Consider the following 139508-nt stretch of genomic DNA (forward strand, 5'->3'; position numbering starts at 1 on the left):
GGGATTACAGGCGTAAGCCATCACGCCAGGCCCTTTCTTTCTTTACTTTGTAGAGATGGGGTTTTGCCACATTGCCCAGGCTGGTCTCAAAGCTGGGCTGCAGCCTCGGTTTCTCAAAGTGCTGGGATTATAGGCCGGAATCAGCCAGGCAGGAAAAAAAAAAAAAAAAAAAATCAGGCTGGGCTTCCCTGCCATGTGTCATCAATCTCAATGCTTGCATTCTTTTTTTATTTATTTATTATTTATTTATTTAAATTTTTTGAGACGGAGTCTTGCTCTGTCACCCAAGATGGAGTGCAGTGGCGCAATCTCGGCTCATTGCAAGCTCCGCCTCCCGGGTTCACACCATTCTCCTGCCTCAGCCTCTGGAGTAGCTGGGACTACAGGTGCCCGCTATCACACCTGGCTAATTTTCTGTTTTTGTATTTTCAGTAGAGATGGGGTTTCACTGTGTTAGCCAGGATGGTCTCAATCTACTGACCTCGTGATCCACCTGTGCTCAGCATCCCAAAGTGTTGGGATTACAGGCGTGAGCCACTGCGCCCGGCTTTTTTTTTTTTTTTTTTTTTTTTTTTTTTTTTTTTTAGATGGAATCTCATTCTGTCACCCAGGCTGGAGTGCAGGAGTGCGATCTTGGCTCACTGCAACCTCTGACCCCTGGGTTCAAGCGATTCTCCTGCTTCAGCCTCCCAAGTAGCTGGGATTACAGTCGTCCACCACCACACCCAGCTAATTTTTGTATTTTTCGTAGAGATGGAGTTTCACCACGTTGGCCAGGCTGGTCTGGAACTCCTGACCTCAGGTGATCTGCCCGCCTTGGCCTCCCAAAGTGGTGGAATTACAGGTGTGAGCCATTGTGCCCGGTCACCTGCATTCTTCTCCAGCTCAGCTGTTTCTACTTGTTCCTACTCATAATAGACAAAATAATGACCTTCCAAACCTGTCTACACATCAGTCTCCTTGTGAATCTATTTGTGACTATGTTACCTCTCATGATAAAAAGAACTTTGCAGATATGATTAAATTAAATATATTGAGATGTGAGAACATTATCCTGGATTATCCAGGTGAGCTCAGTGTAATGCCACAGGTCCTTATAAGAGGGAGGCAGGAGGAGGGAGGCAGGAGGATAAGAGTCACAGAGAGAGGAGATGGTAACATGGAAGCATGGAAGCCGAGGCTAGAGTGAGGCGGGATGATATGCTGCCAGCTTTGACAATTGGGGAAGAGGCAATGAGGCAGCAATGTAGCGGCCTCTATGGGCTGGGAGAGTCAAGGAAACAGATTCTCCCCTGAAGCCTACAGAAGGAATGCAGCTGTACTAACATTTTAATTTTAGCCCTGTGAATTTTTTTTTTTTTTTAGATGAAGTCTCACTCTGTCACCCAACTGGAGTGCAGTGGCACCATCTCGGCTCACTGCAACCTCTGCCCCCTGGGTTCAAGCAATTCTTCTGCCTCAGCCTCCCAAGTAGCTGGGACTACAGGCGTGAGCCACCACACCTGGCTAATTTTTGTATTTTTGGTAGAGAAGGGATGTCACCATGTTGGCCAGGGTGGTCTTGAACTCTTGACCTTGTGATCTGCCTGCCTTGGCCTCCCAAAGTGGTGGGATTACAGGAGTCAGCCACCTCGCCAGGCCAGCCCAGTGAAATTGATTTTGGGATTCTGACCTCCAGAACTGTGAAGATAATACATTTCTGTTATTTTATGCAAATAGACTGTAAATTGTTCCATCAGTAATATAAAACTAATACAACACTATAGTCTAAGCCATCACCACCATCTCTGACCTATATTATTACAATAGATTCCCAACTGGCTTCTCTCTCTTTTTTTCTTGAGACAGAGTCTTGCTCTGTCACCCAGGCTTACTGAAGCCTTGACCTCCTGGGCACAAGCAATCCTCCTGCCTCAGCCTCCCAAGTGGCTGGGACTACAGGTACATACCACCACATCTGGCTAATTTTTAAATTTTTTTATAGAGATGGGAGTCTCACTGTGTTGCCCAGACTGGTTTCAAATTCCTGGGCTCAAGTGATCCTCTTGCCCTGGCCTCCAAAAGTGCTGGGATTATGGGCATGAGCCACCATGTCTGGCGGACCCTCTTATATTTTCAACTATACAATACAGTATTGTTAATTAAAGGCACAATGCTGTACAGCCGATTTCTAGAGTTTTTTCATCTTGCAGAATTGACATTTTAGACCTATTGATCAGCAACTCTCCGCAGCCCCTGGCAACCATCGTTCTACTCTCTACTTCTGTGAGTTTGACTATGTTAGATGCCTCATATATGTGGAATCATGCAGTATTTGGTCTTCTGTGACTGGCCTGTTTCACTTGGCGTAATATCCTCAAGGTTCATCCACGCTGTTGCATATTGCAGGATTTCTTTCTTACCTTTTTTTCTTTTTGCAACGGAGTTTCGCTCTCAAGAGCGAAACTTGTTGCCCAGGCTGGAGTGCAATGGCATGACCTCGGCTCACCGCAATCTCCACCTCCCGCATTCAAGCAGTTCTCCTGCCTCAGCCTCCTGAATAGCCAGGATTACAGGCATGCGCCACCACGCCCGGGTAATTTTTGTATTTTTAGTAAAGACTGGGTTTCGCCATGTTGGCCAGGATGGTCTCGATTTCCTGACTTGGTGATCCGCCCGCCTCAGCCTCCCAAAGTGCGGGGATTACAGGCATGAGCCACCGCGCCCGGCCAGTGTTCCTATTCTTTTTGGAGAGACCAAGGAAAAACTTTCTCTATCCAGTTTTGCAGGAGGTTGTTCTCTAACTTGTTAGTGGGGAGAGATGAGTGCGATTTTGGATAAAGAATTGAGCCGGGCCGGGAGCGGTGGCTCACGCCTGTAATCCCAGTACTGTGGGAGGCCGAGGCGGGCGGATCACGAGGTCAGGAGATCGAGACCATCCTGGCTAACCCAGTGAAACCCCGTCTCTACTAAAAATGCAAAAAATTAGCCGGGCATGGCGGCGGGCGCCTGTAGTTCCAGCTACTTGGGAGGCTGAGGCAGGAGAATGGCGTGAACCCGGGAGGCGAAGCTTGCAGTGAGCCGAGATCGCGCCACTGCACTCCAGCCTGACTGAGCGAGACTCCATCTCAAAAAAAAGAATTGAGCCTAGGCTGGGAGTGGTGGCTCACGCCTGTAGTCCCAAGTCCCAGCACCTTGGCAGGCCAAGGCGGGCGGATCACCTGAAGTAGGGAGTTCGAGGCCAGCCTGTGCAACATGGAGAAACCCCGTCTCTACTAAAAATACACAATTAGCCAGGCGTGGGGTGCATGCATGTAATCCCAGCTACTCAGGAGGCTGAGGCGGGAGAATCGCTTGAACCTGGGAGGCAGAGGTTGCGGTGAGCCGAGATCGCGCCATTGCACTCCAGACTGATCAACAAGAACGAAATTCCGTCTCTGGGCAACATTGGGAGACGGCCTCCTGCCCCCTTCTCCACAAAATGGAAAACAAACAAACAAACAAACTGAACCAAGCAGGGCGCGGTGGCTCATGCCTGTAATCCCAGCACTTTGGGAGGCCGAGGAGGGCAGATCACGAAATCAGGTGTTGGAGACCAGCCTAGCCAACACGGCGAATCCCCTATCTCTACTAAAAATACAAAAAGGAGCCGGGCGCGGCGGCGGGCGCCTGGATTCCCAGCTATTCAGGAGGCTGAGGCAGGAGAATCGCTTGAACCCGGGAGGCGGAGGTTGCAGTGAGCCGAGACTGCGCCACACTGCACTCACTCCAGCCTGGGTTACAGAGGAAGACTCCGTCTGGGGGGAAAAAAAAAGTAATGAACCTAGAAAAAGCAGATTGGCACCTAAATTCACATACTTTTCAAACTGCCACCACGTCTTGGCCTAGCCTTTTTTTTTTTTTTTTTTTGAGACGGAGTCTCAACTCTGTTGCCCCTGCTGGAGTGCAGTGGCGCGATGTCGGCTCACTGCAACCTCTGCCGCCCGGGTTCAAGCGATTCTCCTGCCTCAGCCTTCCGAGTAGCTGGGATTACAGGCGCCCGCCACCCCCCCCCCCCGGCTAATTTTTGTATTTTTAGTAGAGACGGGGTTTATCACCGTCTTGGTCAGTCTGGTCTCGAACTCCTGACCTCGTGATCCTCCCGGTTCGGCTTCCCAAAGTGCTGGGATTACAGGCGTGAGCCACTGTGCCCGGCCTTTTTTGGCCTACTTTTTAAATTTCCCCTTCCTCATTGGTAATTTCAGTATAATCCAGCAAAGAGACGCTAATTTTGAACAAATGGTGAAAGTATGAACATTTTGGGATCGATCGCTGTAAAAAGAATTTCCCAAAGGGCGTCCAGCAGAGGGGGTATAGCTCAGTGGTAGAGCATTTGACTGCAGATCAAGAGGTCCCCGGTTCAAATCCGGGTGCCCCCTCGCGTTGTTTTACCTCTTTTCACAGTCATGCAGGAATAACCTGAGTTAGCGAGTTCTGAATCCAAAAGTCACCGGAAGTGTCCTTTGTATCTTCCACCTACCTAATTTTCACCTTGAAAGGATTCCCTTACCCTAGAGGGAGAGAGCAGCAACCAGAGGCTACCTTTAGGTGGACCTGAGTCCTCATACCCCAAGTGGCGAGAAGCGCACTAGTAGTCTCAGTTGTAGAACAAAGGCGTTGATAGATTCCCATCTCCGATGCCCATTGGTTTAACGATAATTATAACTTGTTTTGGGGTTAAAAAATGTGTCTTGAACGGGGCAGTAGTTCGTACTTGACTATGAAAACTAGGAGAAATAATCCAATTTCAGAGGTCTTCATATATTGGCGAACTCGAACAGGACAGGGCACAGAAGGTAGAAGGTAAACAGCGAGCAGTTTTCCCTCTTCCTTCTTTACTTAGCTCATAGGCAGGGCTTTGGCTTGATAAGCTATAGATGGAAAGTCCAAGGCCTAAAGGAGAGGTAAAACTGGTTCCTCCTGGGTTTTTTGCACGGAACCGCAGGTCTGCTGATCTGTGATCTCTCTGTTCAGCCTAGCGATGCAGCTCACAGTAATGGGAGCCAGGAGAAAAAAAAATGCGCGTTTTCCCGGGGTCCGAGGCATGACACAACCACATTCCGGGTTTAAAATATAGCAGCTGCCCTTTGACCCAGGCAGCACGCCTCTTCCTTTCTCCCTTATTTTTCCTTTTTTTGGGCAAAACCTAGTTGAGGGGGACGCCCTTGTCTCTCGTCACACTTACCATTTTCCTCCGGCCCAACAGTGACACTGTCAGGCACGCAGCCAGCAGATATTTGTTCTCATCTTTAGGTTATGAAACTCCACGGCCTTTTATTCTCACTTCAGTGGTTCTTAAAATGTGGTCCCCACACCAGCAGCACCAGCGGCACCTGGAAACTTGGTAGAAATGCAAATTCTCGGTGCCCCCTTACAGAATCAGAAACTAGGAGAGTTTTAACAAGCCCTGCAGGTAATTCTGATGCACGTTCAAGTTTGAGAAACACTGTATTCGTTTATCTCAGTTTGCATTGGGATATAACTTTACTTTTGTACATTAATAGTCAAGGATGAACACAGCACGTCCACGTCACTATTAATACAGAAAGTTGAAGTTGGAGAAGGGCTGTGTCTATGGGTTTCCCTCGCTTGACCCACCCTCCAATCCCAAAAGGAACGCCAACTTGAGGCGTTCTCCTGTCTCCCTACCCCCATTGGAAACATTCTGTCCCTCAAACCCGGCACCTCGAACTGTCTGATTCATCTGAGGCTGGCAGCCCTGGCCACAGAAATCCCTACACCTCTGGCGCGAGTAATGCGTTCGCGCAGCTTTTATACCCACCCGCTGAGCACAAAGTAAAACCGAAAGCTTTCTGCTAAGGCTGAAAAATGAGGAAGATACTTCTTTCACCTTTTTTTCTTTGTAGTCAGGACCCAATGTTAAAATATGAATCGAGAATGAAAAACAGATGGTTGGTTAACAACTGGAAGGAAAAACCACCGAGGGGGCACCCGGATTTGAACCAGGGACCTCTTGATCTGCAGTCAAATGCTCTACCACTGAGCTATACCCCCGCGCCGCTGCAGCGCCTGGAGGCGGCTCTTTGGGTACTAGGCATTGTTGCAGCTGTTACTCTGTGGTAGGGTGTAACATAAAGAGAAAGGAATGCAGAAGAAAAGGGGTCATGCTGAACGCAGACGGTGCCCGCATCCGGGGAACCCAGGGAAGGTGCACTGCAGGGGCTCGGGGAGGGAAGCACTAGCCCGGGCCCGGCAGCGCGCAGGGTCCAAGAGGGAGGGACGGGTTCCGCCCCACAAATGTGGGAAAGGGTGTGGGCCGGAAGAGAGTTAAGAGGGGCAGGGCAGGGGGTCCCCGTTCGGTCTGTAGATTCATGCCCGGTAGCAACCGGTAGAAAGGAAAGTCCCCGAATGCGGTGAATCATTTCCGGCGTTCAGGAGGGCTCCAACCCCACCCTCGACGGTCTTCAGGGGTTAGCCCGCCTCCTGCAGCCCGAGCGCCCCAGATGTGCAGCCGGCCTGGCTCTGCGCCGCCTCCGGCTCGGGAAGGGCCCTGGGCACCGGGCGCAGTCAGCCTGGGAGCGCCGGGGCGCCAGCACCGCTGGCCGCGCAGTTCCCCCCAGGAACCCGCCCCCGCGCAGCCCCACGTCGCCCGGGGAGCGCGCCTCGCTGCGCGTGCCCTCGCCCGCACCCGAGGCGCGTGCCCGCCCCGGTGCAGCCCCTCCTCCCCGCTGTGTTTATTAGGGGAAGGAGGGCGGAGGCGGAGGCCAGTTCCCCAGCTCCAGCCGCCGTCGCTGCCGCCTGTGTAGTTGCAGCCGCGGCCTCCTCCCGCCAGCTCGCCTTGGGGAAGAGGACGCGCTAGAGCTCCGACGTCCCCGCCCCAGCCTTTCTCGGAACCATGAACCCCAACTGTGCCCGGTGCGGCAAGATCGTGTATCCCACGGAGAAGGTGAACTGTCTGGATAAGGTGAGCCCGGGACCGGGAGACGCGTCTTTGCAATCCCCGGCAGTGCTCTGAATCCAGGGAGGAGAGAAGGGCCGGGTCTTTGCTGCCTTATCCCCGCGATCCCAGGAGAATGGAGGGAGGGCGGGCGGGCGGTGTCATGGGGTGTGGGGACACATCCCAATCTGGAAACCAGGAGATCTGGGGCGAGGCGGGGAGTCCACGCGTAGCGGGCAGCCGGTGCTGGAGAGGGGTGGGCTCTGTGCCTTGGGGTTGGGAGGACGGGAGAGAAGCAGGGAAGCCAGGCCCCGGGGTGTGTTGGGGGAAGGTTAGGGGTGCAGTCCCGCCCCCTAGGGCCTGGAGAGTGAGAAGAGACGGCCGCTCCCTCTCCACTCCGCGCCTAGCGCCAAGTAGGCGGAAGCGCGGGGCGCTGGTGGAGGGGGCGGAGGGGGGCGGGGCAGAGGCTGGGGGGCCCTGCGAAACCGTCCGTTCCGGCGGGGGATGGCCTAGCTTCCTGGCCTGGCGGGGCGGGGGCTTATCAGCCTGCAAGTGTGGCATCTGATGCGGGGGGTTTCGGGTAAGGACCCGGGCTCCGCCGCAAGACCCCCAATTTTGAACGACCTGAGGCCCCCTTGGTGATTGAGTGGTTAAAAGACTCGCAGACCTCCTCCATAGCTTCCCAACCCCCACCTCCAATTAAAAGCCAACTCCCGGTGCTGGGCCGCCCAGCCTGAGCCGGGTGGGGTCGGGTGCCGGAGTAGGGTGGGTGGGGGGTGCTTCGCTGAGATCTCTTGAAATTGTGCTCAGAGCCAGGAGATCGTGTGGAAGAACAAAGAGCTAACTTTTCAAAGCAGGTTTCTCCAATTGGAGGGTGGGGTTGGCTGAGTTCTGGGGAAGCCAAGGAAAGGGGGAGGTATGGGCGGCGGGGGGAGGGATGGTGGCCTTGTGGAGATTCACTGCCCCCTGGGGGCCCTGTCTCCCCAATGCTGGACTTGTTCATCTGGTTGCCATTAGACTTTTGGAGGGGGGGTTGGAGAGTAGAACTGGGCGTTTCCCGTACAGTTTGGTGTAGGATCCTGTCCTCTTGTAAGCTCCGTGAGATCCTAAGGTAAAACCTGCCCCTCTGCATCCCCTCTCCTCCCCAGTCTGGAGGGGAGGCCTCTGTGATTTTGTGCCCTTCCTCACCGCGTCTTTCGTCCATCACCCAAAGCTGGCTCCAAGTCCAGGTATTCTGACCTTTCCATCTGAACTGAGAGGGCTGGGGGGACTGGATGGAAGAGGGGTGCAAGGGTGGGAACACTGGATGAAAGAGGCGTACAGAGCCCTGGGGCCAAGTTCATTACTGACCTGGAGCCGGGTTTAGTTCAGGAGAGGATAGTTCATTGGACACCTTGTCTCTCCCTTCCCCCTTAGGGTGTGAGCTTCCTCAGTGACCTTTGGCCTCTGAGTCAGGGTGAGGAGGTGGGGTTGGAGGTTCTGAAACACATTTGAACTTGCTCTTGGGGAGTGTGAGCATATGGGGCCGCTGCTGTGTCACTGTCCCTCCTGGTCCTGGGCTTGATTGGGCAGGAGGAGAGGAGGGGGTATATTGTGGGCACAGGAAAGGTGTTGATCTGCCCGTGACCATGCCAGCCGCTGTTGGGCAAGACTTGAGCTTAGAGCTATCAGATGATGAAGTCTCCCCTTGAGAATGTACCTGTCCTTGCATACTGGGATTTTGCCCTCCCCTCGTGGCAGAGATTTTGGCCTCTGCATCTTGAGTTCCCTGTGGTCCCCTTCTCCACAGTCATGAATTGGGAAGAGGCAGAGGGCGCTTCACCCGTATAAGGAAAAAGCAAAACATGAAGGCAGGATTGCCACCCTAGGAGTTGGGAGACTGGGTCCTTGTTCCAGGTATGCTCCCACGAGTTTTTTGAATGTCTTTAGGCCTCAGTTTTTACCATCTGTCAGATGGGTATGATGATGTCATTTCCTTGAAGGTGGGGCAGTGCACTAAAGTCCCTGAGTGCTAAAGAGGGTGCTGTATAGACTATGCCCTCCCTACCTCTCTGGGATGCTCTGTTCAGCTCCATACCACTCCCCTTGGAAAGCCCTTCAGTGCCGTGTATCCGAGGAGAGGGGAGCAGGGATGCTGCTGGGTGCCCTCCCCAGTTCTCTTACCCTAGCTGGAAGAGGACGTTCAAGTGGGGGTTGCCCAGGGAAGTAGGAGTTGGTGATTCCTTCCTCTTTTTAGAATTCTCCCTATAGGAAGTGGCCCTGGAGAGACCTTGCCCCCTGTACTGAGCAGGAGACCTGAAATATCCATGTATCAGATGTATTCCTCCCCACCTGCTCCAGGCAGTAAGGATAGGCACCAGGAATGGTGAACCAGTGCCTGGAGGATGCTGGGCTGAGACCAGGGAGGAGGGGGATCCTTCAGTCCCATAGGCAACTTCATTCCCATAGTTGCTAACTAACTTCCCAAGACCTCCCATTTACAGCAAAAGAGTCAAATTAGACTCACCCTTTTCTCTACAATCCCCCATGGCACTCGGCCCTCTACGTGGCCCAAAGCACAGACTGTGCCCTTGGTTTCAGCCTTTTCTCCTCCCTGAGCCTTATCTCCCAAAGGCATAGGTGGGTAGAAACCTTGTCACCTCTGAAGGCCACCCTGCCCCCAACCTGCAGTACCCAGCATGCTTTGCAAGCTGGATAAATATGTATTGCTGATGACAGTGTTTGAGGAAGGAGGTCGAGATTTGCTTCTCCAGAGGACTTCTGGGATTAGAGCTGGGGGAGAAACAGGGTGACCTCATTTGCTCATTCAACAAATATTTATTGAGCACCTACTTTGTGCACCTGCTTTGTATCTAGGGAGCTGTGTTGTCAAGAATCTTGCCATGTCCCTCTTTCCTGGCTTGCTTCCCCAGGTTTCTGAAAACAGGTGGAGGTAGAGGATTGGACTGCTGCCAGGTCCCCTGGAATCCCCCGTTAGGGCAGGCCCTCTGCCTCTGCTTGTCTGAGCGCTCCCTCCCCACTCGAAGGGGGTGAGGTCCTCACAGCTGTGGTACCCCGTTTTGCTAGCTGAAGCTTAGAGTACCCCACCATCATCTTGGGATCATCCCTTCATAATAGCTACTAGTTATCGCAATATGCTGGGCTCAGTCTTCACAGCAGCTTCACAAAGTAGGTGTGTGTGCTCTTGTAAATGATGTACCCCATAAACGGAGGCTCAGGTAGCCCGTGTGGCTCATCTCCCTCTCTTAGAGCTGAAATTCATATCCACAGTTCTTTCTGCTCAGCTCTTCTGCCAGTATAAAGTACTTTTATTTATACATATTTATATTTTATTTCTATCTCATTTGTGCCAAAAGTGGGTCCCATCCCTTCGTGACCCTATCTGGAGGAATGCTCTGGGCCTGGGGTCTTGTATGGGGGAGTGGGGCCACTGGGACTAGTCCTGTCCTCCTCGGAATTTGTGGAGGTGCAGCAGAGATCTGTGCCTTTAAGCCAGCGGGTCAGGTGGCCAACTGAGCTAGGCCGGTGACCCGGCCAGGGTGGGGTTGGCATTGCCTCTGCAGGAGGGAGAAACTGTAACCCTGGGCAACAGGAAGGGAAGAGACTGCCTCATACTCCATCCCTGAGTCATGGCTACCCCAGGTAGCCTGGGTTCAGAGGCCAAGGTGCCAGGCTGCAGGCACAGTGACACGAAGCTTGGCACATCCCCCCCAACCCAGAGCCACGGAGGGACAGGCTGTCCCAAGTGAGGGGTATCCTTGCAGGCTTCTCCCCCTACCAGCCTGTTTACCTTTCTGTAGAGTGGGTTGCAGGTAGGCAAGGGAAGATCAATAGGCAAGGGAAGATCAAGGTGACCCTGCTTTGGAGCCTTGGATCCAGGCTGAGAGGCCTCTAACGGGCAGGGCAGCAGGGGTAGGGTCTGTCTGGTTTCTGTGAACAGGGAAACCATGGACTTTGCAGGGAGCAGGAAGGAGCATGCCTCGAGGTGCACTTTCCTCCTGAGTCCTGAGGCCCAGGAATGCTTCGCTGAAATCATCTTGCCTGGGGTCTTTAAAAGAGGGGGGGCTCTTGCTCTAGGACAGAGCCCATGGGGCAGGGCTGAGGCAGACGGGGTCACTGTGGGATCCTCTGGACATATTTCCCTGACAGTGTCCTTCCCCAGACCCCATTGAGACAAGACAGGGTTTCTTTCATCTTAGGGTCCAGGCTAGGCTCACAGCGGCTGTGGAGGGACTGGCCATTTTCTGCCTCCCCTCCCCACAATTTTCCTACCCCAAAAAGGACACAGTGTAAGGAGCTGGTGGGTTTTCTTGAACCTTGGGGCCTTCCTCCAGAGGGGAGGGGAGTCGCCTGAAGCCACTGGAGGTGCCAGGCATTAGGGGTGGAGCGGCCTCCTCTCCTGACCCTCCAGCACTCCGGGAGACAGTGGCTGCAGCTCCACTTGACACTTGTGCTTCATAGTAACTGGTTTCCATTTTTCTGCTGGGAGCCCCCTGCAGGGGGACAGGTGACCACCCTCCTCTGCCCCACCCTTGTGTGTCTGGATGAGAGTGTGGGGCCTGTGAGGGAGGTGGGAAGGAACTGATAGAAATAGGCACCATCGGCCGGGCGCGGTGGCTCAAGCCTGTAATCCCAGCACTTTGGGAGGCCGAGACGGGCGGATCACGAGGTCAGGAGATCGAGACCATCCTGGCTAACACGGTGAAACCCCGTCTCTACTAAAAAATACAAAAAACTAGCCGGGCGAGGTGGCGGGCGCCTATAGTCCCAGCTACTCGGGAGGCTGAGGCAGGAGAATGCGTAAACCCGGGAGGCGGAGCTTGCAGTGAGCCGAGATCGCGCCACTGCACTCCAGCCTGGGTGACAGAGCCAGACTCCGTCTCAAAAAAAAAAAAAAAAAAAAAAAAAAAAGAAATAGGCACCATCCCCTTGAAGAGGGGCTCTGCTTCCTCCACGTGGCAGCCTGGAGGGGTCTTTGGAACCCCTGGGTGCGGTGTTGGCCCTGTGCCCCCTGCCTGCTCAGTACACCCCACCCTCCTCCTCCAAGGGGTTTGGCTCTAGGTGGAGGCCTGGCCATCTGGAGTAGGGGTCTCTCTCCCTTTGTCTCCCCAACCTCAATCAGGAGGCAGACTTGGAGGTCCCCCGTCCTAGGATAGTGTGTAGCCCTTCGTGTGTGTGTGCGTGTGAGTGTGTGTGTGTGCGTGTGAGTGTGTGTGTGTGAGAGAGAGAGAGAGAGAGAGAGAAAGTGGGTCATGGTCTGGATTCTGGAGAATGTTTTTGCTGGCAGGCCCCTGTGGGGGTAGCAGGAGGCGGGGGCCCAGGCAGGGGCATGTGCAGCTAAGTAGGTAGAGGCCAGCAGACTGGGTAGTGACAAGGCTGGGGCACCCTGCCAATGCCTCCCAGTCACTGGGGGAGGGAGTGGGGCTGTCACTTCAGGGGCCTGTGGGGGCAGGGACCACCCTGTCTTCGTGTCCCCGGTGGGTTCTGTGTGTTGGGGTTATGCACCAGAAGGAGTCTGTAAGTTGCCACATGGGAGTTTAGGGGACCTGGGTCACTGGGGTAGGCCCAGGTTGGGGAGGGGGCCAAGCTTAGACCCACCACTTCTTTGCTTCCAGACTTCTGGCTGGCCTTCCTCCTCAAGAGTGGTTCTCCTAGCACTCTGTTTAATATTCCACCATTAGGTTTTTCCTTTGGGTCTTCTTGATAGGGAACCAGTACCCTATTAGAAGGCGATTTCTCCCTGAAATTACCCTGGGGGTCTCTGGTTGAAGTGGGCCATGGTAGGGGAGGTTGAATCCCAGATTCTCAGCCTTCTTTCTGCTATCCCCTCCTCCCAGTGTCTCAGAAGCACCTCTCCGAAGTTTGGAGACCACATTTTGAAAAGCATCCCCTTGGGGGAATTCCTTGACAAATGGCCAAGAACCAGCTCTGGCTGGGCTCCTTCAAAAGTCCCCGGGGCCTGCCTTCTGGCCTCCTTCTTTCAGAGTGGGGAATGTCTCCCTTGACTGCTGGGAAATGGGGCAGGGACAGGCCAGCCAGGTCACTCAGGTGGCCTGGATTATTCTGGGGTCCTGGCAGTGGACCCCTATTTGATGGTGATCCAGGGCATCATCCTGGGCTTCTGGGGGTGAATTAGATCCTGTTGTCACGGGTTTGCCTAAGCATCAATACTTCTCAGCGGTTCCACAAAGACCCCTCCAGGCTGCCACATGGAGGCTGTTAGATCGTTTCTGTCTCTCTCTCTTTTTTTTCTTTGGGCAGTCTTGCTCTGTCGCCCAGGCTGAGTGCAGTGACACAATCTTGGCTCACTGCAACCTCCACTTCCTGGGTTTAAGTGATTCTTCTGCTTCAGCCTCCCAAGTAGCTGGGATTACAGGCACACGCTACCATACCTGGCTTATTTATTTATTTATTTTTGAGATTAAGTCTTGCTCTGTACCCCAGGCTGGAGTGCAGTGGCGTGATCTCGGCTCACCGCAACCTCCGCCTCCTGGGTTCAAGCGATTCTCCTGCCTCAGCCTCCCGAGTAGCTGGGATTACAGGCATGCGACACTGCACCTGGCTAATTTTTTGGTATTTTTTAGTAGATACGGAGTTTCACCATGTTGACCAGGCTGGTCTTGAACTCCCAACCTCAGGTAATCCGCCTGCCTCAGCCTCCCAAAGTGCTGGGATTACAGGCGTGAGCCACCGCTCCTGGCCTAGATCAGTTCTCTTTCTGTCATCACTCTTTTCCCTCCGTCAGCCACCCTGGATGGGCCCTGTGTGCCACATTCTCACACGCATGAATGGATTGGAGCTGTGGTTGGCACAGTGAAGCCCCTCTGCACCCCAACACACACAATCTCCAGTGTGAGCCCTGACTCCCTCAGCTGAGGTTCACATCTGCGGTGCCCAGCACCTGACATCTGAGTGCTTAGAGGTGCCAAATGCTGTGCTGAGGGCTTTGAAGGTGATTTCTCCTGAGCTCTGGACAATCCCAGGAGGGCCAGGTGTTATTACATCCATTCTACACACCAGGAAGTGGGCTCCCCTGAGGTGCAGGGCCCCGCCCAAGGCCATACAATTAGTGGGGTAGAGCTTTGATGTCCACTATGGAGGTGTCTACCTTCAAGGCTTTGAAGCAGAGCCCTTCAGTGCCTCAGTGGGGGACCCGCTGCTGGGCGCTCTCCTGCCCTCCCACTGGGGTGGGGGAGGATGAAGGAAGGGTAGAAAGGATGTGGTGTGTTGACAGAGCCTGGGACACCCAGCCCACTCCTCTGGCTGGGCATCCCACAGGAAGTGGGAGGTATTGGAGCTGTAGCACCACCTGGGGCTTATGTGGGTCTAGCGGGTGTGCTGGGCTCTGGTCCAGGAGCTAGGAGCACCTGGGTTCCGGGCCTGGGTGTGTGGGGGCTGGGCCTTCCTCTTCTGAGGCCTCCGTGCGGCCAGAGGAGCTGCTCCTTCATGTTCAGCGGCTGCTCCCTAGCAACCCAGTGCAGCTTTGCATAAGCAATGAGGCCTCTCCAGCTCTGGGCAGGAGGGGTTCCCTGGGGAGGGTGGAGCTGACCTGGGGGCTGCTGCCGCCACTATAACTGGTCTCTTCACCCCGTCCTTCATGCCTGCCCTTCTCTTCCTCCTGGGTTCAAATGGCCCGTTGGTGGAGGATGAGGAAGGAGAGAGGGGAGGTGAGTGCCAAAGACTGTGACCTGAGATGCCCCCAGCTCACCTGGGATAATTCCATGTTCTCCCCATAGCCATGGGCCTAGGACAGTCCCAGCAGCTCCAGAGTGCCCCTTCCCAGGGCCTGAGCCCCTTTTTCAGAAGTCCTGGTATCTGATATATGTCCTCCTTCTGTCTCCATCCCCAGTTCTGGCATAAAGCATGCTTCCATTGCGAGACCTGCAAGATGACACTGAACATGAAGAACTACAAGGGCTACGAGAAGAAGCCCTACTGCAACGCGTGAGTCCTGTTCTGGGCAGGGGACTGGGTGGGTGCTTTGGCTCCCTCCCCTTGAGTTCTTCCTTCCCTTCCAATAACCACAAGGTGACAGTGGCGAACACTTCCACCCCCTGCCTGAACATCACATTTTATCCTCACGACAGCTGGATGAAGCAAGCACTTTTTATCCCCATTTAAAGTGCTTTTATCCCCCATTTAAAGTGCATTTAAAGTACAGACGAGGAAACTGGGGCTTAGGGAAGGGAAGAGACTCTCAAGATGGGATGGCTAGGGAGAGACTGGCTCTAGCCCAGCCTCTGGGCAGTAAGGTGAGCACATGTCTTTCCACTGCCTCCTGCTACAAAAGAGGGCTTTCCGCGTGGTCTTTCAAGAATGAGTGACCTGTCTGTTGTATTTGGGTTTGGGGGCTTTGTTCTCCTGTTTACCTTCCCTTATTTCTCTCCCCAAAATCGATGGTTTCCTTCTCTCACCCGGTACTTCCTAGGCTTTGGGGGCTCCTTCCTCCAGTGGTTCTTTCAAGAAAACTCTCTGGAAGCCTCGTGTCCACCCTTTTGGTGTTCATTTTTTGAGAAGGGGCAGGGGGTGTATAAAGGGCGTTGCCTGGGCCAGATAGATCTCTTCCCTGCCTGGTGAGGGAGGCTGTGGAGACTGTATTTTTTTGAGTATAGTCATCTTGGACTGTGTCCTTCTGCACTGGGATCTGCAGCAGCCGACAGTAGGGAGGGAGTATAGAGGTGGGGTCCCCCATCCCAGAGCCTGGAGGAACACCTCCCCTCCTCTCCCATCCCGTCCCATGCAGTCCCAGAAAGTACAGCAACTTTCCATCTTCAAGTTGACCTTGTGAGTAGTAAGTACAAACTCAGTATTGGGGCCTCACAGCTGCCGCCTCCTGCGAGGTGGAGGTTTTGGAAGGTCAAGTCACTTATAAGTAATGATAATTTCTTTTTCTTTTAACTTGCCTTTTTTTTTTTTTTTTTTTTTGGAGACAGACTCCATTACCCAGGCTGGAGTGCAGTTGGCTCACTGCAACCTCCACCTCCTGGCTTCAAGCGATTCTTGTGCCTAAGCCTCCTAAGTAACCGGTATTACAGATGCACGCTACCATGCCCAGCTAATTTTTGTATTTTTAGTAGAGACCGGGGTTTCTCTGTGTTGGCCAGGCTGGTCTCGAACTCCTGACCTCAGTGATGCGCCCGCCTCAGCCTCCCAAAGTGCCGGGATTACAGGTATAAGCCACCTTGCCAGCCTTAATTCAATTTTTTTTTTTTTAATTTAAAATGTATTTTTACTTTTTTTTTTTTTTAACTTCAACCAACTCAAGTAATGGTAATTTCAGTGTTCACATGAATTTAGGATCTAACTTGAGTCCAGTTTTTTTTTTTTTTTTTTTTTTTTTAATTCTCAGTCAGTAGGCTCTTTGCAGCTGAAGTTCACCTGCATTTGGGACTTGTCTAAAAAGGGGGCTTAAACCTCCAGCCTTACCCCTAACCTTACCCTAAACCTTCCCTGCTCCCTGACCCCCTCCCGCTCCCTGGCGAAGACCACTGTTTCATCTTTCTAGGCGCTTGCTCATTCAGCAGACATTTATTGCCTGCCTGCTGCTATAATGCATACTAACCTCTGCCAGGTGCTGGGAAAACAGATTCCTGATAAAAATCTCAAGCCCAAGAAGCAACCTGAAGTCATCCCTTCTGGAAGAAGGAGGGCACTGGGCGGGTTATCTGGGTAGAGGAAGGGTTGCAGTTCTGTCCTGGCCCCTCCTTCAGCTGCCCCTTCTCTTATATTAATTTCTACTGTTCCTCTTCCCCCTACCAACCCCTCCCACCCCCACAAGGGAAATGGGACATTCTTCAAATTCTTAAGGGCTCACACAAGCCCTGGTTCTCTGCCACTTCCTCCCTCCACTGGGGAGTGGGGTGGGGTTCAGAGAAGCCAGGGCAGTTAACCCCTCGGTTGCTGGACCACCTCAGCCTTGATTCTGAGCCTCCGCCCCAGCACACTAAGCCTTGGAGCCCAGTGACTCCAGCCGCCTAGCATTCAGTGAGCATTGGGAGCTGGAGAAAAATCAGAGGCTTGTCCTTGTTTTCTTTGCATTTTTATCGGCCTCATCCAAAGTTCCAGCTTATTGTTTTTACTGTCTTCTTGGGAAGCTGCCGCAAGGTGGGGTGGAGGGCTCCTGCGGGGGCTGGGGGAGCCTGGAGAGGCAGAAGATGAAGGCTTCTTCTCTGGATGCTGCTTCCAACTTGCAGAGGCAGAGGTTCCCCTGTCTCCCTCCTGGCCTCCAGCCAAAAGAAGCAGGTTGGCCCCTCCATGTTTCCTCCAGCTTTTATAACCCTAGCCTCTGCCGTGCCTGGTTGACCTTTGGCCCAGTTGGGATGTTTCCTGGGAAGGAGACTAGTGAGAGAGACCTGGGGGATTTGCAACCCAGCTGTGTTTCACTTTAGTTGTGGTAGCACCTCGCCCAAGGCAGGCATTCTCCCTCCCCTGCGTCCGCTGGGCCAAGATGTTACCCATGGGGATTCTGGGATGAACCAGGTGTGGGGCCCGCTTGCAAGGAGTGCTCTCTGGACCTGTCTGAGCCTTGGTTTCCCTATGGTTAAAAATTCCTGCCCAGGAGGCCAGGCACAGTGGCTCAGACCTGTAATCCCAGCACTTTGGGAGGCTGAGGCGAGTGGATTGCTTAAGGTCAGGAGTTCTACTAGACCAGCCTGGCCAACGTGGTGAAACTCCATCTCCACTACAAATACAAACATTAGCCAGATGTGGCTGGCACCTATAATCCCAGCTACTCAGGAGGCTGAGGCAGGAGAATTGCTTGAACCTGGGAGGCCAGGACTGCAGTGAGCCGAGATTGCCTCTGCACTCCAGCCTGGGCGACAGAGCGAGACTCCATCTCAAAACAAACAAACAAACAAAAAAGACAAAAAAAAAAAAATTCCTGTCCAGGGATGTTGGACCCTAGACCAAAGAGAATTTATTGGGTACTTTGCTATGTGCCAGGCTCTAGGCCGAGTGTTTGCTGTCATTCCCTCCTGCTTGCTTACTTTTTTTGTTTGTATTTACTTTTTTTGTCACCTAGGCTGGAGTGCAGTGGAGTGATCATGGCTCACTGCAGCCTCGACCTCCTGGGTTTAAGTAATCCTCCTGCCTCAGCCTCTCTAGTAGCTGGTACCACAGGCGTGCGGCACCATGCTAATTTTTTTTTTTTTTTTTTTGAGACAGAGTCTCGCTTAGTCGCCCAGGCTGGAGTGCAGTGGCCGGATCTCAGCTCACTGCAAGCTCCGCCTCCCGGGTTCCCGCCATTCTCCTGCCTCAGCCTCCCGAGTAGCTGGGACTACAGGCGCCCGCCGCCTCGCCCGGCTAATTTTTTGCATTTTTAGTAGAGACGGGGTTTCACAGTGTTAGCCAGGATGGTCTCGATCTCCTGACCTTGTGATCCGCCCGCCTCGGCCTCCCAAAGTGCTGGGATTACAGGCGTGAGCCACCGCGCCCGGCCACCATGCTAATTTTTAAGTTTTTTGTAGAGAGGGGGTCTTGTCATGTTGCCCAGGCTGGTCTCAAACTCTTTGCCTCAGGTGATCCACCCGCCTCAGCCCCGCCTCCTCCCGTTTTCTTCCTGCCTCTGGTCTTATCCCTGAGTGACATTCAGGTTCCTGAATCCTGGGTTTACCAGGGTACAGTTTTCTCCCATTTCTGTTCTGGTCTTGCTTTGTGGACCACAGGCCTGGCTTCTTTCTCTGAAGCATCACGTGCTCCATGCTGGGCCAAACCCAGTGCAGGACCCAAAGGGGCACGTGGTTTCTTCTGGCACTTTGCCAGGGAGTTGGGCCCACCCAGCGAGTATGTGAGTTTGGTGTGGCCTCTATGTTCTGCCTATCTCTGGCTAGTCTCTGAGCCCTGAGGGGAGCTAGGATCTTGCAGGGGGCTGGTCAAGAGAGAAGAAAGCTATCTTTCCTTGTGGTTTCTTAAGATTCAGATTTAAGTTCTAGAAAGTGACTGTAGAGTAGGCAGTGAAAAGGCCTCTTCTGTTTCTGTCCTTGCATCAGACTTGTTTGGGGGAGAGGCCGGGGAAGAAACACAGGCCAGAGCTCACAGCCAGCCCGCCTGGTGTGGCGGACCCCCACGTGCATGCAGTTACACACATGCCTGGTGTGTAGGCAGACACCCACACCGGTGCTGGGGCCGGGGAGGAGGACTTGGGAGCTGGGCTGAATGGGCTGTGTTTTGTGTTTCCACATTCAGGGCTGCAGCCATGCAGCCAATGCTGTGGCGAGGTTGAGGGTGCACTCCCGGCTTTTGCACAATAGCCAGTGGTGGAGGAAGAACCGCTAATCGAATTATTTTTGTTTCTTTTTTTTGAGACAGAGTCTCTGTCGCCCAAGCTGGAGTGCAGTGGCATGTTCTCAGCTCACTCACTGCAACCTCTGCCTCCCTGGTTCAAGCAATTCTCCGCCTCAGCCTCCCGAGTAGCTGGGATTACAGGCGCCCTCCACCATGCCTAGCTAATTTTTGTATTTTCAGTAGAGACGGGGTTTCTCCATGTTGGTGAGACTGGTCCGGAACTCTTGACCTCAGGTGATCCACCTGCCTCAGCCTCCCAAAGTGCTGGGATTATAGGCGTGAGCCACTGCCCGGCCCAAATTCTTCCTTGAAGCTTCTGGGTGGGTGGGGTGAGAGAGATATTTATGCCCTCCGTTACTTGTTTTGTAAACTGGATTTTCCAAAAGTGGGGCAGATCAGTCCACACGCCCTGGCTTAGCATCAACTTGCATCATTGTCTCCCTGCAGATAGTCTAGAGGACTGGAGAAAGTCCCTGCAGATAGTCTAGAGGACTGGAGAAAGTCCCTGCAGATAGTCTAGATGACTGCCTGTTCCCTTCTCTTTGGGGCCCTACTGACAGGAGGCGGGGTTGCCAGCCAGGGGAACCAGCTTGTGAGGTGTCAAGTGGGAGGCGGGCATGGGCTGAGCAAGGAAAAGTGGGGGACTTGGTTGCGCCTTTCCCCTCTTCTCTGACTGCACATATCTGGGGTCCATTCTCCAGTTTCCTTGAGCTGTGGAGTGAGGACCGAGGAGGGTGAAGAGGTCCCTGATTCTGGGGAGCCAGGGACTATGTTTCTGCCCCTTCCCCTAGGCATCAGATGGGAGTAGGGTGTGGTCTGTGCCAGACAAGGCTGGGTGCTTATGTGTCTCTGGATTCTAGCAAACTGTCTTTAATCCCAGCTGCTTTTTTTTTTGAGACAGAGTCTTGCTCAGTCGCCCAGGCTGGAGTACAGTGGCGTGATCTCGGCTCACTGCAAGCTCTGCCTCCCGGGTTCACGCCATTCTCCTGCCTCAGCCTCCCAAGTAGCTGGGACTATAGGCGCCCACCACCACGCCTGGCTAATTTTTTGCATTTTTAGTAGAGACGGGGTTTCAGACCTCGTGATCCACCCGCCTCAGCCTCCCGAAGTACTGGGATTATAGGCGTGAGCCACCGCACCCGGCCCCAGCTGCTTTTAAAAGGTGGGCAGGGTTGGGCGCAGTGGTTTATGCCTGTAATCCCAGCACTTTGAGAGACTGAGGAGGGTGGATCGCTTGAGGCCAGGAGTTCAAGACCAGCCTCATCTCTACAAAAAATAAAATAAATTCGCCAAGTGTGGTGTGGCACATGTCTGTGGTCCCAGCTACTTGGGAGGCTGAGGCAGGAGGATTGCTTGAGTCTGGGAGGTTGAGGCTGCAAATAGCCCTGATTGCCCCACTGCATTCCAGCCTGGGCAACAGAGGGACACTCTGTCTCTAAAAAATGTAAAAATGAAAATAAAAATAAAAGTGGGTGGGGCAGGAGTAGGCAAAACCTGTACTGGGGCCTAGGGCTTTCCCTCCTCCCCAAAATTCTCTGCCTCTGACTGGAAAAATTGGGACTAGGGATGACAGTGTGGGGGAGGGCAAGTACAAATGGCCAGCCCAAGTGGCCAAATATGGCCCCCAGGTAGCCCTCCCACCTCGCTTACCCCCAAATCCCTGTCCTCCAGGCCTCCTGGAGCCTCAGGGGTCACTTTGCTTCCTAACACCCACGTTTTACAGATGAGGAAACAGGCCTGCGTTTCTATGCCTTACTCAACTTGGCAGAATTGTTTCTCTTTCTCTGTTACCGACAGGGGCAGGCTTTTTCTTTTTCTTTTCATTTTGTGTGCAATCTGACGGCAGTCTGACAGCTGGTAAGTTCTTCCTCAAGTCTAGCCTTGATGGTTTTGACTGCTCTTTTTTTCCCTCTGGTTGAACAATGCCTCCTTGTTGCTTCCTATCCCACCACTTCAGCCCCTTAGGCCTGAGGGGACGGATGGGTGAGAAACTGGGTTAGCAGGGAGCCCTCCCTTCCCGCCTGTGGGCAGCCTTCCCAGCAGGGGCTTTTGGAATCAGCAGCTCTTTCTAGAGGCAGGATGTGGGGGCTGGTTTTTTTTTTTTCCTTTTGGTAAAACCAAAAGCTCCTTGTTGCTTTTGTTGATGTATTTTTGTTCCTCCTTGAACACAAAGCTGTGGTTTTTGAAGGGGTCCAAGCCTGGAAGGGGCAAGGCTCTGTGTAGAAAGGTCGCTGGGCTTTCGGGTTTGCTATCCTGTTCTTCTTCTGACCCTGGAGTGTGGCTGATGGTAGGACTGGGGAATGAGGCTGGTGGCCGACAAGCTGTCCCTGTCACCTGTGAGCCCAGAAACCTTGCCTCTGTAGTCCCACCGAGCAGGAAGGCCACCCAGAGGTCCTCACGGGTAACCCCTCTCCTGGGACACAGGGCCTCTTCTGTATCATATTTTTTTTTTTTTTAAACTTTTATTTTTTGAGACAGAGTTTCGCTTTTGTTGCCCAGGCTGGAGTGCAATGGTGCAGTCTTGGCTCACTGCAACCTCCGCCTCCTGGGTTCAAGCGATTCTCCTGCCTCAGCTTCCCAAATGGCTGGGATTACAGGAGGCCACTACCATGCCTAGCTAATTTTTTTGTATTTTTAGTAGAGACGGTGTTTCACCATGTTGTCCAGGCTGATCTTGAACTCCTGACTTCAAATGATCCGACCGCCTTAGCCTCCCAAAGTGTTGGGATTACAGGCGTGAGCCACCGCGTCCAGCTTTTTTTTTTTTTTTTTTTTTTTGAGGTGGGGTCTCTCTCTGTCTCCCAGGCTAAAGTGCAGACGTGTGATCTCGGCTCACTACAACCTCCACTTCCCAGGTTCAAGGGATTCTCCTGCCTCAGCCTCCTGAGTAGCTGGGATTACAGGTGTGTGCCACCATGCCCGGCTAATTTTTGTATTTTTAGTAGAGATAGAGTTTTGCCATGTTGGCCAGAATGGTCTTGAACTCCTGACCTCAGGTGATTCGCCCGCCTCAGCCTCCCAAAATTCTGGGATTACATGCCTGACCTGTATCATATACTTTTGAGAAATTCGGAGGGATAGGCAGCTCCTAAGTAGGTGTGGCTGAGAGGCTCCAGAGTATCTCTCATAATGGCTGAGCTTGGAAACGAGTTGGGTTTGAAGGATGAAGTGCTTTGTTTGGCACCCAACCTGCCAAGCACATCTTTCCCCAGAACTGAGTGCTGGAGGTGGCTGGGGTCCGTCTGGCCTCACCTTCGCTGTCTGGGCAGCTGTGGTGTAGAGGAGAGTGCCTTGGACAAGGTCTCTGCCCTTGACACTGGACCTCAGTTTCTTCATCTGTAAAATGGCACGATGAGAATGCCAGCCCATAGCTGTGTGGCGTGTGCACAGGACGCAGTGTACCAAGATGTTACTTTGTGTCTCTGTAAATTGTCTTGAAGCCCGAGGCTGCTGTCAATAGCTGCCTGTTTGCCCTGCCCCATCCTATCCAGTCCCTGTTCCTGCCCCTCTTCTTCCTGTCCTACGGGGCTGTATCCACGCCTCTCCCCACAAACTCCCCAGAGCAGCTGACAGCAGGGAGGAAGGACAGGTGGCGCACCTGCAGAGAGCCCACCATCTACTTGGAATGATTAACAAGGGGCCGATACAGACTGGCCTATGGGACAAAGGACAGCTGTGCTCTGGACTCTGCCCTGCACCCAGCTGATCACCCTGTTCGCCATGCCTCGCTGTGGCCCAGTCTGTCATGGGGTTGGGTTCCAGCGGGGTCACCAGCTGGGACAGGTGGCCCCTTGTCTGTCTTAGCACCCATGTTGGCATGCACACATTTCCAACCATCCCTGCTGGGATCTAGGGGTAATAGATGGGGTGGGGAGGAAGGGAAAAGGTAGAATTCCCAAAAATTGTTTCTGGAGGGAGGTCACATCATTTGGAGCTTTCTTTGAAGCCCGGCATGCTGGTGGGGGGAGGGGTGCAGCACTGATGTTCTCATGCCTTTGCTTCTACAAACAAACCCGTGACACCTGTCCTCCTCACCTAAATTATCCATAAAGATCCTATAGACACAGTCTCCTGACTTTGCCCTTATGGGCTTCTCCTTAGTTGAGGACCCCCTTGCCGTCTGTGTCTCTTCCCCCACCCCTATAGACCTCTCCTCTCTCGCTCTAGCTCTTGCTGCTCTCCTGCCTGGAGCTAAAGATGAGGTTGCCATGGAAACCTGAAGCGTAGTGAGCAGGGAGAGGGAAAGGCAGAGTCCTCTCGCCTGGGCTGGGGGCTGGGACTATGAGCTGTGGGGAGGGGACAGGGTTGACCTGGCAGTAGGAATATAGCCTGAGCTGTCTGCCTGCTTTCCTCTGCCTCGGTTTGGGCTTAGGGGGCAGGGGAAGGAGCTTGGAGGCTCTGGAGTGCCTCTTTAATCTAATTAATCTGATGCAGGATTAAAATCCCCCTCACCCCTGCCAAATTAAGCTGAGCTCACATCTGGGCTGGCTCATCCCCACTTCCCTTCTGATGGGATTCGAGCTCCAGCTGTCGGGGGCTGAGACTAGGGGGAAGGGTGCTTCTGAAGAGAGGATGAAGTACCTGGCAACCCCACCCAGGGTGCCTGCTGCATGTTGGAGGGGCTCTGGAGACCTTCCGGTGGGTGTAGGGTGAGCAGAGGGACACAGTGTGGGGGGCAGGGGGTATGCGGACGTGGCCTCAATGCAGCTGCTGCGTGCAGACCCGCTGGCCTCCGTGTCTTGGAGGCGCCCATCGGTGCAGAGGGCATATCTATATATTCATCATGTGTGAGGCACAGTGCAGTGTGTGTAGGAACTTCAGACTGTGGAGTGGGTGGAGCACGTCAGGTGTACCTGTCTGGTGGTCCTTGGGCCACTGGAGCTGGCCCCTGTTTTTATTTATTTATTTATTTATTTATTTATTTGTTTATTAAAAACAGGCTCTTGCTCTGTAGCTCAGGCTGGTCTCGAACTCCTGGCTTAAGAGATCTGCCCTCCTTGGCCTCCCAAAGTGCTGGGATTACAGGTGTGAGCCACTGCGCCCAGCCTGGCCTGTTTTAACCCTGTGCATTCTGGCAAATGAGAAACCCCAGGGTTTGCAGACCGGGTCTGGAGGATGCGTTTGCCCTGCTTGCCTGTACCCCTCCCCACCAAATGCTAAGCAGCCCCATCTTCTCAGAATTAAGTCTTCGAGTACTGGGCCAGAGCTGCTCCTCTTCCCTACCCTGCTCCTGCCACATGTGCCTCTACTTCCATATGCTCTCCTCGACACAGCCCCTGCCCAGTCTGCAGAATGGCTCTGATTTGGGGGGAGGGTTGTCTCGTCTCCGAAGCACTCCCTCTTAGGGCCTCAGGGCCTGCCAGCCCTGCTAGAGATCTTCCCTTTCTGGTCTCTAGGAACAGACTCATGGTTGATCGTCCCTTGCCCTGGAATTGTACAGAAACTTTGAAGGGAGCTCCTCAGCTGTGGGTGGCCCTGGCTGCATGGGGACCGGACCCCAGACTTGGCCACACGTTCACCACAGGCCATGTCTGTTGCCAGCTGTGTTTGCCTTTCCTCATCTTCCCTTCCTTTGCTGGAGGAACTGCGAGTCTGGGCTGACCTGGGTGGCCAGGACCCAGGTGAGGGCTGGGGGAGGGGCACTGCTAGAATCATCTGGAACCGGGACAGTGAAAGTGGCCCAAGGGAAAAAGGATTTGCCAAGGTCACCCAGTAAGTCAGTGGCAGGGCCAGAGCCCTGCACTGGGCCCTTGAAAGTTATGCCTCCCTTGATTGAGGTCTCCAAATCCTGAGCCCTGCCCTTCACAAGTGGTGGCCTCGAGGGAAGTCGCCGGTTTACAGGTAGCTCTGATGCACGGCCGTGTGGGCAGCTGGATAACATGCAGAGCAGAGGGCAGCTCGTTCCTAGCTCTTGGGTGTGTCAACTTTGGGTGGCACGTGCCTAGAAATAGGTTCCAGGAGGCCATCTGTCGCTTACCTGGGTGCGGCCTGTGAGTCAGGGATCTGCAGGGGTCACAGCTGTGGTGGGCTGTGGTCACCCAGGGCTAAAAATGGCCTGACGGGCCGGGCGCGGTGGCTCAAGCCTGTAATCCCAGCACTTTGGGAGGCCGAGACGGGCGGATCACAAGGTCAGGAGATCGAGACCATCCTGGCTAACACGGTGAAACCCCGTCTCTACTAAAAAATACAAAAACCTAGCCGGGCGAGGTGGCGGGCGTCTGTAGTCCCAGCTACTCGGGAGGCTGAGGCAGGAGAATGGTGTGAACCCGGGAGGCGGAGCTTGCAGTGAGCTGAGATCCGGCCACTGTACTCCAGCCTGGGCGACAGAGTGAGACTCCGTCTCAAAAAAAAAAAAAAAAAAAAAAAAAGAGACTCTGTCTCAACAACAACAACAACAACAAAATGGCCTGACGGGCCACCCACCAGTCCCTGAGGTAATTGGGGCCCATGCAGACCCCCAGACATTTCTCATACCAGCACATGGTATGAGAAATACATACAAGCTACATGGCTCAGAGCTGCCTGTCTCTCCTGCAGCTGGTTTGCCAGGGGACCTTGTGATGAGAGGGGGATGGAGAAGGGCTGAGTTCTAGTCCCACACCAGCTCTAACTCCTGGTGTGACTTTTTTTTTTTTTAAATAGAGTCTTGCTCTGTCACCCAGGCTGGAGTGCAATGGCGCAATCTTGGCTCACTGCAACCTCCGCCTCCCAGGTTCAAGCGATTCCCCTGCCTCAGCCTCCTGAGTAGCTGGGATTACAGCTACACGCGACAGTGCCCGGCTAATTTTTGTATTTTTAATAGAAACAGGGTTTCGCAATGTTAGCCAGGCTGGTCTCGAACTTCTGGCCTCACGTGATCCACCTACTTTGGCCTCCCAAAATGTTGGGATTATAGGCGTGAGTCACCACGCCCAGCCTGACATTTGTTTATTCAACAAATATTTACTGAGCACTGCCTACTAGTCTAGGAGCTTGAGATAAATCAATGAACAAAAGAGACCCCAAAATCCCTCCCCTCACAGAGAAGTAGTGGAGAGAGAAGACAATACATTGATGTGATAAATAAGTTAATTATGAAGACTGCTAAGGGAGAAGTGGCCTGGCGCCAGCACACTGTTTCCTCCTTGGAAATGAGGGAGTTGGACCAGACTCTTCTGGAGGTCTCTGCAGGCTCCGAGGGTTGCCCTGGCTTTTGCTGCCTCCAAGCCAGGCCCTTTTGCTGGGGACCCGGCTGTCCTGGGCCTGGAAATTGGCGACTAAGTTCAGCATGAACTGAAGCGATCGCCTGGGCGCAAATCTGGATCTCTGTGTGCCTTGGCCGTGTTGTTTAACCTCTCTGGCCTCAGTTCTCCCATCTGTCAAAGGGGTACACTGAGTACCAGTCACACAAGTGGCGTGAGAATTCGATGAATTAGGGCACATAAGCCTAGCACAGGGGAGACATTCACTGTTTGGTTTTTTGTTTTGTTTCGGTTTGTTTTTTCTTCTTGAGATGTAGTCTGGGTCTGTCGCTTAGGCTGCAGTGCAGTGGCAGGATCTTGGCTCAGCACAACCTTTGCATCCTGGGTTCAAGTGATTCTCCAGCCTCAGCCTCCCGAGTAGCTGGGACTATAGGCACATGCCACCACGCCCAGCTAATTTTTGTATTTTTAGTAGAGACTGGGGTTTCACCATATTGACCAGGCTAGTCTCGAACTTCTGACCTCTCGTGATCCGCACGCCTCAGCCTCCCAAAGTGCTGGGATTACAGGTGTGAGCCACCATGCCCGGCCTAATCACTGTTGTTACTACAGATTGAGCAGCCCTGATCTAAAAGTCCAGAGTCTGAAGTGCTCCAAGATGCAAAGCTTTGAGTGCCGACGTGATGCCACAAGGGAAAATTCCACACCTGGCCTCATGTGATAGGTGATAGGTCAAAAAGCAGTCAGTAATTTTGTTTCATGCACAAAATTATGTAAAATATTGCATAAAATTACCTTCAGGCCATGTGTATGAGGTATATAGGAAATGGTCCCATCTGTAAGATGTCTCAGTATGAATATTCAGATATTCCAAAATCTGAGAAAAAATCCAAAATCTGAAACACATCTGGTCCTGAGCATTTGCAATAAGGGATATTCAACCTGTATTTTACCTGTCACACTCAGGTGACCTCCTTTTTTATCCTCAAGCTGGCCTTCCCACCTACCCTCCAATTAGGTTGGACCTTGTTAACCCTTTTAAATACCACTTTAACCATGTGTTTTCTCTCTCACCACTTCCTCTAGGAAGTCCCCCTGGATATGTGTGTCCCTTTCTTTTTCTGTCTCCCCCTTGCTCTCCTCTGCGTGGTTGGTCTCCACTTCTGGTCTTAGCTGAAAGCTTAGTCCTGACTCACCTGTGTCCATCTTCCCCCAGCCGGGCCCAGTTGCCTTGACCTCCATGTGTGGTAGGCACAAGGCATGGATTATCCCCAAACAAGGGTAACCTTCAACCCTCAGAGAGTGTCCCAGTGGCCATCCTTTCACTCAAGACAGTTCTCCTTGGCTGGCCCGTCACTGATGCCTGCTGTGTCTTCCCAGGTCAGCCAGTCCCAGCTGAGTCTGAGAAATGCTTGTCTCCCCTCAGCCTTGGTAGTGGACACTGAGGTCCTCCTGTGGGGCCGGGCCAGGGGGTGCCCAGGCATAGGAGGAAGTTCCCAGGAGAGCGTGCTTTGTGAGAAGCCCAGAGGCTCCTGCCCCTCCCCCAGAGTCACCCCCACTCTGTTTTTTCTGTCCTGCAGACACTACCCCAAGCAGTCCTTCACCATGGTGGCTGACACCCCGGAAAACCTTCGCCTCAAGCAACAGAGTGAGCTCCAGAGTCAGGTGAGGGGCTGGGCGGTGCCGGGGCCTGGCGGGGAGAGGGATGCTGGGGAGGGGTGTTGTAAGGTCGCCATTTGGCAAGAGTACCTTCCCCTGCGGTTACTCTGCAAGGCCAGGGTGCTGAAATCCTAGCATTGCCTTGACGTTTGACCCCACCCCTGACTTTATCAAAGGAGCAGAGTACAGCGTTCCCCCACTTCCTACCTAGAGGGGATTGGAGAGGTGTGGGTGTCTATTTGAGCCCGCTCTGGGGCTCCCTAAAGCCCACCTCCTCCAGGAAGCCACTCTCCCCTCCGTCTTCCCCATTCACACTTACCCAAAAAGGAGGAGTTTGGGGAGGACCAGGGAATTTGCCCCTCCAGGTCATGCCAGTCTGAGGCTGTGCAGCCCACCCTCTATAGCCACATCCCAAACCTTCTCCACCCACTGGAGGGCAAGGTGTGAAGGGGGCCCTGCCATGGGGGAGCGGGATGGGGGGCTGTTCTGCCTCTGTCTCCTTTGGCTTGACTTTCCAGAGCACTGCTGAGTGGGAGGTGTGTGCTCCTGTAGGAGGGGAGGATGGGTTCCAGGCCTAGGGAGAACTTGGTCTTTAGGGGACACGGAGGAATAAGCAAAGGGTCTGGAGTCCTGAGAACAGAACAGTTGACCTACCCTGCCTGGGGGTGTGAGGGCTCCTGGGACAAACCTGGCCAGTGATGAGGTGGGGTGGGGCGGGGCGGGGCTTCAGCCGATGAAAGGATGATGCACAAGAATGCATGTAGGGGAATTTACCATGTGGACAGCGCACCCAGGACCCACTCAGGACCTGGAAAAGACTGCAGAGGTTTCACCCGGGCCACAGAGAGGGGGTTTCTCCCAGTTCCTCCAGAGGGGACTCCTGCTGCCTGATCTTGATGTGACTGCCTGGGTCCATCGGGGAGAACCGACCCTGCCCTGTGTCTTTCCATCACCCTCTCTCAGAATCGGGTTCATCAGGCAGAACGGACCCTGCCCTGTGTCAGGCTTCTCATGCACCCTCTCTCGGAATCCTAGCAGCCCTGTGAGGAAGGTGCTATCTTCCCCATTGTTACAGATGAGACGACCAAGACCCAGTGACACTAAGGGACTGGTTGAGGTCCTGCGGGTTTTAGGAGAGGCAATAATAATATTCATAGCTGGCGATGGAGGGATCAACGCTCCGGGTGTGTGAGCTGTGTAATCCTCACCTAGCCCTGTGCAGCTGTAGGATCACCTCCCTTCAGAGAAGAGGAAATAGACACTGGCGGCTTTGAATGTAGGTTTGTCTAACCCAGGGACTACCCACTCCCTAAGAAACAGTCTCTACCTTAACAATAAATGTGATAGTTCCTTATGCTGTTGAGAAGTTTTGTAATTTAGGGCTGGGGGCCATGGCTCACGCCTGTAATCCCAGTGCTCTGGGAGGCCAAAGTGAGAGGATCACTTGAGCCCAGGAGTTTGAGACCAGCTGGGGCAACATAGCAATAACTGGTCCCTAAAAAAAAGCACACACAAAAAACAAAAAACTAGCAGGGATGGTGGTGTGCACCTGTGGTCATAGCTACTCGGGAGTTTGAGGCGGGAGGATCACTTGAACTGAGGAATTGGAGGCTGCAGTGAGCCATGATCGCATCACTACACTCCAGCCTGGGTGACGGAGTGAGACCCTGTCTCTACAAAAGGAAAAGAAAGAAATTGTGTAGTTTAGCAAGTGCCTTTAGTTAGTTCCCCTGTTCATCCTTGACTGGGCTCTGGGGTAAGGTGAAAGACCCACTGTCTGTGTTTCACAGAGAGGGGAACTGAGTGAGTGAGTGAGTATGGATCCAGGATTTGGGCCCCGGTCTTGTCACTCCTACGTGTGGGGCCCTTGACCCCTCACAGCCCTGGTAGGGCCTGAGGCTCACAGAGGAGGGGAGCAGCAGCTCACACCAACCACCCACCCGCCTGCGGACACAAGCTGAAGTTACTGGGAAGTGGGGGAGCACCACCGCCTGCTGTCAGCCAAGGAGGCCGGAGGCCTGGCTGCCTGGCCAGATTTTACAGATTCTAGCCGGGCCCTGACTCCTGCCTCGGATTCCCTTCCCTGTGGAAGGGCGCTGGGGGCCAGAGGTGGAGGGGCTCAGAAGGACCTGGGGGAAGAGGTGCTGGGAACAGATGGCAGGTCTTTGGACACACACACACACACACACACACACACACACACACACACACACCCTTCTCAGGGGAGAAATTCAAACCCCTCAGCCTGTGGCAGGTCTTTGGACACACACACACATACACAACACACACACACACACACACACACACACACACACACACACACCCTTCTCAGGGGAGAAATTCAAACCCCTCAGCACACACACACACACACACACACACACACACATACACACACACCCTTCTCAGGGGAGAAATTCAAACCCCTCAGCCTGTGTCAGTCCCACAAAAGCATGGCTGCAGCTCTTTTTGCCCCGGCACCTGATCCCCGAGGGGTGGAATTTAAGGAGGAAGAACCCCCCCCACCCACCTTGTTCCCCCTGCCCGGGATGGGCAGCAGGTGGGCAGGGCACGCTGTTGGCAGGGGCTGCTTCTGCCCCCAACTGGGGAAGCTGGCACCACACTCTGGGTTTGGGGGCTCCTGTCCCCAGCCTGTGCCCCCTGCTTCTCAGGGTCATGGCCTGCTGGGTTCCTGGGCAGGCCTCTCGGGAGATGACAATGGTGGTCACTCTTCATTAGGGTCTCACTGAGGGCCAGAGTGTGTCCGTGTGTGTGTGTGTGCGCGCGCGCACACGTATGTGTGTATGCCTGGCTTTGTTTAATCCTCACAGCCAGCTGATGAAAGAGGGGCTCTTATTATCCCTATCATACAGATAGGGACAGGGAGATTTACAGAGGCTGCCCTGCTTGCCCAGAGCCCAGGGACAGAGGCAGACATCAAGCCCCATGACCTGGCCCTTGAGCCCGTTCCTCTGAATGGTGCTGGCGGCACAGGCACCCAGCCCCGTGCTCCCACCCTGCAGGATGCACCAGTCACCAGCAAGTAGGAAGGGCTTGTTGGAATGCAGATTCCTAGGCCCCCACCCAAGGAACTTCTGCTTGGCAGCTCTGTGTGAGGCCCAAGAATCTGCATTTTTGACTCCCCTGTGATTCTGATAAGGACTTTGGCCCACTTTAAGAAGCTTAGAGATGGGCCCGTGGGCAGGAGTGTACCGACCCTGTTTGTAAACTCTGAGGGGTGCAACGTTAGGGTAGGGCTTTGCACCGAGGGCACTGCTCTGTTCCCCTGAGGTGGGGGTCCTCGGGGGTGGGGGCTGAGGGCTGAGGGCCAGGATAGGCCGGGGAGGAAAGGGTGCTGCCCTCTTTGCAGGCCTGTTCTGTCTCCCTTCCCACCACCCAGCAGCTGTGTGGTCTTAGACTGGCCTCAGACTCTTTCCTCTCATAGCTTTGCTTCCTCACCAGTAAAATGGGGACAGCAAACCCAGTTGCCTCAAGCTGGGGGCTGGGCCTGATGCTTTGAGGCTTGGAAGGGCTGAGCCGGCCAGGCTGGAGCAGTGACAGGTTCTGGTTCCTGTGGCTGCCGTGGGGGCAGAGCTGGCGAGAGCTGCCTGCGGCTGGCGGGAAGGGAAATGGAAGCCTCTTGTGTTCACCCAGCTTCACCCCACGAGGCCAGCTGGCTTCTTTCCATGCCCCTTCTGGGCCTGCCTTGCCCTTCCCTGTCTCTGGGAAGCTGCCGAGGCTATTTCAGCTTTATTTATTTTCCCATCTCTATATTGGTCTCCAAAGTGGCACTTTGGGTGTCTGGGACACCTGGAGCCTCCCCTGTGGAGGAGGTAACCACAGAACTGTCCAGAAATGACCCTCTGGGTGGTCCTGCCCAGGTCTGGCTGAAGCAGGGGGCTGGCAGCTGGATGCCCAGCCCCCCTTCTCACCTGCTGCTCCCACCCCACCCCCAGGCTGAGCAGAGGCAGTGGCTTTGGGGTGGGACTGAGCTGGAGGTATCTGTGTGGCCCTGATCCCAGGCAGAAGTGCCAAGCGCCGGGAGACTGTTCTTCCTTTTTTTCCTCCCCGAACTCACCTTGATGGGGTCGTGGGAAATTACAGGGGGTTTCTGCTCCTCGGATCTTGTGAGCAGCGCGGGTGGTAGAGTATCGCTCTTGCCCCAACTCGCTGGCCTGCGATTGAATCTTACATCTGCTGCCACCAGCTGTGTGACCTTGGGCAAGTTGCTTAACCTCTGTGTATAGTGCCTTTGTCTGAAAAATGGGGATTACCTCTCTCCAGAGGGTGGTGTGAGATAGGAGGATATGTTAAGCATTTCAAGATTCCTGGCATGGAGTCAGCACTCAGTGTTTGCTATTACTACTGTCCCGGAAAGAGAGGAAATGGAACTTGGACATGATGAAGCTGAGAAATACACACAGCAACATTTTGACCGTGACTTCCAGCCCCGGCCCTTTCCATCAGCTCTCCTCTCCATCTGGGTGTGTCTGATTTGTATTTATTTATTTATTTATTTATTTATTTATTTATTTTGAGACAGAGTCTCTCTCTGTCACCCAAGCTGGAGTACAGTGGTGCAATCTTGGCTCATTGCAGCCTTGACTTCCCAGACTCAAGCGATTATCTTGCCTCCACCTCCTGAATAGCTGGGACTACAGGTGTGCACCACCACGCTCGGCTAATTTTTGTATTTTTAGTAGAGACAGGGTTTCGCTATGTTGCCTCAGCTGGTTTCAAACTCCTGGCCTCAAGTGATCTGCCTGCCTCAGCCTCCCAAAGTGCCGGGATTACAGGTGTCAGCCACCGTGCCCTGTGTAGAACTAGTTTCTTTTTTGTTAGAAGGGGATGGGTTACAAAGTATATTGGCCCAACACACAGTAGGCACATAATAGTGGAAATTGTTGGTATTGTATTTTGCTCAATAAATGTTGTATTTTTTTTAGGGATTTTTAATTTATTTTTTAATTTATTTTTTATTTTTTTTTTGAGACGGAGTCTTGCTTTGTCACCCAGGCTGGAGTGCAGTGGCACGATCTCCACTCACTGCAAGCTCTGCTTCCCGGGTTCACACCATTCTCCTGCCTCAGCCTCCTGTGTAGCTGGGACTACAGGCGCCCGCCACCACGCCTGGCTCATTTTTTTAAAATGTATTTTTAGTAGAGACGGGGTTTCACCGTGTTAGCCAGGATGGTCTCGATCTCCTGACCTCATGATCCACCCGTCTCGGCCTCCCAAAGTGCTGGGATTACAGGCGTGAGCCACCGGGATTTTTATTAATTTTTTTATAGAGATAGAGTCCTACGTTGCCCAGGCCGGTCTCGAACTCCTGGGCTCGAGTGATCCACCTGCCTTGGCCTCCCAGACTGCTGGGATTATAGACGTGAGCCATTTTGTTTTTAAGTCTAGCCTAATTTTTGTGTTTTTTTTAGATGGAGTTTCACTCTGTCGCCCAGCCTGGAGTACAGTGGCGCCATCTCAGCACACTGCAACCTCTGGCTCCCAGGTTCAAGGAATTCTCCTGCCTCAGCCTCCCAAGTGGCTGGGATTACGCCCACCACACCTGGCTAACTTTTTTTGTATTTTTTTTTTTAGTAGAGATGGGGTTTCACCATGTTGGTCAGGCTGGTCATGAACTCCTGACCTCAGGTGATCCACCCGCCTCCGCCTCTCAAAGCGGTGGGATTACAGGCGTGAGCCACCGTGCCTGGCATAATTTTTAAGTAATGATCCTTCTTATTTTATTGGGTCATCAAGGCAGTTGTTTTCCCAATTATGCTGCTTTGTTTGGAGATGACGTGTCTGCATTCAATTCATTCATCGTCCAACAAAAGTTGATTTGCACCTCCTGTCTGCTGGGATGAGAAGCAGGATAGATCCAGGGAGAATAACTAAGAACTGACATGACAATTAGAGTTTCATGGATGGTGGTTGTTTGGGTGTCAGGAGCCTCAGGTGCCAGTCAGTCCTGGCCCTCACACCAGAGTTTCAAAAATGGGAGCCCAGGCATCTCCCAGGAGTGGGGTCCTCTGGCTGAAGCACTGAGTTGCATTCTGGCCTGAGCGACAACTGGGTTGTGACCTTGGGCAGGTCCCTCCCTGCACAGGGACCCCCACAGCACCCTGGTGAGCCATCCTAGACAACAGGGGCAAGCACTCCTGCCAGGGCAAGAAGGGAGCCCTGAAGGAGGGGCTCTGGGCTGGGCCCCCCTCCCTACACCCCTGGCCCCCCACCCTTCACTTCTGCCACCCCTTCCATACCCAAAGGCCTCTCAAAGAACCTTCCCCATCTTGATTCTCCACGGTCAGGGTCTGAAGGTGCTTGAAAATGGTCACAGACCCCAAATGGGAGGGATTTTAGAGATCAGCTAGCCAGCTGCCTTCAGGGGACCCAGAGAGGGGAGCTGACTTGCTTAGAGACACACAACAAGGTGGTGCTGATCCCAGGCTCCCTCCTTTCTCAGCACCTACCCCTCAGCCCTACCCTCTGTGGGCCTCCTATGTTAGCAGTGAAATGAATGATCTTTCCCCAACAGGGAGGGGGAGGCAGAAGCAGTTCCCGAGCCTGGGAACCAGCTGATGTCATTGCAGCGTCGTCATGGCGATTATTCCCCTGATTAGGGGCCTGACCCTTGGAAAGCCAGGAAGCAGGGGATGGAGTGGGGACTGGCCCTCGTTCAGCACCTCGTCGCTGACAGAGCACTTTCACACTGGCCATCCACAATGCGCTGCTGCTTTTGAGCCACTGTCTGCATCATGGGTTGGAATGACTGGCGTTATGACCCATTTTACAGATGTGGGAACTGAATCTTGAGATGTGAAGTCGTTGGCCCAAGATCACTCAGAAGTGGGAGACTGAGCCTGTGTTAGTGCCAGCTCCGCCTGGCTTTGTGCCCATACTTGGTGATAAGAAGCTCCCTCGCCATATTATACCTGATTTCTGTGACAACCTTTTTACAGATGAGGAAACCGAGGCCAGGGGCTTGAGATGCAGGGCTTCTGTATCTGGAGCTACATTTCTCTGTCTCTGAGTGCCCTACCTTCCCCAGTGCCCACTTCCCAAAGGGCCTCCCACTAAGAGTCACCGTGCTGGCCCAGGGCTTCCCAGAAGAGCTGGTGCTAGGCAGGTTCTGAACTCTTGGGGTGGGTTGGTGCCTCTATCCACTGCATTCACTTCTGATCTGATGGGGACCAGCACATCCAGGCCCTTCTTGTCTGGATCAGAACAGAGAAGGAGAGGGAACCACATGGATGAGTGACTGGGGCTTCAGGAGACAAACAAGGACTCTGATCCCTATGGGCATGTGCAGGGGACCTGACAGGTGTGGCCACGGCTGTGTGTGCACGCGCAGTCACTCCAGTCCAAGCGCAGCTCGGTGCTGCCGTTGGATGATTCCCTGCCTGGGAACTGCCCGGGTCTGTGTCCTGGGCTGACCCGTGTCCAGGACAGTGCAGCCCCTGTGGAGGAAATCCAAGCAGCTGGTGGGGTCTGGAACAGATGGCTGCTGAGGTGGACAGTGAAGTCTCTGGAAGCCAAGGAATAGTTTCCTGTTCCATGAGTGTTCTCAGCCTCATTCTGTTCTTCAAAACCCCCAGGGGAGGACAAGCTGTTCCTCATATTTCAATACCTTTCGTGCCAGGGAAGTCCTTTCTGATGTCTGACTTGAGTCCCTCTAGTACTGTGGTGGGGTGGAAGGGTTCTTCCCTGAAGCTTGGAGACCTGCTGCGATGCTGTCTGACCGCTGCTGCTTTCCTCCTCTCCTATGGTGGTGGCCTCTGAAGCCAGCCCGGCAGCCTCCCAGAATCCGTGGGGCCTGTCAAAGGCGCATTGATGGAGCCTTCCCTGGGGCTGTCTCACCACCCTCCTTTCTGGGCACCAACTCTGTCCTTTGGCACAGCCATCACTCAGCTGGTTGCTGAAAAGCTCCCCCAGGCGCAGTGGGCAGGGCCACATCCTGGCTAACATGAGGGCTGGGGCCACCCTGGGAGCTCTGGAGAGAACCTTTTTCCTATAAGCTTCCCGACAGGATGGGCTGGGAGTGAGGGGTCAGGGGTCAGGCAGATGAGGGTTTGCACTCTGGTGGTGCCGTTCATTGACCGCTAAGCTCTGTGACCTCAGGCAGGGGACTTTGCCTTTCTGTGGCTCCGTTTCCTGGTCTGTACATTGGAGCTGTTAATTGCGTGGCTGTATATATGGTGGGATGTAAAGGAGATGGTTCATGTAAGGCCCTGGGCTCTGTGCCCGCCACTCAGCACACTGAAGACTTAGTAGTGGTTTCTTATTACGAGTCTAACACCTTTGAGCGGAGGCTTCTGCTTTGAGTTGGGGACTTCTGGTCAGTGTCTTGCTCCTGACTCCCTGTCTCCATCTCCTGACTGGTTGCTGCCTCAGAGGGGCCTCAGGCCGAGGCCCTTTCGGCTCCTGGCCCGACTCCAATCCCTCTTCCTCCCGTCCTGCAGGTGCGCTACAAGGAGGAGTTTGAGAAGAACAAGGGCAAAGGCTTCAGCGTGGTGGCAGACACGCCCGAGCTCCAGAGAATCAAGAAGACCCAGGACCAGATCAGTAACGTGAGCTCCCGCCCCGCCCTGCGGCATCCCTGCTGCCCTCTGATTGGCCCCTCCCTGGCAGCCTGGCAGATGTGAATGGAGCCAGTGCCTCCCCCACCCCTGCCCTCTGGGGTGGGCCTGGGGAAGAGCTTGGGGTTCCCAGATGCCTCTTCTCTTTGTGCCCCCAGACCAGCCCACGTAGCATTTTCTCCTTGAAGGGCCTGTATTCTGTGGGGGGTGTGGGGACCTGTGTGGTAAATCAGCCCCCACTCTCTCTGACTGTCGTTCTTTTTTCTGGATATGGTTGGTATTGGTGTAGACTGCACGTCTCATCTGAGCACAAAGGTCAGAACTGGGGGGCGGGGAGCGCCTCACCTCCCCTGATCTGCGCCTGGGTGCTGACATTGCAGTCATTTCCGCCCTTCCTTGGCCTCCTCCCCCACATCAGCCTGCTCTTCCTTCCTGTGTAAAAACCCCAGCCGGCTTCGCCTGCCAGCCCTGCACCCCCTGGCTCGCACCCACCACCTCCCTGATGGTCAGTGGCATCTGGCTGTGGCAGGGGCGGGCGTGGAGAGTGGGTGGGGGATCAACTGTCCCCAGCATCGTGTGCTCTCCATGGCACCTGTGGTCAGAGAATAGGCCTCGGTTTCCTGCCTGGCAGAGCCACAGGCAAGCAGCCTGTGTGGCTTTAGGCAAGTGGGGGCAGGGCACTGCGGTGAGCAGCAACCATGGGGGACCCGCACACAGAACTGCAGGGGCTGCCCGGCCAGCCTGGCCCAGGAGGCCCTGCCAGGGAGGGTTTAGGCAGGCACCTGTCTTCATATATGGAACAAGAAGGGATCAGTGAGTTGCCCGTTGTCGCTCTGGGCTGAGGAACTGGGGATAGAGATTGCGGGAGTCCTGGTTTTCCGGTGGTCTCCTCAGCACCCACTCCCTGGGCTCCACATCCCTTCCCACCCTCCACCTGGCCACCTCAGCAGGGCGCTCCTTTAAGAGCTTCGCTGGACCATGCATAGAGTGGGCTGCAGTGGTGGGTCTGGTGGATTTCAGAGGTGCCGGCAGCCCACAAACAGCAGAACCAGCCATGCCCAAAACTGTGGCTTTCAGACTCTGACTTCAGCCTACAATAAAATACACATTGTACGTCTTGACCCATCTAACAGGCATACATTTATGTAGAGGGAAAACAGAATAGAAGCTTTCATGAATGAGTACTTCCTACTTAGAGGGAGTTCAGATCTTTGTTTTTCTTTTTTTGAGACAGTCTTGCTCTGTTGCTCAGGCTGGAGTGCAGTGGTGCTCCGCCACCAGGGTTCAAGTGATTCTCCTGCCTTAGCCTCCCAAGTAGAGTAGCTGGGACTACAGGTGCCTGCCACCACCCCCGGCTAATTTTTGTATTTTTGGTAGAGACGGGGTTTCACCATGTTGGCCAGGCTGGTCTCGAATGCCCGACCTCAGGTGATCTGCCCACCTCGGCCTCCCAAAGTGCTAGGATTACAGGTGTGAGCCACCGTGCCCGGCCACATTCAGATCTTTTCTAAAGATGCTGGTTGCAGGCCCGTCTCCACCCTCACATAATACAGTCCCTTCGAGGACTGTATTCCCAACACTTTGGGAGACTAAGGTGGGAGGATTGCGTGAGCCCAGGAGTTTGAGACCAGCCTGGGCAATATGGCAAAACTCTGTTTCTACAAAAAACAAAAACTAGCCAGGCGTGATGGCGCTGGAGGTTGCAGTGAGCTGAGATTGTGCCACTGCACTCCAGCCTGGCAACAGAGCGAGACTTGAGACTCCGTCTCAAAAAAAACAAAACAAAACAAAACAAAAAGATGCTGGTTACAGACTTACTGTGAATGGGTTTTGCAACGGGATTGTTGACCTGCAGTTTGAAATTGGTGGCCTGAGGAAATGGCATGCTTCCCTTTGGCTAGCAGGGCATGCCCGGGGCGGCACGCTCATCCTTCTCCCCGCCCACAACTGCCAGAGGCCTGTCACGGTTGATTCTTTATATGCCAGGGCCTGGCCTCATACCCTGGAGCTTCCCTTTGGCTTAGACCCTCCAAAGGGTAAGAAAGACCCTTTAGGTCTGTGTCTCAGAGCTCACCACTTGGAAAGTCGGGGAGGGGGAAGATGGTCTTAGATTATGGGGAAAACCCGGAGTGGAATGGTTCACAGAACTGGAATGTTGGCTCTTCAGCCCCTGCGGCTTTTCATGTAAAGGCCCTTGTCTTTTATCAGTGACAGTTGCTCCCAGTCTGCAACCCCGGCCCCCTGGCCATTCACTCATTGCTTCACCCTGTGGGTTTTGGAGGAGGGAGACGAGCCCAGTCATCCCTGCTTCCCTTTCTGGAAGGCTTCCAGAACACTCCACACTCAGCCTAAGCCACCTCCTCTTCTTCCCTCCCCCAGTTATTAGAGGTGTTAATATCCTAGTGACAAAACTCACCACCCTGGCTGAGCTGTCCACACCTCAGGAGATAACCATCTTTCACCCTGCAGTTAGCTGATGGTCCTCTGCAGGAGCTGGGGGAAGGGATTGAGCCCGACCTGGTAGCTGCTTTTGCAGCTTTAGCAGAGACCTGTGGGGTGTGACTGCAAAGCCTGGAGACTCTTGGTTTTAATGAAGGCAATTACAGTCTGTCCGATACGGGCCTCCAGCCAGCTATAGCACAGTCACCTGTAGGGTTGACTGAAAATGCAGACTCACAGGCCTTCTCCCCTGGCTGCCAGAATCAGCGTCTCTGGGAGTGGGTCCCAGGAATCAGCATGTTAAACACATTCCCTGGGTTTCTGTGGTGCTCTCTGAAGTTTGAGAGCCACCACCTAAAAGTCTGAAAAAGCTTCAACCCCTAAGTCAGAGGGTGCCAGATCAGGCTGTGCCTCAGAACCCCGGGGAGCTGTATTTCTATTTTTTATTTTTGTTTATTTATTTTTTTTGAGACGGAGTCTCGCTCTGTCATCCAGCCTGGAGTGCAGTGGTGCGATCTCGGCTCACTGGGTTCATGCCATTCTCTTGCCTCAGCCTCCTAAGTAGCTGGGACTACAGGCGTCCGCCACCACGCCCGGCTAATTTTGTTTTTGTATTTTTAGTAGAGATGGGGTTTCACCGTGTTAGTCAGGATGGTTTCAATCTCCTGACCTCGTGATCCATCCGCCTCGGCCTTCCAAAACGCTGGGATTACAGGCGTGAGCCACCGAGCCCGGCCTATTTTTATTTTTGAGACAGGGTTTCGCTCTGTCATCTGGGCTGGAGTGTGGTGGTGTGTTCGTGGCTCAGTGCAGCCTCAACTTTCTGGGCTCAAGCTATCCTCCCACCTCAGCCTCCGAGTAGCTGGGACCACAGGTATGCACACCACCATGCCCAGCTAATTTTTCTTTTTTTTTTTGCAGAGACACTATCTTGCTATGTTGCCCAGGCTGGTCTCAAACTCCTGGATTGAAGTTATCCTCCCGCCTCAGCACCCCAAAGTGCTGGGATTATAGGGGTGAGCCACCTCACCTGGCCTCCCAGGGGAGATTTTTTTTTTTTTTTAAATTTTATTAGAGACAGGGTCTTACTACGTTGTCTTAAACTCCTGGACTCAAGCGATCCGCCCACCTCGGCCTCTCCGGGACCACGGGCATGAGCCACCGCGCCTGGCCCAGGGAGCTTTAAACCACACATAAAACCATTGCTAAGTTTTCCCAACCTCCTGAAGTGTTTTGGGAAAGAGGGTGTTTAGAGCCACACCTTTTGTTTTGTATCCAAAATAGCATTCCTGTTCCTGCATGTAGCTTGTTGCTTTGCTTCCCAGATTAGCACCAAATGACTCCAGTTATTTTATTTATTTATTTTTTATTTTTATTTATTTTTTTGAGACGGAGTCTCACTCTGTCACCCAGGCTGGAGTGCAGTGGCAGGATCTCGGCTCACTGCAACCTCTGGCTCCCGGATTGAAGCGATTCTTCTGCCTCAGCCTCCTGCGTAGCGAGGACTACAAGTACACGCCACCACGCCCGGTTAATTTTTAGTAGACACAGGGTTTTGTCATATTGGCCTGACTGGTCTCGAACTCCTGACGTCAGGTGATCTGCCCGCCTTGGCCTCCCGAAGTGCTGGGATTACAGGCGTGAGCCACTGCGCCCAGCTGACTCCAGTTATTTCTAAAGGTCAGGCCATCTTGCAAAAGGATGAGAATTTGCTTCCCTGGAGGGATATGCTGCAGACTAGGGCTTTTTACCAGCCAGAGCATTTGAAAAACAAGTGTCTGGTCTCCTCTGGGGTGTCTGCTTTGGATAAGTGCAGTCTGTCTTCAGTGTTGCTAAACAGCGAGACAGTGAGGTAGGAGGAGATGGTAAGGGCCCAGATCCTAGCTTCTGTCATTCTGGGGCCAGGCAGGGTTCTTTGAGCCTCAGTTTCCTCATTTGTAAAAATGGGACAGTAGGCCCTACTTTGACGGGTGGTTGCAAGGAAAATGCCAAGTTCTTGGCATATGATAAATGATGTCACTATTATTGTTATCATCATTATTATTTTTGAGACAAGGTCTTGCTCTGTTGCCTAGGCTGGAGTACAGTGGCACGATCATAGGTCACTGCAGCCTCGAACTCTTGGGCACAAGTGGTCCTCTCACCTCAACCTCCTGAGTAGCTGGGACTACAGGCATATACCACCATGCCCAGCTAATTGTTATATTTTTTGTAGAGATAGGGTCTTGCTATGTTGCCCAGGCTGGAGTGTAGTCACGTGATCATAGCTCACTGCAGCCTTGAACTCCTGGGTTTAAGTGAACCCCGGCCTAAGACTCCCAGATTGCCGGGATTACAGGCACACGCCATCACACCCGGTTATGTTGTCAATGTTGTTAATACTTTAAAGGCACACTGGTCTGCTTTCTACACTGTAGCCAGAGAAGGGACATGAAGTGAAGTTTGGCAGAAAAGTTTGGCTATTGTCTAGTACTGAGAAAGTGTGGAAAGGAGGAAAGAAGCTAGTATATTACGCATCTATGGTGAGTAGTTGTGTCATCATTAAAGGCATCTAAAGAGTTGCCTTTTGATGGCTCCACGCTATGGGATAAAGGTTACATGTTAGGAATCATGGTCTTTTGTCATGAGCTCTAGCAGTGTTCAAGGATGGGAAATTTTGGTTGCAGCAGTCCCTTTACTGAAGCCTCTTCTTTTATTACTTACATATTGATTTTCTATATACAATTTTGTGTCCTTAAACTTTTTTTATGTGTGAAATATGACACATAGTAACATATACAGTAAACACCTGTTTCACCAGGCAGGTATACTATACATTGTATTACCCTATGCCTATCAAGAGCCCAGTGTTCACAGTGTTAAAATGTAACTCCCATGTAGTAAGTACTTATCATATCTTTAATTATAAGGGAACCAGCTAGAGATTAAAGCTGGGGAATATGAGAGGCAGAGGTAAATGCTAATCTGTGAAAGAAAGTGCTGGGGCCGGGCAAGGTAGCGCTTGTCTAAATCCCAGCACTTTGGGAGGCCAAGGCGGGCAGATCACCCAAGGTCCAGAGTTCAAGACCAGCCTGGCCAACATGGTGAAACCCTGTCTCTACTAAAAATACAAAAATTAGCCAGGCGTGGTGGTACACACCTGTAGTCCCGGCTACTTGGGAAGCTGAGGCAGGACAATTGCTTGAACCCAGGAGGCGGAGGTTGCAGTGAGCTGAGATTGCACCACTGCACTCCAGCCTGGGCAACAGAGCAAGACTCTGTCTCAAAAAAAGAAAGAAAAAGAAAGTGCTGGATACAGTTAACTACAGAACTGGTTAAGGGCCTACCATTAGTTACACATTAGTTATTGTCCTACAGGAAAATAAAACCATAAACTTTGAAGATATCTTTGCTGCAGGCAGAAATGCTTTGCATCTCAGTTGGCCAGAAATAATTAGCATTTTTTATTTTGTCTGAGCTTCAATCTTTAGAGTCTGGCCCTAATCAATAGCAAATAATCAACCAAAGTTTTGTCCCCAGAGTCAAATAGTCTGAAGGCAGGTTTGTTGGACAATCCTCTAGTTTGATTTTGAAAGCATATATTTTTCATTATAATTTTAATATGTAATTATGTATTCTTAAACACTATAGTTTTGCTTTTCCTGATTTTGAACACAGAGTAATTTTGTGTATCTTGCTTCTCTTGCACACCATTGGGTTTAAAGATTCATCCATATATTTGCGTGTGGCGGTGGTACATTCTTTTTCATTGCTATATAGTATTCCATTGTTTGTTTATACCACGTTTTATTGATTCTGTTGCTGGTGGACATTTGTACTGTTTCTAGTTGCTATGAACATTTTTGTAAATATCTCCTGAGGTCTATGTACGTTGGAACTGCTGCATCTTAGAATGTGTGCTCCTTGGGCCGGGCGCGGTGGCTCATGCCTGTAATCCCAGCACTTTGGGAGGCCGAAGTGGGTGGATCATGATGTCAAGAGATCGAGACCATCCTGGCTAACACGGTGAAACCCCATCACAACTAAAAATACAAAAAATTAGCCAGGCTCGGTGGCGCAATCCCAAGTACTCTAGAGGCTGAGGCAGGGAGAATCACTTGAACCCGGGAGGCAGAGGTTGCAGTGAGCTGAGATTGCACCACTGCACTCCAGCCTGGGCGACAGAGTGAGATTCTGTCTCAAAAAAAAAAAAAAGGAAAAAAAAAATGTGTGTTCCTTCAAGTTTACCAGGTAATAAGGAACTATTTTCCAAGTGGCTGCACTGATTTACCCTCCCACCAGCAGAGATGAGTTTCATTTGCTCCATGTGCTCAGATATGTTCATTTTAGCATTTTGATTGTGTGGAGTGTGATAGCCCATGGTTTTAAATTGCATTTCTGTGATTACTAATGAAGTTGAGTGCAGACTTTTGTTTTAAAAATAAAATATTGGGGATGGTAGGCTCACGCCTATATCCTAACAGTTTGGGAGGCTGTGGTGGGAGGATTGCTTGACACCAGCAGTTTAAGATTTGCCTGGGCAACATAGCAAGATCCCATCTCTACAAAAAAAGAAAGAAAATTAGCCATGCCTGGTAGCATCCACCTGTAGTCCCAGCTACTGGAGCGGCTGAGGTGGTAAGATTGCTTGAGCCCAGGAGTTTGAGGCTGCGGTGAGCTGTGATCGTGCCATCACACTCCAGCCTGGGTGACAGAGCGAGACCCTGTCTCTAAAGAATAAATAAATAAAATAAAATATTGTGAGTCTCTAATGGGGAACAGTGTTGCATGGTGGTTGAGAACTGAGGCTCTGATGTTTGAACTGGATTCTGACTTAACCCACTGTTTGCCCACATCTTGAGCCTTGGTTTCCCCATCTGTAAAATGGCGATAATTCTTGGACTGGCTGAGAAAAGGAAATGAGGTCAGGCGCGGTGGCTCAGGCCTGTAATCCCAGCACTTTGGCAGGCTGAGGCAGGCAGATTATTTGAGGCCAGGAGTTTGAGACCAGCCTGACCAACATGGCAAACCCCTGCCTCCACTAAAAATAGAAAAAAATAGCTGGGCATGGTGGTGCGCCCCTGTAATCTCAGCTGCTTGGGAGACTGAAGCGGGAGAATTGGTTGAACTTAGGAGGTGGAGGCTGCAGTGAGCTGAGATCGCACCACTGCACTCCATCCTGGGCGACAGCAAGACTGTCAAGAAAGAAAGCAAGAAAGCAAGAAGGAAAGAAGGAAGGAAAAAGAAAAGGAGTAATGCATGTAAGGGCACCCAAAAAAAGAGCCTAGCTGGTGAGCTGATGATTCCACGCGGAGCCTGCTGTTCCCTCATTCACCGTGATGTAGAATCATGTGAGGAGCACCGTATGGAGAGTCAGACTTTTATTTTCCACCACAGTTGGGAGAGCAGGGGGGTCAGAAAACGGAACATAAGTTAGCAGAGCTTTGTCATGGACCCTAACTTGTCATCCAGGAGTCCCAGCTAGTAGGGTCCTGGCTGAGTCGGGAGGGTCCTTAGGCCCGGACCCCTGAAACCACATGTACTTGGACCTCATGGGACAGGTAGAGTGTGGCCTCTGTCCACAGAGGCCCAGGACAGCTCCCAAGCTGGGACTGTGCTGACATGTCTGGGCTTAGGGTGGTCCTCACTCAGGGCTCTCAGAAGGCCAGAACTTTTCGGAGCTTGGAGCAGGGATCAGCCAGGCCCTTGGAAGCTGGGAAATGTTTCTTTGCCTTTTGAATGTGCTAACATACCCCTCATGTGCCTATTTGCTTAACAAACCAGTAGGTGGGTCAGGAGAGTAATAACACAATTTCCTCATTTGCTGGGGAGGGGAGGGAGAGGAAGCTGAGGGTTTGGGAATTTTGTCCAGGTGGGCCCAGGCTGGAGGGAGCTGAGCCTCACTTTTTCTGAGCCCATTTAGCCCCTCTGTACCACCCATCCTGAGTTGCCTGCCTGGTGTCCCTCTCTCTCGAGTTAGGGTGACTTTCTGATGGTCATTCGTGTTGAGAGTGAAAAGGGGTGCATTGAAGTTCATCCCTGGGCAGCAGACATGAACTGGGACGTGTGGTAACCCTGCTCCACGCCTGTTCTCAGGAAAGGGCCGGTCTAGCTGGGATTTTGTCCTTGTGTCATCAGCCAGCCTTGGCTGTTACTGAGCAATGAAAGCTCTGCCTCGGGAAGTCATTTAATTTTTGAGCCTCATTTTCCTCTTTTGTAAAATGGGAATGCAAGTGTGTGTGTCCGACTCATTTTTTAGGGCGATGATTGTCAGGGTATGAACAGCTTGGTCGAGCTGTGTGAAGAGCTGTGCAGCTGCAGAGGTTGTTAACATTGGTAGCCACCCGGAAAGGGTGTCCTGGGTTCAGGAAGCTATTCCTCCAGCTGTCTGGGTCAGCTGGCCATAACTTGAGATACATTTATCTATGTGTAATGACTTTTTGAGAAGCAAGATCGGTTTCCCCAGCCCTTTATGGGAATACCCACGTGTCCATACTTGCTTTCAGCTTAGAGTGTGCTCAGGTTCCTAGAGCTGGTCGGGGTTCCCAGGACTGCCTGGGAGCAGATGGTACCATGGCCTTGTTTACAGATGAGGAAACTGAGACCCAGAGGGGAAAGTGACTCTCCCAAGGTCATGTGAGTAAGCATACGGCTCCCCCAAGGATGAGGCATTGGTCTGGCAACAGTGCGGCCCATCATAAGGGACTGAGCCTGTGGGGTCCAGACCTGCTCTCCTCCCAGGGGAAAAGGCTCCCTGTCACCCCATCGCTAATGCAGATAGGGTCACGTCCAGGGAAGCTGTCACATATTCATCTGGGCCCCCAACATCAAGGACACCTGTCTCTGCAGGCCCCCTGCCGGCATCTTCGGGGCCCAGGGCAGGTCCCTGTCCAGTCCGTGTCTGCACTTCCCTCCCTGGTCACGTGTTCTCAGGGGCCTGCTCTTTTCCTTAACAGAAAGGAAACAAGGGAAGCTGACCTTTCCCACTTCGGGACACAAGTTGGAAGGCCAGGTGCCTTGTGAGCCTGGAGGCCTCAGGAGGGGTGGCCCCTTCCCTTGTGCCCTCCCCACCACCAACACCAGTGGACAGGGGTCACTAAGAGAGTGGGGCTCAGGAGACTCACCTCCTGTGCTGGGTCTGTGAGAACGTCACCTGGAGTGCCCCTCCCAGTGGGTGTTGGGGTTGGATGGGTTTTCAGCCTGGCCAGGGCTGGCTGCCTCACCTCAGGAACAGGCTTAGCCTGTGCTGCCACGTGGGTGCGGGTCCTTGCTCCGGCCTGAACGGAGGGGGCCGGGAAAGGAGCAGCTGATCTTGACCCAAACCCCTAAGTAAACTGCCCTCTGTGTCCAGACTGGACTCCCTCCAGACTCTGTCCAGGCCCTCGCCACTGCCCTCCCTGTGCCCCCAGCCTGGGCTGCAGGAACTGTTGGCTGTTCAGCCAGCAGGAGCAGCAACAATGCAGGTGTTCCCAGCTGTTAAAGCTCTGCCTGGCCATGTGCTTGCTCTTGCCTTTTGTGCACAGCGAGTGCCAAGGGGGAGAGGGGACAGCAGAGCCGGTGTGCGGAGGGGATGCCCAAAAGGGACTGCCCAGGCTAGGACAGCCCTGATGGGGCAGGGGTGCTCCGGGAAACAGCAGGCTTTGCCTCTCCTCCTCTTCCCACCTCACTGCTCCCACCCCATTTTCCCAGATCAGGAAAAGCAGGCCAGTGTCCTGGGGAACAGGAAGTGAAGCCGGCTTCCGCCAGGTTCCTACCAGGGCCTGGAGGAAGTTCCTGCAGGCCTGAGCCGTCTGGGAAGGACCAGTTTCTCTCCTTGTCTTGGTGTCTTGCTTTCTGAGTTTCCCCTGAGGGTGGGGGAGAGCTGTCGCTCTCTTCACTCTCTGTCTCACTTCTGTCCTCCCGGATCCTCAAACCCTGAGCCCTCACACCTTTCTGTGGTTGTTCCTTTCCCCACCAGTTTCCTCTCTGGAAAGTGAAGAGGAGGCCGGGCACTGTGACTCACGGCTGTAATCCCAGCACTTTGGGAGGCCGAGGTGGGCAGATCACAAGGTCGAGAAGTTCAAGACCAGCCTGGCCAACAGGGTTTTAGTAAAACCCTGTCTCTACTAAAAATACAAAAATTAGCCGGGCGTGGTGGCGGGCGCCTGTAATCCCAGCTACTCAGAAGGCTGAGGCAGGAGAATCACTTGAACTTGGGAGACGGAAGGTGCAGTAAGCTGAGATTGTGCCACTGCACTCCAGCCTGGGTGACAGAGCAAGACTCTGTCTCAAAAAAAAAAAAAAAAAAGAAAAGTGAAGAGGATAGAGCCTACCAGGGGTCGTCAAGGTGTGGGACAGCGTGCATGTTCCTGTAGGAAGAAAACTCTAGAACTCCTGGTTCTGGTTCTTTTTCATCTCATCTCATCTCATTCATTCATTCATTCATTCATTCGAGATGGACTCACTCTGTCACCCAGGCTGGAGTGCAGTGGCTCGATCTCGGCTCACTGCAATCTCCATCTCCTGGGTTCAAGTGATTCTCATGACTCGGCCTCCCAAGTAGCTGGGATTACAGTTGCCCACCACCACGCCCGACTAAGTTTTGTATTTTTAGTTGAGACAGGGTTTCACTGTGTTGGCCAGGCTAGTCTTGAAACTCCTGACCTCAAGCGATCTGCCGGCCTTGGCCTCCCAAAGTGCTGGGATTAAAGGTGTGAGCCACCGCACCTGGCCATCTCATACTTTTAACATTCATTTTTTGGTGCAAGTTTTACAATATACATTCTATATTTGTCAAGTGATAACTTCTGTGTAACTTATAAAATACACATAATTCAGGAAGGTTGTGCTAAAATACATTTAACCAATAGGAGTATGCCGTCAGAGTATTTTGGCAAACAAGGGTCAGTAAATTTTTTCTGTAAAGGGCTGGGTAGGAGGTATCTCAGGCTTTGTGGCCATATGGCCTGTGTGGCAGCAACTCAGTTCTGCAGTTCTGCCGTGAAAGCAGCCACAGATAAGAGGTAATTGAGTGGGTGTGGCTGTGTTCCAATAAAACTTTATTTCTGGAGGCTGAAATTTGAATTTCAGAGAAATTTCATGTGTCATGAAATATTATTCCTCTTTTGGTTCTTCTTCCCCCCCTCCACCGCCCCCTGCCAAGCATTAAAAAATGTGGAACGCGTTCTTAGCAGCCGGCTGTGGGCTGGATTTGGTCCATGGACCATAGTTTCCCAGCTTCTGCTCTAGACCACCCATTCTCAGACTTGAAGCCTGCTTCAGACTTACCTGGGAAGCTTTTTCCCAAAATGCATATTCCAGAACCCCAGCCCTGATTTTGTAGATTCTCTGGAAGGCCCCAGAACCTGCATTCTAACAAGGAGCCCAGTTGAGTCAGACACAGGTAGTCTGGAGACCACTTTTTTTTTTTTTTTTTCCTTTTTTTTGAGATGGAGTCTCACTCTGTTGCCCAGGATGGAGTGCAATGGCGCTATCTCAGCTCACTGCAACCTCCGCCTCTGGGGTTCAAGCAATTCTCGTGCCTCAGCCTCCTGAGTAGCTGGGATCACAGGTGCCTGGCCATGTTGGCCAGCCTGGTCTCAAACTCCTGACCTCAGGTGATCCACCAGTCTCAGCCTCCCAAAGTGCTGGGATTACAGGTGTGAGCCACCACGCCCGGACTGGAGACCACATTTTAAGAAGCAAAGCTCAAGGGTCTCCAGGATCTTGGTCTGTTCTCTTAAGCCAGTCCCGAGGCTTGGGGTGTGCAGTGCTGTGGGAGGCCCTGGCATCAGAATAACCGGCTCCTTCACTACCTTCCAAGAGTTTCCATCCAGTTGAGGGGGGACACCACCCACCGACAGCACAGCCCAGTTCCGGGTGCTGTGGAAGCCCTGGGTTCAGCCTGGAGCCAGGGCCAGCGTCCCAAGGATGAGGTGCCGAGATGGACCTTGAAGGATGAGAGAAGGCTGGACCGCCCTTGAGTGGCGAGGGTGGGCTGCCTTCAGGTTGACCTTAATCCCTTCCCTCCCTACCACCATGTGTCCAGATGACCTTGGGCAGGTCCCTTAGCCTCTCTGGATATTGGGATATGACATTGACTACCTCAGAGGCTTGTGGGGAGGATTCAGTGAGCTGATATGCATGAAGTGTATCAACTAGGGCTGCTGACTGGTATCCCCTTCCCTTGTCTTCCCCCACCACCCCCAACCAGCGGACAGGGTGCTGCTGAGGGAGTGGGCTGGGAGAGTCACTTCTGGCCTTGTCTTAGGGATCTGAGAGCAGGGCATGGGCCCCGTGTCTGGGAGTGCCCTGGTGCCCTTCCTAGTGGGGTTGGGCGTGGTCAGTCTGGCCGGGGCTGGCTCCCTCCCCCATGAATGGGCCCACCTGGAGGTCTTTTCCCATTCGAGGCAATGAGATATGTATGTGAGGCTCTGTAACTCATCTTTTTTTTTTTTTTTTTAATTTTGAGACAGAGTCACCCAGGCTGGAGTACAGTGGTATGATCTTGGCCCACTGCAACCTCTGCCTCCTGGGTTCAAGCTATCCTTTTGCCTCAGCCTCCCGAGTAGCTGGGATTACAGGCGCCTGTCACTACACCCAGCTAATTTTTGTATTTTTAGTAGAGACAGGTTTCACCACGTTGGCCAGGCTGGTCTTGAACTCCTGACCTCAAGTGACCCACCCACCTTGGCCTCCCAAAGTTCTGGGATTATAGGTGTGAGCCACTGCGCTCACCTTATCACCCACTTTTCTTGTGGTGTATTTTTGCTGCAGGTGCATGCAATGCAGGCCTCAAAACCCACCTGATATACGGTTGCCTGGGAATAGGGATCTTGACTTTTCCCCTGTCCCATATGAGCCTGGGGGCCGAGTCTGGGCTGGCCCAGGTGGGGCTAGAGCAGCTGGATCCAGGCATGTGAGGTGTGAAGGTATGGGCCTTATGCCTCATGGAGTGGCTGGAGGAAGGAGAGTGGGAGCAAGGGTGCCACAGGGTCAGATTGCCACAGGGCCAGGGTGCCACAGGGTCAGATTGCCACAGGGCCAGGGTGCCACAGGGTCAGATTACCACAGGGCCAGGGTGCCACAGGGTCAGATTGCCACAGGGCCAGGGTGCCACAGGGTCAGGGCGCCACAGGGTCAGGGTGCTGCAAGCGTGGGGAGTCACCCGTGATTCTCCAGGGTCTGGCTCTTAGGCTGAGATCTAGGAGACCTTGGCAGGCCTGTCTTTGGGAGTCTGGGGCAGCCCCAGAAGGCCATCTGGACAGTTTTCAGACCTGAGAGGAGGAAAGATTGGTGTCCAGAGAAGTGCCATGGGGGTTGGGAGATGAAGGAAGCCTGGGGCCGATCAGAATCTGAATCTAGCAGGCAACACCGAGGCCGGTGTTCTGGTCCCACAATGGGACTCAGCCTGAAGACGACAAGGTGGATGAACGACCGTTTCTCTCTGACTCAGTTGGCTAAGAGGATTGAGCTGGGGCTGAGGCTCTGGACACAAATGGGCCAGTTGACCCTGAGGTTTCTTTCTGGTAGTGGGGGTGGGGCTTCCTCTGGCTGACCCTGCTTAGGTCTCTGATGGAGGTAGCAGGGTCTCTGGTTCCCCCAAACTGGACAAGTCCTCCGCCACAGCACCCAAGGGGTCTAGGCAGAGTGCAGCTTCCCTCCCCTCCCCGACTTGGCTTGGTGGGCACCTGCCTCCCCTGCCCTCCTGACCTTGATGGCTAATGCAGCCAGCCCCAGACAGGCACAGTCACAGCCCTCAAACAACATGAGGTCCAACTCCAGACTCCTGGGCGGTGGCGGTCAAGGTGGGGGTCTCTGTAGCCAGTACTGCCCTGTGGGGGCGAGAGACTGACTTGCGGGCTTGGAGCCTCACATGCCTGCCTAGCGGGGTGTTCCTGAGGGATGTGACTTCTTTGGGCCTCTCTGCCCATTTTTGGAACCTGACCCGAGAAGGAGCCCATCTCCAAGACAATGTCTCACCCTCAGGGAGGGTCTGGCACTTTTTGTCCCTAAAGCCTGGGGTTCTCAGCAGAGCATCATCCTAGACTGTAGCACCCGCGACATCTTGCACACAAGAGGCGGAATCGCCTGTTGATAAAGAGCCAGGCTCTGGAATCTGTGATCTTGGGCCACTCACTTCACTTATCAATCCCTTCGTTTCCTTCTTGCCTGTTACATGGGGTCTGCAATCTACCCCTCAGGGGCGCTGACGAGCTCACATGAGCCTGTGACATAAAATGCCTAGCACAGCCCCAGCACAGTAAGAACTCAGTAAACCGCTGCTGCTGCTGTTACTGTTGATCAGGGCAGAAACAGAGCAGACCCCGCCTCCGCCGCAGGCATATAAAAGTGACCACTTGGCTGGTCGCGGTGGCTCATGCCTGCAATCCTTGCAGTTTGGGAGACTGGGGTGGGTGGATCACCTGAGGTCAGGAGTTTGAGACCAGCCTGGTCAATGTGATGAAACCCTGTCTCTACTAAAAATACAAAAAATTAGCTGGGTGTAGTGGCAGGCGCCTATAATCCCAGCTACTCGGGAGGCTGAGGCAGGAGAATTGCTTGAACCCTGGAGGTGGAGGTTGCGGTGAGCCGAGATTATGCCATTGCACTTCCGCCTGGGCAACAGAGCAAAACTCCGTCTCATAAAAAAAGAAAAGTGACCACAAACTTTGATCTGATTCTTTAGTTCCTTTAGTTCTCATGGCACTTTTACGTCAGTCATTTCATTGCATTTTCCAGCAACGTCTGAGGGAGATACTGGTGTCCCATTTTGCAGAGGTGAAAACTGAGGCTTGGCAAGGTTAGGTCGCTTGTCCAAGGGCACATAGCTGGTGCTTCCAGAGCAAGACCTGGCTTTCTCTGCCCAAAGCTCTTGGGGAGTCTCTCCCATCCCGGGATCTTGAGGGTCATGGGAAGGAACTGGGTGGTTTGCGGTGGGATCCTTTACCCAGTGCCTTCTGACCTTGCAGATAAAATACCATGAGGAGTTTGAGAAGAGCCGCATGGGCCCTAGCGGGGGCGAGGGCATGGAGCCAGAGCGCCGGGATTCCCAGGAAAGCAGCAGCTACCGGCGGCCCCCGGAGCAGCAGCAGCCTCACCACATCCCGACCAGTGCCCCAGGTGAGTGCAGAGCCTGTTGGTGCAGACCACCTAAGGCGAGGCCAGTGGGGTGGGGAGGAAGCCAGAGAAAAGACAGACAGACAGATACACCTTCTGGAGCCTTGCTCTTAACCAACAGGCAATTCAGCCTCTCGTGTGCAAGAGGGGACAGAGGACCTGAGGCCGGACCAGCTGGGGTGGGGGGTGGGGAGGAAGCCGGCGAGAGACAGACACACACACGCACATACACACATGCACGCACGCATGCATGTACACATGCAGGCGTGGAAAGGACTGCTTCCCAAGCCCCCAAGTCCCATTCTCATCCAGGATGAGGGCGTGAGCACCAGGATCTGGCCTGTACTGCGCCAAGAGGATTGAAAGGAGAGGCCCCCAGGTCATGGGGCTCAGAGCCCCTGCTGTGGGATACACCACACAGGCAGATGTGCACACGTGGACATCAGCCTTTGAGCTGTGGGGCTTGAGCCGGGTTGGTGATGGGGTCGAAGCGCATGGTATGGGCTTCTCAGGAGCTCTGGGAGGGGCTGGGTTTGGCAGGGCAGTTTTCGAGCCCTGTCTCCTCCCATCTTCCAGTTTACCAGCAGCCCCAGCAGCAGCCGGTGGCCCAGTCCTATGGTGGCTACAAGGAGCCTGCAGCCCCAGTCTCCATACAGCGCAGCGCCCCAGGTGGTGGCGGGGTGAGTAACGCTGGCCGGAGGGGAGAGGCCAGAGGCAGGGGGTCCTCAGGGAAGGCTTGGACACAGCTCGTGGATTCTCCTGACCTTTGCACCCACACTCTTGTGTGTGATGATAAGGATCTCAGCCTTATGAGCAGAGAGGAAATTGGTTGGCGTAGTGGGCAGAGGCTGGCTGGGACTGGGGCCCTGCATTCCACCCCTGGTGTACCATGGGCAGGTCAATCACCCTGCTTTGGGCGGGGTTTCCTTACCCCAGCTACCTGGGAACACACAAGGCACCTTTCTGTGTGGGGCCTTCCAGCCCTGGGCGCTGCTCTCCTCGCGTCATGAGGATGGCCCCCAAATCCTTCAGCTCTCAGGCTGCCCCTGCCTCTGAGGGGCCTCCCCAGCCATGCCGTGCAAAGCACACCACCCTGATGCTTTGCCTCACTCAACTCCACTGGCTGCCTTCAGAGCACTTTTTCCAACTAAAAAGAACTCTTTTTTTTTTTTTTTTTTTTTTTTTTTTTTTTTTTTTTTTTTGAGTCGGAGTCTGGCTCTGTCACCCAGGCTGGAGTGCAGTGGCGCGATCTCGGCTCACTGCAAGCTCCGCCTCCCAGGTTTACGCCATTCTCCTGCCTCAGCCTCCCGAGTAGCTGGGACTACAGGCGCCCGCCACTTCGCCCGGCTAGTTTTTTGTATTTTTTAGTAGAGACGGGGTTTCACCGTGTTAGCCAGGATGGTCTCGATCTCCTGACCTCGTGATCCGCCCGTCTCGGCCTCCCAAAGTGCTGGGATTACAGGCTTGAGCCACCGCGCCCGGCTTTTTTTTTTTTTTTTTTTTTTTTTTTTGAGACGGAGTCTCGCTCTGTCGCCCAGGCTGGAGTGCAGTGGCCGGATCTCAGCTCATTGCAAGCTCCGCCTCCCGGGTTCCCGCCATTCTCCTGCCTCAGCCTCCCGAGTAGCTGGGACTACAGGCGCCCGCCACCTCGCCCGGCTAGTTTTTTGTATTTTTTTAGTAGAGACGGGGTTTCACCGTGTTCGCCAGGATGGTCTCGATCTCCCGACCTCGTGATCCGCCCGTCTCGGCCTCCCAAAGTGCTGGGATTACAGGCTTGAGCCACCGCGCCCGGCCTAAAAAGAACTCTTTGTGTTGGTCACCTTCTCTGTGTCCCCTGCTGGGCTGGGGACCTGGCAGCATCCCTCTGGTTCAACTACTCTGCGCCAGGCCTATAGCAAGTGAATGATCTGTAAGTCCTGCCACTCACTCTACCCATGGGTGCCGCTGAGCCACCCTTACCAAGCTCCTGGCAGGCTTAGCGCCTCCAGGCTGGGTGCCTGGGAATTCGAAGTAGCTCACGTAGGAGAGAACAGATACTTAGAGAGATAAAATCGCCTGAGATAATGGCAGGCTGGAGCCTGATGCTCTGGGCACACAAACAAAGGTATGTTAGGACTGCCCGCGGCACTGGCACAAGAGTTAGTCTGAAGGATAAGGTTCCAGGCAGCCCAGCCAGTCCTTCCCTCCTTAATGGTCTGTCCTGGATGTGTGGGGTCCACCTCTGAATATAAAGCCACTTCCCTGCCCTCTGGGGGCTTACATTCCAGTCAGGGGGACAAACAAGAAAGCAGTAAGAAAATAGGTATATAAGGTAAGGTCAGCGGTGACATGCTGTGAAGAGAAAGACAGCAGGGTGAGGGATGGATAGAAAGCAGCTGGATTAAGACATTTGGCCAGGTGCGGTGGCTCACACTTGTAATCCCAGCACTTTGGGAGGCCAAGGCGGGCAGATCACTTGAGGTCAGGAGTTTGAGATCAGCCTGGCCAACATGGTGAAACCTCCTGTCTACCAAAAATACAAAAATTAGCCAGGTGTGGTGGCGTGTACCTGTAATCTGTAATCCCAGCTACTCGGGAGACTGAGGCAGTAGCATTGCTTGAACCGGAGAGGCAGAGGTTGCAGTGAGCCAAGATCGTACCACTGCACTCCAGCCTGGGCGATAGAGCAAGACTCCATCTCCAAAGAAAAAAAGACATTTGGCCGGGTGCAGTGGCTCACATCTGTAATCCTAGCACTTTGGGAGGCCAAAGTGGGCGGATCATTTGAGTCAGGAGTTCGAAACCAGCCTGGCCAACATGGTGAAACCCTGTCTCTACTGAAAATATAAAATTAGCCGGGCATGGTGGTGCATGCCTGTAATCCCAGCTACTTGGGAGGCTGAGGCAGGAGAATTGCTTGAACCTGGGATGTGGAGATTGCAGTGAGCCGAGATCATGCCATTTACACTCCAGCCTGGGCAACAAGAGTGAAACTCCGGCTGGAAAAAAAAAAAAAATGACATGACATTTGAGCAAAGTCCTCAATAAAGGAAAGAGTGAGCCGTGCAACGAGGACAGCAAGCGCGAAGGTGCTAAGGCGGGAATATTCTAGGAAAGTTCAAGGAGCAGCAGGAAACCCAAATTGACTCCAGTGGGAGAGGGGAAGAGTTCCAATTATACAGGGATTTGTGGGCCCCAGGAAGGCCTCTGGGACCTCTGATCTGTGCAGAGCGACATAGGTTTTTGGAAGACCACCCTGGCAGCTGTGTTGAGAAGAGGCTGGTTTAAGGGTAGAACCAGGGAGACCATCAGGAGGCTGTTACAGGATACAGGCATGGATGGGAGCGGCTCAGACCAAGACAGAGGCAGAATTGGTGATGAGAGAGACTGAGGTCACTTCATGAGAAGTGTGACCTCTTATCCCATAGACCTGTTGGTTTCAGACTGTCCTGTGGAGCCTCAGAGGCAAGTCAAGGGCAGTGAAGGTCAGGGGAGGTAGAATGTTGTCTATAGCTATAGGATTTCTTTTTCTTTTTTTTTTTCCTCTCTCTTTTTTAAAACTCCATCCTGGTAGTAGGTGATGCTGTAGGATTTTGTGTGCCTTACTGGACATTACCTAGATCTAGGGCTTAAGCAGCAGATTTTGGCTGAGGCTTGGAAGGTGGAACCTGATAGACACATCCCCTGAAGACTTTTCTCCCAAGGAAAGGTCTTTGTCCTGAACTTGGACAGGACACATCATGGCTTCTGAAAGAAACTACTGGTGCTTATAATCATGCAAATAATAGCATACAGGTCATGTTTTTTCTGTTTTTGTTTTTGTTTTTTCTTTTTTGAGACAGGGTCATGCTCTGCTGCCCAGGCTGGAGTGCAGCAGTGGTGCAATCACAGCTAGCTCACTGCAGCCTCAACCTCCTGGGTTGAAGTGATCCTCCCACCTCAGCCTCCTGAGTAGCTGAGACTACAGGCATGTACCACTAAGCCTAACTAATTTTTTATTTTTTGTAGAGATGGGCTCACACTTGTAATCCTAGCACTTTGGGAGGCCGAGGCGGGCAGATCACTTGAGACCAGGAGTTTGAGACCATCCTGGCCAACATGGTGAAACCCTGTCTCTACAAAAAAGTACAAAAATTAGCTGGGCATGGTGGTACACACCTATAGTCCCAGCTACTCGGGAGACTGAGGCAGGAGAATCACTTGAACCCAGGAGGTGGATGTTGCAGTGAGCCAAGATCGCGCCATTGCACTCCAGCTTGGGTGACAAAGCAAGACTCCATCTCAAAAAAAAAAGAGGGGGAGCGGTGTTCTCACTATGTTTCCCAGGCTGATTTCAAACTTCTGGGCTCAAGCAGTTCTCCTGCCTTGGCCTCCCACAGCGCTGGGATTACAGGTGTGAGCCACTACACCTGGCCTGCGTGTCATATTTTTAGACATTACTGTGTCATCATGGCTGGTGGACCTTACTGCAGTCCTGTTCAGGGGAGGTGGGGCAGAGCTGATGTGGCCCAGTCCCTGTTCTGCCTCTGGCCCTTAATAGCTGCCAAAGGTTGTAAAAGATCGATTGCTCTCAGAAAGCAAGACACAGAGGTAAGAATCTTTTTAGCAGAGCCTGGTGCTCCATTTCTGAGTTCACTGCTCCCCCAGGCTCTGCTCCAGGGTCCTGGAGAGTTAGAAAGAAATGCTCAGACCCAGGTGAGCCGGCATCCAGGGCCCTAGGCTGACCACACTTCCCCCACAGAAGCGGTACCGCGCCGTGTATGACTACAGCGCCGCCGACGAGGACGAGGTCTCCTTCCAGGACGGTGACACCATCATCAACGTGCAGCAGATCGACGACGGCTGGATGTACGGGACGGTGGAGCGCACCGGCGACACGGGGATGCTGCCGGCCAACTACGTGGAGGCCATCTGAACCTGCAGCGCCCCCATCTGTCTTCAGCACATTCCACGGCATCGCATCCGTCCTGGGCGTGACCCGTCCATTCTTCAGTGTCTCTGTTTTTTAAAACCTGCAACAGCTTGTGATTCCCACCCCTCTTCCAGCTTCTTTTGCCAACTGAAGCCTTCTTCTGCCACTTCCGCGGGCTCCCTCCTCTGGCAGGCTTCCCCCTTGACCGACTTCCTGGTTTTCTCTCTGGATGGAACGGGCGTGGGCCTCTCTGGGGGAGGGTGAGGCCGGTGGGGCAGGGCTGGAATGGAAGACCTACCTGTTGGCCTGTGGGCCTCGCCTGCCCCTCCGTTCTCTTCCCTCACGTCCTCCTGCCCAGCTCCTCGCGTACCCACACATTCCAGGGCTGGGGTGAGCCTGAGACTCCCAGGACCCCAGGGCAGGGGCTCCCTACATTCTCCAAAGGGGGATCCACTTCTCGGTTCCTGGGATGGCGACGGGCGCTCTGCCGTTGTGTAGGGACCAGTGGGATGGGCTCTACTTCTCTTTCTCAGAGAGGGGGCTCTGCCCACCTGGGGTCTCTCTCCCTACCTCCCTCCTCAGGGGCAACAACAGGAGAACGGGGTTCCTGCTGCGGGGTGCATTCATCCCCTCCCCACGCGTTCCTTCGCACACTGTGATTTTGCCCTCCTGCCCACGCATACCCGCAGCGGGCAAAGAGCTCCCCAGGAAGCACCGCTTGGGTCAGGTTCTTGCCTTTCTTAATTTTAGGGACGGCTACCGGAAGGAGGGGAACAAGGAGTTCTCTCCCGCAGCCCCTTTCCCCACGCCCACCCCGAGTCTCCAGGGACCCTTGCCTGCCTCCTAGGCTGGAAGCCATGGTCCCGAAGTATTGGGCAAGGGTGCCTCAGGGCCTTTTGGTCTTCAGCCTCCCTCAGCCCCCAGGATCTGGGTTAGGTGGCTGCTCCTCCCTGCTCCTCATGGGAAGATGTCTCAGAGCCTTCCGTGGCCTCCCCTCCCCAGCCCAGTGCCAAGTGGACTTGGAGCTGCACCAAGCCAGCAAGGACCACTAAACCTCCAAGACCTGGTGTGCGGAGGCAGGAGCATGTATGTCTGCAGGTGTCTGACATGCAAGTGTGTGAGTGTGAATGTGAGAGATGGGGCAGGGGTGTCTGTAGGTGTCTCTGGGCCTATGTGTGGGTGGGGTGATGTGAGGGCACGAAGAGCCGTCTTCCCCCGAGAGTTTCCTCAGAAGCCACAGTGAGAGGGGAGGGCTCCTGGGGGAGAGAAGTTCCTTATGTGTTTTTGGAATGAAGTTCCTCCTTCTCCCCATCTCTGAGTGGAGGAAGCCCACCAAACTGCACTTTGCAGCATGCAGGGTGGAAGGTAAGAGGTTAGTGTGGAGTTGGTGGGGCTGCCACAGGGTCTGCACCCTGCTGGGGCTAAGGGGTAGAGGAAGGCTCTGTCACTCCAGGCATGTTTTTCCCCATCTCTGTCTAGGGCTGCAGAATAGGGTGGCAGAAGTGTCACCCTGTGGGTGTCTCACTCTGGGGGCTCTTTCCCTAGACCTCCCCATCACTTACATAAAGCTCCCTTGAAGCAAGAAAGAGGGTCCCAGGGCTGCAAAACTGGAAGCACAGCCTCCGGGATGGGGAGGGAAAGATGGTGCTATATCCGGTTCCTGCTTTCTGCTCGCAGGTGGCTGTGACAACCCTGGCCTCACTTGATTTCATCTCTGGTTTTCTTGCCACCCTCTGGGAGTCCCCATCCCATTTTCACCCTGAGCCCAACCAGGCCCCCCGCTGTTGGCCTCTTGTCCCTTTGCACACTTGTACCCCCAGGTGAGGGGCAGGACCTGAAGGTGTTGGCCTGTTCAACAATCAGTCATCATGGGTGTTTTTGTCAACTGCTTGTTAATTGATTTGGGGATATTTGCCCCAAATGAGAGGTTGAGGAAAAGACTGTGGGTGGGGAGGCCCTGCCTGACCCATCCCTTTTCCTTTCTGGCCCCAGCCTAGGTGGAGGCAAGTGGAATATCTTATATTGGGCGATGTGGGGGCTTGGGGAGGCAGAGAATCTCTTGGGAGTCTTGGGTGGCGCTGGTGCATTCTGTTTCCTCTTGATCTCAAAGCACAATGTGGATTTGGGGACCAAAGGTTAGGGACACATCCCCTTAGAGGACCTGAGTTTGGGAGAGTGGTGAGTGGAGGGGAGGAGCAGCAAGAAGCAGCCTGTTGTCACTCAGCTTAATTCTCCTTCCCAGATAAGGCAAGCCAGTTATGGAATCTTGCTGCAGGCCCTCCCTCTACTCTTCCTGTCCTAAAAATAGGGGCCATTTTCTTACACACCCCCAGAGAGAGGAGGGACTGTCACACTGGTGCTGAGTGACCCGGAGGCTGCTGGGCGTCTGTGTTCCTTACCAGAACCATTACATCCCTAGAAGAGCACAGAGCCCTGAGGGGCTGGGCTGTGCTGGGCTGAGCCCCCGGTCTTCTCTACAGTTCACAGAGGTCTTTCAGCTCATTTAATCCTAGGAAAGAGGCATCAAAGCTAGAATGTGAATATAACTTTTGTGGACCAATACTAAAAATAACAAGAAGCCCAGTGGTGAGCCAAGTGTGTTCTCCCAACACTGCCTCCTGTTTTCTCCCTCTCATGTCCCTCCAGGGAAAATGACTTTATTGCTTAATTTCTGCCTTTCCCCCCTCATACATGCACTTTTGGGCCTTTTTTTATAGCTGGAAAAAACAAAATACCACCCTACAAACCTGTATTTAAAAAGAAACAGAAATGACCACGTGAAATTTGCCTCTGTCCAAACATTTCATCTGTGTGTGTGTGTGTGTGTGTATGTTTGTGCGTGTGTGAAGCCGCCTACTCATCTTTTTATATGGGGTTGTTGTCTCATTTCAGTCTGTTTTGGTCCCCTCCCTCGTGGGCTCGTGCTCGGGATCAAATCTTTCTGGCCTGTTATGATTCTGAACATTTGACTTGAACCACAAGTGAATCTTTCTCCTGGTGACTCAAATAAAAGTATAATTTTTACCTGCTGACTTGGTTTCCTCTCTGGCTCTGAGGTGCTGTTGTGTGTGTGTCTAGCTGTAAGGCGCTGCTGCTGTATGTGTGTGTGTGTGTAGCTGTAAGGCGCTGCTGCTGTGTGTGTGTGTGTCTAGCTGTAAGGCGCTGCTGCTGTATGTGTGTGTGTAGCTGTAAGGCGCTGCTGCTGTGTGTGTGTGTGTGTGGCTGTAAGGTGCTGCTGCTGTATGTGTGTGTGTGTGTAGCTGTAAGGTGCTGCTGCTGTATGTGTGTGTGTGTGTAGTTGTAAGGTGCTGCTGCTGTGTGTGTGTGTGTGTGGCTGTAAGGTGCTGCTGCTGTATGTGTGTGTGTGTGTAGCTGTAAGGTGCTGCTGCTGTATGTGTGTGTGTGTGTAGCTGTAAGGCGCTGCTGCTGTATGTGTATGTGTGTGTAGTTGTAAGGTGCTGCTGCTGTGTGTGTGTGTGTGTGGCTGTAAGGTGCTGCTGCTGTATGTGTGTGTGTGTGTAGCTGTAAGGTGCTGCTGCTGTATGTGTGTGTGTGTGTAGTTGTAAGGTGCTGCTGCTGTGTGTGTGGCTGTAAGGTGCTGCTGCTGTATGTGTGTGTGTGTGTAGCTGTAAGGTGCTGCTGCTGTATGTGTGTGTGTGTGTAGCTGTAAGGTGCTGCTGCTGTATGTGTATGTGTGTGTAGCTGTAAGGTGCTGCTGCTGTATGTGTGTGTGTGTGTGTAGCTGTAAGGCGCTGCTGTGTGCGTGTGTGTGTGTAGCTGTAAGGCGCTGCTGCTGTATGTGTGTGTGTGTAGCTGTAAGGTGCTGCTGCTGTATGTGTGTGTGTGTAGCTGTAAGGTGCTGCTGCTGTATGTGTGTGTGTGTGTAGCTGTAAGGTGCTGCTGCTGTATGTGTGTGTGTGTGTAGCTGTAAGGTGCTGCTGTGTGCGTGTGTGTGTGTCTAGCTGTAACATACTGCTGTGTGTGTGTGTGTTCTGTCTGCTTGGGGGCACTGGCCTATGGCCCTCCTGGGAGCTCTGCTGCCCTTCAGGGAGAGAATGACTTGTCTGGACGCCAAAGGATAGTTTGCTGCTGTCTGACAAGCCCTCGGCCCCTAGTTCCTCCTTGCTGAGAACTCCCCACCAACCTACTTCTGGCTTCCCACCCGCTCATTCCTCTCTGCCCAACTTGGTGATGCTCCCGAAAGCTTCCCTGAGCTCTGTCTTGTCTTACTGTGTCACTTCCTCAGTGATGAATCTGTACCCACTAGCCAGAGCCCTTGGGGCAGGCGATGAGTCTAATTCATCTCTAAATCCCTGGTACTTGCCCAGGAGCAGGTGGGGAGCTGTTGAATTAATGAATGAGCTCGGCTGGGGAGCAGTTCTAGCACTCTGCCGCTGCCAGGCAGAGAGCAGGAGCTCCATGCGTTTAAGGAATGAGATGACAGGGACAGGGCATTCCGCAGTGGGATGGGACCTGGCTAAAGCTGTCTGTAAGGTGGCCTGGTAACCCAAAGCACTACTCACAGTGCCTTCTGAATGTAATCTTTAATACACATCCCCTTTCGTCCTTCTTCCTCACAACCCTGTGAGAGAAGTAACTACTTATAGAGGGGCTCACTGAAACCCAGAAAGGCAAAGCAGATTGGTGGCAGTCACAGTGGCAGAGTGGGGCCTGAGACCCCCATGTGATGCTCACAATCTGGTGCTGTGCCATCTGGCCGTGGCAGGCCATGTGCCTGTGTCCTTGGCAGCTCTCAGATGCGTGTCTCCTGGGCTCCATGTTTTGCTCCAGGTGCCCAGGGTCTGTGACTGGCCAAAAGGCCAGGCGGCCTCCCCTCTTGCTCAGTGGGCTTGGGAAGAGGACAGTGGTAGAGAGGTGAGTCTGGCCCTGCTCAGTGCTGCCAATCAGCCTCAGGTCCAGCTGCTTGAGGGGCATTTCTCTCTTGGGGCTCAGAACTAAAGCATTCTCCAGCCTCAGAATCACAGCAGGGTGGAGAGGAGGAGGGCTCTCCTGAGCTGAGCATTTGTAATCTGGAGAATGACATGGCCAGAGTCCGCCGAGCTGGGCCAGTGTGGGGAGCATCCAAGGCGGCCCTGGGTGGTATAATTAGAGACAGCACTGACACCTGCTCCCCTCCAGGGGTGCAGGCAGCCCAATACTTTCCCAATAGAAGGGAGTTTGTTGGCAAAGCTTGCCTCATGTTGGCCTACCCCACTCCTCAGGAGGCTTCATTCACCTTCAGATCTATTTGAGGGAACAGTGCTTTGGGGGGCATTGCTGCCACGTCTCCACTCCCCGCTCACAGAAAGCTCTGCCTCCTGGGAGTGGGCCAGTGGGAGGGGCTTCTGAGTGGCCTAAGTTCTTGAGGTCTAGCATTATGAGGAGGTTACCAATATATCTTAACCCCAGGCCTTTAAAAAAAGTACTATTTGGGGTGGGGGCCAAGGAGACTAGGCCTCAGAGACATCCTAGGGAATTTTTTAATTTAATAGGAAATAATTGAGGCTTATAAAAAGGCAAAAAAATCCTGGCTAACATGGTGAAACCCCGTCTCTACTAAAAATACAAAAAATTAGCCCGGCGTGGTGGTGGGCGCCTATAGTCCCAGCTACTCGGGAGGCAGGAGAATGGTGTGAACCCAGGAGGCGGACCTTGCATTGAGCAGAGATCGCACCACTGCACTCCAGCCTGGGCGACAGAGTGAGACTCCGTCTCATAAATAAATAAATAAATAAAAATAAAGAAAAGAATAAAACAATTCTCTTTTCCCCCTCAGAAGAAACCACTTGAATTTTTTTAATTTCAGGGATGCCCCCTGAGAATTCTTCAGTGTCCTCTCTGTGTATAACACTATGCTGAGCTTTTGGAAGAGGATATCAAAGAAAACAAAATTAGGCCTGGTGCAGTGGTTCACACCTGCAATCCCAGCACTTCGGGAGGCTGAGGTGGGAGAACTGCTTGAGTCCAGGAGTTTGAGACCAGCCTGGGCAAAATGGCAAGACCCCATCTCTACAAAAAAAGAAAGAAGGAAAACAAAACAGTGGGTAATGACTGCAAGAGACGAAGGAGTGAGTGGAGGAGGGGTCTTTGGTGCCCGTCCTGTAAGTGCGCCCTCTGCAAGTTGAGCAGTGCACGTGGGGTGTAGAGGCCTTCCAGACCAACAGGGGGAGCAGTGTGGGGCAAGAGGAAGAATATGAACTTTGATGTCTGCGTGCCTAGTTTTGAATCTTGGTCTCTGACATTTCTTATTTATTTATTATTTTATTTTATTTATTTTTTTGAGATGGAGCTTCACTCTTGTTGCCCAGGCTGGAGTGCAATCTCAGCTCACTGCAACCTCCACCTCCCAGGTTCAAGCGATTCTCCTGCCTCAGCCTCCCAAGTAGCTGGGATTACAGGCATGCGCCACCACGCCCAGCTAATTTTGTATTTTTAGTAGAGGTGGGGTTTCTCCATGTTGCTCAGGCTGGTCTTGAACTCCCGACCTCAGGTGATCCACCCGCCTCAGCCTCCTAAAATGTTGGGATTACAGGCATGAGCCACCACACTAGGCCTTTTACTTCTTATTTTATTTATTTATTTATTTTTGAGACAGAGTCTCACTCTGTCGCCCAGGCTAGAGTGCAATGGCATGGTCTTAGCTCACTGCAACCTCCGCCTCCCGGGTTCAAGCAATCCTGTAGCCTCAGCCTCAAGAGTAGCTGGGATACGGGCATCTGCCACCATGCCCGGCTAATTTTATTTATTTATTTATTTATTTTTGAGATGGAGCCTTGCTCTGTAGCCCAGGCTCGAGTGCAGTGGCACAATCTCAGCTCCACCTCCTGGGTTCAAGCAATTCTCTGCCTCAGCCTCCCGAGTAACTGGCATTACAGGCATGCGGCACCAAGTCTGGCTAACTTTTGTAGTTTTGGTAGAGACAGGGTTTCACCATCTTGGCCACACTGGTCTTGAACTCCCGACCTTGTGATCCACCTGCCTTGGCCTACCAAAGTGCTGGGATTACAGGCGCGAGCCATTGTGCCCGGCTGGTCTCTGACACGTCTAAGCTATGAAGCATTAGGTAAATTTCTGGCCATCTCTGACCCTCATCTATGAAAGACTCGTAGGGTGGTTGAAATTGCACCACATGTACAATATCTGGCCCAATGTAGGAAATGTGTAAATGTTAGCTTCATCCCCCAGGGAAGCCCACTGAGATCCATATGAGTCCTTTGTCTGTGTCTCCCCATAATGTGACCTTTAGAAGTTGCCAATGGCCCACCCAATACCCAACCATGATTTTTCTGAGATAATCTGCCCGCGGTGTGTGAGAGGAAAGGCGAAGAAGGCAGTCAGGAGGATTCAGTCGCGGGGGAGCTGGGTAGGATCCTATCTCCTCCTACATCCAGAGCATGCAGGCTCCATTTAGATACAAAGGGGTCAGATTGGGTTACTGGGGAGAAATTGAGCCCCTTTGATTCTGCGGTTCTGTGGGTCTAAATCTGGCAGCTCCTTGGCTATCCACCCCCAGGCTTTGTGATTGGTTGGCTGTGGTTGGTGGGGGGGCAGGAAGCTGCTGGTGGAGCTGCAGCATCCTTCAGTCTCAGGCCCCCAGGAGGGGGAGGGGAAAGAACAAGGGCTGGGCCGTGGAGGGAAGAGGAGCCATTTCTCTCCACCGACTGCAACCTCCGTGCTCACAGCTCACGTTTCACCAGAATCCAGGGGCCTGGTCGGCCTAGGAATCCACAATGCTGGATATTTTCATCCTGATGTTCTTTGCTATCATAGGCCTGGTCATTCTGTCCTACATTATCTATCTGCTCTAGTGGCCTGGAGCTGCGGCTGGAGACTGCTGGAGAACAGCTCAGAGGGAAGGATGGAGCTGAATGGCCGAGTGCCCTGCTTGCTGACGCACCGGTGGATTTGTGCTTCTGGCTGTTATCTCGGGTACTGATTTAAAAAAAAAAAAAAAAAAAAAAGAAAGAGTTTGCTTTCCTATTTTTTTTCTCAGACCACTCTGAAAAGAATAAGAAATGCCAGCTTCTTTCTTTGGGACCTAATTTAAAATAAGAGTTTAAAAATTACAAATAAAATCTACAATGCAAAGGAGTTTTAGGCAGAATGGGTTGGGAGTGATGAGTGTGGTGGGGAGGGACTATTATTTCCTAATTTCTTCTTCAAGTTAGGTGCTCAAACTCAAGTTGTCTATTTTCTTCCGGTAATTAAAGATAAAACACATCTTTGCATGTCAGCATACTTGCAACATAGTTGTTTACAACTATGCTTGTATAATTGCATTACTTAATTATTGACTCATTCTTATTTGAGGGTGAGACAGCAAATAATTTTACTTGGGGTGGGGCTTTCGGGGAGATGTCCCAACTGTGGGATTTGGTGGAGAGGAGGGAGGAGCTCCTGGTACTTGGGAGCTGATACCTTTGCAGCTGTCCCCATCTAAGCCTTTTTATTTCTGGGTTTCTTACAGCTCCTGGTCTCTCCAGTCCAACAAGAGGTCTCTCATCCACAGCAGCAGTCCCACTGCCCAGCAGACTCTTTCAGAGCCTTCCAGACATGGCTGACCCCTGGCAAGCAAGGGGCTTTTTGAGCTGAGAGGCACTTGGCTGGGACATCAGGAATTCATGGACATGGCTGGCAGATACTGCATGTGTTTGAGCTGTAGATAGAGGGGATTGAGAACAGAAAGTTGAAATGGAGACTTATTAAAGTTACAGTGGAGAACTGCTCAAAAATTCATTTTGAATTAAGGAAACTTAAATTTCCTTAATTTAAGGAAACTTAAATTCATTTTAAGTTTCCTTAGATCTAAATGCAACTGCACATTACACTCAAATATGTTCCTTCCTTCTCACACACAGGGCTCCCTTGTGAAACTCAAGGGGAAGTTCAAGTTGTCCATCTTCACCTATGAAGTAGTCACTTTATCACTGTCTTTACAGATTGCACAATCTGGGGTTTTGTGGTTTCTCTTGTCTCACTCTCCAGCCAGGAAGAACTTGTCATTTGAGTTTTTAAAATGTATCATTTCTTCCCTACCTCAAACCACTTGTATCCCAGTTTCTCATTTAAAGGGAGAAATAGTTATATAGTCCTCATCCTTGCAGCTGATTGAATTATAAATGATAGAAACAAGATGGCTATACTTATTTAGGAAAAATCTCTTACCCCAAAATGAGTGTGTGTGTGTGTGTGTGTGTTTTGTCAAAGATCTTTTCTGGAAAAAAAAAAAAAACAACTTTCCACATAGTTCTCTGACCCATTAGAGTTGAAGAAACTATATATTTTGGGATTCAGAGTAGAATTGGCTTGCAAATCTGGGGTGTTTATTCCTTTTACAAGTCTGTCATAATTGTTCTACATTTAATTTTCCCTTCTCACTTAAAAATAAACAAGGAGAGTCAGGCGCGGTGGCTCACACCTGTAATCCCAGCACTTTGAGGCGGGCAGATCACCTGAGGTCAGGAATTGGAGACCAGCCTGGCCAACATGGTAAAACCCCATCTCTAATAAAAATACAAAACTTAGGCACGGTAGTGCGTGCCTGCCGTCCCAGCTACCTGGGAGGCTGAGGCTGAAGAATCGCTTGAACCTGGGAGGCAGAGGTTGTAGTGAGCTGAGATCATGTCACTGCACTCCAGCCTGGGAGACATAGTGAGACTACAACTCAAATAAAATAAAATAAAATAAATAAATAAGGAGGAAGGTTAAATTAATAGCTTTTAGTAATAACATTGTGTCCAATTTCCATGTTTTAAAACAAAAATTGAGGCATTATATGTCACAATTAAAATGGAAAAGTTGCATTTAAAAATTATGGACAAGGCCAGGCACAGTGGCTCACGCCTGTAATCCCAGCACTTTGGGAGGCCGAGGCAGGTGGATCACTTGAGGTCAGGAGTTTGAGACCAGTCTGACCAACATGGTGAAACCCTGTCTCTACTAAAAATACAAAAATTACGTGGTGTGGTGGCAGGTGCCTGTAATCCCAGCTACTCAGGAGGCTGAGGCAGGAGAATGGCTTCAACCTGGGAGGCGGAGGTTGCAGTGAGCTGAGATCACACCTCTGCACTCCAGCCTGGGTGACACAGCGAGATTCCATCTCAATAATAATAATAATAATAATAATAATAAAAAAAACATAAGAATTATGGACAAGAAAAAACACAATTCTGGAAGCTTTGTTTTGGCAACAGATTATGTGACTTTGCATAAGTCATTTAAACTTCAGGGCTAGGCCAGGCACTATGGAACATGCCTATAATCCCAGCATTTAGGGAGGTAGAAGCAGGAGGATAGCTTGAGGCCAGGAATTCCAGACCAGCCCAGGCAACATAGCGAGACCCCCATCTCCACAAAAATAAAAAATAAAATAAAAATAAATAAATACATAAGCTTTAGGTCTTCTGTTTATTCTGTCAAATGAAAGTGTTAGGCCAAGGTCGCATTATCTCTTTGGAAACTACATCATTGAGAACAGAATTCCCATGGAACAAACTCTTAATAGCTCACTGGTAGTCCCCCTTTTCTGAATATTCTCCTCAACATGACATTTTATAGTGAAAATTTAACTGCAAAACTCCCTTTTTTTTTTGCACCAACAGCCAGATTTTGATGAGAAAATGGCCATATTTATTTACTCCAAATATATATATTATGTCAGTGATAATTTGCCTAAACTGTTTCAGGAATATTAACAAGTATGATACTGCATTGTGGTATACTGCAAAAAGATAGGTAATCTGACATACATGGATGCAAGAAGCATGACTATGAACCTGGATATATTTAGGAATGATCTTCAGTGGAGTCCTTGACGTGACATTTTCCACTAAAATATTCTTCTAACTCCAGTATAACTTAGTGTTTCAAACTACAATTTCCCTCTTCAAGCCAAGACAGCAGCTCTACATCCTTACCTAGGTAATTCAGGCAAGTGCCTGATTTTGGAGGAGTTCAAATTAGAGTTAGTTTTGACGGTATAGATCTTTTTTTGTTTGTTTGTTTTTGTTTTTGTTTTTTTTGAGACGGAGTCTCGCTCTGTCGCCCAGGCTGGAGTGCAGTGGCCGGATCTCAGCTCACTGCAAGCTCCGCCTCCCGGGTTTACGCCATTCTCCTGCCTCAGCCTCCCGAGTAGCCGGGACTACAGGCGCCCGCCACCGCGCCCGGCTAGTTTTTTTTGTATTTTTTAGTGGAGACGGGGTTTCACCGTGTTAGCCAGGATGGTCTCGATCTCCTGACCTCGTGATCCGCCCGTCTCGGCCTCCCAAAGTGCAGGGATTACAGGCTTGAGCCACCGCGCCTGGCCATGACGGTATAGATCTTTAAGGTATAGTCTAACCAAGCTTGCTCTGGTCTTTTGTGACATCAAGGCTTCTCAGTCTGTATTCTTACAAAGTTGAACCAACTAATCAATTCAGTGAAAAAAAATCAGCAGATTTCACTCATACACTGGTGACATATACCACTGGTATTGGGTACAGTGTAAGGAGAGAAGATTACCCATCTCTTCAGTTGTAAAATAGGATTTAAAAAAAATAAATCAATACATTTTGGAAAAAATGTATGACTTTGTGCTTATATTTATGCAATAGTATGCTAGCTTATAACAGGGTTTTACTGTATTATTTTGATAGTTGTTTAAATTTTACATTTAAACTATTTGTATTTTGGCATCCCAAAACATAATAAAACACTGAAAAAAGTTACTTCTGTAATATAAGGTTTTGTATAAATTTTATAAATCTGTGTCATAGGGTAATTTTGTCCAATAAAATGTCAATGAAATAAAAACCACTCTGAATAGATTACTTAGAAAAAATCAAGTGACAATGCTAAGAATCATTACACTAATACCTGCTTTCTTGATGAAAACGGGGTTTGTGGGGAAGAATGATGTATTTTATTTATTTTATTTTTGTTTTTTGAGACGGAGTTTCGCTCTTGTCACCCAGGCTGGAGTGCAATGGAATGATCTCGGCTCACTGCAATCTCTGCCTCCTGGGTTCAAGCGATTCTCCTGCCTCAGCCTTCTGAGTGGCTGGGACCACAGGCATGCACCCCCATGCCTGGCTAATTTTTGTATTTTTTAAAGTAGAGGTGGGTTTTCATCATGTTGGCCAGGTTGGTCTGGAACTCCTGACCTCAAGTTATCTGCCTGCCTCAGTCTCCCAAAGTGCTGGGATTACAGGTGTGAGCCACCATGCCTGGCCAAAATGTCATTTTGATTTTAAATTACTCAAAAATAATGGGACTTTTCCTTAGTAAGGCATCAAAGCACAACTGAAGTGGAAAATTGTCTTTGTAAATTATATGCTTTGGCTTTATCAAACTATAAATATTTTCAAAGTCTAGAGTATCCTCTTCTTTTTTTTTTTTTTTTTTTTTGAGACGGAGTCTCGCTCTGTCGCCCAGGCTGGAGTGCAGTGGCCAGATCTCCGCTCACTGCAAGCTCTGCCTCCCGGGTTCGTGCAATTCTCCTGCCTCAGCCTCCCGAGCAGCTGGGACTACAGGCGCCCGCCACCTCGCCTGGCTAGTTTTTTTGTATTTTTAGTAGAGACGGGGTTTCACCGTGTTAGCAGGATGGTCTCGATCTCCTGACCTCGTGATCCGCCCGTCTCGGCCTCCCAAAGTGCTGGGATTACAGGCTTGAGCCACCGCGCCCGGCCTAGAGTATCCTCTTCTAAGTCAGTTTTGCACCCATCTATTTTAAACAAAAATAAAACCAAAGTCATATATTAAGAGGGGAACAGAAAAAACCATTGACACAACGCCCATTATAAAATCAATCACACTAAGGCAGATACATTTAGAAATGTTTAAGAACATCTTTGTACTTAAAATTTAAACTGTGAGACTGCCAGGCACGGTGGTGGGTCACGTCTGTAATCCCAGCACTTTGGAAGGCTGAGGCAGGTAGGTCACTTGAGGTCAGGAATTGGAGACCAGACTGGCCAACATGGTGAAACCCCATCTCTACTGAAAATACAAAATTAGCTGGGCGAGGTGGCACATGCATGTAATCCCAGCTACTCAGGAGGCTGAGGCAGGAGCATCACTTGAACCCGGAAGGTGGAGGTTGCAGTGGGCCAAGATTGCACCACTGCACTCCAGCCTGGGCGACAGAGTGAGATTCTGTCTCAAAACAAAAAACAAAAAACTGGTCGGGCGTGGTGGCTCAAGCCTGTAATCCCAGCACTGTGGGAGGCCGAAACGGGCGGATCACGAGGTCAGGAGATCGCGACCATCCTGGCTAACACGTGAAACCCCATCTCTACTAAAAGATACAAAAAACTAGCCAGGCGAGGTGGCGGGCACCTGTAGTCCCAGCTACACGGGAGGCTGAGGCAGGAGAATGGTGTAAACCTGGGAAGCGGAGCTTGCAGTGAACTGAGATCCGGTCACTGCACTCCAGCCTGGGTGACAGAGCAAGACTCCGTCTCAAAAAAAAAAAAAACCAAAAAACAAAAAGACAAAAACAAAAAACAAAAAACAGGCTGGGTGCGGTGGCTCATGCCTGTAATCCCAGCACTTTGGGAGGCCAAGGTGGGCAGATCACGAAGTCAGGAGTTCGAGACCAGCCTGGCCAACATGGTGAAACCCCGTCTTTACTAAAAATACAAAAAAAAAAAAAAAAAAAGTTGGGCATTGTGGCACATGCCTGTAATCCCAGCTGCTCAGGAGGCTGAGGCAGGAGAATTGCTTGAACCCAGGAAGCCGAGGTTGCAGTGAGCCAAGATCACACCATTGCACTCCAGCCAGGGCGACAGAGCAAGACTATGCCTCGAAAAAACAAACAAAAAACAAACAAACAAAACAAAAAACAAAAAAACACTGTAAGAGGCCGGGCACTGTGCTTCATGCCTGTAATGCCAGCACTTTGGATGGCTGAGGGAAGCAGATCACCTGAGGTCAGGAGTTTGAGACCGGCCTTTCCAACAAAGTGAAACCCCAGCTCTACTAAAAATACAAAAATTAGCCAGGCGTGGTAGTGTGTGCCTGTGGTCCCAGCTTCCCAGGAGGCTGAGGCAGGAGAATCGCTTAAACCTGGGAGGCAGAGGTTTCAGTGTGACAAGATCGCACTACTGTACTCCAGCCTGGGTGACAGAATCTGTCTCAAAAAAATACTGTAAGATCTTATAGTCATGGGAAATTGCAGGTAATCCACAATATTTAATTACATATATTATTTTTTGAAACTGGTATTAAGCTATGATAATTATAGCATTTCTAGTTTAGCAGTAATTGGAATATTCATTGCTTATGGATTTAATCACTGAATTAAATAGTGGAACAGTGCAGAATACTGTTCTATAGATTACTGTTTATGAGTTATTGCTAGTAAATGAAATTATTTAATTTTATGTTAATATTAAGTGTAAGTATACACATACATAAATATACACCTAATTACAATATTAATTTATATTAAGACATTTCATTTTTTTGATCATGGTAGAGCTATAATTAACAGCTTAAATGAAGATAAGTTCTCCCACAAAAAACTCAATAACTTGCATAATGACAAACTCTGAACAAGTTGGAATGTTTTCAATTTTAACATAGTTTTATTAATATAGTAAATAAACAAAATTTAGCAAATATATTTAGTATCAAAGAAATTTTACCATAAATACAATACTTCTGAAATAGCAATGCATATTTTCCAGTTATATGTACCTTTAAGAAAGCAGTGATCTCAGAATGTCTACAAGTATTACTATTATTATTTTAAGAGTCTTTCAAAGGGCAAATCATTGGGGTTTGTAGGGTTCTTTTTTCAGTCTCTAGTTATTTGAGGAATTTTCTGGAGTTATATTTTTCTTCTTTTTTTTTTTCAATCTTGCCCTTAAATGGAATATATTTGTTTTCTCGATGAAAAGAATGCAATCTTAGTCCTTTGGAAATTTTTTCTTTTTTAACCTGGAGAAGACTGTTCAATGCAGCTTTCAGGTCACCTTTCCTAGCTTAGTAATGCTTCAAAAAACCAAGAAGCATATGTCCATATCCTGATTTCTTACAGGTTTCACAGTTACCTGCTGGTGGAAGTGCTACAGAAGTCACATTGTTAGTAAGATATCCAATAACCAAAGAGGCTTTTGTAATAGCCTTACTTTTACCTTTCACAATATTTATTGACATAAAAATCTTTAATCATACAATTGAGTACTATTTGCATAAAGAGGTTAACCTTTTAGTAATAATCACAAAGAGGTTAGTATTTGTTATTCATTGACATAAGATGGTATTTCCAGCTGCACCTTCTGTTGGGTATCTCATAATTGGCATGAGAAGGAATCCTCCAAAAAGTGTTAAAGTTTCATAGTTTCACAAGGTACAGAGAGTTTATCACAAGTTGTACATTTTCAATTAGTTTCTCAGGAAGGTAGCATCATTAGTTTGTTAGTACTATTATGGTGCATGGTGTGTGTAGAAACAATAATAAAGATAAAGATAATAATGTGTTATTGAACTTGCCTTCTACAGGGAGTAAAAAATCATTCTACAAATCAAAGTCAAAGGAGGCTGAGGAAATCATTACAAAAAGGAAAAAGGAGCTGGGCGCCGAGGTCTGCTAATTTAGGCCAATCTTTTTTTTTTTTTTTTTTGAGTCAGAGTCTCGCTCCATCGCTCAGGCTGGAGTGCACATGGCGTGATTTTGGCTCACTGCAACCTCTGCCTCCTGGGTTCAAGCAATTCTCCTGCCTCAGCCTCTCAAGTAGCTGGGATTACAGGCGCCCGCCACCACGCCTGGCTAATTTTTGTATTTTTAGTGGAAACAGGGTTTCACCACACTGGCTAGGCTGGTCTCTTGGCCAGGCTTGTCTCGAACTCCTGACCTTGTGATCTGCCCGCCTCGGCCTCCCAAAGTGCTGGGATCGTGAGTCACCATGCCCAGCAGCCAATCTTCTACTTTAAAAAACAGTACAGGCTAAATTATCTGACTTGTTAGTACTTTACATAGTTATGTTGTTATGACTGTTCCAGAGTTAGCTAGAAATTGACAGTCTCCTAACATTTTTTAAACTATTCATATTCCAAATTCTCTTTTTTTTGTGACAATATGACTGCCTATACCATCACTTAAACATTGATAGTAATGGTAAGAAAAACATATGCTTTTAAAAGTTAATTTCCCCTTTAAAATTTGACATTACACTTCCTCATGACAAAGGTATTCAGCAAAAAAGAATGGACCACCGAATTGAAAAAACTGCAAATTTGGTCATAAATGTTATTTATATTTTTTAACAATTGAGTGGACAATTTGTCAGCTTGCTTTTTATTGGTGGCAGAATGACACAGTTTATTTCCTGCACCCAAAGAATGAATCAAACTTTTTATGTTCCAAATTTTTGGTAAGGATGATATAATAATCTCACAATTATTAAGAATAATGAAATAAATAATGTGAGGGTTTTTTTTAAATTACAGCAGCAGTCATGTCAGTTCAAGTGTATAAAGAAGATTCAAAACCCAGACCAAATATGTTTTACATGCTTCTTTTGTAAACTTGCTAAAAACAATTGCTGTGGAGAGTGGGATCATTCAAGGAATTCAAGGAAACTTTACAATGCAAAATTTCTTTCTCTAAGGAAATGAAATCTAGAATCCATTTACTAAAATATTAAAAATATTCACTATTGCCGGGCATGGTGACACCTGTAATCCTAGCACTTTGGGAGGCTGAGGCGGGTGGATAACCTGAGGTCAGGAGTTTGAAATCAGCCTGGCCAACATGGCAAAACCCTGTCTCTACTAATGATACAAAAAAATTAGCCAGGTATGGTGGCACACGCCTGTAAGTCCCAGCTACTGGGGAGGCTGAGGCAGGAGAATCACTTGAAGCAGAGAGGCGGAAGTTGCAGTGAGCCAAGATTATACCACTGCACTCCAGCCTGGGCAGCACAGTGAGACTCAGTCTCAAAAAAAAAAAAAAAAAAAATTCACTATCTATATTTAAATATTTCACTTTTTTTTTTCCTTATTTTTTCTTTCCCTCACAGGTAGTTGAAGAGGTATGTTCTTAACTTGGAATAACCAATGTTTTGATAAATCTATGCTTTGCAAGCATGTATAGGAAGAAAGAGAGGGGAAAATGAAAAATCTAAGGTATTATTTTATACTCTGATATCTGCCAACTTTTAATCTTTATAATTGAATTCCATTTATAATTCACTGAGGGTGAATTCGTAAATTGAGAAGAAAATGAAACCAGGATAAAAGCAAGAACTTTGTTTTTGCATAAATATGCTAATGAAAAACTGGAGAAAAAAATTCCGGCCACCAATGGAATTACAGTTGGAAAACCCATCTAAGAAAGACAGTTAAACTTCTCACCCTCCAGAGATGAAGGTTAAGTGCCTTTACTACTGAAATATAATAAAATCCTGTTTTCACAATTTGTATTTTCTCCACAATTTTCACTCTTCCTCAGTCCTATTCATCTCTCACTGAGACCCTCTTACCAAACATTTGAGAATTTCCTACACTTTACACCCTACTTCTGCAGATACTTTCCATATCCTCTAGTGTTTCTTCCCTTCATCAGCTCCAAAGGTGAATTAAATCAAGAGCGTGGGTAAAGAAAGCCAGCCTCTGAGAAGTCCAGGTGGAAGCAATGTGTCTTCAGAAGTAAAGTGCTCAAACCCAAGGAGAAAAAAATGGGATGGGAGATCCAGGAGGACTCCAGCATTATTTCAGCCCTGTCAAGTACTATTATTATCTACTTTAATAGTAAAAGTAAAAGCAGTAGTGGCAGATGCTAGTCAGGCTGAAATAGTCCTGCAGCTTCTTGGAATTATATACTTGAGTGAAAAGAACCGAACCCTACTCTCTCATGGGCTGCTGCTGTAAACCACCCATACTTTTACTTTCCTTCGTCAAATCTCGTTTGTTTTGTTTTGTTTCTTTTTTTTTAGAAACAGGGTCTCACTGTGTCACCAGGCTGAAGTGCAATGGTGCAATCATAACTCACTGTAGCCTTCAACTCCTGGACTCAAGGGATCCTCCTGCCTCAGCCTCCAAAATTTCTGGGATTACAGGCTTGAGCCACTGCACCCAGCCAAATCTCACTTTTTAAGAGAGGGAGAAAAGCTTTAGGAAGAAGTAAAAACTATTTGTAAAGATTATTCCGGCAGCAGAATAGCTATTTTCTTTCATTTTGTTTTTCTCTTATTTGCTACATTTTATTTGAATCCCTAGTAAAAGATTTGATTGTATTGAGACAATATACACCTTCCTGTGTGTATAGACCTTTTGTATGATTATCTTAAAGAAGGAAATATATGTCTGTCTCTCTCTCTCTATATATATATATACACACACACACAGACATATACATATACTTTTTTATCTGTTAGTTCATGTAAAACATGAACAAAATATAATGTTCTTTGTAAGCATATGCCAAGAAGGTAGTAAAAACTGTGATTTGTATTCTACACATTCCAAAACACCATATTGCAAATCTTCACAAAACATTCTGGGCTATGTCTATACAACTTAAACAAAGTGAACACACATACTATTTAGTGAATTTGGGTCTAACTATAAAATGGAATTTTCTCTTGCTTCAAAAATCCACACATACAGGTTGGCTGGTCCCAGATTCTTGAACAGCTAACATTCTATTTTGGTTTGGTGTTAGGTTGACTAAAACCTGGAGAGGCAGAGCTTGTTTTCCAGAGAAATCTCAGTTCATTCTTGAGTTTGCCTGTTATTTTTATATTAATAACGATGTAAGTAGTTGCTTCTAAAATTCTATCCAGCTTTTGAATTCTTAGGTTACTTAGATGATAAAAAGTCCCATGGATGCTATTTTTTGAGTGAAAAAGTACCACTCCTCTAATCATTAGTTCAGTGAGGTTCTCTAAAGGCAAGGTTTTCTGAGGATTTAGGCAGACAGAGAAGTATTCATGGTCAAATACAGGACCTCTTTATGGAAGTTAGCCTGAGCATGTACAAGATGGAACAAATTCAGAAAGCTTCTGTCATCTTCATCACGGTCTCCTATATGCCATACATAGTAGGGAAAATAAAATGACAGTTAAAATTTTAAGTATATAATTTATTTTATTAATTAATATATTTTTTGAGATGGAGTCTCCCTGTGTTGCTGAGGCTGGAGTGCAGTGGTGCCATCTCGGCTCACTGCAACCTCTGCCTCCTGGGTTCAAGCGATTCTTCTGCCTCAGCCTTCCAAGTAGCTAGGATTACAGGCATGCACCACTACACCTGGCTAATTTTTCTATTTTTAGTAGAGATGATGTCTCTCCATGTTGATCAGGTTGGTCTCAAACTTCTGACCTCAGGTGATCCGCCCACCTTGTAAGTATATAATTTATTTGAAACTTAAGATGTTCTAATTTTCCCTAGTAATACTTATTTATTTATTATTTTTTTGAGACAGAGTCTCCCTGTGTCGCCCAGGCTGAAGTGCAGTGGTGCGATCTCGGCTCACTGCAAGCTCCGTCTCCCAGGTTCAAGCGATTCTCCTACCTCAGCCTCCCGAGTAGCTGGGACTACAGGCACCCACCACCACGCCCAGCTAATTTTTTTGTATTTTTAGTAGAGACGGGGTTTCACCATGTTAGTCAGGATAGTCTGGATCTCCTGACCTCGCGATCTGCCCGCCTTGGCCTCCCAAAGTGCTGGGATTACAGGCGTGAGCCACCGCGCCTGGCCTTCCCTAGTAATATTTAAACAGAAGGCTTTTTGTTAGTGACTTTACTAAGTCAGGTTAACTACCGAAATCAAGGAATTATATAAGAAAAGTAGATTAGAAGTCAGAAGAAAAGGATGCTCATCCATGCTTTATTGCTTCTAACTTTGAGACCTTGGTAAGTCAGGTAACTTCTTTTTTTTTTTTTTTTTTTTTTGAGACGGAGTCTCGCTCTGTCACCCGGGATGGAGTGCAGTGGCCGGATCTCAGCTCACTGCAAGCTCCGCCTCCCGGGTTTACGCCATTCTCCTGCCTCAGCCTCCCGAGTAGCTGGGACTACAGGCGCCCGCCACCTCGCCCGGCTAGTTTTTTGTATTTTTTTAGTAGAGACGGGGTTTCACTGGGTTAGCCAGGATGGTCTCGATCTCCTGACCTTGTGATCCGCCCGCCTCGGCCTCCCAAAGTGCTGGGATTACAGGCTTGAGCCACCGCGCCTGGCCCCGTCAGGTAACTTCTTTAAGCCTTAGTTTTCTCATGTAAAATAGAGTTAATTATCATGTTGGTTACTTAATAAAGCTGTAAAATAATATTTACAAATATATTTTTATGCTAGTGACAGTTGGTAAGTGAGCAAGTTAAATTTTTTTGCTGTGCAAAATTGAAAGTGGTTCCTTTCAGAGCAGACTCTTCAACTTTATATTCTCCATTAAAACCAATACTAGATTTTTAAAGTGATGAAAGCCAGGAACTAAATATATTGCAAGGAAAAACAAACAAACAAACAAACAAGAAGTCTGCTCCATTTATTGTTAATTTTTTTTTTAAAGTCAACATAGAAATAGCTTTTTTTTTTTTTTTTGTATTCTTGGACTGTTAGAGAAAAATATCTCCGTTTTAGGTGGAAACTAGAGCGCATTTTTATGCACACCTGTGTACCAAGTACATTCCTACTCACCAGACATAATTGATTGCAGCATTTCCATTATAACACATGCAAATGCATTTGCCACATTCTGCAGGAAGTTATTTCTTTCCACTGGAGTGCTAAAGACTTTGCAGACTTTTTGCATCATTTTAACTGTCCAATCCATGCAGTATAGTTCTTTCTCACACACCTGATTTAGACATATAAAGCATTGTAAACCTTCATGTGAAGAAAGCTATAGAATTTGAAAATGGTGAACAATGATGAACAATGATAGTTTGTGATTTTACATAATTTATGATACCTGACGCCATACTGAGTCTATACATGGGAAATGCCCTTGTAACTAATACTATTTTGCTTTCAAATGGTACGATTTTAATGGGAAAAAAGTATGAAGTAAATACAAGCCTAATTTAAGATTATCATAGAATATTATTTACTAATGCAATACCTAATATTGAAAACAGGCCAGGCACGGTGGCTCATGCCTGTAATCCCAGCACTTTGGGAGGCCGAGGTGCGCGGATCACCTGAGGTCAGGAGTTCGAGACCAGCCTGGCCAACATGGTGAAACCCTGTCTCTATTAAAATACAAAAATTAGCCAGGCGTTGTGGCGGGCGCCTATAATCCCACCTACTCAGGAGGCTGAGGCAGGAGAATCACTTGAACTCAGGAGGCAGAGGTTGCAGTGAGCGGAGATCACACTGCTGCACTCCAGCCTGGAGGACAGAGCCAGACTCCGTCACACACACACACACAAAATAAATATATATAATATATATAAAACAAATATATATATATATATATATAACAGTTACTGAACATAGAAAAAAAGAATTCTGCTCATTTACTCATTCAATAAACATTTATTGAGCACCTGTCAGGAGCTGAAGATGCAATGAGAAACCATAAAGACATGGCTCTATTTTCAAGAAGTTCAATGAGGATGACAGACAAATGGGCAATTTCAATAAGCAAGAGAATTGTATGGTATTGTCGACTTTCCATCTTGAGAATTTTAGGGAATAAATTTCTTCATTATTGAAAAAATAAATATTTAAAGTAAATATTACATGTTCCTGCTAAAATTGACTGAAAAGTAAAAAGTTTCTTTACTAACATCCTTAATTGCCAATTTAACTCACATAGCCAAATAATGCACATTATTAAAATAAACTGTGTAGTAATGTAACTAAATAATAGCACTGTGATAGGAAAGATCTATTGACTATTATGTGTAAAATACTGTACTAGGAACTATGAAAGAAATAAGTGACACAGCACTGGATTTCAAAGAGCTTGCAGTCTATTTTGGGAGATGACCTACCCCACACATACAGTGGCTTAAGCACACTAATAGTAAATGAAGATAGAGAAGACAAATCAGAGGCAATTCAGAGAACTTTAATGATCAGAATTGACATGTTAATAAGAGAAGGCTTTCTAGAGAAGGCTTCCCCACCCCTAGTGATTTTCTCTCCATTACATTTGCTATAGTGCTGCCAAAACGATCTGCCAAAAACACAAAGCCAATTATGTCTCTCTCTTTCATAGAACTTGTCAGTAGCTCCCTATTAGAAAATGGATTGAAGCTCCACAGAATGGCCCACAAAACCCTTCCTTACCTAGCCTCTCCCTTCACGTCTAACCTCACCTCCTTCTACTCTTCTGCAGATTTTACCCTTCAGAAATCATACTCAGCTGCTTACAGTGTTCTGAATACAGTCACATGATCCCATTTTTCTTCTGCCTTGAATAACCTGCTGCCACCCTCTATCTGCCTGGTGAACTCCTACTTATTCATTTACTTATTTATTTTTTAGAGACAGGGTCTCCCTCTGCTATGCAAACTGAAGTACAGTGGTGTGATCATAGCTCACTGCAGCTTCAAACTCCTGGGCTCAAGTGATCCTCCCGCCTCAGCCTTCTGAGTAGCTAGGACAATAGGCACACACCACCACACCCAGCTAGTTTTATTTTATGTTTTGTAGAATTGAGGCTTTCCCTATATTGCCCAGGATGGTCTGGAACTCCTGGCCTCAAGTGATCCTCTGGGCTCAGCCTCCCAAAAAGTTGGGATTATAGACATGAACCACTGCACTCAGCCTTTTACTTATTTTTTGAGATGGGATCTCATTCTGTTGCCCAGGGTAGAGTACAGTGGTGCTATCTTGGCTCACCACAGCCTTGACCACCCAGACTCAAGTGATCTTCCCACTTCAGCTCCTGAGTAGCTGAGCTCACAGACACGCATGCCACAACTCCTGGCTAATTTTTAAAATTTTTAAATTTTTTTATTATTTATTATTTTTGAGACAGCATCTCACTCTGTCACCCAGGCTGGAGTGCAATGGCATGATCTGCTCACTGCAACCTTCGCCTCCCAGGCTCAAGTGATTCTCCTGCCTCAGCCTCCCGAGTAGCTGGGATTACAGGTACCCGCCACCACACCTGGCTAATTTTTGTACTTTTAGTAGAGTCGGCGTTTCACCACATTGGCCAGGCTGGTTTCGAACTCCTGACCTCAGGTGATCGGCCTGCCTCAGTCTCCCAAAGTGCTGGGATTACAGGCATGAGCCATCATGCCTGGCCATTTTTAAAAAATTTTTACTGTAGAGACAGGGTTTTGCTGTGTTTTCCAGGCTGCTCTTGAACTCCTGGGCTCAAGAATCTCATAATTTATGGCCCATAGTAAGCACTCAATACAAATTTGTGTTAAATAAATATTAAATAAATATAATATTTTATATATATGTATGCACGTGTGTGTGTGTGTGTGTGTGTGTGTGTTGAGAAGGGAGAGGGTCTCGTTCTGTTGCCCAGACTGGAGTACAGTGGCACAATCTTGGTTCACTGTAACCTTAAACTCCCAGGCTCAATCAATCCTCCCACCTCAGCCTCCTGAGTAGCTGGGACCAGAGATGTTGCCAAAATACCCAGCTAATTTTTGTATTTTTTGGAGAGATGGGTTTCGACATGTTGCCCAGGCTAGTCTCGAACTCCTGGGCTCAAGTGATCCTTCCGTCTCAGCCTCTCAAAGTGCTGGGTTTAGAGGTGTGAGCCATCCTGCCCAGCCTAAATATATTTTCTTTTTTTTTTTTTTTTTTTGAGACGGAGTCTCACGCTGTTGCCCAGGCTGGAGTGCAGTGGCGCGATCTCGGCTCACTGCAAGCTCCGCCTCCCGGGTTCCCGCCATTCTCCTGCCTCAGCCTCCTGAGTAGCTGGGACTACAGGCGCCCGCCACCACGCCCGGCTAATTTTTTGTATTTTTAGTAGAGATGGGGTTTCACTGTGGTCTCGATCTCCTGACCTTGTGATCCGCCCGCCTCGGCCTCCCAAAGTGCTGGGATTACAGGCTTGAGCCACCGCGCCCGGCCCTAAATATATTTTCAAGACTTTTTATTTTGAAACATTTTGACTATACAAAATTAGAGAGAATAATATAATAAACTCCCAGTATTCATTTCCCAGTTTCAACAATTATCAATCTTATTTCAACTCTATCTCCATTTACTCCCAAGTCCTCTACCCAACCCACCCCCACAGTGATTATTTTGAAGTAAATCAAATGGGATACTTTTCTTAAAATGGATTTTTTTAAAAAAGAATATAACTTAACAGAACTGTATAACGAAAATCCAGACTTGAAGTGGGGAGAGATTAATAGAAGGGATGATTCCAAATATGTTCATGACATGTTTTAATATTGGGCCAGGTGCGGTGGCTCACGCCTGTAATCCCAGCACTTTGGGAGGCCGAGGCGGGTAGATCACAAGGTCAGGAGTTCAAGACCAGTCTGGCCAGCATAGTGAAGCCCCGTCTCTACTAAAAATACAAAAATTAGCCAGGCATAGTGGCGCACGCCTCTAGTCCCAGCTACTCAGGAGGCTGAGGCAGGAAAATTGCTTGAACACGGGAGGCGGAAGTTGCGGTGAGCTGAGACTGCACCACTGCACTCCAGCCTGGGCAAAAGAGTGAGACTCTGTCTCAAAAAACAAAATAAAACAAAACAAATGTTTTAATATTTTGAAAAAGAAACATTAAAAATATATACTTCAATACTCATTTTTACGAAATGTTTTTTGTCCACGTTTCAGTTCCTTAAGGGCAGCTCCCTGGTAGGTCAATTGTAGTGTTAAACAACTTGCTAGAGAAAAACTTATTTTTGCTTACCAAAGCTAAAAAGACTATGAGCCTTGCCAGTTCAATGGTCCGTCCATTCACAGCTTTACTAGCCATGAAAGTGAAACAGATGTTGTTTCCACTTAGCATTAGGAGACGTGCATTATTCTCTAGAAGCCACTCACGGGGAACCACTTTTATTAGAGGAAGAACAATTATTTAATGAGAAATCACACAACAGCTATAGTAAATACCATTAAGTACATGCAATATTTTATCACTTTATTGGAAATACAATTAGTGCCGAGGGAAATGCTAAAAAAAATGCTCTAGTTTACCAATTATGGCATTCAGTTAGAGACAGGTTATTGCCATGTCATGGAGACTCTTACAAATATACTAATAATATAATCAAAGCAATTCTCCTACACATAGGTCAGCAGGCAAAGTGCTGTGCAAGGAAAGCATCCTTGTAAACTTTAGAATCTTAAAGGATTATGCAGGAATAGGAATAATTGTTTCACCTCTCCTTTACTTGCAGAAGAGGGCTTCTTACGGAACCTAGGAGGGTGTTTCTGAGAATTTACAACATGGGAGTAAGTGAGCTAATTAAACGAAGAGGTTTTCAAATAATAATAATAATAAATGTTTATTTATAAAATTGACAAGCAAAGGAAAGTAAGTTCATTATATGCATTCTTTTCAAACATAATGCCAAACTCTTTAAATATTTTAGAGCATTCAGTGTTTCCAACAGACACATCATTTGTTACAATTTTATAACTGCATTTTAACAATAAACTTCTATTATTCTATGTTAGTAAATATATTTTTTTACCTGATAGTTCATCTACAAGACTGATAACATCATCTGCTGTCCACTCTTTAGTGCTAGCGTCATATAGTAGCTTAATGGCATCAGCCAAACCTTTCAGACTGAATTCATCTGTAGGTTCTTCTATCATTTTCTGCCAAACCACCTGTCCTGAATTGAAACAAAAACGAGGCTATGACAGAATAGTTGGCTTTGTGATAAAGACTTGTTCAAAAAGGAAAGTGAATTGCATAATGGAATCCCATTACTTATACAAGCTACTTTCATTTTAACTTTCATAACAAGAAGTCAATTCTGGTAATAGTATAGATTTGAACATCTCTGGCCAGGTGTGGTGGCTCATGCCTGTAATCCCAGTACTTTAGGAGGCCGAGGTGGGAGGATCACTTGAGGTCGGGAGTTTGAGACCAGCCTGATCAATATTGTGAAACCCTGTCTCTACTAAAAGTACAAAAATTAGCTGGGCATGGTGGTACACGCCTGTAGTCCCAGCTACTCAGGAGGCTGAGGCACAAGAATCGCTTGAACCCGGGAGGCAGAAGTTGCAGTGAGTGGAGATCGAGACCATCCTGGATAACACGGTGAAACCCCGTCTTTACTAAAAATACAAAAAATTGGCTGGGCGTGGTGGCTCACACCTGTAATCCCAGCACTTTGGGAGGCCGGGGTGGGTGGATCACAAGGTCAGGAGATTGAGACCATTCTGGCTAACATGGTGAAACCCCATCTCTACTGAAAACACAAAAAATTAGCTGGGTGTGGTGGCGGGCGCCTGTAGTCCCAGCTACTCGGGAGGCTGAGGCAGGAGAATGGTGGGAACCCAGGAAGCGGAGGTCACAGTGAGCCGAGATTGCGCCACTGCACTCCAGCCTGGGTGACAGAGCGAGACTCTGTCTCAAAACAAAAAACAAAAAAACAAAAAATTAGCTGGGCATGGTGGCACGCACCTGCAGTCCCAGCTGCTTGGGAGGCTGAGACAGGAGAATTGCTTGAACTCGGGAGGTGGAGTTTGCAGTGAGCGGTGATTGTACCACTGTGTGCATGTGTGCGTGCGCGCGTGTGCATGTGTGTGTATAATATATGCTTCTTAAATATATATATATGCTTCCTAAAGTAAAAATAATGAACCAGTTATGTTATACCCCTGAAAAATGGGTGCTCACCATCTTGAGGAGATATTGGCCCAAAGATGATATACAGTAATCTTGCCTGATTCACCATTGGCCATGGTTTTAATATACGTGTCAACCAAAAAGCAGAATCACTTCGATGTGTCCAATGATCAAGGAGGACATTCCTACAGAAGAGTCTGATCCTTAACTCAAGTTTTCGGGCACTTCCTATGAAGACAAAAGAATTGTAAATCATTCTTTGTAGAAAGGCTGCTGTGCATATTGAATAGTGATCAAAGCAACTTATTAATCATTATGGTTAGTAATAGTAAACTAGGTTTCTAAACAGGAAGTAACCAAAAGATTATCTATTCTTTTTTTTTTTTTTTTTTTTTTTGAGACGGAGTTTTGCTCTGCCGCCCAGGCTGGAGTGCAGTGGCCGGATCTCAGCTCACTGCAAGCTCCGCCTCCCAGGTTTACGCCATTCTCCTGCCTCAGCCTCCCGAGTAGCTGGTGCCCGCCACCTCACCTGGCTAGTTTTTTGTATTTTTTTTAGTAGAGACAGGGTTTCACCGTGTTAGCCAGGATGGTCTTGATCTCCTGACCTCGTGATCCGCCCGTCTCGGCCTCCCAAAGTGCTGGGATTATAGGCTTGAGCCACTGTGCCCGGCCGATTATCTATTCTTAAACTCCCCTAACTTCATAATTTGTCTATCTACTTACTCTTACCTTCCTGATTTATAATCGATATTTTGAATAATGGGTCAATCAATCAAAAGACATGCTTAAGCTTACCAGACTCTTGTACAATTTTGGATTTAAAAATAAATAAATGCAGAGAAAGGTCAAAGACATACATCATTAATATACTTTGTACTGAGTCACTTCATTTTCCTTTATGAAAATTTTATGACCAGGTGCGGTGACTCACGCCTGTAATGCCAGCACTTTGTGAAGCTGAGGTGGGAGGATCACCTGAGGTCAGGAGTTCAAAACCAGCCTGGTCAACATGGTGAAACCCTGTCTCTACTAAAAATACAAAAAATTAGCCAGGTGGCAGTGGTGGCACATGCCTGTGATCCCAGCTACTCAGGAGGCTGAGACAGGGAGAATCACTTGAACCCGGGAGACAGAGGTGGTAGTGAGCTGAGATCTCACCACTGCACTCCAGCCTGGGTGACAGGGCTAGACTTTGTCCCAAAAAAAAAAGAAAATGTTATGTTGCTGTTGTTGATAGATATGGGGTCTTGCTCTGTTATCCAAGCTGGAGTTCAGTGGCATGATTGATCATAGCTCATTACAACCTTGAACTCCTGAGTTCAAGCAATCCTCCCACCTCAGCCTCCCTAGTAGCTGGGACCACAGGCTAATTTTTTGTAGTTACAGAGGTCTCACTATATTGCTCAGGCTGGTTTTGAACCCCTGGCCTCAAGAGACCTTTCCATCTTAGCCTCCCAAAGTGTTGAGATTACAAAGCATGAGTTACCACACTCAGCTACAAAAATTTTAGATTAACAGCTGGGCGCGGCGGCTCACACTTGTAATCCCGCACTTTGGGAGGCTGAGGCGGGTAGATCACGAGGTCAGGAGATTGAGATATCCTGGCTAACACGGTGAAACCCCATCTTTAGTAAAAATACAAAAAAGTTGGCTGGGTGTGGTGGCGGGCGCCTGTAGTCCCAGCTAGCCGGGAGGCTGAAGCAGGAGAATGGGTGTGAACCCAGCAGGCAGAGTTTGTAGGGAGCCGGGATCACACCACTGCACTCTAGCCTGGGCAACAGAGCCAGAATCCATCTCAAAAAATTTAGATTAACATAGGACTACTTTTTCAAAAGCTTTATTGAGATATAAATCACATACCATACAATTTACCCATTTAAAGTTTTGCAATTCAATGGATTTTAGTTTACTCACAGTTATGTGCAGCCATCATCATAGTCAATTTTAGAACATTTTCATCACTTCAAAAAGACATGCTGTTCTTTTTGCTATCATCTTGTTATCTCTCTGTCCTTTACCACCCCCAGCCCTAAGCAACCAATGCTCTACTTTCCATCTCCATGGATTTCCCTATTCTGGATTTTTTTCTTTTTCTCTTTTTTTTTTTTTGAAACAGAGTCTTGCTCGTCACCCAGGCTGGAGTGCAGTGGTGCGATCTCGGCTCACTGCAACCTCTGTCTCCCGGGTTCAAGCGATGCTCCTGTCTCAGCCTCCTGAGTAGCTGGGATCACAGGCGCTTGTCACCACGCCTGGCTACATTTTTTGTATTTTTAGTAGACATGGGGTTTTGCCATGTTGGCCAGGCTGGTGTCGAACTCTTGACCTTAGGTGATCCACCTGCCTCGGCCTCCCAAGGTGCTGGGATGACAGGTGTGAGCCACCACACCTGGCCCCTATTCTGGATTTTTATATGAATGAAGTCATATAGTATGTGGCATTTTGTGACTGGCTTATTTCACCTAATACAGTGTTTTTAAGGTTCATCCATATTGTAGCATGTATCAGCACTTCATTCTTTTTTTTTTTCCTTCAACTTTTATTTTAAGTTCAGGGGTACATGTGCAAGATATGCAGGTTACACAGGCAAATGTGTACCATGGTAGTTTGCTGCACAGATCATTCCATCACCCAGATATTTATTTATTTATTTTTATTATACTTTAAGTTTTGGGATACATGGGCAGAACGTGCAGGTTTGTTACATAGGTATGTGCCATGGTGGTTTGTGCCATGGTGGTTTGCTGCACCTATCAACCCGTCATCTACATTAGGTATTTCTCCTAATATTATCCCTCCCCTTGCCCCCATCCCTCCATCACCTAGATATTAAGTTCAGCATCCATTAGCTATTCTTCCTGATGTTCTCCCTCCCCCAACCCCCACAGCACTTCATTCTTTTTAATGGCCAAATAATATTCTATGGTATGGATGTACTACTACATTTTGTTTATCTATTGACCCATTGATGGACATCTGAGATGTTTCCATCTTTTGGCTGCTATGAATAATGCTGCTATTAACATTCATGTAGGCCAGGCATGGTGGCTCATGCCTGTAATCCCAGCACTTTGGGAGGCTGAGACAGGCCCACTTGAGCCCAGGAGTTTGAGACCAGGCTGGACAACATGGTGAAATCCCATCTCTATAAAAAATACCAAAAAAATTAGCTGGGCATAGTGGTATGTGCCTGTAGTCCCAGCTACTCGGGAGGCTGAGGTTGGAGGATTGCTTGAGCCCAGGAAGTGGAGGTTGCAGTGAGCTGAGATCGTACCTCTGCACTTCAGCCTGGGTGATAGAGCCAGACCCTGTCTCAAAACAAAACAAAACAATAACAACAAAACCATTCATGCACACGTTTCTCGGTGGACATATGTTTTCATTTATCCTGGGGCTATATACCTAGAAGTGAAATTGATGTATCATATAACTCTATGTTTAATCATTTGAGAAACTGTCAGACTATTTTGCAAAGTGACTGCACCATTTTACATTCCCGCCAGCAATATGAGGATTGTTGTCACATTCTCACTAACACTTATTATCTAAATCGAACTTTCTGATTCTAGCCATCCTAACGGAATGTGAAATGGTATATACTATTTCTCTGCTTTTCTGAGACAGTGTCTCATTCTATTGCCCATGCTAGAATGCTGTAGAGCAGTCATGGCTCACTGCAGCCTCAACCTTCAGGGGCTCAAGTGATCCTCCCACTTCAGCCTCCTGAGTAGCTGGGATTACAGGTGTGAGTCACCTTGCCCAGCCTATCACTGTTTTCTTTCGACAGCTTTATTGAAATATAATTTATATACCATACAATTCAACCATTTAAAGTGTGCAATTCAATGGTTTATAGTATATTATCAATTTTTTTATATTGTAAAATATAAATCACATAAAATTTGCCATTCTAACCATTTGTAAGTATGCAATTCAGTGGCATCATTTATATTTACACTGTTGTTCAACCACCACACTGTCTATTTCCAAAAGTTTTTCATCACCTCAAACACAAACTCTGTAACTATTAAGCAATAACTCCCCACTCTCCCCTGCCCTCAGCTCCTGGTAACCTCAAATCTACTTTCTGTCTCTATGAATTTGCCTGTTCTAGGTATCTCATGTAAGTAGAACCATACAATATTTGTCCTTGTGTTCCTGGCTTCTCTCACTTAGTATAATGTTTTCAAGGTTCACCCGTGTTGCAACATATACCACATTTTGTTTATCCATTCACCTGTTTTGTTTTTTTTTCTGAGACGGAGGGCCTCCTCTGTCACCCAGGCTGGAGTGCAGTGACTGGATCATGCCTGCCTACTTCTTTTTTTTTTTGTAGAGATGGGGATCTCGCTATGTCCCCCATGTTGGTCTCTAACTCCTAGGCTCAAGTCATCTTCCCACCTTGGCCTCCTAAAGTGCTGAGATTATAAGCATGAGTCACTGCCCTCTGCCTGCCATGATTATTCATATACATGTCTCCTTCTGCACATTGTGGGAGTTTCTCAGAGTGAAACAGCTCGATATAAGGTTCTATAATTTAAAAATATGAAATATTTCTGATATATAGAGAGGTTTACAGGATGCTATAATGAGCTCCTTTGTATCTACCAGCTGGCTTAACGAATAAAAGATCATCAATACAGTTGAAGCCCTCTTTCTCCAATCTCATACTGCTTTTCTACCTCACTGTCTTATTCAGTATTTATCATTCCCTTACATTTCTTTGTCCTTTTGCTATTATGTATGCCACAATTTATTTTTATTTTTATTTTTGAAAAGGGGTCTCTGTTGCCCAGGCTGGAGTGCAGCGGCTTGATCTTGGCTCAGTACAGCCTCAATCTAGTGGGCTCAAGCTATCCTCCCACCTCAGCCTCCTGAGTACCTGGGACTACAGGTACATGCCATCACGGCTGGCTAATTTTTTTTTATTTTTTGTAGAGACAAGATCTTGCTGTCTTGCCCAGTCTGGTCTTGAACTCCTGGCCTCAAGGGATCTTTCTGCCTCGGCTTCCCAAAATGTTGGGACTGCAGTTGTGAACCACGGCACCTGGCCCACTATTTATTTATTTATGGAGACAGGGTCTCACTCTGTTGCCCAGGCTGAGTGCAGTAGTGCGATCACAGCTCACTGCAGCCTCGACCTCCCAGGGTCAAGCGATCCTTTCACCTCAGCCTCCTGAGTAGCTGGGACCACAGGCACACATCACCATGCCCGAATAATTTTTTATTTTTTGTAGAGACAAGGTCTCACTATGTTGCCTAGGCTGCTCTTGAACTTCTGGACTCAAGTGATCCTCCGACTTTGGCTTCCCAAAGTGCTGGGATTTTAGGCATGAGCCACCACACCTGGCCAAAATTACTTTTAATTACATTTTTAAAACTCTCTTTTTTCTATTTTAATCTCTATAAATTATATGCAAATTGTAGTTTTTTACCTGGTTTGCTGCAGACAGCCATTTGCATCTTGCGGCAGAGATTAGTCAGTTCGCATAAGAAATTATAAACGCGATGGCACTCAAGTTCATCCCAACCTGCTGTTAAGGTCTGAGGAAAATAAAGAAAACATTGTGGATATTCAGACTATCAAGTCAAACCATAAGTCACACGAGGCGTGGTGGCTTACGCCTGTAATTCCAACACTTTGGGAGGCCAAGGTGGGCGGATCACCTGTGGTCAGGAGTTTGAGACCAGCCTGGACAACATAGTAAAACCTCGTCTCTACTAAAAGTACAAAAATTAGCCAGGCATGGTGGTGGGCATGTGTAATCCCAGTTACTTGGGAGGCTGAGTCAGAATTGCTTGAACCTGGGAGGCGGAGCTTGCAGTGAGCCGAGATCATGCCATTGCACTCCAGCCTGGGTGACAAGAGCAAAGCTCTGTCACAAAAACAAACAAACAAACAAAACAGGCCAGGCGCAGTGGCTCACACTTGTAATCCCAGTACTTTGGGAGGCCAACGTGGCAGATCATGAGGTCAGGAGATTGAGACCATCCTGGCTAACACGGTGAAACCCTGTCCCTACTAAAAATACAAAAAATTAGCTGGGCACGGTGGCACGCACCTGTAGTCCCAGCTACCTGGGAGGCTGAGACAGGAGAATCACTTGTTCCCAGAGATGGAGATTGCAGTGAGCCGAGATCACACCACTGCACTCCAACCTGGGCAACACAGTGAGACTCCGTATCAAAAAAACAAAACAAACAAACAACAACAAGAACATAAGTCACTACTGCTTTATGAGTGTAACTGTTTTTAGCACATGATCAAGGTGATGTGCAATTTTTACCCATTATGGAACTATCAAATTAATAACAAATTAACATAAACAAAACTTGGAAAGCTCCAAAATTCAGTTTCTTTTTGGTTGGAAAGGAAGTATCTTTTCAGATAACTTTTTTTTTTTTTTTTGAGATGGAATCTCACTATGTTGCCCAGGCTGGAGTGCAACGGACAGAACTTTTTTATTTGTTTGTTTGAGAAGGTTTAAATGGTACTGAATCCTGAACTTTGACAATGTGAGGCAAATAACCAAAACCCTGAACACAGTTTAGATATCTGACTTACAACCATGCTATGGCTTTAAGACTAGAGTAGAATCCCTTTGACACCCGCAGTTGTCATTTATGATATTGCTTATAAATGAGAATGATCCAATTTCAATGTGACAATTCTGAGCATTTATGTATGACTTTTTTTTCCAGAGATGGGGTTTTACCATGTTGGTCAGGCTGGTCTTGAACTCCTGACCTCAGGTGATCGGCCTGCCTCAGACTCCCAAAGTGCTGGAATTACAGGTGTGAGCAACTGTGCCTGGCTATTTATGACTTTTGAACGTCAACAACCAAAAATCTTTTATTGGCTGGGCACAGTGACTCACGCCTGTAATCCTAGCACTTTGGGAGGCCGAGGCAAGTGGATTACTTGAGGTCAGGAGTTTGAAACCAGCCTGGCCAACATGGTGAAACCCTGTCTCTACTAAAAACACATACACACACACACAATAGCTAGGTGTGGTGGCAGGCCCCTGTAATCCCAGCTACTTGGGAGGCTGAGGCAGGAGAATCACTTGAACCCAGGAGGCCGAGGGTGCAGTGAGCTGAAATCGTGTCACTGCACTCCGGCCTGGGCGACAGAGCGAGACTCCATCTCAAAAAAGAAAAAAAAAAAATTAATCTGGCTGGTCGTGGTGGCTAACGTCTGCAATCCCAGCACTTTGGCAGGCTGAGGCGGGAGGATCACCTGAAGTCAGGAGTTTGAGACCAGCCTGACCAACATGGTGAAACCTTGTCTCTACTAAAAATACAAAAATTAGCTGGGTGTGGTAGCACATACCTGTAATCCCAGCTACTCGGGAGGCTGAGGCAGGAGAATTGCTTGAACCTGGGAGGCGGAGGCTGCAGTGAGCCGAGACTGTGCTACTGCACTCCAGCCTGGGTGACAGAGCGAGACTCTGCCTCAAAAATAAATAAATAAATAAATAAATAAATAAATAAAAATTAATCTTATTCCCTGTGGAAGGACATATAAGAAACTGATAACTGATTACTTCTGGTGAAGGGAACTCAGTGGACAAGGAGAGAGACTAACTTTTTACTTTATACATTGTGTACCATTGTAAATGTACATGAATATATACATATGTATTACATGTCCCAAAGAAAGAAAGAAACAAGTAAAAAACAAAATTAAATAAGAAAAATCTGTCTTGGAAGAGGATTAGTAAGGGCTTAGACCCCTGCAATCTGGGTGAGTACGAGTTGGTGGCTGGTAGGCTGAGCACAGCAAGATTCTTATGGGTGCAGTGCCTGCCTCACAAGGTTGTTGTAAATGTAAATTAGTCAATACATGTTGTCGGGTGTGGTAGCTCACACTCGTAATCTCAGCACTTTGGGAGGCAGAGGTGAGTGGATTGCTTGAGGTCAGGAGTTCGAGACCAGCCTGACCAACATGTTGAAACCCTGTCTCTACTAAAAATACAAACAAATAATTAGCCAGGCGTGGTGGCGGGTGCCTGTAATCCCAGCTACTCAGGAGGCTGAGGCAGGAGAATCGCTTGAACCTGAGAGGCGGAGGTTTCAGTGAGCTGAGATCATGCCATTGTACTCCAGGCTTGGTGACAGAGTAAGACTCTGTCTCAAAAAATAAATAAATAAATAAATAAATAAAAATTAATCAACACATGTAAACTACTTAGAACAGTGTTTGGCACATAGTAAGCTGAGTAAACGCTAATTATTATCTTCTTTGTTTACAATATAAAAGATCAGTCAAAATGTTCTTGAATTAATACAACTGATTACTAATATCACACCTTAAATAACTAGCCCAAGACTAAACTCATTATATAGATAGATATAGATACACACATGCACACACACCACCCCATAATATTTCTAATCTTTACAACTAGTAGAAACTTTGAGGACACTAATTCTTTAGGAGGAGTAACCTTCATTCAGCATGTAGAATGGTTTGGGGGATAAATAAATGTCAAACATTTTTTACCACTGAGAAATTCAAAACGAAAATCTGAGATAGCAAACATTATTAGATTAATACATTCTCAAACCTTTATTTTATTTTGCTCTTTTTAAGATTATTATAACTTTATTAACCTATGAAAAGAGAGACTGGATATTCTATTTGTTAGCAGTTCCAAAGGTATCCTTTTCCTTCTCTGATTAAAAAAAATGTACCTGTAAAAACATGCCATAACATGTTAATCCTAAACACTGCATAGGAGCTGCACAGCCATTGAATTTAAAGCAGGAAACCTGTAAAGAGAACAATGTTAATACCTCCTTGTTGGTGAAACTATAGTTTGACAATAGTGGAACAATGGTTTGACATTCAAATTTAATGGAAATAAGCAAGAATTTTTTCAGCACCTATTCTGATCAGCATTGTGTTCCATAGGTGGGGATTATAAAAGTAGTATAAAAGTCTCAGCCGGGCGCAGTGTCTGACGCCTGTAATCCCAGCACTTTGGGAGGCCGAGGCGGGCGGATCATGAGGTCAGGGAATCGAGACCATCCCGGCTAACACGGTGAAACCCCGTCTCTACTAAAAATACACAAAAAATAGCCGGGCGTGGTGGTGGGCGCCTGTAGTCCCAGCTACTCTGGAGGCTGAGGCAGGAGAATGGCATGAACCCTGGAGGCGGAGCTGGCAGTGAGCCGAGACGGCGCCATGGCACTCCAGCCTGGGTGACAGAGCGAGACTCCGTCTCAAAAAGAAAAAAAAAAATCTCTACTCTCAAAGAAGTTCACAATTTATTTTTTTTATTTTTTTTGTTTTATTTTTTATTTTTTTTTGAGACGGAGTCTCGCTCTGTCACCCAGGCTGGAGTGCAGTGGCCGGATCTCAGCTCACTGCAAGCTCCGCCTCCCGGGTTCACGCCATTCTCCTGCCTCAGCCTCCCGAGTAGCTGGGACTACAGGTGCCTGCCACCTCGCCTGGCTAAGTTTTTGTATTTTTAGTAGAGACGGGGTTTCACTGTGTTAGCCAGGATGGTCTCAATCTGACCTCGTGATCCGCCCGTCTCGGCCTCCCAAAGTGCTGGGATTACAGGCTTGAGCCACCGCGCCCAGCCCACAATTTATTTAATAATAACAATAATTTTTTATTTTTATTTTTTATGACTGAGTCTTGCTCTGTCACCCAGGCTGGAGTGCAGTGGCATAATTTTGGCTCACTGAAGCTTCCGCCCCCTGGGTTCAAGCGATTCTCATGCCTTAGCCTCCCAAGTAGCTGGAATTACAGACACCTCCAGGCCTGGCTAATTTTTGTACTTTTAGTAGAGATGGGGTTTCACCATGTTGGCCAGGCTGGTCTTGAACTCCTGACTTCAGGTGATCCACCTGCCTCAGCCTTCCAAAGTGCTAGGATTACAGGTGTGAGCCACCGTGCCCTGCAAAGGTTTTATACAAGAAGTTATGAGGCTGGGCGCGGTGGCTTATGCCTATAATACCAGCACTTTGGGAGGCTGAGTTGGGTGGATCACTTGAGGTCAGGAATTTGAGACCAGCCTGACCAATATGAAGAAACCCTGTCTCTACTAAAAATACAAAAATTAGTTGGGTGTGGTGACAGGTGCCTGTAGTCCCAGCTACTTGGGAGGCTGAGACAAAAGAATTGCTTGAACCCAGGAGGCAGAGGTTGCAGTGAGCCAAGATCGTGCCACTGCACTCCAGCCTGGGTGACAGGGGGAGACTACATCTCAAAAAAAAAAAAAAAAAAAAAGAGAAAGTTATGTTGGCCAGGCGTGGTGGCTCACGCCTGTAATCCCAGCACTTTGGGAGGCCGAGGCGTGGATCACCAGGTCAGGAAATCGAGACCATTCTAACATGGTGAAACCCCGCCTCTACTAAAAATACAAAAAAATTGGCCGGGTGCTGTGGCTCACGCCTGTAATCCCAGCACTTTGGGAGGCCGAGGTGGGCGGAACACGAGGTCAGGAGTTCGACGAGATCAGCCTGACCAACATGGTGAAACTCTGTCTCTACTAAAAATACAAAAATTAACTGGGCATGGGGGCACACGCCTGTAATCCCAGCTACTTGGGATGCTGAGGCAGAAGAATCACTTGAACCTGGGAGGCAGAGGTTGCAGTGAGCTGAGATCATGCCACTGCACTCTAGCCTGGGCAGCAGAGCGAGACTCCATCTACAAAAAAAAAAAAAATTAGCCAGGCGTGGTGACACATGCCTGTAATCCCAGCTACTCGGGAGGCCAAGGCAGGAGAAGTGCTTGAACCTAAGAGGCGGAGGTTGCAGTGAGTCATGATAGTGCCACTGCACTCCAGCCTGGGCGACAGAGTGAGACTCCGTCTCAAAAAAAAAAAAAACCATATTTATGAATGTGATGCTTTAGGAAGAGTAATCTTGATTCAGCATACAGAATGCTTTGGGGAGTAATGAATTGGATAACAGAAAGGTCATCTGGGAAGCTGCAATAATAATACAGACCAGAACTCAATGTAAATGCTGACACGAAAAAGTTGGCAGGGCAAGGTGGCTCATGCTTGTAATCCCAGCACTTTGGGAGGCCAAGGTGGGCAGATTGCCTGAGGTCAGGAGTTCAAGACCAGACTGTTCAACAGGGCTAAACCCCATCTCTACTAAAAGTACAAGAATTAGCCAGGCATGGTGGTGGGTGACTGTAATCCCAGCTACTCGGGAGGCTGAGGCAGGAGAATAGCTTGAACCCAGGAGGTGGAGGTTGCAGTGAGCCGAGATCACGCCGCTGCACTCCAGTCTGGGTGACAAAAGCGAGACTCTGTCTCAACAACAACAACAAAAAAAAAAAAAAAAAAAGAAAAGAAAAAGTCAGTGTATCAGAAACAGTAGATACCACTGAGTGTTGAACTGAACCATCAAGAGTTGGACGTATACTTGGATTTGTATATGAAAGTCTTATAAAGAGACTATGCTCAAACATATTGATACACATTTCCAAGTCTATTATCATAAAATGTTTGTTGTTTTATATATTAAAAACACTTTCCTATGTTTCTATACATTTAAACAATAAAATCTCAACATTCAGAAATTATTTCACTTTAATATAATATCTGAATCACTACTTTAAAACTTCCTTAGGATTTGTATGAGGTGTAAAATACACTTTATACTCTGAGAAACCTAATAAACTTCAATGATGTGCTTAGTTATATATGAAAATGGTTTTATAATAAGTGAAAGATTACTATATTTTGACATTATATAATCTCTAAGTACTTGGTAAAATATTAGACTATCATAAATCAAGTTTTTAGTGCTAATTCATGAAATTCTACTAATACAGAGTAAAATGAGCATGAGATAATAAAATAATATCTTTACTGGAAATCAAGATTGTAAACTAATTTAGAAGTATGATCTTACTTCTGTGAGTATCTTGTGAATGTACTTTAGCCTTTCCTTGGTGGGTAGCAGCAATGTACATCTTTTAAACAGTAGACCTAAGAAAGTAAAGAGACATAAGAAAAAATGACAACAATACAATTAAGAATATCAATAGAGCACAGAATAATGTTTCCTGAAAGTCAAGTGTGGTATATCACAGTGGACTATGAGTTGATATGGTTTTTAAGAGAAAGTTTGGGAGGAAGGGTGCAAAACACTTTCCATTTATGGTATTTAACAAGTGACTCTGATGCTCGTCTAAGAGGCCTTGGCATAAAATCTTGCAAAAAATTGTTAAATTGCTTCTATAGGACACGTGGAAAAATACATAGAGTATAAAAGATACAATAATAAAGACACGCTAGAGAAATTTTATTTTGCCTTTATTCCATAGAAAGCAGATTTCAGCATCTCTTGAAATTAACCTCATATCCATATCCACAAAGGAAAATGTTTTAAGAGTTGCTAATCTGAAACATGGAAAGAATGAGAAAACAGATTTTTCTTTTTTTTTTTTTTTCTTGAGACAAGGTCTTACTCTGTTGCCCAGGCTGAAGTGTGGTGGCATGCCATCATGACTTACTGCAGTCTTGATCTTCTGGGCTCAAGTGATCCTCCCACTTCAGCTTCCCAAGTAACTAGGACCACAGGCATGTGCCACCAAGCCCGGCTAATTTTATTTTTTCTTGATACAGGATCTCGCTCTGTCACCAGGATGACGTGCAGTGGCGTGATCTCTGCTTACTGCAACCTCCATCTCCCAGGTTCAAGTGATTATTCTGCCTCAGTCTCCTGAGTAGCTGGGACTACAAGTGCACAACGCCATGCCCAGCTAATTTATGTATTTTTAGAGACGAGGTTTCATCATGTTGGCCAGGATGGTCTCGATGTCCTGACCTCATGATCTGCCTGCCTCGGCCTCCCAAAGTGCTGGGATTACAGGTGTGAGCCACCATGCCCAGCCCAAGCCCAGCTAATTTTTAAAAAAACATTTTTTTTTCGTAGAGATGGGTTCTTGCTTTGTTGCCCAGGCTGGTCTTGAATTCCTGGGCTCAAGTAATCCTTCCACCTTGGCCTCACAAAGCACTGGGATTAAATTGCATTGGGCTGAGAAAACAGGTTTTGTATCCCTCTCTCCAAATACAAAAATTTAAGTCATAAGTACTTAAAATTTCAGAGGCTAGATTTTTTTCTTTTTTTCACAGAAAGTATCCAGTTAGGATGAAATATCCATTTATTCCTTCTAAGATATCCTTTTATGGGACTTGCATGCTAAGAATGTATAGGATTTTGTGTACAGATACTTTAAAAAGAAAAAAAAAAAACTCAGTTTCTCAGTGAGATATATAATGTGAGCTACAGTGACAGGAAGTGTATGATTTGTTTCCTCTAACTTTAAACGTTCTATTTTCCTAAAATGGCAATACATTGTTAACATTCCTATGAGGGCAAATGTCCTCAAACTAAATAGAAGATATATGGTAGGAAAATATATACCTGAACCTCATGACGTTTTTCAGCCTTCATCTTCTCTGTATTTACTTTTTTACATAAGATTATAATTACTTTACATAATTCTGAAGAATCTATAGGAATCTAACTTATTTTTAGAAGTTGCTATGTTTGAGTAACACATGAACAGAATTGAGTTTTAAACATAAACCCTCTTTATTTTTGTATATAAAGACATTTTTCATACTTGACAACTAAGGGAAAAGAAAAAAAAGACATTTTTCAGTGTTTAGTTTTTAAGCTGAGCTCTTTCCCTTTCATACTTCGGTATCCAGTTTCACAGCACATCATAACTAAGGAATTCTAGGCATTAATTCTTAGAATTCTACTCCTGGGCACAATTGATCCTCCTGCCTCAGCCTCCTGAGTATCTGGGACTACAGGCACGTGTGACTGCATCCAGCCTTATTTTGGTATGCTGATTGCCTAATATAAAACTCCTATTTTTAAGGATCACAACTTACCATAAAATCCAATACCGGCTGTTTAAAAAAAAAAAAAAAAAAAAAAAGAAAACCATAGGTGCTCTGCTATACCCTTTAGAGACTTTTTTAAAGTTCTTCCCTAAATAGAGTCAGATGTAATGTTCTTTCCACATTGGCCATCTGCTCTGTTTTACATGAAGAAGCAAATTAAAACTTATAGTTGGCCGAATACGGTGGCTCACGCCTGTAATCCCAGCACTTTGGGAGGCTGAGGAGGGCAGATCACTTGAGGACAGGAGTTCGAGACCAGCCTGGCCAACATAGTGAAACCCTGTCTCTACTAATACAAAAATTAGCTAGGCATGGTGGTGCATGCCTGTAATCCCAGTTACTGGAGATGCTGAGGCACGAGAATCGCTTGAACCCAAGAGGCGGAGGTTGCAGTGAGCCGAGGTTGTGCCACTGCACTCCAGTCTGAGCGACAGAGTGAGACTGCCTCAAAAAAAAAATAAAATTCTTCAAGGCATTTTGTGTGTGTGTGTGTGTGTGTGTGTGTGTGTGTGTGTGTGTATGAATATGAGACGGGGTCTCACTCTGTTGCCAAGGCCAGAGTGCATTTTCAAAATCGACTCACTGCAGCCTCGACCTTTGGGGCTCAAGTAATCCTCCCACCTCAGCCTCCTGAGTAGCTGGGACAACAGGTTTGTCCTCTAATTTGTTTCCTCTAACTTTAAACGTTCTATTTTCCTAAAATGGCAATACATTGTTAACATTCCTATGAGGGCAAATGTCCTCAAACTAAAAATAAGATTTATGGTAAGAAAATACATACCTGAACCTCATGACTTTTTTCAGCTTTCAGCTGGGCCACCATGCCCAGATAATTTTTTAATTTTTTGTAGAAATGGGGATCTCCCTATGTTGCCCAGGCTGGTCTTGAACTCCTGGGCTCAAGCGATCCTCCCACCTTGGCTTCCCAAAGTGCTGGGATTACAGGCATGAGCCACTGAGCCCGGCCCAAAGCACAGCATTCTGAAAATCTTATTTTAATGTCTGAAAACAAGCTGGATACAGTCATACATGCCTGTAGTTTCAGATACTCAGGAGACTGAGGCAGGAGGATCGATTGTGCCCAGGAGTACAGGCCAGCCTGGGCAACACTGCAAGATCCCATCTCAAAAAAAAAAAAAAAGTGAAAACAATAACAGATCAGGTAAGAATGACAACATGAGAAAATGGTAAGTATATGAAACATTTACTTAAAGAATTAGTCATAAATGAAGTGTTTGCATCAAAATTAAACAGAAAGTTGAAATCATTACATGAATAAAACCATTTAAAAAAGCTATTAAGATCAATACATATTTGTACTTTTTACTGAATTACACATATAATTGTCTTAGTGTTTTTGTCAGTTTAAGCAATTGAGACTTGATCAGGGAGAAATATTTCTTTCAGATCAAAACCAAAGTATAAGCTCTACTGTATTACCCAGGTACCACTTCCTCTACAACTAATGATGAACTGAAAATAATTCTTTTTTTTTATTTTTGAGTTGCAGTCTCACTTTGTCACCTAGGCTGGAGTGCAGTGGCGTGACCTCAGCTCACTGCAACCTCCATTTCCTGGGTTCAAGCAATTGTCCTGCCTCAGCCTCCTAAGTAGCTAGGACTACAGGCATGTGCCACCATGCCCAGCTAATTTTTGTATCTTTAGTAGAGACAGGGTTTCGCCATGTTGGCCAGAGTAGTCTTGAACTCCTGACCTCAGGTGATCTGCCTGCCTTGGCCTCTCAAAGTTCTGGGAATACAGGTGTGAGCCACTGTGGCCAGCCGAAAAATTACATTTATAATGAGAAGTAGGAAAAAGTAGTTTCCATATTCTGTTACAGGCTTTAGTAAGCCTAATCATAAATACTGAAACCAATGACACTGTAATCAGATCACATACTTTTCTTTCATTTGGTCTTATTCAAATACACAGGTAATCATCAAATACATTTTGATGTATTTACATATCCACATACTCTTATTATCTTAAATCTAAGCATCCTTGGGCTACTAAAAGGCAGTATTCACTTAACTTACTGTTACGCCTTTATTTAAATCACACCATCTTGATATTTGGTTTTATTGTCATGCTTTGATGAATTATAAAGTGGTTTCAAATCGGTGTCATTAGTCAAGTCAAAATTAGAATTTTACTTCAGCACTCTCAGGGGCAATGAAATCAATGAATGGAGTAAAAAACATAAATGATTATAAATCAAGGAAGAAAGATTATACAGAATTTGCTTTGATAAGGTCAGTTTAATTATAGCTTAATGACTTACTAGATGTACTTAAAAACCACAGTTTCTGGTGAGAGGATAAATAATCTTCCATAATAATGTGTTTAAATTTCTATTTTTAAGGACTAGATTATGGTTGAAAGGGAAAAGAGGTAAAGAGATAAAACTCATTCGATCTACAGGAAGTGACACATAGAAAATACATCAATTTCCTAAACTAATAAGCCACTAGACGTTAAGCATAGGTGATGTTGTATCTATATGAAATCACAAGAATTGACACTTTACATCAAAATGCATTTTCTCACCTTTAAAGATAACTGGTTAAGGGAGTGTTCTCACACTAAAGAGTAAAAGCATCATAGAAGCGCACATTTTGGAATATATTCCATTTCCTACTGGCCTTACAGATTGTATACTAAGTTTCTCTTAATTAAGCACAGTTCTTTACTTGTTGCGATTCTCATTACATAAGTTACCTAGAGATCTGTAGTGCTCCAGTATAGCAGAGTCTTGTCTCCTGTCAGGCAGCTCAAGGTTATGAAAGTCCTGTAGTAAAAGTCTTTTGCTTCCTGATGAGGTTGAGATATAATTAATAATGTGTTGGCTGACTGTTTTGGACACCATGCTTAGCATGCTGATATCCTTCACTACCAAAAGAAATATATATGTGTATGTATCAATGGCTTAAATGCAAGAACATCACTATTAACACAGTCTATTAACTTATAGGTTAACTAAATCATCATCACTATCACCATCATCATCTCATTGGGAAAAAGGGGAAAAATCTTAAAATTGTTTAAAATCCAGTTCTCAATGAATTAGAAACATGTTTGGATTTACCAATCAAGGTACTATGTCATAATTACAGGCATGTTTTCAAGAGTTTAAGTATTGCCGTGTTCAAAGGAAGATTTAAAAAAATTAACTTAGGGCTAGGCGCAGTGACTCACGCCTGTAATCCCAGCACTTCGGGAGGCCAAGGCGGGAGGATCACCTGAGGTTGGGAGTTCGAGACCAGACTGACCAACATGGGGAAACTCCGTTTCTACTAAAAATACAAAATTAGCCAGGCATGGTGGCGCATGCCAGCTATTCGGGAGGCTGAGGCAGGAGAATAGCTTGAACCTGGGAAGGTTGTGGTGAGCTGAGATTACACCATTGCACTCCAGCCTGGGCAACAAGAGCAAAACTCCATCTCAAAATAATAATAATAATAATAATAATTTAAGTATTGTGCTTTCTTATTGTACTCCTTATCTGATAATAATGAAACTTTAGAAAATAAACACTTAACATGAATGTCATTAACATTTTAGCATGGCCCATGATGACAAACTAGTTCTTGGGAAAACTTAAAATAGCCTAGTGTCTTTTGTAGGCTATTCATAAGTTCCCAAACCTCACCTGACAAATATTTTAAAATTATCTGGAATATTTCCAATGGTAAGGCTTTAAAATTTCCAAATGTTGATATGGGTTGAAAGCCTGAGCCAAGGGTCTTGGAACAACAGCTGGTTTGACGATTACTACGTCTAAGTTTCTGGTTGGGAATCAAAGTGAAATTGGTATTTATTCTGGATGCCATTCTTCTTGTCTCATAAATTTATCCTGGTCAGAAAAACAAAATACAAGAGACAAGAAAGAAAGGAAGTTAAAGCAAGGAAGAGTTTTTTTTTGTTTTTTGTTTTTTAACAAAGAGGTTGATAGTATGATATGCAATAGCTGTTTCTCCGTATTTACAAAAGATTTTTGGTTTTTTTTGTTTTTTTTTTGAGACGGAGTCTTGCTCTGTTGCCTACGCTGGAGTGCAATGGCGTAATCTCAGTTCACTGCAACCTCCGCCTCCCGGGTTCAAGTGGTTCTTCTGCTTCAGCCTCCTGAGCAGCTGGGATTACAGTCAAGCGCCACCATGCCCAGCTAATTTTGTATTTTTAGTAGAGACAGGGTTTTGTCATGTTGGCCAGGAAGGTCTCGAACTCCTGACCTCAGGTGATCTGCCCTCCTCAGCCTCCCAAAGTGCTGGGATTACAGGCATGAGCCACTGAGCCTGGCCCCACTTACTTTATTACAGCTAAAATTTAAATAGTTTTAAAGTCTCTATTTTCATCTCTTTTTTTATTGTTTCGAACAAAAAAACTCAGTACTCAGTTTTAAAGAAATAGAAAAACATTACTATGAAATTTTAAAGCTACATTAATATTTTGACTTTTTAAAAGAATATATGCTGGGTGTGGTGGCTCATGTCTGTAATCCTAACACAAAAAAGTAGGTGGCATTACTATTACCAATTATGTGCTGTATAATACTCAAATAAGCAGTGAATTAAAGTCTTTCTTCTTTTCTTTGTTGGTTTTTATTTTTTTGTCAGTCTTGCTCTGTTGCCCAGGCCGGAGTACAGTGGCATGATGAGAGCTCATTGCAGCCTCGAACTCCTGGGCTCAAACAATCCTCCTGTCTCAGCCTCTGAGTAGGTGGGACTACAGGCACAGAGCCACCATTCCCAGCTAAAGAAAAAAAAAATTTTTTTTGGCCGGGCACGGTGGCTCACGCCTGTAATCCCAGCACTGTGGGAGGCCGAGGTGGGCAGATCACAAGGTTAGGAGATCAAGACCATCCTGGCTAACACAGTGAAACCCCATCTCTACTAAAAATACAAAAATTAGCCGAGCGTAGTGGCGGGTGCCTGTAGTCCCAGCTACTCAGGAGGTTGAGTCAGGAGAATGGCGTGAACCCGGGAGATGGAGTGCAGTGAGCTGAGACCGTGCCACTGCTCTCCAGCCTGGGTGACAAAGTGAGACTCCATCTCAAAAAAAAAAAAAAAAAGAAAAACATTTTTTGTAGAGGCAGGGCAGTGTCTGCCTGTGTTGCCTAACCTGGTCTTGAACTCCTGAGCTCAAGTGATCCTCCCACCTCAGTCTCCCAAAATGCTGGGATTATAGGCATGAGCCACTGTGTGTTCATAAGACTAGAACAAATACATGAATAGTAATAATTCTTTCCTCAATTCCACCTTCTATTAATAACAGTCACTGGCTGAGCGAGGTGACTCACACCTATAATCTCCGCACTTTGGGAGGCAGAGGTGGGCGGATCACCTGGGGTCAAGAGTTCGAGACCAGCCTGGCCAAGATGGTGAAACCCCAGCTCTACAAAAAATACAAAAATTAGCCAGGGATGGCAGTGTACACCTGTAATCCCAGCTACTTGGGAGGCTGAGGCAGGAGAATTGCTGGAACCCGGGAGGCGGAGGTTGCTGTGAGCCCAGCTACTCTGAAGGCTGAGGCATAAGAATCGCTTGAATCCGGGAGGCAGAGGTTGCAATGAGCTGAGATCATGCCATTGCACTCCAGCTTGGGGCAACAGAGTGAGATTTGGTCTCAACAAACCAACCAACAAACAAAAAATAATAGTCACTGATGAATCTTAGGGCCTATGCAACTTGATTTCAAAGATAAATATTTCTTAAACTCATTAAACGTAACTTATTAAAATTACTGACTATTTACTTACACTAAATAATTTTTTTTTGATGGATTATTGCTCTATTGCCCAGGCTGGAGTGCAGCAACACGATGCGCTCTCAGCTCACTGCAACCTCCGCCTCCCAGGTTCAAGTGATTCTCCTGCCTCAGCCTTCCAAGTAGCTGGGATTACAGGCATGTGTCACCTCACCCGGCTAATTTCTGTATTTTTAGTAGAGGCGGGTTTTCACCATGTTGGTCAGGCTGGTCTGGAACTGCTGACCTCAGGTGATCCACCGGCCTTGGCCTCCCAAAGTACTAGGATTACAGGCGAGAGCCACCACGCCCGCCTATTACACTAAATAATTATTTAAACACGTGTACCACACAGTGACTTTGTGTCACTCTATGGCTCTAATTCAGAAAACAATGTCTTTTGTGTATATATACATATATGCATAATTACAACTCCAATAGAAGGCTCCTTGTTTCTGAAGTAACAACTAAGACATTTTCATCAAAGATATAATTGTATCTGGCTAAAAGGCATTTTCTCCTTTCCTACAGAATTGCTAAAGTAACATTGTTACTTATTCATCTTGAAAGGTTACATATCAACTTACATCAATTTAAAATTGGTTACACATTTGAAAACATAACAAAGAAATTTAGTGCTTAGTGAAAAGTACACTCTGAACCTCCTTTGAAACCATACCACAGCGCTTGGGGACAGTATTGAGTGAACACTTAAATTAGGAGATATTTTAAAATTATCATTAAAATAATACAAATAGGCCGGGCATGGTGGCTCACACCTTAATCCCAGCGTTTTGGGAGGCCGAGGCCGGTGGATCACGAGGTCAGGAGATCGAGTTCACCCTGGTTAACACGGTGAAACTCCTTCTCTACTAAAAACAAAACAAAACAAAAAAACAAAAAATTAGCCGGGCGTGGTGGCATGCACCTGTAGTCCCAGCTACTCCGGAGGCTGAGGCAGGAGAATCGCTTGAGCCCAGGAGGCGGAGGTTGCAGTGAGCTGAGATCGCCACTGCACACCAGCCTGGGTGACAGAGCGAGACTGTCTTAAAAAAAAAAAAAAAAAAAAAAATTACACAAATAATAACTTTACACAATACAGCTAAACGAAGAAAAAATTAAGTTCACTTATAAACACTTTGGTTTATATAATTTCAAACTTTTACATACACTTCTTTTTAACAAAAAAGAGGGATCATTATACTACTTTGCAATCTGCTTTTTTCAATGAATTATCTTTCCATGCTAATAAATATCCTTCTACAAGTAATCATATTTTAATGACTGTATGTCATTCCACCAAATAAAAGAATCTTAATTCGTTGAATCCATAAGGTTGTTTGTAACTTTAACTTTTCACAGTAGGCGTTTAGTTTGTTTTTGAGATGGCGTTTCGCAGTCTCCTGAGCAGGAGAGCAGTGGCGCGATCTCGGCTCACTGCAACCTCTGCCTCCCGGGTTCAAGCGATTCTCCTCCCTCAGCCTCCCGAGTAGCTGGGACTACAGGCGCCCGCCACCACGCCTGGCTAATTTTTTGTATTTTCAGTAGAGACGGGGTTTCACCACGTTAGCCAGGATGGTCTCGATCTTCTAACCTCGCGATCCGCCCGCCCCGGCCTCCCAAAGTGCTGGGATTACAGGCGTGAGCCACCGCGTCCAGCCAACACAGTAGGCGTTTTAAAGCATTTTTATTACAGTAACATAAATCTGGCCTTGGCTTCGTCCTGTTTCTCTGAGGAATGTGGAAAGCGGGGCTTAGGCCCGTGGGCTCTTCAAAGACTGTCACCAGGTGGGGACTTCACTGTGTCAACTATGAACTATATACATGTTTAAAATAAATATAAATACACATTTAAAAATGATAAGCCCAAATTCTTTTAAAACTGAAGTCTCCACTTATAGTTCCTTATTTTCCTCACTCAGAGCTGGACGTTTCGCAGGGAAAACGCAGGCTTTTGTGAAAATTCTAAAGGTATAATCCTAAATTATTTTTGGTTTCTGCTCACGCCTCAAGTGAGTAAGAATCACAGCCCCAAATAATAATAATAATAAAATGATGCTTCATGCCCCCCGTTCCATCCCACTAACTTCGTCCGCGTGTGAAAGGCTCAATTGGATGAACTTCCCCGCCCCCCACACCTTTAAGATAAAAACTACATTCACAGCGATTTCTGTTTTAACATAAAACTCTTGGAAGGGCCCCACCCAATCTGTCTGGCAGCTGCCCCCAAACATCTCCAAAGCCGCAAACTAGGCAAGCCTAAAGGACAACCTGGCCAACAGGAGAATCAAACCACACGGGGTACGTTTCACTCCCTTCAGTCCATGAAAGATGAAATTATCGCAATAAAATACTGGGGGGAAAAAAACCTCTTTTACCACAGATTTTGACACTTTTCCGGCTACAGAGTCACAGGAAAGTGGCAGTTAGTCGTTCTGCCCCACCATCCTCAAATTTCTTAGTGTTTAGAAAAGAAAATATCTCCTCAAGATCTTCCCGCCACGAAGCGGGAAGGTCAGACTCCCGTAGGCTCCGGAGCTGCAGCCCTGCCCACCAGGTGTCCCCGTGGCCTCTAGAATATTGTAGAATCTTCCCAAGAGCCCACGCGGGAAGGAGGCCCGCCCCCTCATGAATAGCAAGAAGCCTCAGCTCTCGTAGAGCCCGCCTCCCTCATGAATATTGTAGATCTTCCCAGGAGCCCTAGCGGGAAGTCGGCCCCCCACCGCCCCCTTATCAATAGCAAGAGAGCCAGCTCCCATAGTGCCCTTCTTCTCATGAATAATTAACAGAGCGAGGTTCCTGGAGCCCAAACTCAGGCCTCAGCCACCCTTCGCGCCAAGCTGAAGACAGGAAGGGGCTGGAGCCGTTACGGTGTGGGGGAGGGGAGGGTGTAGCCCAAGATCTTGAACGCGGCGAGCCATGTTCCTGCTCCACTGCCTTTCCCTTCACCTAGTTTTGAGACAATTTTTGAGTCGCTCCCACCCCCACTAACCCCAGAAGGGCAAGTTACAAGGGGTTTCATCAAACCTTTTGATGGAAAAAAGCCTCCAGACATTCCTTTTTAAATCTGTCTTGCCGGTGCGGTGGCTCACGCCTGTAATCCCAACACTTTGGGAGGCCGAGGCGGGAGGCTCCCTTGAATCCAGGAGTTCGAGACCAGCCTGGGCAACAGAGGGAGACCCCCCCCCCCACACCCCTCTCCTGGTCTCTAAATAAGCACATAAATAATAAATCTGTCTGGAATCAAGGGAAGATGTCTGTCTCCAGCCTCTCAAGATGGAGTCAAGACAAATCTTTCTAGCTAGGCCCCCCTGGCTAGAAGATTAAATTCTCATTAATTTATTTCTTCATTCATTCTGTAACTATTTATTGAAGCCTGCTCTGGGCCAGGCACAGGAGTAGGCCCTAAGAATGGAACAGAGAACAAGACAGATAAGTTTCCTGCTTTAATGGAGTTTATTAGCGTAATGGGGAAGATAGAATGAACAGACAGAGCATCTACAGATGTTGAGAGCAGTGCCGGTGAGAGCAGCGTGACAGAGGAAATAAGACAGAATGATGGGGTGTGTGTGTGTTGGCGGAGAGCTACTTTAGATAGACTGATCCTCAAGGTCCCTTTGATGTGACAATTTGAGAACTAATGGAGGAGAAGGAGCCAGTCAGAAGGGCTGAGGGAAGAAGGAATGGGAGAAAGATTCTCCTACATTTGCAGATCAATTCTACGTTATACCCAACACAAAATATATAAGGAACTACTTAAAGACTGAGTGGAAATTTAGGATTAGTTGGCACGCTGTTATTTTGTATAGTCACAAATATTCATACGTTTTGGCTTTGTATCTTTTTTTCCCCTGACCTCAGGTGACCTGCCTACCTCAGCCCTGAAAAGTGCCGGGATTACAGGTATGAGCCACCACTCCCGACCTTTTATTTTTATTTTTATTTTTTTTGAGATAGAATCTTGCTCTGTCACCCAGGCTGGAGTACAGTGGCATGATTTCGGCTCACTGCAGCCTCTGCCTCCCGGGTTGAAGTGATTCTCCTGCCTCAGTCACCCAGTAGCTGGGACCACAAGTGCACACCACCATTGTATTTTTAGTAGAGATGGGGTTTCGTTGTCCAGGCTGGTCTCAAACTCAGAGGCTCGAGCGGTCTGCCTGCCTCCCAAAATGTTGGGATTAAAGGTGTGAGCCATCGGGCCCAGCCCTGGCTTTGTATCCTTTTGCAGCCAATTCTTTTTTTTTTTTTTTTCTTTTTTGAGATGGAGTCTGCCTCTGTTTCCCAGGCTGGAGTGCAGTGGTGCGATCTTGGCTCGCTGCAACCTCCACCTCCCAGATTCAAGTGATTCTCCTGCCTCAGCCTCCCAAGTAGTTGGAATTACAGGCACCCACCACCATGCCCAGCTAATTTTTTGTATTTTTTTTATTTTTTTTTTTTTTGAGACGGAGTCTCGCTCTGTCGCCCAGGCTGGAGTGCAGTGGCACGATCTCGGCTCACTGCAAGCTCCACCTCCCGGGTTCACACCATTCTCCCGCCTCAGCCTCCAAGTAGCTGGGACTACAGGCGCCCGCCACCACGCCCGGCTAGTTTTTTGTATTTTTAGTAGAGACGGGGTTTCACCATGTTAGCCAGGATGGTCTCGATCTCCTGACCTCGTGATCCACCCACCTCGGCCTCCCAAAGTGCTGGGATTACAGGCTTGAGCCACCGCGCCCGGCCTATTTTTTGTATTTTTTAGTAGAGATAGGGTTTTACCATATTGGCCAGGCTGGTCTTGAACTCCTGACTTCAGGTGATCCACCCACCTCAGCCTGCCAAAGTGCTGGGATTACAGGCATGAGCCATCGCACCCAGCTGCAGCCAATTCTTTTTTTTATTCCCTGTCTCCAACATTGATTAGAGGTCCTTGACCAAATATCATCTCCTTGGCAGTGGGCCAGATGCACATAATGGAAGCAAGGATCCTGAGTGGTGAGTATTTACATTTTACTCAAAGTGTCATGGGGAAGTGTCATGGGAAGTCCTTGAAGAGTTTTAAGCAGAGAGTGCTATGATCTGATTTACATTACCAAAATATTGCTCTGGTTTTTATGTGGAGAATAAATGAGGCCAGGAGTGGAGGGTAAGATCTGTTAGGATGTTGCAGGACTAGAATGGTGGCTCTGAGGGATGGGTTTGAGATATATTTTGGTGGTAGAAGTAACTGAATTTACCTAATAGATTGGATAAGGGTGGAAGGAAGGGAAAGGAAGGAGATAGGAATAATTCCCAGGTTTCTGACTTCAATAAATGGGTAGAGGTTAATCCCATTTACTGAGATATGCAAGTGAGGAGTTTTTCTAGTGGAGTTTTGTCTTTCTTTTCTTTTCTTTTCTTTTTTTTGATGGAGTTTCGGTCTTGTTGCCCAGGCTGGAGTGCAATGGCTCCCTGCAATCTCTGCCTCTCAGGTTCAAGCGATTCTCCTGCCTCAGCCTCCCAAGTAGCTGGGATCACAGGCATGTGCCACCATGCCTGGCTAATTTTGTATTTTTACGAGAGACAGGGTTTCTCCATGTTGGTCAGGCTGGTCTCGAACTCCCGACCTCAGGTGATCTGCCCGCCTCTGCCTCTCAAAGTGCTGGGATGACAGGAGTGAGCCACCGTGCCCAGCCTTATGTTTGTTTTTCTTCTGTTTTCTTTTGGGAACAAGGTCTCACTCTGTTGCCCAGGCTGGAGTAGAATGGTGCGATCATAGTTTACTGTAACCTCGAACTCCTGGCCTCTAGCAACCCTCTCACCTCAGTGAAGTGCTGAGATTACAGGTGTGAGCTACCTTGCCTGGCCAACTAGTGGAGAATTAAGAGAATTCTAGTGGATAATTAATTTTCCAAGTGGTAAATTTGAGATTTCTCTGAGGCATCCAAGTGAAGATGTCATGTTAAGGAGGCAGTTGAATTTAAAAATCAGAGTGCTTTTGGAGGAAAATGTCTGGGCTGGAGATATACATTTAAGGATTAGAGGAATATAATTGTAAGCATTAGAGGAATATTGACACTCAGACATTGGGAAGAGGAGGGCAAGATCTCAAAGGAGGTTGAAAAGGAGTATCTAGCAAAGTGAACTGGAAAAAACCAGGAGAGTGTGGGGTCACAGAATCCTGAAGCAGGGGTGCTTCAAGAATGAGGAGTAGCCTTCTGTGACAAGTGCCACCTAGTTGAGCAAGGTGTCTGTTACATGAGCATTGCAGGTGTCTGCTGGATTTGGCAATCCAATTTAGGTACAAGCAGTAAAGGTCCACCTTGTCATATCCTATTTCAATAACCCATAGTAACTTTGCCTTGCCAGCCACCTCAAACTCAGATCTCTCTGCTATTTCATCAGCGTCCTCTATGGTCTATTGCTTACCTGTTCATTCATCCATTTGTTACATTCAATCCATGCCTATTTTCTGCCAGGTCCAGTGGTAGCTCAGGATAAATACAGTTTCGGCCTTCCAATGGCTCATGCTCAGAGCACCCAACTTGAATAAAATGTAATCCCTTCCTTCCCAAGGAAACAAACCTGCTACTCCAGCAGGGGCAAAGGAGGCGTCTCCTCCTTAGTAGATTTACCCCCTACCTCTTTGTGCTAAAACTCCCATTAAAAATGACCTCCCTCCTTTCTAAATCTCCCTCTGGGTTCCACTTTAAGATTCACACCCTGCATCCGTTAAGTATGCCTTCTCATCTAAGTGATGCTGTAAACCCCTTGAGATGCCTTATATCTCTTTTGTATTCTTCACATAGAAAAGAATGCCAGGTACAGAGATGGATCTACCATGAGGCTATGGAAACTTAAACATCAGGGTCCCCTTCTTGCTCAGGCCCCTTCCAAGTCTTTTCTTTCTTTTTTTTTCTTTTGAGACAGAGTCTTGCTCTGTCACCCAGGCTGGAGTGCAGTGGCACGATCTCGGCTCACTGCAACCTCCGTCTGCCAGGTTCAAGCGATTCTCCTGCCTCAGCCTCCCAAGTAGCTGGGACTACAGGCGCTCACCACCATGCCCTGCTAACTTTTATATTTTTATTAGAGATGGGGTTTCACCATATTGGCTAGGCTGGTCTTGAACTCCCGACCTCAGGTGATCTGCCCGCCTCAGCCTCCCAAAGTGTTGGGATTATAGGCGTGAGCTACCGTGCCCGGCTTTTTCTTTTTCTTTCTTTCTTTTCTTTTCTTTTTTTTTTTTTTTTGAGACGGAGTCTTGCTCTGTCACCCAGGCTGGAGTGCAGTGGCCGGATCTCAGCTCACTGCAAGCTCCTCCTCTCGGGTTCACGCCATTCTCCTGCCTCAGCCTCCCGAGTAGCTGGGACTACAGGCACCCGCCACTTTGCCCGGCTAGTTTTTTTTGTATTTTTTAGTAGAGACGGGGTTTCACCGTATTAGCCAGGATGGTCTCGATCTCCTGACCTCGTGATCCGCCCGTCTCGGCCTCCCAAAGTGCTGGGATTACAGGCTTGAGCCACCGCGCCCGGCCTTCTTTTTCTTTTTAAAGTCTCACTCTGTCTCCCAGGCTTGAGTGAGTGCAGTGGTGCGATCTCGGCTCACTGCAACTTCCACCTCCTGGGCTCAGACGATTTGCCTTTCTCAGCTTCCCAAGTACCTGGGATTACAGGCATGCACCACCATGCCCAGCTAAGTTTTGTATTTTTATTTTTTATTTTTATTTTTGAGAGGGAGTCTCACTCTTGCCTAGGCTGGAATGCAGTGGCACGATCTCGGCTTACTGCAACCTCTGCCTCCCAGATTCAAGTGATTTTCCTGCCTCAGCCTCCCAAGTAGCTGGGATTACAGGCGCCCACAACCACGCCTGGCTAATTTTTGTATTTTTAGTAGAGACGGGGTTTTCACCATGCTGGTCAGGCTGGTCTTGAACTCCTGACCTCAGGTGATCCACCCGCCTCGGCCTCCCAAAGTGCTGGGATTACAAGCATGAGCTACCATGCCCAGCCTAAGTTTTGTATTTTTAGTAGAAACGGGGTTTCACCATGTTGGCCAGGCTGGTCTCGAACTCCTGGCCTCAGGTGATCCACTCGCTTCGGCCTCCCAAAGTGCTGGGATTACAAGCATGAGCCACCATGCCTGGCCCCAGAGCCACTGTGCCCAGCCCCGTAATTTTGTATTCATAAACAGCAGATGAAGATTGAAGAAACATTTGCTGATGGGCTCAGAATTAGCTAACTTCACGTATTTGTTGATTTGTTAAGCTTGTTTTATTAACAGGGATTTATGTTAGGGCTTTAGTTACTGATTATATCATTCCCTTGCCCCAAAGCTTTCAATGCCTCTGATTAAATGTAAGCTTGTCATTCAATGCCTGCCTCGATGTGGCTGCATTTTTAGGTCTCCAGCCTTATCTCCTTAAACTGAAGCCCCCATTATCACCCCTGGTGGCTTTGTTCATGCTGATTTCTCTGCTCAGAAAGGTGTCTCTTCCAACTCTACCTTTCCTTTTCTTTTCTTCTTTCTTTCTTTCTTTCTTTCTTTCTTTCTTTCTTTCTTTCTTTCTTTCTTTCTTTCTTTCTCCTTCCTTCCTTCCTTCCTTCCTTCCTTCCTTCCTTCCTTCCTTCCTTCCTTCCTTCCTTCCTTCCTTCCTTCCTTCCTTCCTTTCTTTCTTTCTTTCTTTCTTTCTTTCTTTCTTTCTTTTCTTTCTTTCTTTCTTTCTTTCTTTCATAGATAGGATCTCCTTTTGTGCCCAGGCTGGAGCACAGTGGCACAATCATGGCTCACTGCAACCCCAACCCCTCCTGGGCTCAAGCAATCCTACTGCCTCCCAAGTAGCTGAGACTACAGGTGTGTACCACCACATCCAGGTAATTTTTCTATTTTTTTTAGAGATGAAGTCTCTCTATGTTGCCCAGGGTGGTCTCAAACTGCCGGACTCAAGCGATCTGCCTGTCTTGTCCTCCCAAAGTGCTGGCATTATAGGCATGAGCTACCACTTCTTCCTGCTTTCACCTTTTCCCATCCTAAAATATCCTTCGGCATTTGCTTCTGAGAGAGAGTTTCCTGGACCAGCAACCTAACTGAGAGTTTGCTAGAAATGAAGACTCTCAGACACCACCTCAAAGCTAGTGAATGGGAATCTGCATTTGAATAAGATCCACAGTAAAGTTTGAGACATAGTGACTTAGGCCGTTTCACAGGCTACCTCCTTGAGGAATCCGAAATCTTTTAAAATCCCTGTAATGAGATAACGTTTTTCCTCTTTTGAACTCTTCATTCATTTTTTGCTGGTACTTCTCTCTGGGCACTTTATTTCACCTTGAATTGTGGTTATTTATGCACAAGACTTAGTTATCCTGTTAGGTTGTGAGGTCTTTGAAGGCAGTAACAGTGGAATCTCCACTGTGATGAATTAGTTGGCTTGGGAGCATACACACACACACACACACACACACACACACACACACACACACACACACACAAATCTAGGTGGTACTGATGTTTTAGTTGATCCTCAGAATTTTGCAAGGATTCAAATATAAACTGACTTTCAAATGTGAATGCCATGCATGGGCAAGATCTGTTGCAATTATTTTTACTTAATAAAACAAGCATACAACTATTATTTTATATCATGAAAGTCTTTAATATAATTTTCTTTTCTTTTCTTTTTTTTTGAGAGAGAGTTCCACTTTTGTTGCCCAGGCTGGAGTGCAATGGCCTGATCTCGGCTCACCACAACCTCCACCTCCCGGGTTCAAGCGATTCTCCTGCCTTAGCCTCCTGAGTAGCTGGGTTTACAGGCATGCGCCACCATACCCGGCTAATTTTGTATTTTTAGTAGAGATGGGATTTCTCCATGTTGGTCAGGCTGGTCTCAGACTCCCGACCTCAGGTGATCCACCTGCCTCAGCCTCCCAAAATGCTGGGATTACAGGTGTGAGCCACCGAGCCTGACTAATAGCATTTTCTTTACCTTTGTCTGGTGCTGTGTGATAAAATTATATCTTCATCTGTAAATTGCAGAGTAGGAAGAGAGCTAGTCTAAATTATTTAAAAACAGCTGGTTACCTGTAACATTCTATAAAAACTCCAGGGAGGCTGGGCACGGTGACTCATGCCTGTAATTCCAGCACTTTGGGAGGCCAAGGCGGGTGGATCACTTGAGGGTCAGGAGTTTGAGACCAGCCTGGCGAACATGATGAAATGCTGTCTGTACTGAAAATACAAAAATTAGCCAGGTGTAGTGGCACGCATCTGTAGTCCCTGCTACTCAGGAGGCTGAGGCAAGAGAATGGCTTGAACCCGGGAGGCGTAGGTTGCAGTGAGCCGACATTGCACCACTGCACTCTAGCCTGGGCGACAGAGCGAGACTGTCTCAAAAAAAACCCCAAAAACTAAAAAACAAAACAAAAAAAACCTCCAGGGAAGGAGATTTCACAGATTCCTTTGACTGAAACAACATTTTTTTGCGGGGAAGGGTATGGAATATTGCTCTGTTGCCCAGACTGGAGTGCAGTGGTGCAATCTTGTCCCACTGCAACCTCCACCTCTGGGTTTCAAGCAATTCTCCTGCCTCAACCTCCCAAGTAGCTGGAATTACAGTTATGCGCCACCACGCCCAGCTGCTAATTTTTGTATTTTTAGTAAAGATGGGGTTTCACCATATTGTTTAGGCTGATCTCCAACTCCTGAGCTCAAATGATCCACCTGCCTTGGCCTCCCAAAGTGTTGGAATTACAGGCGTGAGCCACCGTGCCCTCGCCAGAGTTACTGTATAATGGGTATAGAATTTCAGTTTCTGGAGACAGGATGTGGTGATGGTTGCACAACATAATGAATGTATTTAATACCACTGAACTGTACATGTGAAAATAGTTAAGGTGGTAAATTTTACATGTATTTTTACCACAATTAAAAATGCATTTAAGGCCGGGCGCAGTGGCTCACGCCTGTAATCCCAGCACTTTGGGAGGCTGAGGTGGGCAAATCACAAGGTCAGGAGATCGAGACCACGGTGAAACCCTGTCTCTACTAAAAACACAAAAAATTTGCCAGGCGTGGTGGTGGGTGCCTGTAGTCCCAGCTACTCAGGAGGCTGAGGCAGGAAAATGGCATGAACCCGGTAGGTGTAGGTTGCAGTGAGCTGAGATCGCACCACTGCACTCCAGCCTGGGTGACAGAGCAAGACTCTGTCTCAAAAAAAAAAAAAAAAAAAAAGTGCATTTAAGGCTGGGTGTGGTGGCTCAGGCCTGTAATCCCAGCACTTTGGGAGGCCGAAGTGGGCAGATCACATGAGGTCAGGAGTTTGAGACCAGCCTGGCCAACATAGTGAAAGGCCATTCCTACTAAAACAAAAAAAATGCAAAAATTAGCCAGGCATGGTGTCGCACCCCTGTAATTCCAGCTACTCGGGAGGCTGAGGCAGGAGAATCACTTGAACCTGGGAGGTGGAGGTTGCAGTGAACTAAGATCGCACCACTGCACTCCAGCCTGGGCAACAGAGTGAGACTCCATCTCAAAAAAAAAAAAAAAAAAGCATTTTAAAAAAGAGATTGTATCTGTTAAGTAGGATAAAAATTAAATAAAAATAAATTAAAAAGAGGGTATATATAAAAATGCAGTTTTGGCTGGTGCAGTGGCTCACGCCTGTAATCCTAGCACTTTGGGAGGACGAGGCAGGTGGATTGCTTGAGTCCAGGAGTTCGAGACCAGCTTGGGCAATGTGGTGAGACCCCTGTCTCTACAAAAGATTAAAAATATTAGCCAGGCCTGGTGGCACATGCTCCGTAATCCCAGCTACTCGGGAGGCTGAGGCAGGAGAATCGCTTCAACCCAGGAGGTGGAGGTTGCAGTGAGCCAAGATGGTGCCATTGTAGTCCAGCTTGGGCAACAAGAGCAAAACTCTGTCTCCAAAAAAAAGAACAAAAAACAAAAAAAACTCGTTCCTGTAGTCCCGGCTATTCAGGAGGCTGATGTGAGAGAATGGCTTGAACCCAGGAGGTTGAGGCTGCAGTGAGCTTAGATTGCTCTACTGCACTCCAGCCTGGGTGACAGAATGAGAACCTGTCTCAAAAAAAAAAAAAAAAAAAAAAAGTCTGGTCTCATTGGCTCACGCCTGTAGTCCCAGCACTTTGGGAGGCTGAGGAGGGAAGATCTCTTGAGCCCAGGAGTTTGAGACCAGCCTGGGCAATATAGAGAGACTCTGTCTCAATTTAAAAAAAATTATATATATTTGAAAAAAAATCATCCCCACAAAGAATACAAAAATTTAGCCAGGCATGATGGCATGTGCCTGTGGTCCCAGCTACTGGGGAGGCTGAGGTGGAAGGATTACTTAAGTCCAGGAAGCAGAGGTTGTAGTGAGCCATGATCACGTCACTGCACTCTAGCCTGGGTGACAGAGTGAGACCCTGTCTCAAAAACAAACAAAAAAAATGCAGTTTTTAGACAAATAAAATTTAAAATATTTGGAGGAGATGTGATTGTAAATAGGTCTAAGTAGGCTCAAAGTCCACTAAATGTGGTTGTTAAAATTTATTAGATTTATAAATAGAATATTAAGATTTTTAACCTGAATTTGGAAGCTTAAGGGAAAACTTGGATTTTAATGTGAGTTTAATAAACCAAATATTAAAAGGAAAAAGAATATGTCACTTAAAATTATCATAGGAAAGTGACAGAAAATCCCAAATTACAGTACTTTAAACAAGATAGAAGCTTATTTTTCTCATATAAAGTCCAGAGATAAGCAGTCAGGACTGGTGTGACAGCTCCATAATCATCTGAAACCCAGGCTCCTTCTATCTTTTTGAGCTGCGTCCTCAACCTGTGGCTTCTACCTCACGGCTCAGGGTGGCTGCTTAAGCTCAAGCCATCATGTGCACATCTCTTCAAAGACAGGAGAACATACACACATACACTTCAGAGACCAGAACTTAGTCACATGGTCACTACCAATGGGAAAATATTTTGGAAGGCCCTGTGCCCAGCTAAAAAATAGCAGATTCTATTATTATATAGGAAGAGAGGAGCAGGGCACAGTGGCTCATGCCTGTAATCCAGCACTTTGTGAGGCCAAGGCAGGTGGATCATTTGAGGTTAAGAGTTCGAGACCAGCCTGGCCAACATGGTGAAACCCTGTCTCTACTAAAAATACAAAAATTAGCTGGCTGTGGTGGTGAACACCCGTAATCCCGGCTACTCAGGAGGCTGAGGCAGAATTGCTTGAGCCTGGGAGGTGGAGGAAACTCTGTGTCAAACAAACAAACAAACAAAAAACAAAAAAGAAGGGAGGAGCAGATATCAGGGTATGACGGCAGTCCACGTAAAAGGTAAGCACATTTTTCGTTTTTGATACATTTTACCTTCTGTTTCCCATCCCTTAATCAACAGACTTTTTTTTTTTCTTTTTTTTTTGAGACAGAGTCTTGCTCTGTTGCCCAGGTGGAGTGCAGTGGCTGATCTCAGCTCACTGCAAGCTCCGCCTCCCAGGCTCACACCATTCTCCTGCCTCAGCCTCCCGAGTAGCTGGGATTACAGGCGCCTGTCACCACGTCCAGCTAATTTTTTTTGTATTTTTAGTAGAGATGGAGTTTCACCGTGTTAGCCAGGATGGTCTCGATCTCCTGACCTCATGATCCGTCTGCCTCAGCCTCCCAAAGTGCTGGGATTACAGGTGTGAGTCACCACACCTGGCCAATCAACAGCCTTTTAATGTCTACATTAATCTAACAACAACCTAAGCCAATTTCCTGTTGTTCTTGATAGAGAAGAAACATAATTGACTTATGTCTTTTATATAATTGAAAACAATTAAATCTACTTCTAACTTCCCTTCCTTAGACAAAGTAGTTTCCTTTCTAGCTTGACTTGCTTCAAGTTTCTCAATCTTATTCCATCCTGAGATATTTCTCATCTTTTACTGATATTGCTTTACTTCGGTCCCTAAGTTTGTTATCTCTTTTTCCTACAAAATTATACTTGTTTAAATTGAATTGAATTGAAATATAGTGACTTCATCCTATATTTTTGTTTATTTACTTATTTAAATACTAAGAGTAAAGCTGAACAATTGATGGGTTTTTAACTTTTTGTCCTTTTCTTTTTTTTTTGAGATGGAATCTTGCTCTGTCGTCCAGGCTGGAGTGCAGTGGTGTGATCTCGGTTCACTGCAAGCTCTGCCTCCCAGGTTCATGCCATTCTCCTGCCTCAGCCTCCCGAGTAGCTGGGACTACAGGCGCCCGCCACCATGCCTGGCTAATTTTTTGTATTTTTAGTAGAGACAGGGCTTCACCGTTTTAGCCAGGATGGTCTCGATCTCCTGACCTCGTGATCTGCCCACCTCGGACTCCGAAAGTGCTGGGATTATAGGCATGAGCCACTACGCCCGACCTGTCCTCCTTGTTTTTATTAAAAAGACGGATATTTTCTTTTTTCTTTTTTTTGAGACGGAGTTTCACTCTGCCGCCCAGGCTGGAGTACAATGGCACGATCTCAGCTCACTGCAACCTCCACCTCCCGGGTTCAAGGATTCTCCTTTCTCAGCCTCCTGAGTAGCTGGGACTACAGGTGTGTGCCACCACGCCCAGCTAATTTTTGTATTTTTAGTAGAGACGGGGTTTCACCATGTTGGCCAGGTTGGTCTTGAACTCCGGACCTCAAGTGATTCACCCGCCTCGGCCTCCCAAAGTGCTGAGATTACAGGCATGACCCACCACACCCAGCAGAATATTTTCTTTTTACTCGTTATTTTTAAAGACTGGTCAGGTGAATCATAAAAGTTGCTAGCAAACATAATAAGGCATATTCAAGTGATTTGCATGGGGCAGTTAGAAAAAATGTACTTCTGGGATTACAGGCATGAGCCACAGTGCCCAGCAGTATATTTGGGAGGTGGGCAGATCACTTGAGCCCAGGAGTTCAGAGACCAGCCTAGGCAACATGGTGAAACCCCATCTCTACAAAAATTAGCTGGGCATGGTGGTGCACACCAGTAGTCCCAGCTACTTGGGTGGCTGAAGCTGAAGGATTGCTTGAGCTTGGGGGTCAAGGCTGCAGTGAGCTATGATCACACCACTGTGCAGAGCAAGACCCTGCCTCAAAAAAAAAAAAATCAAGAAAAGAAAAAAATATATATATATATACTAACCACAAATAAAAGTGTGTACAAACTAACGGTATGTGGCACTTGGGGCCGTCTCACATGAGAATGTGACATGGTGACAAGATTTCATCCAAAAACATGCTTTGGCAGAGGAATGGTTTTCAGGGTTGGAAAAAAATTCCTCGTTTTTCAGACAAGGGCACCAAGGCCCAAGGAGGTAAAAGCCTTTCCCAAGGTTTTCCACCCCAATATCCTGGCATGAAGCCAGTCTGTGTAATTACATTTGGATCATATCAAATTTCGTCTGGGAAAGTGCTATCTTAAAAAGCCAACTATAAAATCATATGTGCTGCCTTATCCTATTTTATGAGGGAAATGTACATATAAGTATATAAGAGACTGGAAAGGATGATGACACTATTAATATGTCAGCAGTAGTTATTTTTGCACTGCAAGATTAAGGGAGGTTTAAGTTCTTTTTTCTTTTATGCATTTCTGGGTTTTCTAAGCTATCTCTATCCCGGCCTATGTTATTTGTGTCATTAGAAAAAATATTTAAACTATGCACTGTTGTATATTATTTTACCACAAATGGAAGAGATAGAGAAGGGTTGGAAAGTAGTTTTGGATATTTTTAAGTGGGTGTCATTATAAATTGAAAGATGGTAATAAATAAGTGTATTCAGATATCTAAGTCAGTTAATAGTTTTGTCTGGGAAATTACGAGGCAGAGGGACAAATAGCACAGCCATGAGTAAGCATAACCTCATTTTCCCAAAATCTTTTCCTGACTTCTTTCAAAAGAAATGCATTGCCTCATGTTAGTTTTTGTTTTGTTTTGTTTTTGTTTTGTTTTTGAGACAGAGTCTTACTCTGTCACTCAGGCTGGTGTGCGGTGGTGCGATCTTGGCTCACTGCAACCTCTGCCTCCTGGGTTCAAGCAATTCTCCTGCCTCAGCCTTCTGAGTAGCTGGGATTACAGGCGATTGCCACCATCATGCTTGGCTAATTTTTGTATTTTTAGTAGAGAATGGATTTCACCATGTTGACCAGGCCGGTCTCAAACTTCTGATCTCAAGTGATCCACCTGCCTCAGCCTCCCAGACAGCTAGGATTACAGGTGTGAGCCACCGCGCCTGGCTGCAAATTTAAACTACAGTGTGATATACTGACAACACCAAATGCTGAAGGATGTGGAGCGACAGGAACCCTCATTCATTGCTGGTGGGAATGCAAAATGGTACAGACACTCTGGAAGACAGTTAGATAGTTTGTTTTTTTCTTTCTTTTCTTTTTTGAAATGTTTTTTGTAGAGATGAAGTTTTGCCATGTTTCCCAGGCTGGTCTCGAACTCCTGAACTCCTGAGCTCTTTTTTTCTTTTTTCTTTTCTTTTTTTTTTTTTTGAGACAGCATTTTGCTCTGTTGACCAGGCTGGAGTGCAGTGGTGTGATTACAGCTCACTGCAGCCTGGAACTCCTGGGCTCAAGCGATCCTCCCACGTCAGCCTCCCAAATAACTGGGACTACAGGAAATGCCACCATGCCCAGCTTGGTTTGGCAGTTTCTTACAAAACTAAATATACTGTTACCATATGACCCAGAAGTCATACTAGTTAGTATTTACCCAAATCAGTTGAAAACTTATCTACACAAAAACCTGCATACAGGTATTTATAGCAGTTTTATTCATAACTGTCAAAACTTGGAAGCAACCAAGATGTCCTTCAGGAGGTGACTGGACAAATAAACTGTGGTGCATTCAGACAATGGAATATTATTCAGTGCTAAAAAAAAATGAATTATCAAGCTATGAAGAGACATGGCGGAAACCTAAATGCATGTTACTAAGTGAAAGAAACCAATCTGAAAAGGCTACATACTGTATGACTCCAACTACATGACATTCTGGAAAAGGCAAAACTGTGGAGACAGCGAAAAGATCAATGGTTGCTAGGGGTTGGTGAGGGGGAGATAGAGGATTTTTAGGGCAGTGAAAATACTCCGTATGATACTATAAAGGAACTCTATGATACATGTCATTATACATTTGTCAAAACCTGTAGAATGGCTGGGTGCATTGGCCCATGCCTGTAATCCCGACACTTTATGAGGCCGAGGTAGGTGTATGACTTGAAGTCAGGAGTTCGAGACAAGCCTGGTCATCACGGTGCAACCCAGTCTCTACTAAAAATACAAAAATTAGCTGGGTGTGGTGGCATGTGCCTGTAATTCCAGCTACTCGGGAGGCTGAGGCAGGAGAATCGCTTGAACTTGGAAGGCAGAGTCTGCAGTGAGCTGAGATCGTGCCACAGCACTCCAGCATAGGTGACAGAACGAGACTCCATCTCAAAAAATAAAAACAAAACAAAACAAAAATTAGCTGGGTGTGGTGGTGGGCACCTGTAGTCCCAGCTACTCCGGAGGGCTGAGGCAAGAGAATCACTTGAACCTGGGAGGCGGAGGTTGTAGTGAGCCAAGATCGTGCCACTGCACTCCAGCCTGGGAAACAGAGCAAAACTCCATTTCAAAAAAAAAAAAAAAAAAGGATAATTTAAATAAAATATTTTTTCTGTCCTATTAAATACTTCTTATGTTCTACTAAATACTTCTTATCAGACCTCAGGAGTGCAACACCAAAGACACTTATTGAAGCAAATTCTGTGTGAGTAGACTTGGCAAGTCAGTCATCGCAAAGCACTAGACAAGTATGAAAAATACTCCCATGTGGGAAAAACTGCTAAAAAATTAATTTCCAGATGGTCAAAGTTCAGGCTTGACTCATGTGGAATTTTTTAAAAATCAAAAACACTGAAACTTGGTAAACCCAGAAAACTATAATTCTTATTAGTTGACTGAAATTACTAAGTAAACAAGCCACAGTATCAAAGGAACTGTTACTGAAGAACTCATTTTCAAGGAGAAATGTGTGCTGCAATTTTCCCAGAAGGTGGCAGCAGAAAGCTGTATATGACAATATGATTTTTCAAATGAAGCAGGGGGAAATCCTGAAGGTAGAAAACTGGAAGCACTTTAGCTGAAACAGAACACTCTCATTTTACAGATGAGAAAACTGAGTTCCAAAGAGATTACCTGACTTTCTTAGGCAAAATTCTTCATTGAAATAAATTCCTTGAGGCCGGGCACTGTGGCACATGCCTGTAATCCCACCACTTTGGGAGGCCCAGGCGGGCAGATCACCTGAGTTTAGGAGTTTGAGACCAGCCTGGCTAACATGGTGAAACCCCATCTCTACTAAAAACACAAGAATTAGCCAGGCATGGTGGTGCATGCCTGTAATGCCAGCTACTCAGGAGGCTGAGGCAGGAGAATCACTTGAACCCAGGAAGTTGCAGTGAGCCAAGATCATGCCACTGCACTCCAGCTTGGGCGGCAGAGCAACGCTCCATCTCAAATAAATAAATAAATAAAAGAAATTTCTTGAGAGCTGGGAGCAATGGCATGCACCTGTAGTCTAGACCCAGCAACTCAGGAGGCTGAAAAAGGAGGATGACTTGAGCCCAGGAGTTCTAGGCTATAGTGCACATAATTGTGCCTGTGAATACACTGCATTAAAACCTGGGCAATATAGCAAGACACCGTCTCAAATAAATAAATAAATAAATAAATAAATTCCTTGAAATACGTCACACTATGCAAATTTCATTTATATGTATATTATGCTCAGTGTAAGCAAAATTATTTTTAGTTTTGGAGACAAGGTCTTGCTCCGTCACTCAGGCTGGAATACAGTGGCACAAATCATGGCTCACTGCAGCCTCAACCTTATAGGCTCAAGCAATCCTCCTGCCTCAGCCTCCCAAAGCGCTCGGATTACAGATGTGAGTCACTGTACCTGGCTGCAAATTTAATTAGACATAAAAAATATAATATAATATTAAGTTATGATAGAAAAAGCTTTGGAATATTTCCAGAACTTCCCCTCTCTCCACCTTTTTTTTTTTTTTTTTTTTTTTTTTTTGAGACTGAGTCTCCCTCTGTTACCCAGGCTGGAGTGCAGTGGTGCAATCTTGGCTCACTGCAACCTCTGCCTCCCAGGTTCAAGCAATTCTCCTACCTCAGCCTCCCAAGTAGCTGGGATTACAGGCAGCTGCCACCACACCTGGCTAATTTTTTGTATTTTTTAGTAGAGACGGGGTTTTACCATGTTGGCCAAGCTGGTCTTGAACACCTGTCTTCAGGTGATCTGCCTGTCCTAGCCTCCCAAAGTGTTGGGATTACAGGCGTGAGCCACCATGTCCTGTCAATTTTTTTTTTTCATTACAAAGTTAAAGACAACCAACCCAAAGTTTTAAAAGCTCCTATTACAAAACGAAACACCAAAGCAGTGTTATAAACTTTGTGTTACATTAAAAAATACTTATATTTAGTAAGTTAGAATCCCAAACCAAGGAATACATTGCAATATAACTGTGCCAGTCATAAGGTAATAATAGGACATATGAAATATCAATTCACAGGGCACTAAAGAAAGTGTTTGGGCTGGTATTGGGACATATGCTTAAGGCTGTATAATGGATATCTTCATTTTTTTTTTCCAAAGCAACAACATAAAGTCATAAAGTCATAAAGGGATATCTTCATTCTTGTTCATTTTTGAGACTGTTGTGCTCTCTTTTGGAGATGAGGTCAAAGTTTGAATTTGACAACCCTTTTTGACAATGGAGGCTCAGCTAAGCAGCTCTCTGGACTCCCATGATAACAAGCCCTATATACTTTCTGATGTAATAGTAGAGATACTTGGTAGTTTATCCTAGAAGAATGTTTTCATTATCAAACATGACAGGCTACTTATGTGGTTTTATTTTATTTTATTTTATTTTACTTTATTTATTGAGATGGAGTCTCGTTCCATCACCCAGGCTGGAGTGCAGTGACGTGATCTCAGCTCACTGCAACTTCTGCCTCCCAGGTTCAGGTGATTCTCCTGCTTCAGCCTCCCAAGTGGCTGAAATTATAGGCATGCATCCCCACACCTGGTTAATTTTTGTGTTTTTTGTAGAGACAGGGTTTCACCATGTTGGTGAGGCTGGTGTTGAACTCCTGGCCTCAAGTGATCCGCCCTCCTTGGCCTCCCAAAGTGCTAGGATTATGTATGGCCTGAGGCTGTATTTTATGTATTGTTCCTTTGTTAACGTTGGAAAATGGCCGAGGAAGCTAATGGGCTGCACACAGCCAAAGGATATAGTGGCCTGGTTTGTACACTTCGAGGAGCCTCGGCAAAACTTTACGCCCGAAGGGGCCATTTTCTCCTTTTAGCCACTTGCATAAAGAAGAATGATAGTTCACTATGTATTGAAATTGTCCATCACAAGTATTTTTTCTGAGGGTTATGGTCATCACACAGCACCACAAAGGCATTAGGAAAGAAGCAGTCTAGACAAGTCCGATCAAGTAGATGGTCTTGGTGTTGACACTGAGCCAGATTTACAAATAAAGCCTAAACTTAAAAAAAAAAACAAAAAAACAAAAAAACTATATTGTTAGGAATTTCTTTTAAAATTACATTTATGGCCAGGTGTGGTGGCTTATACCCGTAATTCTAGCACTTTGTGAGGCTGACATGGGAGGATCACTTGAGCCCAGGAGTTTGAGACCAGCCTGGGTAACATGGCAAAACCAAAAATATTACCATAAAAATTTAAAAAATGAGCCAGGCATGGTGGCGCCCACCTGTAGTTCCAGCTACCTGGGAAGCTGAGGTGGGAGGATCACTTGAGCCTGGGAGGTTGAGGCTACAGTGAGCCACGTTCACGCCACTGCACTCCAGTCTGGGTGACAGAGTGAGACCCTGTCTCAAAAAAAAGTATTACATATTGAATAGATCAAAAGAATATTTGCAAAATATACAAAGTAATAAAGAATCGTGATGCAGTGGACCCTCATGTGTTCCCCACCACTTATAGTGTAAGAAACGTGAGGAACAACATCATTGTGAACTTTGAAGTCCACTGGGATTCCCTCCTAGGTCCCCTCTCTTCTTTCTCTCCTTGGAGGTAACCATTATCCAGAGCTCATGTTTTTAAATTCCTTTGTTTTTAATTATAGTTTTACCACATGTGTTTGTATTCCTAATATTTATATGTATATAGGTGCTTAAAAATTTAACAGAAATATAGCATGCATACAAAATCACACATGATGGCTGGGCGCAATGGTTCACGCCTGTAATCCCACTACTTTGGGAGACCGAGGCGGGTGGACCACCTGAGGTCAGGAGTACGAGATCAACCTAACCAACATGGTGAAACCCTGTCTCTACTAAAAACACAAAATTAGGCCAGGTGTGGTGGTGCACACCTGTAATCCCAACTACTTGGGAATCTGAGGCAGGAGAATAGCTTGAACCTGGGAGGTGGAGGTTGCAGTGAGCTGAGACTCTTTAAAAAAAAAAAAAAATCATGCATTAAAAAAATGATTTAAGGCTGGGCGTAGTGGCTCATGCCTGTAATCCCAGCACTTTGGGAAGCTGAGGCAAGAAGATCACGTGAGCTCAGGAGTTTGAAACCAGCCTGGGCAACATAGCAAGACCTCGTCTCTACTGAGGGAAAAAAAAAAAAATTAGCCTGGCAGTGGTATGTGCCTGTGGTCCCAGCTACTTAGGGTGCTAAGGTGAGAGGATAGCTTGAGCCCAGGAGGTCAAGACTGCAGTGAGTTATGACCATTCCACTGCCCTCCAGCCCGGGCCACAGAGTGAAACCCCGTATCAAAAATAAAATAAAGGGTAGGGCGCAGTGGCTCATGCCTGTAATCTCAGCATTTCGGGAGGCCAACGCGGGCAGATCCTCTGAGGTCAGGAGTTCGAGACCAGCCTGGCCAACATGGTGAAACCCCGTCTCTATTAAAAATACAAAAATTAGCCGGGTGTGGTGGTGGGTGCCTGTAATCCCAGTTACTCGGGAGAATCGCTTGAACCCAGGAGGTGGAGGTTGCAGTGAGCAGAGATTGTGCCATTGCACTCCAGCCTAGGTGACCAAGTGAGACTAGGGAGACTCCCATCTCAAAAAAAATAATAATAATAAAATAAAAAACAGCAATAAAATGAACACACATGAATCTCTTAGCAGTCAAGCAAGAGAACATTGCCATGTTCAGGGAGCCCATGTGCCACTTTTCCAGTTGCATCTCCTTTTTTCTTCCTAGAGAAGAATACTGTCTGGAATTGTACTAACCATTTTTTATAGTGTAAAATATATATAATAGGAAAGTTATCATTTTAACCACTTTTTAATTTAATTTAATTTTTTTTCGTGAGACGGAGTCTCGTTGTGTTGCCCAGGCTGGAGTGCAGTGACACAATCTCGGCTCATTGCAGCCTCTGCCTCCTGGGTTCAATCTATTCTCCTGTCTCAGCCTCCCGAGTAGCTGGGATTACAGGCGTGCGCCGCCAAACCTGGCTAATTTTTGTATTTTTAGTAGAGATGAGGTTTCACCATGTTGGCGAGGATGGTCTTCATCTCCTGACCTCGTGATCTGCCCGCCTCAGCCTCCCAAAGTTCTGGGATTACAGGCATGAACCACCGCACCTGGCCAACCATTTTTAAATGTACAGTTCTGTGGCATTAAGTACACTCACATTGCTGTGCAACTATGACCACCATCCATCTCCAGAACTTTTCTTCTTCCCCAAATGAAACACTGTGTCCATTGAACAATAACTCCCCAATCCTGCCTCTCCCCAGTCCCTGGCACCCCCCATTCTACTTTCTGTCTCTGTGATTTTGACTGCTCCAACTACCTCATATAGCTAGAATCATTCAATATTTGTCCTTTTGTGACTGGCTTATTTCACTTACCGTAAAGTTGTCAAGGTTCATCCATGTTGTAGTATGTGTCAGAATTTTCTTCCATGTAAAGGCTAAATAATATTCTATTGTATGTACACACCACATTTTGTTTATCCATTCATCTGTTGATGGACACAGGTTGCTTCTATCTCTTGGTTATTATTAATAATTGTACTATGAACATGGACGTCCAAATACCATTAGAGTCCCTGCTTTCACGTCTTTTGGGTGTATACCCAGAAGAGGAATTACTGGATGATGTGATAATTCTATGTTTAATTAATGAATTAATTTATTTTTGAGATGGAGTTTCGTTCTTGTTGCCCGGGCTGGAGTGCAATGGTGCAATCTCGGCTCACTGCAACCTCTGCCTCCCAGGTTCAAGTGATTCTCCTTGAGAATCACTTGATTCTCAGCCTCAGCCTCCCGAGTAGCTGGGATTACAGTGCGCACCACTATGCCTGGCTAATTTTTTTTTTTTATTTTTTTTTATTTTTAGTAGAGATAGGATTTCACCATGTTGGTCTGGGTGGTCTCGAACTCCTGACCTCGTGATCTGCCCACCTTGGCCTCCCAAAGTACTGGGATTATATGCATGAGCCACCGTTTTTAATTAATTTTTATACATAGTAAGGTAAGGGTCCAACTTCTTTTTTTTTTTTTTTGCATGTGGATGTCCAGTTTTTCCCAACACCATTTGTTGAAAAGACTGTCCTTTCCCCCACTGAAAGGCGGTAGCATCCTTGTTGAAAGTCATTTGACTAAATATGCAAGAGTTTTTTCTGGGCTCTATTCTCTTCTATTGGTCTATTTTTCTGTTTTTTATGCAGTACCATAACCATTCTAAAAACAATTTTTACCTCCTGTAGAGTATCTCTAATCTGTTTATTATTTAATTTTGTCTCATAAATTTTTTCAGTGGAATCACACAGTATATATACTCTTATAGCTTGCTTCTTTATTAAATATTGCATTTTCACAATATTTTTGCAAGATCCCCTGATATGGTTTGGTTTTTTTCCCTACCCAAATCTCCTGTGGAATTGGAAGACTGGCCTGGTAGTTGATGATTGGATCATGGGGGCGGATTTCCTCCTTGCTGCTGTTGTGATAGTGAGTGAGTTCTCACAAGATCTGATGGTTTAAAAGTGTGTAGCACCTCCTCGCTTGCTCTCTCCTGCTCTGCTGCAGTAAGAGGTAGTTGCTTCCCCTTGGCCTTTTGCCATGATTGTAAGTTTCCTGAGGCCTCCCTGCCATGCTTCCTATACAGCCTGTGGAACTGTGAGTCACTTAAACCTCTTCTGAAAAATACATTATCCCGTCTCAGGTAGTTTTTTTTTTTTTTTTTTTTTTTTTTTTTAGACAGAGTTTCTCTCTTGTTGCCCAGGCTGGAATGCAGTGGTGCAATCTTGCCTCACTGCAACCTCCACCTCCAGGGTTCAAGTGATTCTCTTGCCTCAGCCTCTCGAGTAACTGGAATTATAGGCATGCACCACCATGCCTGGCTAATTTTGTATTTTCAGTAGAGATGGGGTTTCACCACGTTGGTCAGGCTGGCCAAGAACTCCTGGCCTCAGGTGATCCACCCGCCTCGGCCTCCCAAAGTGCTGGGATTACAGGCATGAGCCACCTCACCCAGCCTCAGGTAGTTCTTTATAGCAGTGTGAGAATATGGAGGGTCTTCCATATCAATATATGTAGCTAAAACTTATTAATTGTTCCTGATATATGGCATTCCGATAAGTGAATGTACCATGATTTATCCATTCTACTGTTGAGGAATGTCTGAGTTGTTTACCTTATTTTGTTATTACACATAATGCTTTAATTTTTCTTTTCTTTTTTTTTTTTTTAAAGATCTCCTGGCTGGCCAGTTACAGTGGCTCACACCTGTAATCCCAGCACTTTGGGAGGCTGAGGCAGGCGGATCATGAGGTCAGGAGATCAAGACCATCCTGGCTAACACGGTGAAACCCCATCTCTACTAAAAATACAAAAAAAAAAAAAAAAAAAACCCATTAGCTGGGCATGGTGGCAGGCGCCTGTAGTCCCAGCTACTTGGGAGGCTGAGGCTGGACAATGGCATGAACCTAGGAGGCGGAGCTTGCAGTGAGCCGAGATCTCGCCACCGCACTCCAGCCTGGGTGACAGAGCAAGACTCCATCGCAAAAAAAAAAAAAAAAAGAAAAGAAAAAGAAAAAAGGAAAAAAAAAGATCTCCTGGTGCAAGTGCACAAGCATTTATCTGTGGTGTGTAGCTAGAAACAGAATTGCTGGGTCTTAGAAACTGAACGTCTTCAATTTTCCCAGGTAATGACAAACTGTTTTCCAACGTGGTTGTAACAATTTACACTCTCATTCCAGGATATATTTCCTGTTGTTCCATACCGTTGCCTAACATTTAGTACTAAGGCTATTTTTTTGCCGATTTGATAGTTGTAAATTGTATCTCATTATTATTCTTATTATTTAGTTAGAGTTGCTCTCTGTCACCGAGGTTGGAGTGCAGTGTTGCTTTCATAACTCACTGTAACCTTGAATTCCTGGGCTCAAGCGATCCTTCTGCCTCAGCCTCCTGAGGAGCTGGGATTACAGGTGCGCACTGCCATGGCTGCCTAATTCTTTTTGGTAGAGACAGTGGTCTCGCTACATTTCCCAGGCTGGTCTCCAACTCCTGGCCTCAAGCAATCCTCCCACCTCAGCCTCCCAAAGTGCTGGGATTATAGGCATGAGCCACTGTACTTGGCCAATGATTTTTAATTTACATTTATCTGATTACTACTTAGGTTGGGCATCTTTTTTATATGTTTGTTAGTCTTTGGATTTCCTTTTTTTCTGAAGGATATAACCATGTCTTTCCATTTTCCCATTGCGTTGTCTTTTTATTGATTGTACTTCTTTCTGTATTCTAGATAATTTTTAGTCTCTTAATGTTATCTTTTCATGAACAGATGTTCTTTAATGTGAATGTAATAGAATGTCTAAATCTTAGCACTATTGACATTTTGGCTGGAAAATTCCTTGTTTTTTTTTTTGTGTATGCGTGTTTGTGTGTGTGTTAGGGGCTGTCCTGTTACTGTAGGAGGTTTGCCAGCATCCCTGGCCTCTGTCCATTAGATACCAATAGCACCTTTCTGTCCAAATTATGATAACCAAAAATGTCTCCAGACATTGCCAAAGTTGCCCTGGGGAGCATCATTGCCTTTCTGCCTCTTGTTTAAGAAATCCTCCACTATTCTGGCGGGGCGTGGTGGCTCACTCCTGTAATCCCAGCACGTTGGCAGACTGAGGTGGGCAGATCACTGGAGGTCAGGAGTTCGAGAACAGCCTGGCCAAGGTGAAACCCGTCTCTACTAAAAATACAAAAATTAGTTGGGCATGGTGGCACATGCCTGTCATCCCAACTACTCAGGAGGCTGAGGCAGGAGAATTGCTTGAACCTGGGAGGTGGAGGGTGCAGTGAGCCGAGATTGCGTCACTGCACTCCACCCTCTAACCTGGGTGACAGAGCAAGATGATGTCTAAAAAAAAAAAAAAAAAAGAGAGAGAGGCCGGGCGTGGTGGCTCAAGCCTGTAATCCCAGCACTTTGGGAGGCCGAGACGGGCGGATCATGAGGTCAGGAGATCGAGACCATCCTGGCTAATATGGTGAAACCCCGTCTCTACTAAAAAATACAAAAAACTAGCCGGGCGAAGTGGCGGGTGCCTGTAGTCCCAGCTACTCGGGAGGCTGAGGCAGGAGAATGGCATGAACCCGAGAGGAGGAGCTTGCAGTGAGCTGAGATCCGGCCACTGCACTCCAGCCTGGGTGACAGAGCAAGACTCCGTCTCAAAAAAAAAAAAAAAAAAAAAAAAGAGAGAAAGAAAAAGAAATCCTCCACTATTCTGAGGTCATGAAAATATTCTCTTTTATTATCTTCTAAAAGATTTATGTTATTTTTCCCTTTTCATATTTGGATTTCTGATTCACCTGGAACTGAATTTTGTATATGGTGAAAAGTAGAGTTCGTTTGTTTTTTTTTTCTGTATAGATCCTCAATGTCCTAGTGTTATTTATTGCACTTATCCATCCACAATTCCCCCTCTCTTATATATCAAGTGGCGTGGAGGCAGGTGTGTATTTCTGGGCTCTCTATTAGTTTTCAGTGCTCTATTTTTCTGACCTTGCTCCAATATCACACTGCTTTAATCATTATTGAGTGTTAAAGAGGCTGGATCTGGAAAGGAAGTCTTTTTTTTTTTTTTTTTTTGGTCTTGGCTATTCCTGGTCTTTTGTACTTTCATTTACATTTTAGAATAAGCTTGTCAAATTCTTCACAAAATCTGTTGGGGTTTTGGCTGAGATTGCATTGAATCTGTAGATCAATTTAAGGAGAACTGACATTTTTATAAATGTGAGTCTTACATTGCATGAACACAGTGCTCTGTTTATTTTAGTATTCTTTAAATCTTTTAATAAAGTTTTATTATTTTTTTCCTCAGAGAGCTCTGGCACATCTTTTGTTTGTTTTATTACTCTGTACTTCATATATTTGATCCTATTATAAAGTATCTCTCTCTCTCTCTTTTTTTTTTGGACGGAGTCTCACTCTTGTCATCCAGGCTGGAGTGCAATGGTGTGATCTCGGCTCACTGCAACCGCTGCCTCCCAGATTCAAGTGATTCTCCTGCCTCAGCCACCCAGGCAGCTGGGATTACAGGCGTGTGCCACCGTGCCTGGCTAATTTTTGTATTTTTAGTAGAGACAGGGTTTAACATGTTGGCCAGGCTGGTCTCGAACTCCTGACCTCAGGTGAACCACCTGCCTTGGCCTCCCAAAATGCTGGGATTACAGGCGTGAGTCACCGCGTTAGGCCAAGTATATCGCTTTTAAATTATGATTTCTATTGGTAGTTGATATATAGAAATGCACTTGATTTTCATTTATTCATTTTATATCTAATGTGCTTGCTTGTCTGGGCATGGTGGCTCACGGAGATGAAGTTTCACTCTGTCGCCCAGGCTGGAGTGCAATGGCACAATCTCACCTCACTGCAACACCCCCCTCGCAGGTTCAAGCAATTCTCCTGCCTCAGTCTCCCGAGTAGCTGGGACTACAGGTGCATGCCACCAAGCCTGATTTAAATTTTTGTATTTTTAGTAGAGATGAGGGTTCACCATGTTGGTCAGGCTGGTCTCGAACTCCTGACCTCAGGTGATCCACCTGCCTTAGCTTCCCAAAGTGCTGGAATTACAGGTGTGAGGCACTGTGCCTGGCCTCTTCCATTCCAATTCTTATGCTTGCTCTTGCCTTACTGTGATGGCTTCCAACACAATTTTGAAAATCAGCCATCCTTGTCTCAAATCTTAAGGGAAATGCTTTTTTAAATATATCATGCTTGCTAAGAGTTTTTCTTTCTTAAAATCATAAACGAATGTTCAGTTTTGACAAGGGCTTTTTTCCTTACTCTATTAATGTGGTAAATTTCATTACTTGGTTTTCTTTTCTTTTTTCATAACTTTTCTCTTTTTTCTACTTTCCTTTTTTTTCTTTTTTTGAGTTAGAGTTTCGCTCTCGTTGCCCAGGCTGGAGTGCAAAGGCGTGATATTGGCTCACCGCAACCTCCGCCTCCCAGATTCAAGTGATTCTCCTGCCTCAGCCTCCTGAGTAGCTGGGATTACAGGCATGCACCACCACGCCCAGCTAATTTTGTATTTTTAGTAGAGATGGGGTTTCTCCATGTTGGTCAGACTGGTCTCGAACTCCTGACCTCAGGTGATCCACCCGCCTTGGCCTCCCAAAGTGCTAGGATTACAGGCATGAGCCACCGTGCCCGGCTACTTTACTTTTTAAACTGTTTTTTAGATTCAGGGTCTTGCTATGTTGACCAGGCTGGTCTTGAACTCCTGGCCTCAAGCAACCCTCCCACCTCAGACTCCCAAAGTGCTAGGATTATAGGCATGAGCCAATGCACCCAGCTATAATTTTTCATTACAAAAAATTTTCAATGTATATGAAAGGTGAAAGAACAGTACAATCAGCACACACATACCTAGTTACAACAATTGTTAACATGTTACTATTTTTGCTTTGTCTATCTACCTTTTTTTTTTTTTTTTTTTCTGAATTTTAGAGACAAGGTCTCACACTGTTGCCCAGGCTGGAGTACAGTGGTGAAATCATAACTCACTGCAGCCTCAAACTCCTGGGTTCAAGGAGTGATCCTCTCACCCCAGCCTCCGAAGTAGCTGGGACTACAGGTGCATGACACTGTGCCTAGCTATTTTAAAATATTTTGTAGAGACAGGGTTTCACTGTTATCCAGGCTGGCTTCAAACTCCTGGCCTGAAGCAATCACTCCTATCTCAGCCTCTCAAAAGACTGAGGTAATTGATGCGAGCCACCATGCCTGGCATCTGCCTGTTTATCTGTCAGTCAATCATCTATCTTATATATACACACATACATATATACATTGTATATATATTTGGGGATGGAGTCTTGCCTTGTCACCCAGGTTGGGGTGCAATGGCACGATCTCAGCTCACTGCAACCTCCGCCTCCTGGGTTCAAGCAATTCTCCTGCCTCAGCCTCCTGAGTAACTGGGATTATGGGCACCTGCCACCACACTTGGCTAATTTTTGTATTTTTAGTAGAGACGGGGTTTCACCCTGTTGGCCAGGCTGGTCTCATACTCCTGACCTCAGGTGATCCACCCACGTCGACCTCCCAGAATGCTGGGATTACAGGCATGAGCCACTGAGCTGGCCATATGTATATTTAAAACATTTGAAAGTATATATGTGTGTGTGTGTGTGTGTGTGTGTGTGTGTATGTTTTTATGAAACTATTTGAAAGTATGTGTGTGTGTGTGTATGTATATATATATATCCTTTTACCTTCTCCCATACACCACAATGGCCTTAGAACACTTGAACACCAATCGCCCACCTTCTGACTTCTGTGCTATGGGGCTGTGTATTTTATTCTGTCTTGGTTTTTTCCATCAAGGTTTCATTATGCACAGACAAAGGAGGAGCTCAGTCCTTGTGGCAGCCGCTCTCCTCATGAAAACTGGGGCCCTGCTCAGTCCTTTCCACTCCCTCTTGGTAAGGATGTATGTCCCCACCCTTTTCTTGATGAATGTGAGGGCCAGATCTCCTGTGGATATTTTGAACTGCTCTGTGGGCAAGTTGCTCGCTTGTTTCAGGTGAAGCCCACACTTCTCAGATCATGCCCTGCAGGAACCTGCTGTGCCTCGTGCAATGCCTGCCAGGGGGCTGTGCTTTGTCTTGTTCGCCCTCTTGGTCATCTTATGACCCTTGCTGAGGCCCACAGTCCGGAGTACCAAGCCACAGCTGGGCCTACACTGTGGCCCTGGGGGTCCAGATGGCAGTGGACAACCTCTTGTTAGCTTCTTAGATGTTAGCTGTAGATTTTGTTTAGTTTTATGTAGTCAGTAGCAGATCAGATAAAATACAGAGTTCACATGTGATTCACTCCTTCCTTTATCTCATTCCTTCCATCTGAGATTACGTTCCTTCTGCCTGAAATAAATACTTTGGAGTTTCCTTTTCTTAGGGTCTTTGGTAGCAAATGATTTTAGGTTTTATTTGTTTGATATTCCTCCTCCTCCTCTCCTCCTCTTCCTCCTTCTTCTCCCTTGTTCTTTATAGATATTTTCTGTGGGTATAGAGTTCTAGGTTGATGGTAATTTCCTCAGCACATTGAAGGTATTATTCCATCATCATCTTACTTTTATTGTTGCTCTTGAGAAATCAGCTGTCAGTCGAATTTTTGCAGGCTGAAGTTTTCTGACTCTTTTCTCTGTTTTTTTTTTTTTTTTTTCTTTCTTTCTTTTTTCTTTTTTTTGAGACAGAGTTTTGCTCTTGTTGCCCAGGCTGGAGTGCAATGGCATGAATCTTGGCTCACTGCAACCTCTGCCTCCTGGGTTCAAGCAATTCTTCTGCTTCAGCCTCCCAAGTAGCTGGGATTACAGGCACCTGCTACCACACCCAGCTAATTTTTTGTATTTTTAGTAGAGATGGGGTTTTGCCATGTTGTGCAGGCTGGTCTCGAACTCCTGACCTCAAGCAATCTACCTGCCTCAGCCTCCCAAAGTGTTGGGATTATAGGTGTGAGCCACTGCGCCCAGCCTCTTTTTTTTGTTTCTAAGATCTAGTCTCTGTCTTCAGTGCTCTGCAATTTTCTTATAGTGTGTTGAAATGTGGATTTCCTTTTATTTCTGTCAAGAAGTTATTGAGGTTCTTGAATCTGGGTATCTTTTTATTTTCCATTTATTTTCTTTCTTTCCCTTCCTCTCTCTCTTTCTCCCTTCTTTCTCCCCTTCCCTCCCCTGCCCTCCCCTTTCTTTTTCTTTTTTTTTTTTTTGACAGGGCCTTGCTGTATTACCTAGGCTGTAGTGCAGTGGTGCACTCACAACTCACTGCAACCTCCACCTCCAGGCCTTAAGCAATCCTCCTGCCTCAGCCTCCTGAGTAGCTGGGACTACAGGCATGCACCACTACACTTGGCTAATTTTTGTGGTTTTGCAGACACTAGGTCTCACTATGTTGCCTAGGCTGGTCTCAAACTCCTGGCCTCAAGCAGTCCTCCTGCCTTGGCCTCCCAAAGTGCTGGGATTACAGGTGTGAGCCCATAATCCCAGCAGTGGGATTACAGATAAAGTGCCCGGCTCATTTTCCATTTCTTTTTATCACTATGCTGTCATCTGCATCATTTCTTTGGCTCTGTCTTCTCTGTTTTTTTCACCCCTTCTTCCTCTGAACTGCCTTCTCTTTTCAGTTGTGTCTCACCTGCTATTAAATCTGTCCACTGAATTTTAAATTTTTATTAGTACATTTTTCATCTCCAGAATTCTATTTATTGTTTTAAAAACTGCTTGGTCATGAGGCCGGGTGCAGTGGCTCACGCCTGTAATCCTAGCACTTTGGGAGGCCGAAGCGGGCAGATCATGAGGTCAGGAGATCAAGACCATTCTGGCTAACACAGTGAAACCCCATCTCTACTAAAAATACAAAAAATTAGCCTGGTGTAGTCCCAGCTACTCGGGAGGCTGAGGCAGGAGAATGGCATGAACCTGGGAGGCAGAGCTTGCAGTGAGCTGAGATTGCACCACTGCACTCCAGCCTGGGTGACAGAGTGAGACTCCATCTCAAAAAACAAACAAACAAACAACAAAAAAAAAACTTGTTTAGTAATTTGTATATTCTTTTATTATTAATTCAATCTTTCTTTCTTTCTTTTTTTTTTTTTTTTTTTTTGAGATGAAGTCTTGCTCTGTCACCCAGGCTGGAGTGCAGTGGCACCATCTGGGCTCACTGCAACCTCTACAGTCCCAGGATCAAGTGATTCTCCTGCCTCAGCCTCCTGAGTAGCTGGAACTACAGGTGTGCGCCACCACGCCCAGCTAATTTTTGTATTTTTAGTAGAGACAGAGTTTCACCATGTTGGCCAGGATGCTCTCGATCTCTTGACCTCATGATCTGCCCACCTTGACCTCCCAAAGTGTTGGGATTACAGGTGTGAGCCGCCACACCTGGCTCCATTTTTATTTCTTAAAAGCTCTGAAATAGTAATTTTATGTCATGTTTCTGATAATTTCTAAATCTATAGTCTTTGTAGGTCTGATTCTGCTGTCTATATTTTTCTTTTGCTCATGGTGCCTAGTTTGTTTCGGTTTTGTGATTTTTGATTCTGTGCTTATAATTTCTTAAAACTTTATATGTGGGAATTTTTTGAGGCCTGAGATAAAGGTGAATTCTTCTAGAGAGAATTGCATTTGCTTCTTCTAGCACTTTAGATACTTAGGACCACTTTATTTTATTTATTTATTTATTTTTGAGATGGAGTTTCACTTTTGTCACCCAGGCTGGAGTGCAAATGGTGCGATCTCAGTTCACTGCAACCTCCATCTTTTGGGTTTAAGCGATTCTCTTGCCTCAGCCTCCTGAGTAGCTGGAATTACAGGTGCCTGACACCAAGCCCAGCTAATTCTTGCATTTTTAGTAGAGATGGGGTTTTGCCATGTTGGCCAGGTTGGTCTCAAATTGCTGACATCAGGTGATCCACTTGCCAGGTGATCCACTTGCCTCGGCCTCCCAAAGTGCTGGGATTATAGGCCTGAGCTACACCTGACCTTTAGGACCACTTTAAATTAAATTTTCTGCTGGAGGCTTTTCAGATGATTTGACCTTGTGAAACTAAGCTGCACATTGTTAGGACTAGCTTTTATATATTTTTCAGGAGTTCTTTTTCACTTTTTTTTTTTTTTTGAGATGGAGTCTTCCTCTGTTGCCCAGGCTGGAATGCAGTGACACAATCTCAGCTCACTACAAGCTCCGACTCCCGGGTTCATGCCATTCTCCTGCCTCAACCTCCCAAGTAGCTGGGGCTACAGGCACCTGCCACTATGCCTGGCTAATTTTTTGTGTTTTTGTAGAGACGGGGGTTTCACTGTGTTCACCAGGATGGTCTCGATCTCCCGACCTCGTGATCCGCCCGCCTTGGCCTCCCAAAGTGCTGGGATTACAGGTGTGAGCCACTGCGCCTGGCCCTTTTTCACTTTTTTTTTTTTTTTTTTTTTTTTTTTTGAGACGGAGTCTCGCTCTGTCGCCCAGGCTGGAGTGCAGTGGCCTGATCTCAGCTCACTGCAAGCTCCGCCTCCCGGGTTCACGCCATTCTCCTGCCTCAGCCTCCCGAGTAGCTGGGACTACAGGCGCCTGCCACCTCGCCCGGCTAGTTTTTTGTAGTTTTAGTAGAGACGGGGTTTCACTGTGTTCACCAGGATGGTCTCGATCTCCTGACCTCGTGATCCACCCGTCTCGGCCTCCCAAAGTGCTGGGATTACAGGCTTGAGCCACCGCGCCCGGCCGGTCTTTTTCACTTTTATGTAGTACCAAGAACCAAGGCCATTTTGGCTATAACCCCTCCAGGCGGAGTGGTCAGATTTATTTCTAGTTTAGCCTAACAGTAAGGGTATAGCTTTAGGGTCTCACCTATATGAGAGAATATCCAATTAGAATCTCCATCTTGAGCAGACCTTGAGTTCTGTCTTCTGTCCCTGGAGCTCCTTAAGGTCTTGAAAACTGAAAGCTAACTGGTTTGGCAATTGCTTTATTTATCTCTCTGGGTATCTGTTGTCACATGGTTTGGCTGAATATTCCTTACTTTCATTCATTTATTTAGAAGAAGATATTTTTAGTATTTGATCCAGAATTTTTAGTTGTTTTCAGCAGGAGGATCAGTTAGGGCGCTTGGGTCAATTACACCATCTGAGGGGGACGTCTGGTTCCCCCTCACTTATTTTTCAGTAATATCCTTAAAGTTTCTTTAGAAAATTCTCAGGTCTATATGTGCATTGGTTCCCAAACCTTTGTACATATTTTTATATTATTGTTTTCTTTCAATACCATGTCCTTTAAGTATGACACATACACAGTGAATTTTAGCATGTGAAACTGATATATATTTGGCTGATGAAGAATTACATAATGTTAGGCAGAGAAAAAGATTTCAAGGGCAGCTGAGGTCTGCAATGTTCATGAAGTTTTGGATTTTTCTTTTTTTTTGTGCCTCTTGTTTTCTCTTATGTTTTAAACTTTAATTTTGAAATACTCTTAAATAGCCCTGTTAATTTTCCTCGTTAACATTTCTGGTAAACAGAACGTTTTAATGTTTATCAAAGGAACGTTTTTAAGGACAGCGTGATCACATTGGATAGTCTCCATTTTCAGCAAGTCTGGCTTTGAAGCGCATAACAGAAACATTTTGAACATCTGATTCTCCACATTTCACCAGAGACTAGGCTTTATTTTCTGTGAATGCACCAATTATGGCAGCAAGAGTCAAGAAAACACAGCAAAGAGGAGAGAAGAGGAACTCAACCCCCTCCCTCCCATTTCTCAGCTTGAAAGGGCTTTTCTTTTTCTCAGTTTTTTCTATTTCCTAAAGCCTTCTCTGACCAGCCTAGGAGAAGCCATCTTCCCTCCCCCGAAAGCAAATGAGATTCTGCTCTTCTCACTCTCAGTAGCATCCTCCCACGGGACCCCCTCAAGCTTTATGTCTTCTCCTATATCACTTTCTCTCTCCTGCCTCTCTGGCCTCTCCTCACCTCCTTTGCTTTTTTTTATTTTTGCCATTAAAAAAAATTTTTTTTTGAAAGAGTCTTGCTCTGTTGCCCAGGCTGGAGTGCAGCGGCATGATCTCGGCTTACTGCAACCTCCGCCTCTCAGGTTCAAGCGATTCTTGTGACTCAGCCACCCAAGCAGCTGGGATTACAGGAGCGTGCCACCACGTCCAGCTAATTTTTGTATTTGTATTTGTGTTTATTTAATTTGTTTATTTATTTTCAGATGGAGTCTCGCTCTGTCACTCACGCTGGGGTGCAGTGGCATAATCTCAGCTCACTGCAGCCTCTGCCTCCTGGGTTCAAGCGATTCTCTGGCCTCAGCCTCCTGAGCAGCTGGGACTACAGGCACATGCCACTACACCTGGCTAATTTTATTTTTTGTAGAGATGAGGTTTTGCCATCCTGCCCATGCTGGTCTCAAACTCCTGGGCTCAAGTGATCCTCCTGCCTTGGCCTCCCAAAGTGCTGGGATTATAGGTGTGAGCCACCGTGCCTGGCTTCTTTCACCTTCTTAAAGGCCAGTGCTCCTCCAGGCTGTATGAGAGGCCCTTTTCTCTTCTCCTTCCAAACACTCATCCCCACCAGTGGCTCATGTTGGTGACTTACGCTGATGACTCACAAAGATTATCTCTAGGTCAGCCTCCTCAGGAGCTCCAGACCTCTGTCTCCAACTGCCTACTGGACACCTCCACCTGGATGTCCCACAGGCTTCTTAACCCAATGTGTCCTGAGCTTATTTGCTACCCAACTCCCCATCCTCATTAATATCTGCTTTTCTTCCTGCTTCTGTTCAAGTCAGAACCTGGGAATCATCCTAGATCCTTCCTTTCCCTATTTCCTCATCTCATTCTTCCTCTAAGGCTGACTAGTTCTTTCTTCATAGACGGATACTCATTATCCGTTCCGTTACAAATGCCACTGCCCCTTCCAGGCCCTCCCCTTTTCTGCCCAGGCCACTGTATTTGCATTTTAACTGGTCTCCCTGCCTCCGGTAACATCCTTCTCTAATCCATCCTCTGTACTACCTCCAGGGGACTTCCAGAGTGACTGTTCTAGAATGCAAATCTGATGGTATCTTTCCCTTGATCAAAACGCCTCACTGGTTGAAAAGGAAGGAATTAGAATTTTTCAGGGTGGCTGCCATGTTCCTCCCACCCCTATCTTGGCACACTCCTCTCCTGTACCCAGCCACACC

At 47.4% G+C, this 139508-nt stretch overlaps 2 protein-coding genes, 2 long non-coding RNA genes and 2 other non-coding genes across 12 annotated transcripts; 3 read left to right on the forward strand and 3 right to left on the reverse strand.

Annotated features, from left to right (window-relative positions):
- Positions 1-4325: 4325 nt before the first annotated feature.
- TRNAC-GCA (transfer RNA cysteine (anticodon GCA)) lies at positions 4326-4397 on the forward strand. Its single transcript has one exon. It is a non-coding gene; the product is annotated as a tRNA-Cys (tRNA).
- Positions 4398-5961: 1564 nt separating this feature from the next.
- Positions 5962-6033, reverse strand: TRNAC-GCA (transfer RNA cysteine (anticodon GCA)). The gene has a single exon. It is a non-coding gene; the product is annotated as a tRNA-Cys (tRNA).
- Positions 6034-6722: 689 nt separating this feature from the next.
- Positions 6723-66193, forward strand: LASP1 (LIM and SH3 protein 1). Of its 6 annotated transcripts, XR_013405684.1 has the most exons (9): positions 6743-6943; positions 14766-14860; positions 27963-28047; positions 36498-36605; positions 51983-52133; positions 52707-52810; positions 56851-58134; positions 64830-64950; positions 65489-66193. XR_013405684.1 is itself a non-coding variant. In XM_028835473.2 (8 exons), the coding sequence occupies exons 3-8, from the start codon at positions 14805-14807 to the stop codon at positions 57022-57024; spliced, it is 678 nt and encodes a 225-aa protein (XP_028691306.1). In that variant the 5' UTR covers positions 7645-7773; positions 8065-8145; positions 14766-14804; the 3' UTR covers positions 57025-60050.
- LOC144335673 (uncharacterized) lies at positions 16223-21714 on the forward strand. Its single transcript, XR_013406722.1, has 3 exons — positions 16223-16487; positions 18321-20116; positions 20536-21714. It is a non-coding gene; the product is annotated as an uncharacterized LOC144335673 (long non-coding RNA).
- Positions 39118-44291, reverse strand: LOC144335662 (uncharacterized). Its single transcript, XR_013406710.1, has 2 exons — positions 43655-44291; positions 39118-39610 (listed from the first exon to the last, which is right to left on the reverse strand). It is a non-coding gene; the product is annotated as an uncharacterized LOC144335662 (long non-coding RNA).
- Positions 66194-69390: 3197 nt separating the features above from the next.
- FBXO47 (F-box protein 47) lies at positions 69391-105869 on the reverse strand. Of its 2 annotated transcripts, none has more exons than XM_077971496.1 (11): positions 105692-105869; positions 101221-101424; positions 100290-100460; positions 95563-95639; positions 92374-92451; positions 89112-89220; positions 83731-83907; positions 82571-82717; positions 81784-81926; positions 77637-77796; positions 69391-69721 (listed from the first exon to the last, which is right to left on the reverse strand). In XM_077971496.1, the coding sequence occupies exons 2-11, from the start codon at positions 101399-101401 to the stop codon at positions 69585-69587; spliced, it is 1380 nt and encodes a 459-aa protein (XP_077827622.1). In that variant the 5' UTR covers positions 101402-101424; positions 105692-105869; the 3' UTR covers positions 69391-69584. The 2 variants fall into 2 exon arrangements, with proteins under 2 accessions (XP_077827622.1, XP_001085225.2); XM_001085225.4 differs by lacking the exon at positions 69391-69721 and adding an exon at positions 75166-76029 and having other exon boundaries at positions 105692-105865.
- Positions 105870-139508: the final 33639 nt, after the last annotated feature.

This window comes from Macaca mulatta, chromosome 16 (assembly GCF_049350105.2).
Source record: "Macaca mulatta isolate MMU2019108-1 chromosome 16, T2T-MMU8v2.0, whole genome shotgun sequence".
Lineage (NCBI taxonomy): Eukaryota > Metazoa > Chordata > Mammalia > Primates > Cercopithecidae > Macaca > Macaca mulatta.

Coding starts and splice junctions, on each gene's coding strand:
- LASP1 (XM_028835472.2), top strand. CDS start 14,805: ATGACACTGAACATGAAGAACTACAAGGGCTACGAGAAGAAGCCCTAC. Junction 36,606..51,982: donor CCCAGGACCAGATCAGTAAC/GTGAGCTCCCGC, acceptor CTGACCTTGCAG/ATAAAATACCATGAGGAGTT. Junction 52,811..56,850: donor GCGCCCCAGGTGGTGGCGGG/GTGAGTAACGCT, acceptor CTTCCCCCACAG/AAGCGGTACCGCGCCGTGTA.
- FBXO47 (XM_077971496.1), bottom strand. CDS start 101,401: ATGGCATCCAGAATAAATACCAATTTCACTTTGATTCCCAACCAGAAA. Junction 81,927..82,570: donor TCTTGTAGATGAACTATCAG/GTAAAAAAATAT, acceptor CTCTAATAAAAG/TGGTTCCCCGTGAGTGGCTT. Junction 69,722..77,636: donor GCTGCAATCAATTATGTCTG/GTGAGTAGGAAT, acceptor TGTTTAAAATAG/ATGGGTGCAAAACTGACTTA.